This window comes from Macrobrachium rosenbergii, chromosome 34, assembly GCF_040412425.1.
Source record: "Macrobrachium rosenbergii isolate ZJJX-2024 chromosome 34, ASM4041242v1, whole genome shotgun sequence".
Lineage (NCBI taxonomy): Eukaryota > Metazoa > Arthropoda > Malacostraca > Decapoda > Palaemonidae > Macrobrachium > Macrobrachium rosenbergii.
In genome coordinates this window covers 1,634,851-1,743,752 of record NC_089774.1, presented here as the reverse complement: position 1 = coordinate 1,743,752, position 108,902 = coordinate 1,634,851, and the positions used below count along the sequence as shown (strand labels likewise).

The 108,902-nt window shown below is 39.7% G+C and overlaps 1 protein-coding gene across 1 annotated transcript; it reads right to left on the bottom strand.

The window, feature by feature from the left end:
• Positions 1–16,428: 16,428 nt before the first annotated feature.
• LOC136856045 (MBT domain-containing protein 1-like) lies at positions 16,429–90,849 on the bottom strand. The gene is given in 17 exon segments (XM_067133608.1): positions 16,429–17,001; positions 25,313–25,998; positions 33,218–33,409; positions 36,035–36,271; positions 47,629–47,863; positions 54,053–54,283; positions 58,406–58,671; positions 59,009–59,133; positions 59,927–60,098; positions 60,101–60,178; positions 62,122–62,239; positions 67,553–67,798; positions 67,938–68,119; positions 68,433–68,526; positions 68,634–68,822; positions 69,290–69,462; positions 90,710–90,849. Coding segments are annotated over 17 exon segments (3,420 nt in total). The 5' UTR covers positions 90,726–90,849; the 3' UTR covers positions 16,429–16,821.
• Between the last annotated feature and the right edge of the window lie 18,053 nt (positions 90,850–108,902).

Below are 108,902 nucleotides of genomic sequence, written 5' to 3'. Positions count from 1 at the left end.
CAATTTTAAATTATTCAGCCTTGTTATAATTTTCTTCTGCTATTTTTTCTGTACTGCCATACCAAAAAGTCTTCCATATATGTACATTTTATTCGTTTTTTTCCTCAAATATATCATCATGCAGTTGTTTTTCATACAAGTTCCTTCATGTGCATTTTCTGTTCCTTCATTCAAGAAACCTAAACAAGATTTTGTACACTCCTGACACTTGGCCACGAACCGTGGAAAATTGCAAATATTTAATTGCCATGTACTTTTCGGTTCTCCCAAATTCTGAGATTTCTTAGAATCGTTACTTCAGCACAACTTCTCCCAAATTCTGTGATTTCTTAGAATCGTTACTTCCAGTAAAACCAAGAATTTTTACAAAACGTGTTTTTGGTGGTATCCTTGAAAGCGGCTATTGAAGTTACTTAAGGTTACCATTTATAATTTTCTAAGCTTTCTGTGGCATTTAAATAATTGTATCTTCTTTACCAAATTAACTGTAAGGAATGGAATGAAATATAAAACTGACGAGGCCAAGCACTGGGATTATGGGGTCATTCAGTGGTAAAAGGGAAACTGAGAATAAACGTTAGTTTAAAAGGTGCAACAGACGAAAACCAGCTGTTGCAATATGAAAGTAAGATGGAAGAAAGAGAATATGAATGGAGGTACAGTAAAATGAATGAATAAGGTTGCAGCTAGGGCCAAAGGGTTGCTGCAAAGAACCTCAAGTTATGTCGTATACAGCGTGCACTGACAGCACTACAGTACTCCCCTAGGGGTAAATTCACTGTATGTGAGGTTTTAAATATCTTTACCAGTTCTTTCTGAGGCAGAAAATTGTGAGAGAACTTTAACATTGATCGCTCTCAGCGAACAAATATGATTATTGTTAGTCCAACATCTTTTACTTCCATTTTAGGCATCATGATGACTGCTCCCCCTCACACGAGACCCTTCCTTTATAACTTTTATCATTTTCACACATAAAATGTTGCCAACCAAAATATTGCTTCTTCATCGTGTTTGTGTGGATGTTTCTTGTATCCATTCTTCTGTTTGTGGTGAATCTCCCCACTGTTCAGAAGTCTTCACCTGTAAGCTTAATGTGTACCTGTGTTCTACTTTCAGTCGAGGCTCACTGCCCAGTACCAAAGGCCTTCGAATCCTTCCTACTGTAATGTGGAATGGTCGTCTAGGCAGTATTATGGGTGTTGATGCCATTTAAATCCTTTCGGATCCTCACTTTCCCAACGATGAGATTTTAATGAAGTAAAAGATTGTAAGGTAAAAACTTTTGGGTAGCTTTAAATTGTCGTATTAACTTTTGTTGTTTTCCAGTTCAACAAAGTAAAATCATTAAATTTAAAAATGACAGATACAGCACAATATGATAAAAAGTTACTTTACAGAAAACAATTAAAAATTCACTAACCCCATAAGTGCAATTTTTCACAGACGGCCCAGAAATCCAAAATGAATGATTGAAGAAAATTGGTCATAAAGACAAGCATATTCAGCCATTCAGCTTTTAAGACTGCAAAAGAGGGATTTGAGAAGTTGGACAGCAAGATATAAGAGATCCAGGAAATGAATGAGACAGAATTGGAACTTAAAATTTAGGCCAAAAGCCAAGAACTGGGACCTATGAGGTCATTCATCACTGAAAATAATGTTGAAACAATCGTTAGGAGAGGGGTAGAAAGTTAGATGAAAGGGAGAATATGAACAGAGGTACAGTAAAAGGAATGGAAGTAGCTAGGGGGTGAAGGGACGATGCAAAGAACCTCAAGTAATGCCTACAGTGCACCACGTAAGTTGCACTGATGGCAATATCCCCCTACAGGGTGAATGAGATGACATACAAGGTACTGAAGATGAAACTGGAATAAAACCCTACAGTTGCAATACACAGAAATAATCAGAATCCAAAATGGCTGACTATTAATACGTTAAAATTCCATGCCTCTTTACATTGGTTTTCCAGTTATTTGTTCCTGAACTGGTTATGTTCATCTTTTTCCCTTAAATGCCAGTTTCAGAGACCATAATAGTACCTTTGTTATGTGCCAGTCTTCAGTTTTCTCACTGTTCTGTGTATTATGTTTAACTTTTTACTTCCACTTACAATCTACAAAATGAGAGTTTGTTTTGCTTGTCAATGGAATGGAATAGGATATAGAGTTTAGGCCAAAGGTCAAACACTGGGACCTATAAGATCATTCAGTGCTAGAAAGGAAAATGAAAGTAAGTCTGAAAGGTGTAACAGGAGGAAAACTTCAAAGTTGCACTATGAAATCATTGTTAGGAGAGGTTGGATAGCAAGATGGAAGAAAGATAATATAAATGGAGGTACAGTAAAAGGAATGAATGGGGTTGCAGCTAGGGGTTGAAGTAACCTGCAAAGAACCTCAAGTAATGCCTCATTGGGTGCACCTACGGCACTAACCCCCTACATTGGCTTGCCAACGGGCTTTTGGCCTCTGGCCTTTGTTTGTTATCTTCCCTAACAAACCTTGCACACACCTATGCAACCGGAGAAAATCTCATGTTGACGTATTGTATTATCTTCCCTATGTCACTGATGGAATTCTCGTATGTCACTTCTAGGAGCCACATCTCTTTTTTTTCCTTTAGTTAAACTCTAATCGTGTATTCCTGGCATACTTCAACCAAATGATGATGTTCAAGTTAGAAACTATTCCAAGAGTATATGGGTTTCCATTGACTCAGTCGCAGCAGGTTGCTGTGAGCTTTCAACTTCCAACCTATATATATTTACTCTGATATCAGAGAGGTTGTCAATTGTTACAAACAATAGGGACAGGTAACTGTCCCATTCTTAAAGAAATACCTGTAGGTTTCCCCTTATTTGTAGTGTATTCAAATTCTGTGAATTTAATCTTTCTTTCACCTTACTCACAAGCTTTAAAATTACCTCTTCCTTTATCATCACTATTAAGTAGTTTAATCAGTCAAAATCCTCAGCGCTCATGCTGCTGGCCAGAGGGTTTGTCTTTAATAATAAAATTTAGATTTTATTCAGTAATTTGCATTTCTTTAAAATTTGGATTATTGAGTAGATTAAATACAAAAACTTTTTTCAAGTAATTTGTATTTTCCTTACAAACCTGAGGTCTTTACATACGGGATTAACTTTCAGCGAGCTGGAAATCCGGCCATTAAACTTTGGCAGGGTTGGTTTTGGTAACAGTTACCGATGATGATGAAGATTCTGACAAAATTTTGATTTATTACAAAATTGATATTTGCTGCTGGTTGAAGTCTGGACATTCACGGTAAATATGTATAATGGTTAGTACGCACAGGTAAAATGAGTACGTATGTCCAATTTCGAGATAAAATGACTTCAGTGCAGCACTGATTTTGGTTCAAGGAATGCCATAATTAAACATGCACCACCATCTTGATGCTGTTGCATCTTTTTGTAATCATTATTGTTTTCTCTTCTCCCATCCCTGTAAATTCTTTTATATTTAGTTTTCTCCTGGCTAATCAGTCTGTGCTATATGTACTTCACATATGCCCTCTTACATATAAGTACAGGCTGACTAATCGAACTGCATAAACTGGCATCAAGGAACTAGAGTCATCAATATAGGAAATACATTTTTCCAATTATGATTCAATTAGAGCCTTATGAAAACCATCCCCCTGCCCACAAGAAAATCCAATCACGTTTACATCTGCGAAGAGTCTATTTCCACCTATAAATCCAGGAAATGAAACCCATCATGTATGTTTATTATACCAGTTTTACTGTATAAATGATTTTGTTGTACAATAATGTACGCATGCAACTGTAGTTTTGTAAACACGTCAAGTGCGACTGTTTACATTACATTTTAGTCTATGGCAGTTAGCAGTTCAATAAACACAATGAATTAACATCATTTCAAAAATTAGAAATAATAATAAATAAATAAAATTCCATTCATAAAAAACAATTAAAGACTACTTAATGTAAGCCCAGAGAGGAGATACTAATTTTTCTAGCTAAACACCTTTGTTAAAAAGGCACTTTTAATGACAACAAACTGCTCAGAACACATAAAGGTAGAGACACTAAATGAAAATGAAGATAATCTTTTATAGTTATTGCAGTGCTCACAAAAATTGATAACAAGCTTTCAATTTCAATACATAACAACTGAATGACCCCAACTAGAATGGCAACAAGAGTTTCCTCACAGTCATTGCAGTACAAAACATATGGGTAACAGGCTTCAATTTCATGACCGTAACAAAAGAATGCCCATTTGTCTTGAATATAAACACCTATAATATAAAGCAGTTCTACACAAAAACAAAATCACTATTATTATAAATCTATAAAACAAAGCAATATTGACTTAAAAGAAAGTTCCTGAAAAGGGGAGCAGAGAGAGAGAGAGAGAGAGAGAGAGAGAGAGAGAGAGAGAGAGAGAGAGAGAGAGAGAGAGAGAGAGAGAGAGAAAGAGAGAGAGAGAGATTCTATTTATGTATGATGACATGCAAAGAAAAATAATTCTCAACCCACTGTTTCGATTTCGGCTTTCTAAGTGTAAAGGTCAACTTCCACACACACAAATAATAGACAGACTAATTAAATCACGTTACTAAGTCCCCCAGCAAGACTATTCAAAAGGAACTACTTAATCCTTTTCACAGAATGGATTTTACATATAATGTAAAGACAATCAAGAACTGAAAAAGATATATGAGAATACTACACTGACGATCTATTATGAAAATGAGAAGACTCAATATACAGTTAATGAAGACATTCCTTCTAAAAATGGAAATACCAGCACAATTGTAAAAACACTTCATCTGCCAATGAAACTCAATACCCAAGCCTGTCTTGTTGCCCTAAAACACAGGTGATAAACAGTACATATGCTTAACAAAAACTGGAAGTATTCAAATATCTAATAAACCATCCCACATCCTAGTAAATTCTAGATTAACAGACAAACAATACCTACGGTGTGTTTCATACCAATTTATGCTAACTGGTTAAAAAAGTTAAGTATACCTTAGTTTTACCAGACCACTGAGCTGATTAACAGCTCTCCTAGGGCTGGCCCGAAGGACTAACTGGTGTACTGTACAGTAGGTACAAGCAATAGACTAATTCACAACACTTCCATGATCTGCATGAGCTTGAGATTCCTAGCTTTGTAATTTTGTGCCCTCCCTTCAACTCCCTTGTTTAAGGTTTTTGCAGCATCCCTTCAGGTCCCCTGCTGCACTGCTTTCGTCCTCTTTTCAGTTTCCTCCTTTCCATTTGGCCTCTTCCCCACTTGGCTGTTCAACTTCAGCTTTACTTTGCCATTTTCAATTATCACTGAAGAACAAATCTTTCAGGCAACTCCAGGGGCTTGCCCATGCTTCATTCCCCTCTTCATGCACCTTTATTTACATTGCACAGTTGTTTAAGGAACTTTCTGGTCCAAACAACTACTCTATGGTATAGTTTTGCTTTGGTGATTATGCTTACTTTCTCATCTCTTTTTACTTTTCAACTTGTACTGACATTGCATTCAAATGGGACGCCTCCCTTCATTACATCTACAGCTATCCCTCCTTCAGTGTCTCCTGGCCATACACATCACAATTCAATCATACTGGTTTTGCCATCACAGGAAAATACTGTCAGAAGCGAGTTTAGCATAACAAATTTTTGAAGGTACTTGGATCCAATCTGATTTTCCATCTGCCTCTCAATTTTCATTTGCTTCCTTATCTCCTGCATCCTGGCTGCTGTATTACTCATGAAACTATTTTTTTAGTCACAGTGCATTAGCCTAATTATTTCTTCAATGAACATCCATCACTACTCTCAAGTCTCCATTTGTTAGTTGTAATAACAATTTACGGAAAAAGTTTTCTAAAGATAAAATGGTGTCCTGAAATTCACTGCAATTTTTCCACAAAGTTAAATTCAGTGCTTGAGTCTATGCAACAGTGTTCAAGAGCTAATGTCTCTGGAAAATCCTACAAACAAACACAAACACAAACTCACCTCTCAATTTTCAAGCAAACATTAAGTTGTGAGCGCTCAATGCAGATTCCAGTCTTCATTAAATACATCATTAAGGACTCTAGGCTACTTTAAATGTTTCCAAACTTGGGTCAGATTTCCTGAAACAAAACCAGGAATACACATGCTGGACTAAGCCAAAATAATTTGCAACCTTAACTCAGTACCTTGTCTTAGAATTTATAAGAACACATAAATGAAACTTAACTCTGCCAAAATTTCATGATGTTTATTCCTAAACTTTATTCTTCATTGTTAGCAGGAGTTATTCAAATAGTGCCTTGTCAGTACTTCCAAAACTTACCATTTGCTGTGGGCTAAAGTTTGGCCCTTCCCACAATATGCTAAACTTTCAGCGTGGACCAACATTGTCTGTTCATGGATTGGGTCCAAACAGGGAGAAGTACGTCATGTATTTAATACTATTTCCCATTCTGAGAGATATCAAGGAGACGCAAATAGTGGGAAGAGCAAAATTACTTTCATAACTTTTCACCAGAATGATCTTAAGTACATGCTTCCAATTTTTGATTAGATATAATTCAACAATTGTGAAAGCTGGAGTTTAAGGAATCACAGATGGGCCAGAATTTCCAGACAAGGAACTGGCTCTAAAAGCCACTCTGGAGAGTAAAAGAAGGACAAGAGCCAGTGTTTCAATGTAAATGAATAAACAAACTTAAAAGTAAAGTATTCTGAGTACCTACATGGATTTAACATAAGATTTTTAATCTACTGCTGGAATAGGGCTAGTCTATTACTAGAAAGTGGTTTCATCAGATCCAAAGCCATGTTCTCCTTCTTACAAGGCCCAAAAGGATTTGTTTAGCTGAAGAGATGAAATCTAAAGCTGGAGAGTTTAAAAAGTTGGCAATGCAAAAAGTAAAAAGTCATGGAAACAACATGGCCAATAATTGAGGAGATATCACAACGAACCTCTTACCAAGTACAGTACTCCCAACAGGGCTGGTATAGGTCAAAGGTGAAGCAAGATTCTTAACAGGAGCAGAACTTCTTCAGTATCGAAACACTTCAGTGATGTGAAAAATGACATTTTTATGATAAAATGAAGTTTCATTATACTTACCAAAACACTGTTTGAAACTGGGGTGTTTACTGGGTATGTCGCCTTCCACGCCACCCCCATCGGCATCCGGTGGGGTTTGGTCTCCCGCCAATTATATCAGCGTTCCAAACAAAGTTTGAAAATTTATATCTCGGACGTGTCGAATTTAAGAGATAAAAGCTTTTACAGTGTTTTGGTAAGTCATTATAATGAAATGTCAAATAGTGAAACTCAAATAGTTTCTCAAGGAGTAACAAACATATTAATCTCATGTTTCACTAATGACCGAATAACGCATCATCTAAGCTGCTTATGACACTGTGCTGAGTCATTTTCAAATATTTATCTTAGCCCCTTTTTTCTCTATCATTCTAATCTGAATGTACCAAAAAAAAGAGAATTATTCTGCATTTCAAATGAGACCACACCGAGTAACTTCAAAGACAGTGTACAAAGTAAAAAAATCACTTATCACTCTGCCTCTGAGAATGACAAGAATTGCAAAGGGGTTTGAGATAGAAAGGATTAAATTTTAAGGACAAATTATAGTATTAAAACACTTGTGTTTAAATTTATTCTATTCTACTGACACTATGCATACGGCTAAGAATAAACCATCGGTGAATGAGATGCTATAAGTTTTTTCTATGTTATCAGGGACTCACGGATTTCCCAAGTCCAGCTAAACTTCAGACCAAATGTGCAGCCCTCTCAAGGTTTATGGGAAGTGTCTGTGATTTTGCCAATGTTTCAACTCTCCACATTTTTCCTTCACCAGCCAGTCAACATCTACTATCAAGTTTTAGTTGGAAATTCCAGTGATATTCTGACGCATGTGACAAGGAAGGTTGAGTACTCTCAAAAGCTTTCAACCCACTACCAGGTCCCAAGTCCAGGTCTGCAGGCTTCATGATTTTTTTTTGCTGTTTATTACTTACCGCAATAAACTGTACAATTTTTCTAGTTTCTTTTCTTATTTCTTTTAGGTTATATTACTTTACCCTCTACTGAATAACCTTTTCATTCACTTCTACTCAAGAATAACATTCTGCAAGAACAGTTTGCTCTAGGTTTGAGAGATGAGGTGCATTTATCCAAAGTGGCATAACATTTCAGAAACATTCTTTCTCTTTTGTGTGCCATCTTTCATATAACTCTCTTAGATTAAGTCCCACTTTACTTCATTTGTCATTATAATCACCCACATTTTGGGGCAATTACATCTAAGGCAACCAGGCTAACCTTTACTATGTCAATCATCTTCATTTAAGGAAAAAGTTCTGATTCTAAACCAAATATTCCAAGAGTACCAGCTATTCCATATCTAAAGATACATATAACAGTTCTTAAACTCCAGGTCTGCATTTTTTTTAATGACCAAAGGTATGCAGGCTCATTCTTCTTTATGATTTTCTGCTTATTGTTGGGCACAAAGTAGAGTTAACTGCCGTGCTTTGTAATGACAGCTTTGGTCCTTGCTACCTTTGTATGCTTCACTTGAGTTTGAAACAAATATTACTCCTTTTCTTGTGTCCTTATATCTTTTGTTCTATGTAACTCCTGCTTTTACGTAGTTTTCGCTTGAATGATTACTATTACTCTTTTTTTAAATAAAATTTTACAAGCAATGCTCAAACGCTTTACAATAACCAGCAGCCAGGTACACGAGGTAATGGGTCATAACTAAGTAACCCCGTACACAAGCACTGGGTCATAACTTAATGACTGAGTGCAGAGGCAATGGATCATAACTTAATGACTAAGTACAGAGGCAATGGAACATAATGGCCATGTGCATGAGACAATGCTATAACTTAACATCCAAGTGCGGAAGCATTGGGTTGTAACTTGATGGCCCTGTACAGGAGACAATGGATCACAACTTAACGATCATGTACGCAAAGCATTGGGTAATAACGACACCAAAAGCAAGGAATACAAACTCAAAAGTGATTAGATGTTCCAGTTCTCTACCCCTACCGAGACTACTGCTCATGATAACCGTGTACAACTTTAGTGCCAAATGGTCAACAGTGGGTTGCAACTGAAGGAAAATGGAATGGGAGATCTGGACTGAAGATAATAAAATAAAGGTGGAATATAAAAACATTGAAGCATTTTGGTAAATAAGGAAAGCTTAAGAAAACCAGCTGGACTATTAATAATATAATCATATCATTATGATCAAAGTAGTTCAACCAGAAAAGTTTGCTTATAGAGCTGAATAAAAAAAAATGAGATAAGGAGCAATATCTAAGCTTTCACTTACAACAAGTAATGGCCCTTCACATAACCATGAAAAATGAACTTGATACAGAGATATCTTGATTTTGAGAAAATAAGTCATCAAATTTTGATTCATAATGAGATATACAGCAGAGAATGAATAAGTATTAGTATAAAATGGCAGGAAGCTTACCAGAAATTCTATAAAACTTATCTTTTTGAATAAAGATGTATTCCTGAAGGTTTACATACACAAAAAACACCCAAGACTAGAAAACACGGTCATCTTATCATGGAAAAAGATCTAAATTCCAACAATCCAACCAGCAACACGTTACTAGAAGTAATGGCCAGATTCACGATAACCTATCCTCTATTTTAACCAGAACACTGTGCTTCAACTGCTAGGTCCAATACTGGTAGATAGTGACAAGGTGCACTTTGATTGAGAACATTTTAAGCCACTCTGCACACATTATGCAGTTTGACTCAAAACAAACCATGATCAGTATGATGATGGTGATGATGATTATATGAAAATTGTAGTTAATTACATTTCACTTCGAAGCCTCATACTGACTGTGAAAATGTAAAAAAGCAAAATTAAATCTTATTTTCTACATGAGCTAAAAGAAACATGCATTTAATTAAAGAATGAAATTGTAAGTTAAATGTACAAGTCACTCAAACATATTTACAGATCACTGACATATACACAAAATATACATACGCATGAAAAACAAAAATACTACACTCACCGGTATATGAAAACTTTACAAATATTGTAAAGCATTCTCCTCACACAATCTCACATTTCATTCATGACTAAAACGAATATTGAGATGATAATTGTGAATAAAGTTTGTTACACGAGAAAATAATGAAACGTGACCACCTGCGATAACGTCATGAACGCAGACCCTAATCTCAAATTAATACCAGGCTAATGTATTGGGACAAAAAAAGAACTAAAAAAATTTCACCTATAAACAAGCCCTGACTGAAGTACTCAGTGCAATGAAAAAGTAAAATCACCAAAGAACAGATGTCTCCAGAACTGTACAGACTAGTAGGCGAAACATAAGAGGCTGAACAAAATTACAGCCTCCCTTTATGGATGCATGCTAACATTAATCAAACTTTTCAAGTATACCAGACCTACTCCACATTAACTGTATTTTTTTGTGCTGTCCTTCTGATAATGCTGAAAAATGTGAACATTCACTACAGTATACCAAGCACAAAGAGGAATAAGGCGGTAACCAGGCAAGCAAAAGTGTCATCTTATATGCAATCAAGCTGATATTGTTCTAAATGCTTCATGTAAATCACACACAGTGATATGGAGCTAATGTGAGTCAAAAGTTCATCTGATTTCCATCAATGGATTAGCTCTCTCATACACTAACATCTAAAACTACAAACACTGAGATTCTCAAACATCACTTTGCATCCAAGTGGAATCATTCAATAAAAATATTATTACTAACTTGCCTGAGACCACCGACACAAGATCTTAATACCTGCTATCATCCAGGGTATTTTTCCAAATGAAAAAAGCTGCAAAACCAATAATGATCACAACATGGCTGTCCTCAAATTTCTAAGTTTTTTTAACATACTCTTAAAACTTATATCATGATCAAATAAATCAACGAGTTACCGTAACTGACGGCATATGACGCACTTTTCCGAAAAAAAAATTAGCTCAAAAAATCACCCCCGGGGTCTTATGTACAAAGGTGAGGCCTTCCATAGCCTAATGTTATCCCTGACGGTCACTTCTGTGGGCTAATTTTGCCGGATATCACTGAACTGTCACACAATAGTATTGGCTAATTTTGCAACATACATCCCAGAGATATCTAGATATGTCTCAACAGCCTAATGTTATCTCACCTGAACTATCAGTACTGTCTACCAATAGTATTGGTACTGTAAAAGGAATTATCGTAAACTAAGTAACTGCAACATACATCAGTACCAGACGATCCACCTAACCTAGATATGTCTCAACACATTGTTAGCTTGCTTTTTACAGTAATGTTTTCTGCTAAACATAAAGTACTTTTTTAATGTTTTCTGAGATAGTTATATTTTGCAAAGAGCTGCTAATGTTCACTGTATATGTATGTTATACACAAGTTAGCTTTTGACTAATTAACAGGCCTAGGATCAAAACAATCAGTAAGCAAAATACAAATCATCATTCATTCAACCAGGCATACCCAATTTGTGGCATGTCTAATAATTCCAGTAATATTTTTTATAATTAACAAACACTTACCATTCATGCAAAGCACTTGAGCAAAAACAGCACGAACTGACGTAAACAACTGAACCAAGAAACCACTGTTTACTGATGTCTGTTACCAAAATACTGCACACTTATTAAGAGTTGTGATACAACTGTCGACTTATTAAAACCTCACTTCCATTTGTAAAAATCAAATAAATTTTTACTGATCCTACAGGCACGGGAGAAGAAGGTCTTCTAAAATTACTCTGCTAAATTTAAGCTGCAGCTGAAGAAGCAAATAACATGCAGGTTGCAAAAAGTTTCTGAATAGGCGGAAGCAACATCCAAAACTGGCAAGATCACACCTATACTTCATTTAAAGATTACTGCATTTATAAACGAAAAGTCAAGCTGCAATTTTTAACGTAGCTTGCAAATCAACAAGAAAATGTACTTCTGAATTGCATTTCATTTAGCAACTAATGGCAGTGAGGATGGCAGTAGTACTCAGTCAGCTGTTATTTGGGAACAAAACAATGAAGGCATCAGTAAAATTAAATCAGCTGATGATTCTCAAAATGTACATATTATCGGAATGCAAATGCACACGATCACATCGTTCATATTTTATAACCCAATAATACGATAATACCTATAACTGGATAAAATTAGAAAAGTTTTATTAAAATCAATCTAAATGAAACTGTACTATTTGACTTTTGCATATGGATACTATTGGTGGAACAACCTAACAGTTTGCACACATATTTTGCTGGTTTAGTGACTCGGGGGTGATTAGTTCAGCTGCTGGAGCACGAGACAGATTTTATAATCAGACTGAGATAAGAACTTTTTGGTTCTTATAATTTCAGATAAGGGAATGTAAGCCTGTACACTAAAAACTTTTCCCTGAATATACCACACTGAAGTGGGGATGCAACCAAAAAGCATCTGCGTCTAGTATGCCAAAAAAATCCAGTAATTAAAGGCAAACGGCTACAAACATCAATGTTTGAAACAGCCTTTCCCCCCTGGGTTAACTTATAAATAAAAATCATGCCCATCTTCACAGATTTTGAACAGATGAAGAGCTAGACCTTTAAAAATCCTGTACATGTACCACTTCACCAAACAATGCAAAACTTTTTGTGCATGTAAACCTTTCCTTTGAGAGAGAAAAAAAAAAAAAGCTCTGAGACTTCATTAAACTAAAGAACAATCGTTCTACATGCCAGGGAAAAGAATAGGTGGATCTATACATACTGTACACTGAGTTTAAAAACTTGAAAATTTCAATGATAATAATAATGGCTACTTTTGATGCAGTGCTTTAAAATTAACTGGTAAAAAATGAATGCTCTCTGTAAAGATCATAGAACTAAAAAGTGTGTCTTAGAAAGTGAAGCTTGGAAGTGTCTACCTTTTGACCATCTTGTTAGATTCAATTTATAACAATCTAAAGGTCACCCATAATGTAAATGCATTCTGTGGTCAGTATGTTACAAAAAAAAAAAAAAAAATATATTAAAAACTAAATTTTCAAATACTGATTTTTAACATACAAACCTTTACCTCACATGTGCTTTTATCAAACCTGGAGGATAAAATACTTCTTGCCCAATTATACTACTTTATACTGACATTATTCTGTTAAAACAATTTCAAATTCAAATGTCTTGAGACGTGCTTCTGTATCTAATGCAGACTTGAATGCCGAAAAATACTGAATGAATGTGTTTTTTTAAGTTTTACACACACAAATTCAAGTACTGAATGAATGTGTTTTTTTAAGTTTTACACACACAAATTCAAGTTGCACCTCCACCCCTGGTGTTCAGTCGTACTAGCTAACATCTTTCTGGTGATATCTACCTATGGCCGAGGTTATGCAGCAGAGCTTATGGCAAGGGTCCCAGTTTGAGTCTAGAGGTATATTTAAGCTGTGATCAGAATCACAGCCTTAATTACTAATCAGCTGCATACCATGTTTAACCCTGAACAACTCTCCATTATTTGGAACGTGCTACCTGTAGCATGGATACCTGAAACAGCTCACGAGGGAGAGGCCACTCCTGAATGGAGACTGTACACTGGACCCTTTTGCCACTCAAAACAACACTGTTAAGGTCTTTGATTCCTCTAATGTTTGGTTATTTACAGGGCCAGCCCATTACCACAACACTATTCTCTCCACTTTTTAAACAGTCTCGGGCTGGATGAAGAGAAGGCTCCAATGATATCACCCTTCCACTCAAGGAACTGATTTGTTTCACAACAAACCCATTAGTTATCTGTGTTTGGTCACCTGTAAATGCAATGCCCCGACCAACTTGGAGATCAGCAGTGTAATGAACACAGTACTACAAAGCATCTCACAAAGGAAATGCCTCTAAGTGATAAAAGAACAAGATGCCCTCATGAAAAGATCAGGTTAAAAATCACAAAATTTGAAAGCAATTTATAACTTTCCTAGGTATACAAACCACAGCCTTTTACTAAGCAGAAGCATTCTTAGTGCAAAATGGAATCTGTTTGCAAGGAGTTTAAACTTGATAAGAAAAAATGACAAGTTTGAAAAGCCTTTGTTTTTCTTATTCATCCTGCTGTTCATGCGCCTATACAACTGCCCGTTTGGTTATCTATTCTTAAGAAGGATAATAGCATTTCAGGAACCAGCGATTTGAAAATTATGCTGTCGAGCATAAATTTTTGCTAAAGAACCATACGAACTAATTTATTCAGACCTCAAGTCAGTCTTTTCTTGAATCAGGGAGCTATAGTATAATGCTGACAATACGACTTGTGAAAAACCTTGGTTTATCTCTAACAGCAATGCTCTCTTCACTGAACAAATGAGTGGACTTGCATTCACAACACAGAAATGGTAGAGCCCTTAAATACTGTGACAGAAAGACAGGACTTAATTATCTTAACAAGATGTTCAATGAATGATTTCGGCACAACACTTGTCATTAAAAAGCAGTGTAAACAGAGCACTTGTTTGAAATTATAATCTCTCATAAGGCTACATTCACTACTCTCTAGAAATAAAAGCACATGTAAAGTAACGGCATAAATTTATGTAACACACAAAAACCTAAATGAAAACAAAAATCCACAAGAACTCCCAATTGCCATGGATACTCAAGAAACAACTACTAACATAAAAAATATAATAAAGGTTGCTGGTAAGAATAACTAGTAGTATATACAACAGTTGTATATGCAACGAATGCAACTTGACAAGGTTTTTCAACTTCATTTAACTCAGTAACATAAAATATTTTCAACTTCATTTAACTCAGTAACATAAAATATTTTCAATTTCCTTTAACTCACTAACACAAAATATTTTCAACTTCATTTAACTCAGTAACACAAAATAAAGATATGGATCGACACTCTGGGACTTATGTCTAAAATTCTATAAATGCAAAAAATGATTTGACCAATCATGAAAATAAACATTTCTTAAATTATCCCACAACAATATGCATAACTCTAACACCTCAGGTGACTTGCTGCAAAATTTGGACTTCCGCGTAATCATTTCCAACTGAATGTTTGTTTTGCAAAACAAACCAGCATGATGTGCACAGCCCTGTAAAATAATGCATTAACACTACATTCTCTTTAGGAGTTTTATCATACTGAAAATTCCAACAAAAATATTCCATGTCTGTATTTACAGGACCTAAAACCAACATCACTGAGCAAATTAGTTCATAAAAGAAGTCTGACGTTCAGATGTTCCTTCTTGAATATCCAAAGCTGTAATTATTAATATTGTCCCTGCGTACCTTATAGCCAGAAGTTATCAATTTAGTATACTGTTACCACATAAAATGCACCTTTATATTACAATAATAGAATCCTACTTCATATCAACAGCTGTATTACTTAATTCAACAACATACTGCAACGTTCACTGGGCCATCCCCATTCACACAGCATCTGAAGAGACAAAGCTTGCATATGCTACTGTCTTTAATTTTTGGTACGTTCGTAATACTGCTTTATACTTCTATTACTACTTAGACAGTATATGGCAAAGAAAAATATCAATATATATATTTCTATATATATATATATATAATTTAGTCCTATGCATAGTTGCTAAGAATTACTTGCATACAATTACTTTACATGGGAGTACAAAAGTCCGTCCAACAAACTACGTACGTCTTTCGACAGTTCCACGCTTGGCACACTCTGTACAGTTCCATAACTGTCCCCTTTACCCGAGTTGCACTCCCAAATGATAATGACCATGAACATAGCAAACTTTGCTATGGCACCCCAAGCAAATCTGAAGTTACATTAACATTTAGATGTTCCTCGTGTGGGGAGACGACTGCAATGTCAAAATTTCATACAGGTCTTGAAACAGCAGCAGTCTTAAATTATAATGATAGTAATAAAAGGAACCTCCTACACATACATATTAATACACACATTACCTGTAATGTGAAACCTGTCTGGTATTTGTTTTTTTTTCAACAGTTCCAGCCCCAAACGCTCTCTTTCAGTGGCACAGGCTCCCAAAATGATCTAAGTCACATTACAATCTATCACAAACTGTTTAACAAAATGAGCGACTGCAATCAGACACAGTCAACCTAATACCTATTATGACTTTTTATGAAACACTTCAATGACCCACCAGCATGATGCTTCTATACACATGGGCATTTCTTGTAGAAGAAACGGCCAAGGAACCTCTACAAATGATCATCAACCTTACCTCTTTCAACTACTCTAATAAGGTGGGAAGATGACTGCGTCACCTCTGGCTTGTGTATTTTCATACTATATACAAATTATACAACTGCACAAAGATGAGGTATAAAAAAAGGATCAATGTTAAGGCCGATCATATTTGTTGCAATAAATAAAAATTTTTATGTACAAAATTACTAGCTATGTGAATATGGTGACAGGAGCACAATGAATTCAGCAGCAGCTAGATACAATTACCATAACAAAACCTATACATCAGCGGTACCAAAATATGTCTCAAATCTCGAATCATTTAGAGAAATTTCAACTTAGAGCTGGCATTGTAGCACTGACAACTGTAAAGGTGCTAGAGGCTTGTACACCTTGACAAGGTATGCTACTATTAGTTACTTACAAGTCTACATAATCATAAGGACCACAACGTACTCTAGTAGACATCTCCTTCCCCAACGAGCACTTATGACATATACTAACCCTCAGATTAAAGAACATTCAATCAAGATACTTTTTTAAACTTCACGTGAATGAGAGTCCCCTCTTCATCAACGTTGCTTGGTAGCGCGCCTGTGCCGGATTAACGAGGGCCAACAGTTGTTGAACTAAGTCGTGGATCTTGAGGGATGGTCCAACCTTCATGCCAGTTAGACCCATAACTTCATTCTGGGTTAGCGTTAGTAACTTTGACCCCGCAATGTTCTGCAAATACACACAAAAATTAATACCAAACATATGTATGTATCTATCACTTTTCCCCTTCTGATAGTATGAATACATTTCATCATATTTCACAAAGTTTATAATGTAAAGAAGACAATCTGCTGTGAAGATGAACTCATCAGAGACCTTAGACCGCTACCAGGTTTCAAGTCTTGGCCTTTGTGTGTTCATAGTAGTGTGTCTACTTGGCCCTTCCTCATGTATTTGTTTGCTTTATCTATCTTTTATTAGCTGAACACAGTTTGCATTTCCCTGTTCTTACTCCACTGTCATCCCTTACGTTGCATATTACTGATTTAAAAATCTTGAATTATTACTTCGTATTTGAATTTTAACTCCAATTTCACTTGCACTCTCATCGAAGATGGATTTACAAAATAGCAAATTTTCAAAGTAATTTGTAGTTTTCCTAACATACAAACCTGAAGGTCTTTACACAGGATTTAGCTCGTGAATCGAGCCGTTTAACTTTCAGACAAGGTCATTAATTACTAACAATGAGGGATAAGACCCGCCCACTCATCAGTCTGCACTCCACTTTGCCTTTCAGCCAAGGTATCAGAATGAGGGGTGGCTGGAGTGGGACGTAAATGTAAAGACCTTCAGGTTTATATGTTAGGAAAAATACAAATTCTTTTAAAAATTTGCTGTTTGTTCCTACACAAATACAAACCTTCGACCTTTACACAAGACTTACCCATTGGAGGGTGGAGTCTGAGTGAATCTCTGAACTGAACGGTTTGGTTCTACCCACCCGGGAATACTTTCCTGGTCTCTAAGAGCTGAGGAAGGAATCCCACACCTCTGGCTTGTTGGACGTACGGGATGTTGCAACTGCTAGACTATTGGGCTTAAAGTAATGAGTTGCATCATTACTCTGAAAAGGCCTGGAAGAACCCGAGTTTGTTGGAGACCATAAAACTTGCTAATAAAAGTAAATGGGTTTGTTTCATTATCTACCAATCAATCTAAAACAAGATGAAAGGCAGGATGCCCCCATCATGTTGTCACCTGCAAAACTTGTCTGTCCAGCATGTGACAGCTCACTACCTACCTCTTTGTGTTAAGAGAGCAACAGGTAAAAGAGAAAAGGGGAGGAAACCAAACACCTTGGACGGGATGCTACACAACTTGCTGGGCATCCACCACAAGATCCAAGGCAAAAAACGTGTCCAAGGATTTGTGGGTAACATCCTGAAGATAACAGAGGTAAATGTGGACTGGTGCTACCACATACGTGCTAGTACTACCTGCTGAATCAACAGGTTCTTCCGGAATGCAAAGGATGGGGCAATGTCCCTAACTTCATGATCTCTCGCCTGGACCGAACTCCCACCTACCTCGTCAGACGAAAAGTCTATTGCTGCCTCACAAAGCCCTAAAGAGATCGTGCTCTTGGACACCTCTTCTTGGCCAAGTCGGAACTATGAAGAGACATCGACATTCAGGCCTGAGATGTCAAGTTCTCGAGGTAGTACCACAGCACTCTAATTGGACAAATTAGTGTCGTGTCTTGATCATACCTACAAAGTCCTTTTGGGAGGGGACCGAAAAAGACTCAAATCTAGCATCAGGGATCTGTGGATTCTGTGTCTTGATTATGAATTCTGGGGCAAACTCAAGCATAACAGATCCCCCTCCCCACAAGTGCTTAGCATCAAAGGCCATGAAGCTCACCTACTCTCTGCCAATGCCAGGGAAAGCAAGGAAAAGTCAGATCTTTGTCTGACAATTCACTCAACGACTTGTACGGCATACAAGTTAGGACCATTAAAACGAAAGTCATGGCCCAATCAGGGACCTGAGTTCCCTGTGTGGGGAAGACTATTCGAAACTTTTCAGAGGCATAAAGATCTCTCACAAGGACGAGAGATCCGTTCCCTTCAACTGAAGGACTTGACCAAGGGCCTCTAAAGCCATTAATGGCCGAAACGGAGTTAGAAGCTTCTCTCAGTGACAAAAGGTGAGAAGGCTCTGCGACCTGCTGAAGAGCTCTGGCTGGAGAGATACCCTGTTGACTACACCAACCACAGAAGACAGCCCATTCCCCTGGTATGCAGCTGCTGAGGACTCCGCAAGTGTCCAGACATCCGTTTCGCTAAGTTGAGAGAAACAACCCTCTTGCTCACAGGAAACGCTGGATAGTCTCCCGGCGTGAGGTGCCAGCACTTTCACCGCTTGGTGATACCTCTCGACGTGCGACTGGCACACAAGGTTGAGCCATTGGGGAATCTCTCTCAAGACCTTGGAATAGAGCCAGCAGGTCTGGGAACCACTCGGTGTGAGGCCACTGGGTACAGCCAGCAGGTCTGGGAACCACTCAGTGTGAGGCCACTGGGAACTACTGGTGTTAATCTGAAATTCAGGGTGATCAGAGCCCCACTGATCACCTGACAAATCAGACAAAATGGAGGGAAGGAGCAAGCCTCTCAAATGTCCGCAGGGTGCTGGAGAGCATCCTCCATCGCAACCCACGGTCCAGAACATTTGAGCAGAAGACTTGTAACTTCCTTTTGTACTGGGTTACAAAGTGATCCTGGTTAGGACTCCCCATAACTCGAAAAGTCTCTCCGCAATGTCTTGGTGTAGGGACTCTGGCCCTCTTACCAGGCTCTGGCAACTGTGCTTGTTTGCCACCTCATTCTGAGACTTAGGAACATACCTGACTGACAGCTCCACCAAGTGTGCTACTGCCCACTCGTGTACCTGCACCGCCAAACTGTGCAGCTGGAAGGACACCAGTCCCCCCGGCTTGTTGACGTACACCACTAATGTAGTGTTGTTGCTCATCAACACCATGGAGCGCCCCATCACTGTCCCAAAACTCTTGCTGGCCTAAAAAGGCTGCCCTGAGTTCCAAGAGGTTGATATGGAGGTTCCAGGACATTGATGTGGAGGTGTCTGTCATTCAGGTCCCACACGCACCTGAAACCAACAGCACCCCTAAAAAGAGGCTCCTGTTGTCTAACTACCAAGCTAAATCTCTCCTCACATCCTCTCACAGAGGAACAGGAGAGAAAAAGGAGGGTCCCTTGCAGGAGACCAATCCTCCTCCATCCTCCGCTAAAGGAAGAGGAGGTGAAGCTGCCCTGGGGGCCCATCTCATCCAATGTTGACAGGCGACTCAGAATGACATCCCACTGCCTAGCAAGTTGTCCTGTCAAGACAGGAATTTTTGTGCTTCCTCTCTGAATCTGCCGATATGAGAGTCCACAAGGAAAACCCTTGCTGCTACTGTGTCTATCATCATGCCCAGATACTTTACCCTCTGCTACAGCATGAGATTGACTTCTCTAAGTTGATCGCTACCCCAAGGTCGTGACACAAAATTGAAAAGCAACTGCGGCAACAAGCTTGCCAAGACCAGCCAATCGCTCAGGTACTTCCATAGATGTACCAGTGCAAATGAACTCGAGCCAAGATCATAGTGAACACCAGCATAAACATATGCGGAGCGGTTGAGAGTCCGATACAGTGCGCCTTGAATTAGAACACTGTTCTCCTCGAGGGAAAAGAGGAGATAAAGGCAGTCCCCAGGTGACTACGGGTCAGGCTTACGATGTCCCGAGGTTACGACGCTTTTCAAATATATTCATCAGAAATTATTTCCCAGTTTATGACGTATGTTCTCGGGTTATGACGCTTATGATGCCGATCCGACGGAAGAAATATGGCTACAAAAATGGCAGAATAATCAAAATTTGGAGGTTTTTTCATGAAAAACTCAATAAAAATGAGGTTTACATTGTTTTCAATACACGCAAAGCATTAAAAGTAAGGTTTTCTCAGGATTTTTTACGATTTTCGACGCGGCGTAGGAACAGAATCCCCGTCGTAAACCGGGGACTGCCTGCACTTGAGGGAGGACTGATGGGTAGGTATTGATAATACTCATCCCTCAAATCCACTGAAAGCATGAAGTTGCACTCTATGATGGAATCGAGAGCCGAACGGGCCGATTCCATCTAAGACTGTGTCAGGCAAACGAACCGGTTCAGTGGTGAGAGACAGCGCCTTTCCAGAGATTGCATTCACCTTTTCACACAGGGAGAAGTCCTTCTGTGAGCCAGGAACAAACATTTGGAGCCGGACCACACCAAGGGTAAGGGGTGACGAAGACTCAAGAGTAGACGCGGCGTAGGAATGGAATCCCCGTCGTAAACCGGGGACTGCCTACACTTGAGGGAGGACTGATGGGTATGTATTGATAATACTCATCCCTCAAATCCACTGAAAACATGAAGTTGCCCTCTATGATGGAATCGAGAACCGAACGGGCCGTTTCCATCTAAGACTGTGTCAGGCAAACGAACCGGTTCAGTGGCGAGAGACAGCGCCTTTCCGGAGATTGCATTCACCTTTTCACACAGGGAGAAGTCCTTCTGTGAGCCAGGAACAAACATTTGGAGCTGGACCACACCAAGGGTAAGGGGTGACGAAGACTCAAGGGTAGTCAGTACCCTACCTGATGGGCATCCGCTACCCATGCCTCCGCCCAATGTCAGTGCCAAGTTGACCAATGGCTTGACAAGACCCCACCCCCATCAGCAGCAAGTGGGGAGAAATGCCACCCTCTAGCATTCTCCATCCTTCTTCTTCCCCTGTTTTCTCCCTGAAGAGAGACAGTGAGGAGAGCTGAAAGGGGTAGAAGGAGCCTGGGTACCTCTATGAGGGGCTGAGGAAACCTGGGACTTTCTCTGACTGAAGAGGAAGGGCCAGCCTGACCCGAGGGTCAAGCTGCAGTACCATGCAAGGACCTGAAGGTCTTAGCCACTGCCTGGTGAACAAGTTTGTCCACTGCAGCCTTCCCCTCCCTCTAGCAAAGAGGGTGGGAGGATCCCAGAACCGGTCCATTCCTGAGTGTCTAAGCCAACTCAGAACCAACAAACCTAGAAGCTTGGGACAGCACAGCGTCTTGCCTCCAACAAGTTTGCTGTATGGTTGAGGGGGTATTTAATAGCCCCTACCTCCAACAGTAACAGTCTCTTGAAGGCTGAATTCTCCTTGGGTGTATGGAAGCCCGAAGAAAAAGCAATCTTGGCCAACGACAGGACCCATAGATTGCTCAATGAGACTGACTGGAATGATGCCATGGCAGTCGATTCCAGTGCCATTGCCTCAGCCTGTGAGAGGGAGACTCCCTCCACAAGGAAACACTAATTTTAGACAGACCGGGGCACGGAAGAGTCAAGTCCGAGTCAACCTGCTTAGATGGCAATGAGCTCTCTCAGAGAACATGATATTTCCTCTGGTGAGCTAGAGGGAGAGGAAGTGCCTTGTATGAATAGCTGGACCAGGGAGAATTCTCTTGCTCGGGACCAAGAGAATTCACCTGAACCAAAACCTCATCAGCAAACTTACACCATGACAGGTAGACTAAAACTCAGGAACCCCTTGGGCTCTCCAGAAAGACTCCATGGAGGAAGCACAGTGCACGAAAAGTCAATGTCTCTTCCTCAAGATCATTATAATCATGTATCATTCTAATGATCTCCACCACAAATATCTGTTACTTGGAATCATCCGTGTCCTGGGGCATTGGACCCACAGATCCCTCCAAGACCTGGTCCTCCAGAATCACTCCCTCCGTAGAAGAGGAGCACTCACCAGAGCCCCCCAAGCAATCTCTTGATCATTCAGGTGTACGTTCTGTCCCATCCGAGAACACAGGCCTCCGTGTGACAGGCTGGGATGGGAGCTAGAATGGTCCCGGTGCCAAGCACGGAACCTGTCCAGCTCCTGTCTCCCAGAAAAAACTCTGAGGAGGAGTGTATAAGTGAAGGATTGTAAGCAACCTTGCCTCGCCTGTCGAAGACCAAAGTCCCAACAGGTAAGCGAGGCCATGAGCAGTATCAACCAGAGGTGACGTCCACAAGCGTTAGGGAGAGCTGTCCCGCTCATGTTCACTTAAGCGAGGGTTGTCCCAAGAGTGTGCTCCAATCTTCTTAGAAGCCAAGGCTTCTTGCCCAAGTGAACAGGCCGGTCATGCTGGAACAGTCCCAGGACCCCTGGGCTGCCCTCACGAAGAGCAAAAAGTGGTGAGGGAGCACCTGAAAGCACAGAGATGACATACATGGCAGCATCCGCAAACACTTTCAGTGATGCATGAGAGGTCACAAAAGGAAGTACAGTATTCATGGTCAGAGCAGATACTGGCAGGCCCTTCATAACCCACGGGTGATCAATAAGTACAAAGATACTCGGCTCCCTTGAGGGGCCTATAGAGGCACATAACTTTCTAAGGCACTCGGCCTCCACAACACCTGAAATAGAAGTCGGGCTAGTTTTTTTTATTACACTCACGTCACGGTGTGATACACAATAATGAGTGAGGGTTAAAATCATTAGAGGATGGAAACTGAATACATGACCTGTCCTTCCCTGGACAACACCTAAACCCTGCGGTTTCCTCTCTAAAAAGTGCTAAAGTGATTGAGAGGTTTGTATATTTGTACATACCAACAAACAACAATCACGGAAAAATATTTCTACAAAAAAGAAAAAAACATCAACAGAAAGCAAACAGCAGTTGGGGAGAGAAGAGCTAAGACACCTTCACACAATGGCAGCCAAAAGCAAAGTGGGGTGCAGACCGACAAGTGGGCGGGGCTTCCCGCCCCCCTCGGTGGTTAAAAGGCTGTTCCAGCTCATATTCGCAAGCTACATCTTATGTAAAGACCAGAGGCTGTATTTGTGTAGGAACACATACATATTAAATGACTAAAGAGAATAATGTGGAGTTACCAAGTGAAATTCACAGTTATCTAATAATATAAAAATAGTCAAAGCCCAAATTTCCGGGTAATTCACAATATCAAAGCTTAATATTTGCCCTGTGATTCAAAACTGCCTAAAACCTTTGAACTTACGATCTGGGAGAAAGCCAAAGATTTAATACAACACACAGGGGAAGGGAAAAATAAACATGCCATGGTTTATAAAGTTAAATGAGCATCATGAGTTCAAAACAGTAACATAAAATAAGAAATTATAATCAGGCTATGTTTTGATGACATCTGGCTCAAATCCGCATATGACTGTCTAAATATTTACTTCATAGGTTTTCAGACGATAAATTTTTTTTAGATTTCCTATTTATCCAAGCTGTGTTGTTTACCATATTAAACAGAAGGCTGGAAAAACACTATTACGGTAGATCAATTTTCCATTTAATCAGTAAAGGCAGTCCCCAGTTGTCGGAAGGGTTCCGTTCCCGACAGCATGACGATAACTGAAAATCGCCGCTAACTGACAATTGGCAATAATAGCACTGATTCCTGGTTATCGGCGCCGATAACCGGTGATCAGTGCCGAAAACCGGTTATCAGCGATGATAACCAGGAATCGGTGTCGAAAAACCAGTTATCGTCGTTGCTAGACAAGCGTCATAAAACTGGATCGCCAATAACCGATGCTGCCAATAACCGGGAACTGACTGTAGCGTTAAAACCATAAATGACCAAACTCCACAAACTTGGGGATGACAGCCAAACTAACCTAGTGAATGACAATCTACAAATTTGTAGACTAAAAATTATATTAAAATTGAAATAACTTGGTTAACTTTGCCAAAGGTTAATGAGAAACTGCACAAATCTTGCTCACATTTGCAACATTTCTCAGCTTATATTGTTGATGTGCGCAACGTTCACGTCACACAGGATCACATACACTCATTCCTGGCTCCTACGGCATTCCCATGGGCTGTACCCCATAAGAACACTTAGTGTCGATAATCTACTGGCAAAGCCAAGGCCATTATTTTTTTTTACTCACCATTCTAACCTGTTACAATACCATATACTGTCAGTCACTATGTATACTGTATTTCTTATCCTCTCTTTGCTACATATAAAGTTACCTAAACTTTAGGATATGCTTAGCTTATACTAGGTAGCCTAGCCAAGTTCACGTCTAGTTGTATATCTTCAGGAAATGAATATAAATAAAAATAATACTTATGAATGCTACAGTTTCACTGTCAGCATTCGAATAAAACCACTATATTTCATTCCTTCCCATAGCTACTTGGCTTTTTCTAGTGTATCCAGATTTCCCAGTTACCCGCCATCCCTTGTACTAACTCATCTGAATAACAAGTACAAAGTACCAATAAAAATTAATAAATCACACATGAAAGAAAACCTTGTATAGCAAACACTATACAATCAACAGGAATTTCATACAGGTTCTATCCCTTAAGTGAACAATACTTTAATATAAAACATGAATGTACATTTGTATATCAAAAAAGGCTCATGCAAACTTCATAAGAAACGAGAACACTTACTTGCATGATAAAGTTGTCGCAATAAGCACCACAGTCATTGGTCCTCAAAAACTCTGCCACGTCATGTGGGGTCCACAGTTTTGGTTGCACCTTTGATCCATCTTTAACTGAACCATCAATTAATCTAGGAATATACAATTCACTCTGAGACTGTTCATGAAGGGTATTATTTGTACTGGAGACAGCTGTGGATGACACTACAGGAGACTGTGAGGTACTTAGTGCTTGCTGGAACATGCCATTCTTCACGCCTGGTGACTGTGCAACTGCTGCTGCTGCTGGAGGATTGGATGTTCCGGGCAAAGTCTTGCTTTTACTGGACTCTAAATTGACATCGCACTTTTCATCTGCTAACGGGAGGTCATTTTCAACACACGAACCACCCAGCAAATCGTCGTCCTCATTTTTGATGACGTCCTCTTCTAACTCTGTGAGCGACGGGGACTCTCCTATTCTGTCGTCATTCAACAGCGTTGACTGAATTTCTAAATCAGTAAATTCTTGGACCTTGATATCCCCTAAACATGAAGACTCTAACTCACTATGGTCAGGGACTTCTTGGTTAGGAAGCTGAGGAAGCGATGGCAGACTGGCAGTAGTGGGGTTGGAGGAGTCTGCATCAAGATCCCAAGGCTCTCGGGAGCTTTCATTGCCATCCAAGGATGCAACCCCAGAAGAGGTTTCATCTGAAATTTGAAAGAATCTGTTATTCACCTTCTCTTAACCACTTACATCTTGTCAATACTTTAGTGATGTCCTTTACTGAAACAACAGAAAACCAAATTATCAGCCACATCACTATACTTAAGTGCCTCCAGCAAAGTCACTTCTAGTTTTGACATTTTCAATGTTAAAGCAATTTTGGTGAAAAATTACATGGAAAGATAAATATCAACATATATCAGTTTATGCATCATTACATCAATCAGGAATAAATGTTACACTGCCATAAAAATACAGAAATGGATAAAAAATCCCAAAGCACATAAAAACAAATCTTAAATTATAATTTGCAGTAATAAAATGTAGAGTATAACAAATTTAAAAATTTTAAAAATATTGTCTTATTTACACGAAATTCAGCTGTACAGTACTTTGTAGTATACACAACTTTTATGTAGTGCCTAACATCAACCATAAAGATACAAAAATCAAAAGAAATGTGTCAAATCACTTTAATGCAAATTTCAAAAAATTTACAAACTAATACAGTGCTTGCCCACTTTTTTTGCGGGGATAGGTTCCAGAACCCACTGCAGAAATGCAAAATCCCCTCTAAAAAGTCTTATAACTACCAAATACCCTGTACCCCTTAAATTAAAATGCTTATAAATGTCTATTTTAAAGGTTCACTGCCTAATTTAGTAGTTCAAACAAAAATATATAACTTAAATTATCTTATAAAACAATCTAATATCAACTCAAACAAAAATACACCCCAAACCATCATCCCAAAACATCCTAAGTCACCTTAGAATGTTACTCTTATGTACACTCGGCAAGAAAAGTGAAGATACAGTTTTCTTTAGATTTCGTTCATCGAATTTTAATTTTTTTCATACAGAAAACACATAATCTCGGTAAATTTACTCTAGAATATGAAAATACAATGCAAATTATATCATATTTGTTAAATCTGCAAAACAAAAACGTTCAGATACTTAAAAACACCATGCATGTCCGAAGTAATCAGAATTTCTCAGGTGACTTCGTTCATAGAGATCTAAAAGATAGTGTGTGGATATCTCGGTGTAGTACTGTTTACCAGAACGGCAATATTTACTCGTTTTCCGTTATGAACAGGCTTATTATTGCATCATCATATGAGGTAATGATATGAGGTAATGATAATTTCTTTAATTTTTACAGATTAATATTTGTATTTCACGATGTTAAAGGTCAGCTGGAATTAATGGCAGTAAATGTTGTGAAAGCTAGGGCAGGTTGACCCAATCTATTTAAATCTGCAAGAGCGTTCTCTATGATGTGCGGAGTATCGCGATAACTTCGGCCTGAAAACACAAGTAACGATGTTTCTTAACGTTGCCATAGTCTCTCTCTCTCTCTCTCTGCATTGCTAAAACATACTGTACAAATATAGTATTGCTCAATCTCTAAAAGAACAAAAATAATGAAATGAGTAGCTCTACATGTAGGCCTAGGCTTACACAACAGCAACTCACTCTCTCTCTCTCTCCATTGCTAAAACATACTATACAAATATAGTATCGCTCAATCTCTAAAAGAAAAAAAATAATGAAATGAGTAGCTCTACATACAGGCCTAGGTTTACACAACAGCAACTCTCTCTCTCTCTCTCTCTCTCACCATAACATTGCATTCGTTCCTTTATTGTTCCCCAAGTTTTTCGTTGGACATAGCTCAAATTTAACTTTTGATTTCATTATGGAAGATCGCGTTTCCGATTATGCAAGCATTCCGTTCACTGTGGTGTCACAAATTCATATGTGCAAGGTTACTTCGTAGGTTATGTGGAAAAATGTTTCAGAACCATAGAATATGATCGAAAGTTATAGGAGGTCAAGCAAAAAACAAACACAATAAGACTGAAGCTCCTCCCCTTTCTAAAGTTGCCACAATGATTTACTAATTTTAAAATATTAATATTAATGTAAACATATCAAAATATCTATAAAATGTTAAATAGAAATTAAATAAATATTTAATTCAAATTAAATAAATCTGTCTTACAGAATGTTTGCCAATTAATCAAGTTACCCCTGTATATATTAGCATAGCCGCTTTCTCTCATAGTAGTAAAACCCTGTATTCGCGTTCTCATGATCGCAGGATTTTCTGTGGCACATAATTGATAAATTATTCGCAAATGAATGAATAAATGATTTTGAGTTATCTGGCATTGCGATATCAATTAAATAAACAACATAGCTGTTATAAAAACAATAAAAAGATAAACGAAAATGATTATTATATTTTTGGGAGAAGACCAGAGTCGATAATAAGTCTAAAAATGCCACTGGCATCATACCCCACATCCTCTCCAAGGATCTTTGGCAAGGATGAACCTGCCATCCCAACCAAGAGCCTCAGACAGGTAACGGCTTCTAATATTCCCAAGACTGGGGAACTCAACCAGCAAGTGCCTCATAGTCAAGGGGACCAGACAATCCTCACAAAAAGGTTGACTCTCCCAGCCATCAGCAAGCTGTGTGTTAGGCAAGTATGCCCAATCCTTAAACAGCAGAGAGCTGTTTCCCATCTCCTAGGCATACTGCCATACTTTCAAGCAAATATAACATCTGTAATTTCCTTCATTTTATTTTCTCCTATACTATTCCAATGCTCTTGACACAAATTAATTATAAATTTTCTAATGCTTGGGAAGAAATCATTATATAAAAGTGGACACCTCCTTGGAAGTAAATCTAGAGCTGCTGCTTTAGCCAATCTGTTAGCTTCTTCACTTCCATGCACACTAGCATGTGCTGGAACCCAACAAAAACTAATTTGCATTCCTTTGTATAATAATAGTTTGCACCCATTGCTGAACTTTTAAAACAAAGGGGTTAGTTGAGTTAAAAACAATAAGTGCCTGTAATGCACTCTTCGAGTTGCTAAAAACTGTAGAACTTGTTTCATCAACAATTGCTACTTTTTCAACAGCACTTAAAATCCCAAGCAACTCTGCCGTAAAAATAGATGTTAAAACAGGAAGTGCACCTTTGGTGTAAAACTTATTACTAAAAAATCTGGAGCCATCTGTGGATACGCAAGTTGAATCCTTATGAATCTCGATGTGTCCCATAAATATGGAATGGATCTCTATATCTGTTGTATTTTTCTTAAAACCATAAAAATATTTACAAAATGAGATTTCTGTTAATTTCCATGGCAGGATTACTGACATGTTATAAGGAAGCATCTCATTTCTATTTATATCAGTAGTGCCACGTAACTGTTTAAGTCTATACCCATAAGGTTGTGGACATTTATGATGCATCTCATAGTGCCTAAAATGTCTTCCGCTTGTTATAATTCGAAAGGCTAGAAAATTAGGAAGTCTCTGCATCCTATACCAGTAGCAAAGGATGGATTACTGGTGATGGAATTGTAGAGGCAACTCCCCAGCATCAACCAACAGGCTTGATATTGGCAAGGTCTTGAAAGCACCAGTGGCCAGTCTAATGCCTGCATTTTCAACCTGCTGGAGGTTACGGAAGAGTATACTTCACATCCATATAACAATTTCGACAAAGTCAGGCTTTATGCAACCTTAAAAGTATCTGATGGTCTGCACCCCAGGACGTGTGAGCTAAAACTTTAAAAATGTTTAAAATCTTTTGTTATCTTTAACATCTTTAGATGAGATACCCATGTTAGCCTATGATCAAAAATTAAACCAAGGAATTCAGTTTCCTCTACATGGGGAATTCTTTGGCCTTTGATATGTATATATATATCTGGGTCTGGATGAAGCCCATGAATATGGCAAAAGTGGACGACAACTGTTCTGCTAGTCAAAAATTTAAACCCATTGAAATCTGCCCATTTAGTGATGTTATTTACTGTAAGCTGGAGCTTTCTGTCAATAACAGACATCCCTGATCCTGCAAATGATATAGAAAGATCATCAATGAAAAGTGTGTGCAATACTTCATAAGGAATATGAGGAGATATACCACTGACAGCAAGTGCAAATAGGGTAACACTAAGAAAGCTACCTTGCAGTACCCCTTTTTCTTGGAATTTAATTTCTAATAGAGTATTACCAACCCTAACTTGAAACTGACGTGTTAGAAAGACCTTAATAAACAATGGCAGTTCTCCTCTAAGTCCTGATTGATGGATGGTTTTAAGGCTTCTGTATCTCCATGCTGTGTCATAAGCCTTTTCAAGGTCAAAGAATATAGTAACATGATGCTGCTTTGATGCAAACGATTCACATATAGATGACAAGACAAATCAAGACATCAGTAGCAGAATGCATTTTTCTAAATCCACACTGTGCAGGTGATAAAATATTGTTTTTTCTAATATCCAAACAAGCCTTGCATCAACCACCTTTTCCATAATCTTACACAGACAAGATGTCAAGGCAATTGGGTGGTAGCTTGCAGATAAAAATTTGTCCTTTCCAGGTTTTAAAAAGGCTAAAATTAAAGCTCGTTCCCAAACTAACGGTAAACTGTGATCACGCCGAATTCTGTTGATAATGCTAATTATGAAAAGCTTAGTGTTCTTACATACATGCTTTATCATTGCATATGGAACCTCATCAGGCCTGGGGCTGTATCTGTACATGTTGACAAGGCAGAATCAAATTCTCTCTCAGTAAATGGAAAATTGTAGGGTTCTTCTTTATTGGATGAAAAATCAAGTGGCTTTTGTTCTTCCCTGGAACGATATTGGTATCCAGGAGATGTTTCCGATTTCTGGGAAACTTTTTCAAAATGGTCTGCTAATTTGTTACTCACTACTTCCAATGCACTTGCGAAGTATTGCCCATTAGCAATAAGCAGTTTGGTATGCAGTGTATTCCCTTGGACAAGGAGTATTAATATCCAACATCGTTTCCTGTAAACAAATAAAATTTGGAGAGAATTCATGAATGAGCATCTTAAGCTCTTCATACTTAGCCCTCAGACCTTGACACTTCCACTGCAAGATGGAGAAAATGCTGGTTATTTTCTAGAGGACTTTTTGAAAGAAGTCCTCAATTCTGAATTTTTCATTTTACTGCTACTTTCTAATGATTTTTTAGAGGATGGTCAAATTGTTTTTTGTTTTACACTCTTTATAACATTGTGTAGCTTATCTGATTGGCGAGGATTGTGGTGTAGATTAACAATGATTTTTGAGTGAATTATCTCATTAGGCAATTTTGATCCATCAACTTTTAGAGAAAATGTTTCATACCCATTACTAGGTATTTCAGCATGTCTTGTAACTAGAGGGGAAAAGAAAGGTGGTCTTCCTCTTTTCCTACTGGAAAGTGGGGAGGTGTGTTTGTATTCTCCCTCTGCTATGAGAGCATTAACATGCTCTTGAGTATCGAGTTCCTCTCCTAAATCAGGCAGAGAGAGCACCCGAGATGACAACCTAGGGCTGCTCATCTTAGGAGAAGAAGGTGCAGAGGGATGGGGAGTAATATCCAAAACTGGAGGTACTGATATCTGAATTGGAGGCTGAGCATTTATATCTGAACTTATGTTTGCATTCACTGGCCTACCTGGTGTTATTTGTTTATCTTGCTTGCTGATATTTGATTTTAAGGCCTTAGCATAATTTTTTTCCTTACTTAGAAGTCTTCTGGCATAACCCACACTTATATGCTCTGCATCTGATTTTAGTAGAGTTGCTGTTTCCACTTGAAAATGTGGGTATTTTCCATCACTGGACTTATGACCCAGATTAGATTTAATGCACCGAGTGCCTAATGTGCATTTGCCATGTGCTGGTGCAGAACAGTTGTCACGCAACTTGTCACTTTTACAGACTCAAGAAGGATGACCGTATCTGAAACAACTGAAGCACTGTAATGGTTTTTTTTTGTGTGGGCGTACCGACACCCTTCCATTTTCTATGTACAAATGAGGGGGAACATTAAGATCCTCAAAATTAATAATTATCATTGTAGTTTTTGGAATTCTACGTACCTGCCAAACCTATTTTGGACACATATCTAATATCTCCTCTTCTCTGAAGTCATATAAATCCCTGTTGAAGATTACCCCTCTTCCATAACTAAAATTAATATGGGGTTTGATATCTACTGACATTTCATTGTCATCTACTTTTTAATTGCAAAGCATAAGTGTTTGCGTCTTCGATTTTGCATGAATAGGAACAGATTTCTTACCAGATCTAGAAATGTCACCATTTCCTAGTCACTACTTTCTTTACTGAATTTAAAATAATTATAATTCTCGCTGGTTAACGGCGGGGCTCCCATTCCGGGCCAAGCAGTACTAGCCAAAAAATTGGCGATAATAGCACAGATCAACCATTTTTACAGCAGCGTTAACTGGATATCAGCACTGCTAACCAGAGATCGGCGCCGATAAACTGCGTACCGACACCAATAAACCACTTAATAGTGCCGAAAATCATTTACCGGTGCCAAATCCAGTTAATGGCATCGCTAGACAAGCGGCATAAACCCGGATTGCCGTTAACTGACGCCGCCGGTAAGCTGGGACTGGCTGTATTTGAAATATCACAGTACAGGCAGTCGCCGGTTATCAGCGGGGGTTCCATTTCCGACAGCAGCGTGATGATAATTGAAAATCGCTGATGACCGAAAATCAGCGATAATAGCGCCAATCCCTGGTTATTGGCGCTGATATCTGGTTATCGCTGCTGATAAGTTGGGCTCAGCGCTGATAACTGGGGATCAGTGCCAATAACTGGGGATCAGTGCCAATAACTTGAGATCAGCGCTGATAACTGGAGATCAGTGTCAAAAATCTGGTTATCATCGTCACTAGACAAGCACCGTAAATCCGGATCACCGATAACTGAGGCTGCCAATAACCAGGAACTGCCTGTACTATAAAGTGTTTTTGGATAATGAAGCATATTATACAATATTTATAACATTCGCTAATTATTTTAATTTTATTTTCCAGTAAAAGCAGACTGGAAAATAAAATGGCAATAATTAGCAAATATTTTAAATATTGTACAACATGCTCTACCATCCAAAAACATTTTACAGTACTGTAATAAGTGTTTTAGTTTAAGGGGTACAGGGTATTTGGCAATTATAAGCGTTTTTAGAGGGGATTTTGCATTTCCATGGTGGGTTCTGGAACCTATCCCTGAAAAAAGTGGGGGAGCACTGTACTGTATTAGACTGAGTTTCTTTAATCAGTTAAAAAACAAGATATTGCTTTCTGCTACAATTACCAAAATCAAACTTACCTGATCCTTCTTCGTCGTCAGAAAGGCTGTCTTGGGCTGGTAGGGTCTTAGCTCTAGTTGTTCTGACAGGAAGTGTCTTTGCAATACTTGATGCAGTGGTTGAGCTACGGGGAGACCGTCTTGCATCTCTTTTGTTGAAACCGCGACGTCCTCTACCAACGTCTGAATTCTCATCAACAGACTCTGACATTTCTGCAATCGCATGGTACTTTTACATAACCCATTCCCAAAGTTACTATCCATAAATAGCAAATAATAATCAAGGCATAACATAACCTTCCAAAGAATAAAATCAAGCTTGATTGGTAACTTTCTGTTTTGCCATAAACTAACATAAATTAATAAGTAATAAACATATACCTGTAAAACTACATTTATCTGAGCCCCAAAACACAAATATATATAAATCTGTTAAAACATACCTAATGGAGAAAATTATTTGTCCTGTAATCATAGAAAAACTATCAAATCAACTCGTTATTCCTTAACAATTAACCAAAACATACTCATTTATATGTTCTACTTCTGTCAACTAAGGATGGGGGACAACACCCAACTGAGGAAATAAACTATGAACAGAGCCCACTGGTACTGTACGGGAAATTATGAGTATTTAGTCCAACAAAACCAGAAGTCAGTCAGTACGGAATTAAGGAATGTTGTGAACAACACCAATTATTTTTCCTTATGGGGTCCACTTTAGTATGCGTTGCTCAACACTGTTGCCATGGTACTAAACATTCTTTGTAGAGTCCATTCTCAGGACCCCAGATGAACTACTTGCTCCCTTTTACTCTCATCAACTCCCTTCATTTTTCTCGCTTACATCAAACACTAAATTACAACTGGATCGAGACAGAGGGTGAAGAGTAATACCAAGAGACAATGATAAAGAGAAAAACCTATCTTCACAAGATGAGCCTATGGGAAATATCCCAAGCACTGACTGAGAACACCACACACCTACCTTGAAGAGGACCAAGGTCAATAAGTCCACACTGGTAGGCACTCACCTTAAAAAAATATGACAGGCTTACATATAACTTTTCAAATCAAATGATAATTCTTCACAAATGGTTACTGACGTGTGTCAACTGGAGGTGTAAACAAGTTTGAAACTGGTTTTGTCATCTTCAAGCATCTCTAAATAGCTGGAACAAAACATAAAGGGGAATTTGTTCAAGTTCCTATCAAAATCAGACCACAGAGGTAAAGCCAAATGGTTGTAATCCTCTCATTCTTACCCTGGACTTCAGTTCCAGATACGGCATAAAATCTATTGAAAAGCTTACTGATGATGCCTAGAAGACAGTCCATGGATCACTACTCTTGTCCAAATGACCTAGGATACAATCTTATGAGTTAAAGGATGATTTCAAGGACATTTTAAAGGTTAGTTCAACTTCCTTTGCAGAACATATATGGTACCATGGATCTCCTATATAGATTCAAAATCAGACCCAAGGTCTGAAGAACATCTACTTTCTGATGACAAAGACCAAGCAATGTATTGCTTATGCCAAGCCTGAAATAACCTAACTCAAGAGTACTACAAAATTCAGAGGACAGCTGTAAGTTAACAGGCTCCTAGAATTATTACTATAAAAGGGTACTTGAGGCTTTTAGTCGTGCTTACACTGCACTACTACTGATCTTCCTGTCTTGCTATACAAAAATAGTTCACTTGATAAGAACATTCAGACTACTACTGCAGGCCCATATGAATGACAAATCGGGGACGAAACAAACTGCTTTTCACTTGGAAATTAAATATGCCTTAACAATAGTTACCATTTCACCATGACTTCTTGCAGTGCCCCAACAACTATCTCCCAAGAATTTCACTGACTAATTAAGGTGTGATATAAAAATACATCATCTTGAAAACACCCTCGTAACAATCCCCATAAAGGTGAACCTCCTACAGGAGAGTCTCACTAAAATCTATTTGCAATGTCCTTCTAGCAGTGGGGTAAATTCCTGTTGTCTTTTACTCTTTCTCAATTTCCTTTCCTTCTTATAACCTAGATGTTGTGACGCCAGTTTTAACAGACATAATGTTTCTTAACACTTACCTATCCAACTTCTTTAACTATGTCTGGCAACTGGTAAGGTGACTCAGTGGTCTGGTTAAATGCCTTTATTAATGCAGTAATCATGCATGATGCAGTATTTATATTTACTTCCCTCAACAAGTGCACAAAACTTAGCAGTACCATTCATTCATCAAATTTCCCTCTCTTTTCAAACTTGCTTTGGAAGAGGAAATCATTACAATACAAAATGAAAGGTTTCTGCTTGCAAACTCCCCAATCTGTCACTAAAAAACCCCACTTTACCATGTCTAGCACTCATCATCTTCCTTGCAAAAAAAAAAAGAAAAAGTCAGGAAATTGCTGTAAATTTGTAGGTCATGGACAGGGTTACAGAAGAGTTAAGTATGCATAAACAGGAACATACATACTGAGAGTATTCAATCACAGCTTTTATAATCAACTATTGAATTACAATGGTGCATCTTAAAATTATCTTGATGAAAGGAGCTACCAGATATTTACCACCAAGTCACAAAAGCATCTCTTTTTCTTAGAAGTTGCTTGTCTGCACACAGACCAGACAGGAGACCTACCATAATGCCATTGCAAAGCTTGATCTTTTGCATTCATGAAAGTGTTGTATAAACAGATCCAAGATACAACAGCTGACAGATAAATCTACTGACACTATTCTCATAGGTAACAAAGTACTTCATGGTAGTGAAGATTAGCAAAATGTCCTTCAGTTAGAAAAAAAAAAAAGGGGCATGCAGTTCATTACCAGTTCTAGTTTGGTGCTGCATGGAAGGCTCAGTAAAACCTTCATTTCCGTACAGATTTCTATCTTTGGGTGGCCTCCCCCTTCGCTTTTGGCTTACAGCCGGTGCTGACGTGGGCGTCGTGACAGGAACTCCGATCCCTTTCCCCACTTTCTTAAGAGCGGGCCGTCCTCTTTTCCCCGTTTTCCCAAATTTTCCAGCTCCTTTGACTTTTCTCTTTGGAGCAAGTGGTGTTAAGACTGAAGGAGGAAGAAAAAGCACAAGGGTAAATAAGAAGCAAAATAAATAAATGAAGCACAAGTCAGTCACTTGTTTAACATGATCATAGTTCTTGATGAAAGTCATGTATCAAACCCTAAGATCAAAACATGAAACAATACCAATATGTAAATGAGAGATTTGAAAGGACAATACATGCTATATAAATGTAAAATTTGGTACACCTTTACATTTTCCATGAACTATGAGCATTTGCATTTACAAAATATAACTGCAAGGTAAAATAAGAGACAAGATATTCTAAACTCTAAAAAAAGCCAGGGAAACAATGATAATGATAATGGATAATGAACAAAATAAATACCAACAAATGGATAAAACTATTGGACAAAAATAAAACAAGAGGATAAAAATAGTCATTTTACACTGGCAATCATGACAACAATGCTGTGTTGAACATTCACTTAGTAAACACTTACATTAAAAGCTATTCTGGCACTCCTGTAAGAATTTCCAAGAAGGATTCAATGACATATTCAATGTGATTACTACATTCAAGGCTTTTAAATTTGTGGGGGAAAAGCATTACCACAAATGTAGCTCAGAGTACCCTGAAATTCCACTCTGACAATCAAGAACTATTTACCTAAAATAATATGCCAACTCAATATATAAAGAAAATATAATTGAGTCCTTAAAATCAAAGAAACTTGATCTGATCCGAAAATTTCTTTTCCAACTAAGATTCATATTTCATCATAGCAAGAAGATATCACTCAGGGAGCCTTATGTGGTTCATCCCCCAGAGTAATGGAGGTTCTTTGCAGCTCCTCTTCTGCATTTCACTTCTCATCCATTCCCAATGGTCTCTTCTACGTTCTCTGTCCCTTTGCCTTTACCTTTGATCTCAAATTCACATCTTATTCAAGAACAAAGCCACCAAGCATTGCCAATTAGAGCACAGGAATGGAAATTAATGGTCTTACTAGTCTACACATGGTTTTCTAAAGGGCACCTGTAGTTTTCAGGCTTTAAAAGTAACATGATCATCAACGTCATAGTAGATCTTAAGTCACTTTACCATTTCTGGTGTAACAAATGAAACGAATTCTCTCTCTCTCTCTCTCTACTCACTTCTGTCCAAACTCCTATTAGGTCTAGGTCTTCACCTATCCCTTTCCTACATACATTCCTGACACTTCATACTGGCCTCGACCTTGCTACTTCCGTATCTACTGTTTTTTTCATCATCTGTTCTTGATCTCTTCTCATCACACGTCCAAACCACCCGTCTTTGAAATTTCTATTCTTCTCTACAGCCACTTATACCACTTCTCTCTCCATTTGTGATATGATCTTCCCACCATACAGTGGCCATGAATCTTAATATTCTACAGTCACACTTCTTCCAATTTCCACTTTTCTTGTCAGTGCCCGTGTTTCTGCTGCACAGAGTAACAGGCCTTGTGTGCCCATCATGACCTGACTTTGACCTTGAAAATGATGTAAAATATGTTGATTATACAACTGTGTTTGAGGCTCAGGGCTCCTACTGATGAAGTGCCTCCCAGCATAAGATTTACACGCATGATCAAGTAACACAGACAAGTTGTGCATGAACTCTAAGTTAAACAGATTTCACTGATGGTCAATTTTGAACCACATACCCACTCCTCTTAACATTACTTCTGTAAGTTAGATAAAAAACAGAACCATTGTGGATACACACACACACAGTTGTGAGTATGAGCTATTGAAGTCTCAAACAATATGCTAAACGAAAACTGCACTGACCTCCTAAGGCTTCTCTGTACTATCTTCAGTTTCCAAATGCTCTGTTTTCCACATTCTACTTTTCACCCGCCCTCTCCGACTTGTTCCCACCAAGCTGACTAACTTCTTTGACTCTCTACCCCTAAATTTTCATCTAAAATGTAACTCCATGAGCAGGTTTTAAGCAATTTTATAACAATACGCAAATTATCTGCAAAATTTAACACTGAGCACAATGAGAAAACAGGGTGAAACTGCTATTGGTAAGACGAGAGATAAGAAACTGAAATTTTATCATTATCAACTGTAATTTGTATTAATAATATAGTGGAGCACAATGAAAGCACACTGAATTGTGAAACATACTTCCATGGGTTAAATTACCCATGTGAAATAGACAAGAAAAATAGTACAAGTGACTGATAATACAGTAACCCATAAAACATGGGTGAAAATAATGAATCACACAAAATAAATATTCTACAATATGACCTCTTACAAAATTTGCACTTCACTCTAGGGATGTTACAAAAATTCTTGATAACCTTGATAGCTGGAGTCGAGAAGATCATGATGGTTTCTTCCCTTTGTTTTTTCAAAAAAGTTTCAAGTGTATTGTCTTCCAAGATTAGTGGATTCTATAGATTTTTATGTCAACACAGTACTTTGCAATGAACATAAGCTTAGCAATACAGTGCCTGTTCCAAAGAATGGCATATCTGCAGACTGCAGTAACTACAGGTCAATTTCTATTCTCCCTGTGCTCTCCAAAGTTGCGGAAAAACTTACTTTTAAGCCACTATACGAGTATGTGGAATCTAAAAAACTGTTTGCTGATAGTCAATACGCATATCGCAAGTAGTCAGGTACCTAGGATGCTCTTTTACATTTGACATACCATTTGCAAGACAACCTTGATAAGGGTTTTGAGTGTAGAGTAATTCAGTTAGATTTTAGTGCTACTTTCGATTTAGAAAAACACAAGAATCTTGGAGTGGGTGGATGTGTTTTAGGTTTACTTCAAGATTTCATTACAGGTAGGCAGCAACGACTTCTTGTTGATGGAATATTTAGCGAACCAAGACCTATTGTCTGGAGTTCCACGGGGCATTGTTCTTAGCCCACTGTTATTTTTAGTGTATACAAGTGATATGGTTGTTGGCCTGGAAAACAAGATCATTCAGTATGTCAATGATGCTACACTTGTGGGTGTTGTAAAGTCTCCACTTCATGAGAAATAAAGCTACCCTTAGTCTCAATCGGGAAATGGTGTAGTTAGTGGGATTTGAGGCTGAACTCCAGTGCAGTAATGCCTCGATCTTACACACTTCGAGTTGTGCAAATTCAGACAAACTTTTCATTGGAACCTAACTAACTGGTATACGCAATTTTTTTCACAAACACGCAACATTTGCAAAATCCTTAGAAACCCTGAAGAAGTGGTTATGTTTAATTTTTTAATTTATAAGTTCCATGCTTTTATGTGTAAAATTGGAATGAAAAATTTGTATTTTTATTTTTGTACATGAATACTGTACTGTATGATACAAAGGTAAACTAGCACACTTTATATTAAAATACAGTAAAATCAATCAGAATCACAAAACAGTTCTTGATGTAAACATCTCACTATTTCTCTCGGTACTTTAATATTTGCTTTGACGTACGAGTTGTATCTTTGTTTTCTCTCTCTCTCTCTATCTCACCGAGATAAGAGAGATTTTTTATGCATATGTAACTTGTATGTTTATTTGTTTTGTATACTGTAGTTTTGTAGATAAATGTGATGTTACTTTGTTATTAACCCTTAAGGGACGGGCTAAATATATATAAAGCACACCCCCAGACTGGGCAAACTTTAAGATTGGCCAATTTAAGAAAAAAACACATCAATGGAAAGAGGAAGATATGCAAATCCACATGGTCTACGAAAAAAATTCTAAAAATTTTTCCCTACCTTCCACGGGACGTTGAAAGTGACTATTTACAACCCTGTGTGGGGCTTCTTTTGCAAGACTCGTAAAAATATTTTAAATTTACCAAGTTGTGCATGTTTTTTCTATTAATTTATTTGATTTTATTTCGTAAAATTATAATTTCAGCTCGCACAATATCATAATAGATAAGAACTAAAGTCAGCAACTAATTCTGAGTATAGTTGTTATAAAATATTTACGAGATTTACTGAGATGGAGAGATGCTGTAACTTTTTGTGAGGTATACATGTTTTTTCTAATAATTCTTAGTAAAATTACAATTATAGCTGACACACTATCATAAAAGATAACAACTAAAACCAAAAGCAATCCCTGGGTATATTTATGAACAAATGAATAAAAGACTTCCTGAAGCTGCAGAGAGGCAGCACATTCCCCTCTGAAATCTCAAGGCACTCTGATCGATGTCTCTCCCTTGCTGAGCTATTACAGTTGCCATAAGTCATTTGTGGGCAATTGAAGTGCTAAGAACATCTTTCCCGCTAAATTCATCCAAACCGAATGGCATGTAATATTAATACTCATATGAGTTATCCCAGCCATCGCTCAAAACCTGTTACTGCACAGAGAAGTGCGTCCTTGACTTATGGCACCATCGACTTATTGCAATTCAATCTTACAGCACTTTAAGCACCGTTGATGGCGCCAACAGCAAGAATGGGCATCAAGTTAATGGCGCCTGTAACTTGACGCAACATCAAGTTACAGTGCCGTTAAAGCGCTGATAATGGTGAAAAATCGACTTACAGTGCAGTGCTGGAATGGATCCTCCGCTGTAAGTCAAGGACATACTGTACTAATATTTTCCATGCTATAATTACAACTTTTGCATTTCTATAGTAAATTATTTAAGATTTTAAAAGAATAATATGGATTCCCAGTCTTTAATCCGAGGATCGGAGCAAGAGGGGGTAACCTAAAAGTCAATTATTTTGACATATGGACCACGAAAGGGAGAAAATGTTGCACACTAATGGTCAAATAAAATACCACTATAGGAGGAGTATGAATAACTTCTCTCTCTCTCTCTTTCTTTCCAAAGTTATTCTCTCTTTCTCTGTCATAAATCATGAATATTTCCCTCTTGATATTTAATGTAAGAACAAACCTTTCTCTCTCTCGTTATTCTCTCTTTCTCCATAATATTTCATAAATAATTTAACTTTTTTGATATTTAACGTAAGGACACCCACCCATTCTCTCTCTCTCTGCTGTAACAAAATATGAATTACAATAAGAGTATTAAGCTAACTTTCAAACAAAATTAAAGTGCTTTGGGACAATGATTTTGTCATATTTAGGGTTTAACTCTAGATATAAGCATTCACTGTGTGTATTAGCATTTTTAGTGATCGTACCAAACTTACGCGAACCCTTGCTTTACATGAGGGGTCCTGGAGCCTAACTTCGCATAAGTTTGAGGTATTACTGTAAAATGAAAACACTGTTGTTTAACAGATCTCTTACAGACTTTCCACCCTATCCTCCCCTCCAAGTCAATGGGACTCTGCTCAATGAGTCTGAAGCTTTAATTATTTTACGTGCAACTTTTGATCTTACTTTTGAGAAACATCTAATGAAAGTGTCAGCAAATGCCACACAAAAGTTTGTTATTGTTTGTAAGGCCTCATATATTTAAATCAGTGCAACATGGTTCAAGTAATTTTTGTTTCCATTACTAGAATATTGTTCTCCGGTGTGGATGTCTGCTTCTACCAGAGACTTAGCTCTTTTAGATAGAATGATTCGTAGTGGTAGATTTCTGTTTCCCAATATTAGCAGTTGTGGCTTGGACCATCGGCGGATGGTCTCGACTGTCAGTTTTTCATAAGATGTATTTTAACAGAGAACTTTCACATTCTCAACTGATCCCTGATCCCCTTTTCCTGCTCAGAGCAACCGGATTTGCTAAACATCAGCACCAATATGCAGTAAATGTGCCTAGCTGTAGAACTTCCCAATTCCAGAGCCCCTTTATTCCTCAAACCACTGGACTGTGGAACAGTCTCCCTGAGGATTTCGTGCAATTGGAATTTCCAAAGTTCAAGCGAAGAATGCATTACTAATATAATAGTATTCGCCTTGCATTTCAATACATTTTCAACTATTTATTATTTCATTTCTTCTTTTTTAATAAGTGAGATCTCTTCTTTCTGTATTTCCCCTAACCTCATCTTACTTCTTCCTAATGAACCATATTCTTTGGAAACTTGAATTTCAAGTCAACGGCCCCTGTGGGCTTGTTCCATATGAATATGGTTGATCTTCTGAATAATAACAATAATTTAAACCGGTACCCTGGAGACCAGGCCACTGCCAGACCACAGAAGATGTGGGTGACAGAAATCACCCCTATGTAAACACAGTCTGCCACCTCATTCCACATATATAATGCTGTGTTACCAAAGGTAAAAATCAGCTTCCGTATAATCACTCTCATATGTAAGGTTTAGTTCCTTATGAAAAATTCTGGCCTGCTCTGTAAGCATCCCCCCATCCCTAGAAATGTTTACACCTTCACGACTTTGGAGCTTAAACCACTTTAAAAATGCACCTGTTGTATTCTGAACTCCTGACACCTTTCAATGTTTTCTGACACTTCGAACATTTCTGGCTTTTGTTTTCAACAGAAAACTTAAAAATCTGCTGCTCTGGTTTATTTTTAAGTTATACACAGTGGATGATCCAATGCCATAGTACTCTCACAAAGTCTTCTCAGATGTTCCTTTTTCTACTTTCTTCAGCAACCCCACCTTCTCAAGCATACATGAAGATATACGCTTATACTTCTAACTTCATCACCTGTACCTCCTGCTCTCTTGGGTGGCATCCTGAATGGGTAACTATGCAGCAACAGGTTTACAATCCTTTGTCCGAAATCCTAAAAAACAAAAAGCTCTAAACCAAAATTTTTCTTTGAAAGGTAGACCATCATCATAAGAGACACTACTGACCCAGGTTATGTTGTTCCACTGACAAATATCCATTTGCAAAAGTCAAATGATGAGTTGTATTGAGAATAATGACAACAAAACTGTCGTTTTACACCTGTACACAATTATATTTCTTCAAGTATTACTGTCATATTATCCTAATATAATTTACGAACTTAACGATCATGAGCCATTTGCATTTTGCTAATGTTTACATTAAAATAATCAGCTGACTGCATTTTACTGACATCATCACTGCCACAGTTGCTAAATGGAACATATTTCATAGATATATATGATTTCTTTTGTAAATTATCAAAGTTGGGTTTAAAAAAGTGATTTCACCAATTTCGGACGCTGCTTTTGCCTCTTCCAAAATGTTTTGTAGCCTCCACATTATTCGTTTCTTCAGCCACAGGTACAACCTAAGTGTATACTTTATCAACACTTTCCTCTCCACTGAGTGAAGGATGAGTAAAAATTCATTTTATTTTTATTCATGGAAGTCACCATTGAAAATTAACAAATTTTCAACAAATTGACAATTGTAACACATGTCTTAGTTACGGTGACTAACATCAGCAAACAGCTGTTCCTCGATGTTAGTATGCGCCTGAATTTTAGGTGCCCAAAACTCTGGCACGTAATGGCAGGTGCCAGAATATGTGAAAGAATTTTGGGTGCCTACAATTCTGGCACTTACATTAACTAAGATCAGCAAACAGCTGTTTCTCGATTTGGTTGTTTATATCAGTACTTGCTGTTGCTTATGCCAGTGTCTTGCACGCAATAGTATGTAATTGTTAACTATAAGAAACAGCAATGTTCTAGGCCTATCTATTATTCAAAAGATAACTTAGATATGAATTATCAACGGTACCTACCGAAAGCGAGACAGGCATAGAAAACCTAGCCTAGTATAATCTACTGAAAAAGAATCTGTCAGATTAAGCATAACCTCGAGTGATCTACCAAAAATGCACCTCACACCATACACGATATACGTAATGAAATCATGTTTTGGGACAAAATTTTAAGGATAACATGATACACATGATCAGATGATACATGAGTATATATGCAAATTATGTTTCTTTTTGATGCTGTACATTTTTTAGTTTCACAGAATGTTTTTGTTGGAAATAAATTGTGCTTGTTTATTTACGGAGCAACTTTCAGTTCTGAAAGGGAAAAAAAAAAAAAAAAAAAAGTGTGGCTCCCCCCTCGTAGCTGGTCAACGAACTAATGGCATCTTATAAAAAAAAAAAAAAAAAGCCAGACCGTGGAGTGCAGGATTAAAGAGATCAGACTGTTATAACTGTTTACTTGTAAATAAAAACAAATGCTAAACATAAAAAAAATTGTCCAACAAGGCAGAGTACAATATTTCAAACTCAAAATTATGCATATAAAACTGTGCACTGACAGACGATTTATTGCACACCCCCAAAAATACTCATAAGAATGTACTGTGCCACTTAGTAAGACAGTCACTTCCTCACAATACGGAAAACACACAGCCACAGTTATCCTCACAATTTCCTGGTCAAGCATCTTCAGATTCATTTATATATATGCCAAGAATACTGATGTCAATGCAATATTTATTCATCTAATTACTATAAATTAAAGTAACAACACCACTAGACAACATTTCATATTAAAACTTTAGAACCTGCAATCCGAATGGTTACCAACATAAAGATACTCTACTCCCTTCTCTCAATGATACTGTGCATACCCTACATTTCTATGCTCCTAATCTAAGGATATATTTTTCACATCACAAATTATTCTAAGAGAGCTTCTTGACACTTCCAGAATTCTGTTACTCTTCACAGATATTCACTAGCTGACCTTTGCCTCAATTGTGACATGAAGCAGATTTATGAATGGTGTAGTAGGCTTGGTATGAGGCTGAACCCAAGTAAAACAAAAACACTCTTGATTACTAGATCTCATACTGATTTTCCATCCCAACTCCCTTCAGGTGGATTGGACCATTGCTCAATAAGTCTGGAGCTAACTATACTTAGCAGAACTTTTGATTCACATCTTACTTTTGAGAAACATCTAATGAAAGCGTTGGCAAATGCCACACAGACGTTAGGTATTGTATGTAAGGCCTTATACTCGTATATTTGTAAGTGATAAAATCAGTGCAACCTGTTTTAATTCTTTTGTCCTTCCTTTGCTAGAATACTATTCTTCAGTGTGGATGTCTGCTTCTACAAGAGATTCACCTCTTTTAGATAGAATGGTTTGTGGTGGTAGGTTTGTTTTCTAACAATAGTAGTTATGACTTGGACCATCAATGGATGGTCTCTGTTTGTTAACTATTCATACATTTTATCTTAACAGATCTTTCACATTCACAATTGAACCCCAATCTTCCTTTCCTCCCGAGAGCAACCAGATTTCCTGAACAGCAACATCAATATGCAGTAAATGTACCTCACTGTCAAAATTCTCAGTTCCAGAGGTCCTTTATTCCTCACACCATTGGACTGTGGAACAGTCTCCCTGAGGAAGTTGTACGAACCAAGAAGAAGAAGAAGAAGAAGAAGAAGAAGAAGAACTCCTGATAGACAAAATGGTAATGAAGAATAATAAGAGAAGAACCAACCTAAGCATGGCATGGATTGACTACAAGGAAGCCTTCAACATGATATCGCACGTGGGTAATAGAATAACACCATCAGCTTCCTAAAAAATACAATGCACAACTGGAATACAGTACTTACAAACTCTGGGATAAGACTAGCAGAGGTTAACATCAAGAGAGGGATCTTTCAAGGGGACTCACTGTCCCCACTAATCTTTGTAGCAGCCATGATTCCCATGACAAAAGTACTGCAAAGGATGGATGCTGGGTACCAACTCAAGAAAGGAGGCAACAGAATTAGCCATCTGATGTTCATGGATGACATCAAGCTGTATGGTAAGAGCATCAAGGAAATACATACCCTAACCCAGACTGTAAGGATAATATCTGGGGACATCGGGATGGAGTTTGGTATAGAAAAATGCACCTAGGTCAACATACAAAAAGGTAAAGTAAAAAAGACTGAGGGGATAAAGCTACCAGATGGGACTAGCATCAAACACACAGATGAGGCAGGATACAAATACCTGAGAATAATAGAAGGAGGGGATATAAAACACCAAGAGATGAAGGATACAATCAGGAAAGAATATATGCAGAGACTTATGGTGAAAGTCAAAACTCAACGCTGGAAAAATGATGAAAGCCATAAACACATAGGCAGTACGGTACCAGTAATCAGATACAGTGCAGTAGTGGAGCGGATGAAGCTGAACTCTGCAACATAGACCAGAAAACTAGGAAACTCATGACAATACACAAAGCACTACATCCATGAGCAAATAGAGACTAAACATAACATGAAGGAAGGAGGAGAGGGCTACTAAGCATAGAGGACTGTGTCAACATCAACAGCAAAGCACTGGGACAATATTTGAAAACCAGTGAAGACGAGTGGCTAAAGAGTGCATGGGAAGAAGGACTGATAAAAGTAGACGAAGACCCAGATATATACAGAGACAGGAGAATGAAAAACAGAACAGAGGAATGGCACAATAAACCAATACACAGGCAGTACATGAGACAGACAAAAGAACAGGCCAGCGATGAAACATAGCAATGGCTACAGAGGGGAGAACTCAAGAAAATAACAGAAGGATTGCTAACAGTGGCACCAGATCAGGCCCTAAGAGCCAGATATGTTCAAAGAGCAATAGATGGAAATAACATCTCACCCATAAGCAGGAAGTGCAATATGAAAGACAAGACCATAAACCACATAGCAAGAGAATGTCTGGCGCTTGCACAGAACCAGTATAAAAAGAGGCATCATTCAGTAGCAAAAGCCCTCCACTGGAGCCTGTGCAAGAAACACCAGCTAGCTTGCAGTGATAAGTGGTACGAACACCAGCCTGAGGGAGTGAGATAAAATGATCAGGCAAAGATCCGCTGGGACTATGGTATGAGAACAGATAGGGTGAAACGTGCCAGTAGACCAGGCGTGACGTTGATTGATAAAATCAAGAAGAAAGTAACACTCATTGACGTCGCAATACCATGGGACAGGCAGAGTAGATGAGAAGGAGAGAGAAAAAACTGATAAGTATCAAGACCTGAAAATCAAAATAAGGATGATATGGGATATGCCAGTGAAAACTGTACCCATAATCATAGGAACACTAGGTACGATCCCAAGATCCTTGAAAAGGAATCTGGAAAAACTAGATGCTAAAGTAGCTCCAGGACTCATGCAGAAGTGTACTACTTGAAACAGCGCATATAGTGAGAAAAGTGATAGACTCCTAAGGAGGCAGGATGCAACCCTGAACCCCACACTATAAAAATCACCCAGTCGAATAGGATGACTATGATAGACCCCAAAAAATAAATAAAAAATAATAATAATAATAAGAGGTCAAAACGACAATTCCAGAAACAATTCTGTCGACACCCACCAAACCTGCTAAACATTTTTACATTACAGTCATAGATACCACTCTAGGACATCTTACCAGTGGGCCTTCTACCAGTTCAACCTGCTTTTTTCTTGAGTGTAAACATCAGCAATCTTCAAGAAACCCTGAAAACTGATTAACACTTAATCATCAAAGGATATCAAAGTTTCTCACCTTCAGATTTTGGTCCTTCCAGTCTGTATCCGGACATATCACACCATCCAACAGGGTAGATGTCAGGCGACTGGCAGTCAATCCACTGGTCAAAGTCACTCTCCCAGCCGTCAAAATGGACCTTCAATAACCTCCCTTTAACCTGCTTCACTGTTGCCACACAAACTAGCCTCGGATCCATCAAGTCAGCCGATTCCAGTGCCATGCCTTCCTCAAATCCGGGGTTTGTGACGTCCTGTAGTTTATGGACAAATAAATATAAAGCAGTCCAAATATTTACATAAAATCATTAGGTAAAGATTGTAAAAAGGAATAGAGATTATGCTGTTTTCTATAAAAGGCCATTACAGATAGGTGTCAACTTATGACCAGAGCAGCTTACAACAATCCTCCTTTATGGCAGCAGCGAAAAAATTTATGAAAATGAGAAAACTGTAAAAAAATTACACAAATTTATGAAATTTAGTGCAGTAGGCAGCACTTACAAATAGCAGTCCCAGTGTTGCGTGTAAAGCAGGCCTCGAACTATCAAACATTTATATATCCAGCATGGTATATGATCATACAGTAAGAATAATTGGCTAGATTGGAAGGATTTGACTAACAGTTTGATATTCATCCATCTAAATTATTTACACCAAGGTTCTCTGACACACATTAACATTTGGTTGTATACCAGCTGCAGTCTGTAGCAGTGTACGATGAAATGTCTGATAGTTTGTGGCCCACTAACAAGCATGAACACAAACACATCTGCTTTCATTTCTCTCTCTCTCTCTCTCTTAACATTGTCTTGTGCTATCGAAAACAATAGCTGTCATTTGCACTTCATTTACTGTTTAAAAGTTTTTAATAAGCTGCTGTATGGTGACTAAAAAGGACACTTGTATCGCCAACAATTTAGCCATTCAAAAGGCAAGAATGGATATCAACTTGAAATTAAAAGTGAATGTGATTAATCAGTATGGAAAAAAAGAACGACAATAGCACGTACCCTAGAACTTCCACATTCAACAGTGTCAACAATTCTTAAGGATCAAGAACACATACGTGAAGCCGTAAAAAGGTTTTGCTTCAACAAACCCTACTGTAATTACGAACGCAAAGGCAAGGGCCAATCCATGAATGGAACAGTTATTAATGGTGTGGATAGAAGACCAGATTAAAAAACGAACACTATTAAGCCTCATTACTATACAGGCAAAGGCTATAAGTCTGTCTCAGACCCTTAAGGAATGTGCGGGTGATGAATATCAATAAGAATTCATCGCAAGTACTGGTCAGAAGGTTCAAAAAAACATTATAACAGAAATTAGTTTCGATCAAGCTAAGTATCATTAATCGCAATGTACTTTCCAATACTGTACTGAATTACAAAGGTGCAATACTCCAAAGGGTCAACTGAAATACGGTTAAACTAATTTTATTTTGGGCGCATTTACGACTGGCTACCATTAAAGCATATGAAACGTGGGTGTAAGCGTAGGGAAAGTTACAAAACATTGAGATGAATTAGGAAAATATTCTCCTGTGTACTGTAAATATATTAAGTATGATCCTCAGTTAAAATAAAAAAAAAGCTAAATGATGGGCCTTTTCGTAGGATGATGTAATTGATGAAACGCCACATGTAGATATATACACAGGGTACGTTGCATACACAAGGTGTTTGTGGTATTACAAGACAAAATGGGAAATTGGTGATCACTGTAAAACAGAAGATTAATACTACCTGTTTAATAAATTTTTTTAATAACAACATACTAAGAGTCTTATCTATAGCACATTGTGAATGACAAAATGCTTGGTAAGTACATTCATGGTAAGAGAACACAACAATGTAAAAAGGCAAATTTACTGAATTCTAAGTAAAACAAATCAATATAATGCATTACTGTAAAGACTGATAAGAAAGGTACTGTATAAAATATATTCATGGTGATAAAACCATGGTAGGCTGTAGGTAAAAGGAGTCACGCAATGGGGTAGCCCGTATGTACCTGAATACTGAATTGCAAACAAGTTATGTGAAAATTTGGCTTGCAACATACATGCAAGAACCTAACCCTATCATAACTCGACGCCTACATGTATAAAGAGATTTAGGTGCTGACAGCTCTTTTTCTTTAAATACAGCCCAACCTCTTAAAACCAGCACCCTTGGGACCAGGTCACTTCTCGACCACAAAAAATTCCAGATGACAAAAATCACTACTAAAAAACCCCTATGTTCAGCTCATTCCACATATATGTTACTGTATTATCAAAAGTGGAACAAATTTTATGAATAATCACTGTCATTCGTTAGGTTTAGTTCTTTATGAAAATTCTAGAGCCTGCTCCATAAGCCTCTCCCCAGAAATGCTTCCAACTTCGCTATGTTGCAGCTTAAAACACTTTATAAGCACACTGTCGAGCTCTGATCTCACCTTTCAATGTTTTCTAGTACTTTAAACTTTTCTGACTTTCGTTTTCACCAAAAAACTAAAAATTTACTGCTTTACTTTCTTTGCTTAGGTTGATACACAGACAAATATCTATTTGCAAAAGTCAATTAATTCAGTTGTACAGTATTGAGAATGGTCATTTTAAGGAGCGTGCCCATTGCCAGATTTTGAGGAATTATCAAATTTTAGTTAACAATTTCCAACTGTTTTATGTCTAAATAAACACATCCTGAAATAACTATGCTAAAAAATTTTTTTTAGACTGGTTTACTGACAATTTTGTTCATCGCTTGTATGATACTTTGAACCACAGATTGTGGAAAAGACTTGTAAAAAAATGTCTTGTATGAATAATTCAGGATAAGATCAAGTACTTTATTTAATGTTTTGCACTTTTTATGTGTAAATACCGTAAACATATCTAGAAACATTACAGCTAAAATAAAATGTTTAGATTGGTTTATTGACAATTTTGTTTATCACTTGTGACACTGAACCACAAATCATAAAAAGACTTTTAGAAAACATTTGTATGAATAATTCAGGCCAGGATCAGGTAATTTATTCATTGTTTTGGACTGTTTTATGCATAAATAAACACAAATCTAGAAACATTATTGCTAAAAAAGAATGGACAATTTTACAGCACTGTGAATGACAAACTGTAAAAAATGCATGGAAACGGCTTATAGGGATAATTAACTAAATATTTTTTATTTTCTCTCGTTTTTGAGTCCTGAAATATTGCTCTTTTGCCGTTTCCTGAAACGCTTTTTTTTTTTAACTAAATCCTTCGATCTTCAAAAAGACTGAAACAAGGCGTGTTTATTCAGTATTATTTGTAAAATCAGTGGTAAAAGTTAGAAGGAAATAACCTTTAATAAATACGGAAAAAGTCATTTACTTTACAGAACGGGGCCTGATGGCGCCGGCGCTCCCCATAAATGCAAACTTTAGGTAATATATAAATAAAGGCAGAGCACAGTTCTATTCATCTGATTGTACTGTAAATTTCAGGGCATATTTCTTATATGACGAAATAGTTTTAGTGCAAAACTCAGCCTTCTAACTGTCATAGTTTCATAGTTGCATGTACAGGCAGTCCCCAGTTATTGGCGGGGGTTCCGTTCTGGCCATATGACGATAAGCGAAAATCGCTGATAACCGAAAATTGACGATTTTCGGTTATCAGCGCCTCTCTCAGGTGTTTATCAGCACCAATACACAATTATCGGCAACAATAAGCAGAAATCAGCACAAATACAAAATTATCGGCAACAATGAGCGGAAATCAGCACATATCGGCAGCAAAAATCGCCGATTTTCATCGCTAGGCAAGCACCAAAAGACTGGATCACAGACAACCAAGTCCACCGATAACCAGGGACTGCCTGTATGACAAAATAAGCATAAATTTTTTCTTTTGCTGCTTTCTCAAAACTTAGTTTTTTCAAAAATAAATGCTTATAGCTCCAAGAACACTGAACCACATTCGATGAAACTTTTACAGTGTAGTATAACTATATATCTCGATTTTGTATGTGGGAAATTCACTTTTGAGTGAAACTTTTTTTTTTGCATATTATTTTTGAAGTTTTAAAATCTTTTTTAAATGCAAAATATGTTAATTTAAAGTTGAATTTCTAAATATTTCTCTTTAAGAATTTTCATTATTAGTTGAAGAATAAGTGGTAAAAATTTGAAGCAAATCCCTTCATTATTCATTTCTTCTGCCACAGCTACAACCATAAATTTAGCGGCACAGTACTTACTTAACACTCGTCTCTATTGCACTAAGGATAAATACAGATTTACTTTATTTTTATTTATGGAAATCACCATTCAAAATCAGCAAATTTTTAACAAGTCGACAACAGTAACACAACCCTTAATAAACGTGTTAGTTATGATAACTGACATTAGCAAACGGCTGTTTCTCGACTCGACTTTATGTCAGGACTTGCTGTTGTTTATGACAGTGTTGTGCACACAGTAGTCAGTGGTTGTTGATTATAAAAAAATAACAATGAATTCTTAAAGAAGTCAGAAGGTTGGTAAGCCTGATTTAATGTATGAAGATTCGCATCTGTTTTAGTTAAAAGCTAACTCGGGTATAATATGCGTTATCAGTGGTATCTACAAAACTGAGTCAGGAATAGAAAGCCTAGCCTAGTGTAATCTACTGAATATACATCTCTTTCACTATACACAATATACATGTGATGAAATCATGTTTTCGGACAAAACATTAATGATCGCATGATACATGAGATCGGATGAGACATGATTATATAAGCAAATTATAGTTCTTTTGCATGCTGTACTTATACTTTTGAGTTTCATACAATGTTTTCGTTGGAAATAAAATGTGCTTGCGTATTTATGCAGCAAACTTCACTTCTAAAATCTGAAAAAATAAAAAAATTGAAACGTGTGGCGCTGCCCTCATAGCTGCTCAAGAACTAATGGCGGCTGATTCAAAAAATGCCCCTGGATCATGGGAGTTCCCGGACCACGAGTGCCCGATTTAAGAGGTCGGACTTTACCAGAATATGGAAACCTAATAGTATGAGTCTGAATGAGTCAGTCTCTTCTGTGAAATATTTTACAATTGTTGATAAATTTTCCATAATTTTCTTTTAGGATAATTACTAGAATAGTAAGAAAATTAAAACTTATCCCAAAACTTTTAAATGACCCAGCAAGCCTAAACAAGCAATTTGATTTATACTGAGTATCAAATATCCTGAAATAAAGGTAAAATACTGCATTAAATATAAAGCATCCACTTCTAATACAAATAACCATTAAAACTCGACATTTTTTTTTATCTCTCCCTCATCCCATAAAAAGTTATTTCCTAAACTGTCAGAGGAACGTCTACACCATTATCCCTTAAAGGACGGGCATCATCGTATGATGATCTATAACAGGTTTTGAGTGATGGACAGGATAACTCAGACGAGTATTAATGTTACGCGCCATACGATCTGGATGAATTTAGCAGGAAAGACGTTCACATCACTTCAATGGTCGATAAATGACTTATGGCAACTGTAGTAACTCAGCACAGGGCAGTGGGGGATCAGTGTGCCTTGAGACTTGATGGAGGAAATGTATAGTACTGGCCCTTTCTATCCCATTACTCTTTTTATTCATTTGCTCATAAATACACTCAGGGATTGCTGTTGGTTTTAGTTCTTATCTAGTATGTCAGCTATCATTGTAATTTTACAAAGAAAAGTGCAAAGAAATATTAGAAAAACCATATATACCTTAAAAAAAGGGAATGCATCTCAGCAAATCTCGTAAATATTTTACAATAAATATACACAGAATCTGTTACTGATTCTAGTTCTTATCTGTTATGATATTGTGTGAGCTGTAATTATAATTTTACAAAATAAAATAAAATAAATTATTAGAAGATACATGCACACTTTGTGAAATTAGCATATTTTTACGAGTTTTATGAGTGTCTTGTAAAAGAGGCCCTGCGCAGGGTTGTAAATATTCTCTTTCAACTTCCCGTGGAAGGTACAGAAAATTTTTTAGGATTTTTTTTTCTTACACGATGTGCATTTACATATCTTTCTCTTTCCATTGAAGTGTTTTTTTTTTTTAAATTGGCTAACCTTAAAAAAAAACCGTAAAGTCTGCTCAGTCTGGGGTATGTTTAATATATATTTAGCCCGGCCTTTAAGGGTTATAAAATATGAAAAATATTATGACCAATAATAGACAGAAGTACAATATCAACATAAATAATTGATCCACTCTCCTAAAACTGCTACTTTCAGGCACTACTACGCAACTTTAGAATGGAATCCCTTTACAGTAAACTTTCGCTGCATACAACTACAAAAAGGCTCATGAATAGTGTGTTGTACCACCCTCAAAATTAGTTCAAGAGGCACAAACTGCACATGCACATATGTTACAACAGTAAAGTCTCACTGCTAATCCATCATGCTTACTCTGTTGAAAAGGGCCGGGGGCGCAGCTCTTGCTTGTGTTTTGGTAAGGTAGTTGTACCAGGAGAACTGGCCTTCGTAGCCTCTTGGAGGTGTCAGAGTTATGTGGTTCATTTCGCAAAAGCCGGCAGGGAATACACACGGAGACGTTGCATGGTAACAGAACCAATCTGAACAGGTATTGTCTGACTCATAACTGTCTATTCTTATCATGAGGTAATTGTTGTATAAGACCTGAAACATAGAACATTGTAGGTTGTTAGTCATTACATTTCAACTGAAAGAAGCAACAGCAGAAAGCTAAAATATATTACTAAAATGCCAATTTAAAGAGAAATTTGTATTTTTCCTAACATACGATCCTACACTTTCATATGTGGAGTAATCAGCACTTAGATTGTTTTGGCTATTATTGAACTGTCACTGAAAAACAAAATCCTAGCGCTCTACCTGGGTTACGTGTGACATGGATTGACCTACCCTTTTCCACTGTGCGAGTCAGCCCTTATGCAGCTACGCTCATCCTCCTAGAAGGAGTGAGAGATTGAAACTATGTGGGGCAGTAAAAGAGGGGTAACTTTACTTATATGAAAGCGTAGGTTCATATGTTAGGAAGAATACAAATTTCCTTTTAATTTGGTATTTGCTCCAACACGTATACGAGCCTAAACTTTCACAAAAGGTCACATGAAGGCGGGAGGACGATCTATCAGGTAAATGTGGGAGTGTTCCTACTCGATACCCCAAAGGGTATGCAAGAGGTGTATGCTGTGTGTACTGTACTCAGCCAGGGCCTCACAATGTTGCTGATGAAGTCTTCCCCCTCCAGAGGGAGGTCCTGTAGGACTCTACATTGTTGTATGACCTGCTGTGCACCACTACCGAACCCACGATGAGGGTATCTAAGGACCTGTGTACTACATCCTTGAGGCAGAATGTTGTTTGCCTCTTCCAGACTCCAGCCAAGAGCACCTGACACCGAGTTGTTTTTCCTAAATGCCACCGACAGTCCTATCCCTCTGATGACATGAGCCCTGACTTTGGTTGGACCCATATCTCCACTTCTCTCAGCCAGAAGGAGATGGTGTTCCTTGAAATCTCTCACTTCTCCCAACCTGTACTGAAGAAAAGTCTCCAATGGGCTGGTCTATGGAGAGTTGTACATTTGAGGTAGGCTCTCAGGGCTTTGACTCGTCCTTTTCACCCTCTATGAAGTCCTTTAAGGAGGGGACAAAAAAAAACTATTCAGTTCTTTGACATTTATATGTCAATTTCTTTGTTCCGGGGACCAAGCCCCTGAAACTTCCTTGCTCCCCCTACAGAGCTCCCCAGCCTAGGTTCGACACGTCTGAGAAGAGTCTAGGTTGGGGTTCAACAGAAGAAGGGATTTCGGGATTTCCCTTGCGTCAACCATTCTTCTAAGCTCCACCAAAGCAGGTCTTCTTTTATTTCGGGGGTCACTCAGAGCATGAACGTGTCTGGGTATTTTTTCCTATTCCAGCCGATTCTTAAAAAGTACTGAAGAGGTCTCATATGAAGCCTGCCCAGAAGAAAGAACTATTCTAAGGAAGATGATGTCCCCAGGAGGCTCATCCATTGTTTGGTGGAGCATTGATCCAGAGGGATAAATCTGTTCACTGTCTTCAGGCATGACTCTATACTTTTCAGGGAGGGAATCCCGAAAACTTCGAGTCTATTATCATCCTTAAATAAAGAATCTGTTGTGATGGAATCAAATGAGACTTCTGAAAGCTGATCATCAATCCCAGATCCTGGGGCAGGAGAAGGGTCACTCGAAGGTCCTCCGAACATTTTTCTCTCGATTGGGCCCGCAGTCACCTCCTCCACCAACACATCACTAACACTAACACTAGGCGCTATCAGGAAATCCACCAACACTGCACTGGCACTAGGCACTACTGGGCGCTCCGCATCGCTCTTATTGTCCCTAAGGATGAAGTGATGAAGCCAACTGAGCAATAGACTCCACAATTAACTTGAACCTTTTATCAATCTTAAAACTGAGGCTGGCAATGGGGTTGGGTTTGGAAGTGAGAGAGCTGGGTAAAGGAGCAGGTTGCACAGAAGGAGAACTGGGAACGGGATCAACAGAAATTGCAAGAACGTCAATCAACGTTAGCATTATTGTTATCATGATCATTAGGAGATTCCTGACTAGCTAAAGACTTACTAATCCGTCCAGCTGTCGCCTTCCTCTTCTTATCTCTAGTTATTAGTTTATTTAAATGAGATCTTAAAGTCTTCAATTTCTTACTATCCCTGTCAATACATTCATCACACCTTAAATCTACTGAAAAAACTTGTCCCCTACATTCTGTGCAGATAGAATGAGAATCCTAAGATTCCTTGGTCAAATGTGTATTACAGCCTTTGCTTCAATACCTAAAGCTAGTCAAACTTGAGTCTGACATTTTGCAAACAAGTCAACTACAGTCACAATCGGAAAATAAGGTTTAAGTCTAATCAACCAAAAAGTCACAATAATGAAAAAACACTGTCAAAATCTAATAAAGCAAATCGGCTATCAAGGCAAGAATACTTCGCCAAAACCATGAAAAAACAATTGGAAAAGATGAAACCCAAAATCAGAGCTGCTGCTAAAAGCTGGTGTACTGCCATTAGCCGGCAGAAACAAACTGAATCCTTTTGCTAGTTGTTCTCCTCTTACCCCTAAAGTGGGTGGGGTTAGTCACCTAGCCAAACAAAATAGCGCGACCCATGAAAGGCAAAATTTTAGCTGCCAGCGCGTGAAACTAGCATTAATGTAATTACTTGGCAAGTTACTTAAATAAAATTCACCTATTCGCAGTATTTTTCACTGAGAAATATTTACTAATTACTGTATTTTCACATAATTTTCCTAATTACACTTTTTGTGATAAAACTATAAAAATACTCAGGTATAAGCATTTTTAGAGGGGGTTTTATATATTCGCAGATTTTAGCTATTCGTGGGGGGTTCTGGTACACATCCCCTGCGAATACTGGGGGTTCACTGTATATCCATCAGCGACATGAATTTACTGCAGAGCTTATCCTTGCCTGCACAGTGACACACTTTGGGCTTCCCATTTTCTTTCATCGCCGCAGGAAGAAAGATCACACAAGAACACCAGGTATTTTGGGAAACCACAAACATATATGATCACATAGGAATAGAAATAAAAAATCCCACTATGTTATTCAGGCTATATGGGCCGGGATGGCATCCCACCTAAAAAGAAAACACTTATTCTGCACACTATCTTCTTCACTCCGAGAGGAAGATGCACATGGGTCAGGTCTAGTATGCCACCCTTTGTCCTGAACCAAGGGACAAAAAACAACACACAAAGCACAGAAACGATGATATACCATAATTCTATTGACGTGAAGGTGAAAACCAGGTGAGGCAATTGCAGCCTGACAATCACTAGGCACATGGAGTTCGTACTCCCAATCACAAAGAACAGAGAACAGTATGAACGAATACGAGAGATGACTCAGTAAATCTGCAAACGCTAGGACTGCTGTGAACACAATGGAAGGGGGTATGTTGATCCAGGTCATACATGACCCAGGTATAGCGATAGGATTTCGTTTTCCTGAGACAATTCAATAAGAGCCGAAGTGAAGTGAGTGCAGATTACTCCACATATGAAAGTGTAGGTTTGTATATGTGTTGGAACAAATCTGATCATGTAATACACCTTAACCTCTTCAATCACAAGGCGTTTGCAATTCGGAAAGAGAGCCAGAGCTGTGACAAGCAATATTTTACTTTGTTCACTTTCTTTTGAGACTTTTCACAAGTATAATAATCAATTTAGTGTCATTGTAAAGCAGATTTTTTGTACTTTATTGTGATACACTTCTAAGTGTCAAAATAGCTACAAAAGATGATCTGCGCATCATAAACAACTGTACTCAAAGCATCATATGCTGACATTAATTAGGAATATAGACACTTCTAGGAGATATGATGGTCAGAAACAAGGAATTTGATCAAGCTTATAAAGACTGATATTGTTTACACGTGGCGAAAAGGGGAGAATAATCACACATGGAAATAATACATAAGAATTAACATTCCAGTGACCAATGGGATAGCTCAGGAAGTCATGGATAAAGGGTATACAGTAGATGAGGCCCAGTAAACGTCTAATGTTTACTTTTATATTCGCATTTTCAATGGGGAAGATGTTGTCAGAAAATGTGGAAATGTTGTCAAAGGTATTTATTTTCCTATTTTACCATGCATATTATAAAATTGGAACGACAGAATAACAACATTTACCATAAAATCTTACTATATCCTATCACTTTTATCATGAAAACGAAGAAAAAATGTCATACCTTCATTACAGTAGCAACGCATATCGCAGATAAATTTAAGGGGTCTATGGCTTCCAACTTCATTCCATTGGAGAAAGCAAGTTTGGAATTACGAACGAAACTAGGCGTAGGAGGCGACACAAACAACTCTGGAGGTGCGTCATTTGCATCATAGGTCCCACGGATACACTTCTCATGGTAGGATTGACTTGCAACTATTTCATGGCCAACTTCCCTGGACCAACCAACTGGATGGATTATGGGGGCATCTTCATGACACCAAAATCCTATACAAAAATCACAAGTGTTACTATATATACGGTGCTGACTTTAAAAAAAATGATGGTTAATCATCACTGGAAGTCTGATGTGAGTAGTGGTGGGTCATGGCAGAGGATATTCTTGAGCAAGAGAACATGGGAGAGACCCATTATTTAGAATACAGTGAAACAAGTGAGAGAATATTCTTGAGCAAGAGAACACAGAGAGACCCATTATATAGAATACAGCACTGTTCAGTCTTATCAATCTCAATCATTATAATAAGAACATGGCACTGTTCATGCTTTGACAAAACTATAAATACAGATCGTCTGTAATTATTACTGTGCCATAACTACTTACCATTATCATCGGGTGGAGCACCATGGTATTTCAAGTGCAATCTTTTTCCCACGACTTCTGTCACAGTAGCTACCCTCATTTGAGCAATTCTGTTCTTGTCCACAACTTCCACATTAAGGCCAGGTCTGTCAAAGAACAAGATGAGGGTAAATATTTATTTCACTTTTCCTTAACATTTATTTTTCAACATTCAAGAATTCTCACTACTTGAGGAAATCACCAAGTTCCAAGCTGATTTCCGAGCTGCGAGGATTTTACCACTTGCTAGCCAAAAGTATTAAAACTAATTCATAAGTCTCACTTTGTTAAAATTCTTGAGAATTCTCAACAGTCTTTGAACACTCAATATCAAACTGTCATGATTATAAAATATCATCATGTTTCAATATTAAAGCATTATATTCTTGAGACCTAATGTCTCTTCTCGTCCTTGGACTATGTCGATTAATTCACAAAAAACTACATAAAAAAAGATTTTACTTCTATATACATCAAACAAAATTACTAAGTATTTAAGGTGTCACATGAAAAAGGTCTGAATGTATGGATGAGAGGTAATGTTTCCTCCTCTCTTCAGCCAAACAAGCAACATAAAGAGAATTACATTTCTTCAACAAGGGATGTCTCCCTTTACTACTACTAATACTTCATGACAGCAGAATCCGACCTCGGAAATCTGGCACGTTTTAGAATCAGCCAGGCGATTTCTATCATACGGGATTTTCTGTGGTCCGGCTGAGGTCTGGTCCCAAGGGTGCCAGTTTTAAGAGGTCAGACTTTTCTCACTGTTCTTAGTATCAATCAAGATGCAACCTTCGTTGAAAAAGCATACTGCTACAAGGCTAATGGCACCATCAGGAGCAGAGCACTGCTAAATTATCACATCAAAAATGAACAAAAAAATTGAGAGAAGCTTACCTGAAGCGAGACTTTTGACTTTCAACGACACGTGACATAAAATTAGTTGGAAGCGTCCTCGCACCTGTCAGTCTCTTCATCAGGAATTCCTTCCAGTCTCTGTATTTATGCTGGATAGAACGAGGAGGTATCAACGGCCTGCCCTGTGTGGCACACCAACCGACAGGGTGGACTCCTCCGAACACAGGTCGACAAAGAAGTCCTTGGAGTGGTCTTCAACAAAGCCCTCAAATCTTAGCTTTGCTTTGTAACCTGCAAATGTTGAGATCAAAATCATCAAATTTGAAGTGCATGGAGTGCACATTAGAAAAAAAATTCGGTAAAGAGAAAATAAATAAAAATTGCCCAGGCCAAAATAACCAAAGGAAAAGTTGAACAACAGCACAATTAAAATTACATTGATATTAAACCCACGAGATGACTTCCTCTTATATGAAGCAATTTTCATTTAGTTTTTCAGCCTTGAACATCATGGCTCTTAAAAAATATATAACAAAATATATACTAGATGCTAAAAGGTATTTTCTGAACTTTCTTTCTGATAAATCATGCAATATTATGCCTCTAAGTGGTGGTAACTGGCTTGGAAAAGGGACAAAAATAATTTAACCATGCTCAGATAACCAAGTTGCAAGAACACTGTCAACAAATAGACCATTCACTAAACCACTCCATGTCCCGATTGAGACTAAGGCAGCTTCATTTCTCATGGGTGGAGACTTTGCTACACACACAAGTGTTGCATCATTGGCATACTGAACAATCTTGTTTTCCAGGCCAACAACCATATCACTTGTACACACTAAAAATAACACCAGACCAAGAACAGTACCCTGTGGAACTCCAGACACAATAGATCTTGGTTCACTAAAGATCCCATCAACAGCAACTCACTGCTGCCTACCTGTCAGGAATCTTTAAGTAAACCTAAAACATATCCACTCACTCCAAGATACTGAAGTTTATAAACGCATGCCTTGTGATTTATTAAATCGAAAGCAGCAATAATATCTATTTCAATTACTGTACACTCAAAACCCCTATCAAGATTCTACCGCAAAAGGTATGCCAAATCTAAAAGAGGATCGCAGGTACCTAAGTGCTTCATATATGCATACTGACTATCAGCAAACAATCCTGTAGAGTCCACATACTTATACAGTGGCTTAAAAAGTTTTTCTGCAACTTTGCAGAGCAGGGAGAAATTGGCCTGTAGTTTCTGCCGTCTGCAGATGTGCCATTCTTTGGAATAGGAATTGTACTGCTAAGCTTGCGCTCATCCAGAAAGATGCTACGTCAATATAAAAATCTAAAGAATTTACTAATCTTGGGAGACAACACACTAGAAACATTTTTGAAAAAACAAAGGGAAGACACCATCAGGATCTTCTCCACTCCATCTATCAAGATTATTATCGAGAATTTTCTTAACATCCCTACAGCGAAATGCAAATTTTGTAAGAATATGTTCAAGATGACAAGTATCGGGAGAGAGACATCCTCAGCTGACTGCTTAGCTTCAAAAGCTCAATGAAGCAGTTCAGCTTTTTCCTTAGGCTTTTCTACGCCTCAACCACATTCTTTGGATCAGTTAATTAAACTGGAAGATCAATTACAGTCAGGACTCCTAGTAATGTTGCCCTATTCCTTATTTGGACAAAACTCTTGAAAATGATTAAACGAGCATTTTATGTGGGAGTCGCTGTGTCTAAGGCCTTCAATTTTGTCAACAGAAACCCAAACTGTGGAAGTCAGCTTTGTGTGTGTCAAGAGCCATTAAGAGAAAAAACTGAATGGCAAACAATAGACGCTTGAATCACCCAAGAGGATGGGTTAATAAATGGTTAAAACTAAACAATCCCATTAATTTTTTAGTTTTTACAATCTATCATCCTCCAAGTTTGAAGTTCAGATTTTCCATTTTGCTGTAGAAACAGCTTTATTTTCAATAAAAAATAAATAAAACCTTATGAAACTCCTCTCACAGCTTATCAGTGCTCTTAGAGTGGAGAAAATGCGAAACTACACCATCCTCAGCATCGTCAACTCCAAGGCTATCTCTGAGATTTCAATATTCATGTCTTCCTTGTGCTTTTACAAACCTCCATTCATTTCCAGCCTGGGGTGGTACCATATTGTACTAAAGTAAGTCAATGCTCAAGCAATACCACCATCAATCCACTTATAATACATACCTGCAATCGATATAACCGTAGCTACCCAAAATGCGTCTTTCGTGACTGCTTCTTCCCCACAAGCAACCTCAACCTTCATCCCTGGACTCATCTGTTCCCAGCACTCGGACATGGGTGCCTGAAATACAAGATTAAGTGTAAAATAAAATACAGTATACTTCCAACAATGGTGAGCTTTTACGATACAGCAGGAAGAAAGAAAACAAGGTAATAACAATATAAAATGGCAACAATGTTAAGATATATTCAAATTACTTAAGAAAAAAGGTGGCTTGAATCAGACTAAGTAAACAGACTATCAAGTAAAAAACAGATCACTTCGTTTGTCCCAAAACAATAAGCGCAGATGGTAGAACATCTAGCAGCAATATATCTAAAACTAATATACTGTACGGTAACTAACAGAAATACAACAGGGACAACATATTAAAACGAGACAATACAGTGATCTGAAATGAAAATTAGGTACTGCATTCCAATTTTTGCAACAACAAGAAACATATTTTTTTATGTTGGACTTTATTTACTTTGCAATTTTGCTTGGAGCTGTCTCTGTCACCATGATGTCAGAACATGAATGTCATAAATCATTAAAGAAAGTAACAAGCCTCACTGCATGTACAACCAAAATTCCTTTTATTTTATGTTGCAAACTGAGTGGAAACCCGCTTCCCAGTTATCTACAAGGTTAAGCTGGAAATAACAGATCTTTAGCTTGGGCAAAAATCAGTATTACTCAAAATTTATTGTAGCCTCAGAATGCACTTGAGACTACAAAATTTCCTGTATCCTTCATGAAGTGGGCCTTTCTCTTATAAAATAAAAAAAAATTTTTTCAAGTGATTTGTATTCTTCATAGATACGCAAAACACAGCCTTTTACACAGAAGTCCTCAGAGCATGCTGGAAATGGCCCATGGAATGTGGTAACAAGGCCACTCACCAAGCACTTGTTTCCTCTAGCACGAGGGACTATGTGGGTTTTCAATAAGATAAAAGGCTCTGAATTGCATACCTAAGAAAATTTTTAGATTACTAGAAAAATTTGGTATTTGTTCCAAAAAACTACCTTTCAAGTAGGAGATTCACTCCTGAAGTGGAAAGATAGTATAATTTGGCATAAGGATGCATGATTGATAGGGACCTGAGTCAGTGAGATCTATCTGAACTTTTAGTCAAAGAAAAATTTGGAGAAACAAGTGCTGCCCTATGATGGAGTAGCACAGGCATAAGGACAGCTAATATCTGGGTCAATCATACTCTGATGGGTTCAGGATGCTTTTTGACCAAAGAGCAGCTTGAAGACTGTAATTTAGCTAGGCAGTAACTACAGATCCTCATGACAATGGTCCAAAGACTTGTACGTTACATCCCTGAGTACAACAAGGATAAAAGTAGTCTGGTACTGCCCAGCACATACCCTTGTTATTTGTAAACCAAAAAGTTGCAACCTCGATACTCCAGCCTACAAAGTAGGGGTCTCAAAAACAGTGCTGCAAGACTCACACTGAGAATGAAAGCATCTCATCTAGATCCTTGCAAACAAATTCTGAGAAAGGAGGGACCAAAGAATGATAAAGTCTCTTGCCATACACTAATGGTGTTTGAGTTTGCCAAAAAATCATAAAAAAAAGACATTTTTATAAAATAAAGTTTTATATATACTTACCAAGTAACTACATAATTATTAGTTTCACTTAACCATGGCAGTTCTAAATTTCAAATTTGCAGTAATGCGCTATTGTTTTAGTGTAGGTAACTAGACCCCGCCCACTACCAGGGAAGAGCCCAATTCGTTTGTGCCCATGTTCATGAGAGGGGAGGTGGGAGGGCTTTGATCATGTAAATACTTGGTAGGTAAATATAAAACTTTATTTTATCAGAAAAATGTAATTTTTATATACGTAACTTACCAAGTAACTACATAGCTGAATCCCACATAAACAGGAGGCGGGGAGCATAGACACTTTCCAACCAAAAACTCTCATTAAAGGAGATGAATTTTAAATAGAAAGGTAGCTAACACTGATGTTATGTTTGTCGTAACCTTACCTGGTGAGAGAGCTGCAGCAGGAAGATAATGCCTCTGGTTGGCGCTCAGCTCAACCTGTAGTGACGTGGCAGTAAAGCCAGGTCGTCTCTACTCCAGTGCGAGAACCTTGCAGTTGAGGAGTACTCCAAAGACTGACAAGGCCTTACAAAAATGCCCTTGCCCTGGGCGCAATACAATGAATACAACCAGAAATCCATAATCACACAATATTAAAACCATCACCCAACCATTAAAAACCGACGACCCGTGGGTAGTCCTGGTACACACCACCACCAAGCAGCCCAAAACTCAGCATCCTCTGACAAGGCGAGGAGATACAGGATTAGAAGGTAAACCCCTATCCTTATCCTTCTTCCCCCAATACCATGCCACCCACGACCGACACACTGATTCTGACTGCCAGTAAGTTGATTGGAGAATCACGGAGAGTGACAAGTTCTTAAAAGCCAACAAAGGGCAACTGTTCTAATCCCATGAGCTTTTACTTTAAAAAGAGAGAGATCGTCCTCTTGAATCTTCAAGTGTGACTCAGAAATAACAATCTTTAAAAAGAAAGCCAAGGTGTTCTTAGATAACGGTCATGATGGGTTTTTACAGAACACCATAGATTTTCCAAGGGACCTCTAATCCCTTTGGTCCTACCCAAGTACAGTAGTACTGAAGAGCTCTAACCAGGCAAAGAGTTCCCTCCTGGTCTGCTGGCCCAAGGATATCTAACAAACTTTTGATGGCAAACAAACATGGCCAAGGGTTGGACGGGGTTTCATTTTTTGCCAGGAATTCAAGTGTGAATGAGCAGACTGCATCTCCTTGCGCAAAACTCACTCACTCACTGAAGGTGTGTAATTCGGTGATCCTCTCTGCCGTAGCTAACGCAACTAAAAAGAGAGTCTTTCTGGTTTAATTTCTCAGGGATAAGGCATGAAGGGGCTCAAATACAGGGCCAGAGAGCCATTTGAAGATGACATCTAGATTCCGGGCGACTGACGTAGACTTGCTTGGAAGTGTCTAGGGACTTGATTAGATCGCTCATGTCTCAATTAGCATACAAATCGAGACCTCTATGTCTAAACACAGAGTTTGGCATAGATCTATAACCTCTGATTGTAGAGGTGGCCAAGCCTCGAGAGGACCTCAGAAATATTAAAAAATCAGCGATCTGTGCCACATAGTTTTTAGAAGATGATCATCTTGGTAGTCTGGAGGCCTCTACTGGCTGCCTCATTATGAAGGCCGAATCAGGTGATGACGGGGCTCCTGGAGAGAAGAAAGTCGGAGAGAAGAAGAGGATGTACCTCAAGAGCACCGAATATGCTGATGTAGGATGTTCTTGATCAATGGCTTCTTCATCAGCTTCCTCACTGGAAGTAATGGGAGAAGGAGCTAAGTCTGCCTGATCCTACGTAGCAGCCGTCACTGGCACCAAACGTTTGGCTTCTGGCACCAAGCATACTGAAGGCGAGAATTCTGGCATATGGCGCTCGGAAACTGGGCATACAGACACTGGGCACTGGTCAGCAGTTGGGCGCTTGGGCACTGAGAGCTCGTAACCCAATCACTTGGACACTGGCGATCCGACACCATACGCTCTGACATTGGGCGTTTGAACAGTGCGCTCGGACACAGAACAGTCATACACTACACATTCGGAAATCAGGCGCTCGCCGCTGGATGCTTGGACAACTTGGATGAGGAATACTGCAACAAAGACCAGCTCACCATCATCGAAGTGTCATGCACAAGCCAATCAGGACTGGAAGTTACGATTCAGACACAGAACACTTTGACACTGTGTGTTCGGACACCGGGCACTCAGACAACTTGGATGAGGAATGCCACGTCAAAGCCTGGCTCTCCATCATCAAAGTGTTATGCACAACTTGCTTGGGACTAACCCAAAAACTGCAGGAGGGAAGAGGACTGTGTTCTTGTTCCCTGGGAATCTTACGTAGGAGTGAGGAAGCTCGCTCAGCGGAAGGAGCATGCCTTTTCAATGAAACTGACACTTTTGAAAAACATTTACACCCCCTGACTGCACTGGTGTCTGAATCACTGGACAACAGAGCATGAACATCCGTATGAACGCCTTTCCAATGGCAATCCACCGAGTCCTGGGTTCGATCAACAGGCTTGGTTGAGGGGGCAACTACCCGTGGACAAGCACCACAGACCTCCCTTGGACTTATGATCTGCTTCCTCCCAGGTTTGAGGAAGTCTAACACTGACCTTTGTCTAGGAGCCTCGGTGGGATGAGTAGTCACCTCCTCCACTTGCACCAACACTAATTACGCTTACCTGATCCATAAGGGCCTTAACCGAAGACCCGATTTGGGCTAACAAGCGTACCAAACTTCTAGTTTGGTCAAGTCTAGCTTCTAGGCTGGCGATGACATTGGGTTCAAAAGAACAGGAGCCAGGTAACAGAGTTTGAGGAAAAGTTGGAGGGCTGGTGATCGAGGAGAACACAGGTAAAGGTGTAGAAGGCACAGGCTGAGAAGCAATAAATGATTTCGGAGAAGAAACCTGACTAGCTAAACCTTTAGCCTCAGCTGCCTTTCTCTGTTTGTCTATTTGGAGTCTATCTAGATGTGCTTCCAAAACTTCCCATTTTCCCTGATCCCAGTCTTTGCATTCATCACGTTTAAGTTCAAACGAGCAAATTTGCCCTCTACAATGGCAACGCAAAGTGAGCAAGTCATACTAAGCAGAAATAAGCCTAGTATTACAGCCTATTACAGCCTTTGCTGCAATACCTAATACTACAAGCTCGAGAAACTGACATAACAAGTCACAAGTCTGAATAATAAACTAGCTAAGCTAATAAATAGCATGCTGCCAACACGAATGAATACTGTACTTCACCAAAGGCGAAAGATACAACCATCCAGCGAGATTCAAATCACAGCTGCTTAACCAACCGTGTACAGTTGGTGACCGGCAGAAACAAACTGGGCTCTTCAGCACTGTTGTGCCTATTCTTCTCAAGTAGTGGGAGGGGTTAGTTACCTACACTAAAACAATAGTGTTATTGCAAATTTCAAGTTTAGAAATGGCCCAGTTAAGTGACACTAAAAGCTATGTAGTTACTTGCTAAGTTACTTATATAAAAATTAAGAATCCCAAGCCCTGTGAAAGCCAGATAAAATATACTTGGCTACACATATGGATTCCTGTCTTGTGCTCACATCACTTCCAGTACGTATTCTAAACCTTAATAGTGCGAAGAGCAGGTAAACATAGAATTATAACACAAACCAGTCAAAAATGAATATGGTCCAAAAGATCCTGGCTAAACACACACACATATATATATTCAGTTTTTTTTTTATGAACACTGTAGCATTTGCATACCTCAACTCACCAAAGTTTAAATACTTACATGTTTAAAGCAGCTGACAGGTACAGCCAGAAAGTTGGGATCCTTCAAGTAAGAATCAGACCACTGAAAGCTCCCCTCCAAGTCGACAGTGGATTCTGCTGGGGGCAGATATGTAGGAGACACCATCTCCTCTTGTGGAACAGCAGGCTGTGGTTGTGGCATGGCCTGATTGGGCTTGGAAGGAGATGGAATTAAAGGTGAGGCAGGCTTTTCAATTACAGGTGTGGCAGCAGGTTTACTGACGACCTGTAACAACAAACAGAACATTACATCATGCACCCAGCAATTACATGTAAACATTTACCAACAGCAAAAAATCCCATTCTAATTTCTAAGCCGACTTCAAGAATTGCTCTGTAACTCGGAAGCAACGACAGAAATTCACCTTTTGCACTGGAATAACTTTCTGTTCAGGTTCTTCACTCGTTTCGTCTTTCACTCCGTGACTTTCCACCACATGCTGAGAGGGTGGGAGGGGTCCACGGGCACAAGCAAGGCTGCAGAACTTGCGCTCCTTGCCATAAAAAGCGTGTTTAACTCCTATGGCACCACATTTTTCACAAACAGCTGCAAAATCAAATAAATACTGGTTGACGAAAACTTCAAAAAATTTTTAAAATGGGACACTGACAACTCTATCCAATGACTGAATCATGAATAAGTTTTCTTCATAAAAACAAACTTAGAAGATTCATACTATCAGAGAATTTCCAAAGCAATACCTTGCAAAGCTAACAATTCATATGTCAAACAATATAAAAAGGAAAGTGCTTAATAGTGTATGAATGCAATACATAATTACTCAAAAATAAAAACATATGCACCTACTTATTAAAATGTTAAAAACACTTTCAAAAGTCAATGTTTGTATACAACTTACCCATTCCTTCACGCATGATTGGAATTGCATCAAGGTCAGTGTCCTTCTGATAGGCAATGGGCGTCTTCAACTTCAGCGCTGGGTGGTGATGTACCTGGTACAAAATCATAGATTTATTTGCAAGACAACAAGCTATGCACTACCAATTGAATGTGTGACCTCACTGTCCAAATTCAAAAAAGAAATATGTAATCGTGTTACCTTAGGTTTCTTGGATTTTGGCAGGGCCGGTGGTGATTCATCAGCCGCCTGCATGACTGTGGTATCAGTCGTAGGAGTACCCTGTTGCTGGATGACCTGACTACCCGACGAATCTTCATCGTACCCATCATAAGATTCGTACATATACTCCGGCTGAGAAACGTAATCACCCGTATTTGGGTCATACAGCTGGAAGTTAATACACATTAGAGATAAATGAAAAGATAACATCTTAACCTAAACAATAAGAACATGCAAACTGATTACTGTAACTGTAAAACTGAGACGTGAAAGCATACTGAGGCCATGAATTTATAAAACCTGCATTGTCTTCTGGCAAAATTTTTCATTTTTTTACCAAATGGCTAATTTACTCGATTTTGTGGAGATTTGCTGCTCCATAAGAATTATGTATAAAATAAATAATAGAATAAGCGATAACGCTTCAAAACTGTGTAATTCAAAATTTTCAACACATCCAATTTATTAACATTTTCTTTGAAACTGCCTTCCAAGGCATCCACACAATACAGTAATGAGGAATTCAGGAAGACCTCCAACAAAAACTGAAAGTGAAAATTCACAAGAAAATCTAACTATTATAAACTCATATTCAATACTGATAAGGTCATTATGCTTGAACTAAACAGCCTTACCATTGGTGTGTGTTGAGTAGCCGTTGACTCACTATACGACACTGGCGTAGGTACGAGAGGACGTGGATGATCTGAAAGAAGAGGGGCTGCTGTGCCAGTATTCAGCATAACTTCTGCTGGATCAGCCGGATTGAAGGATACCCCCGTCACCCCATACCAGAGCATCCCCAGGTCTGTTGGAAAGAATGGGAAGTTTTACTTCCTTTACTGATAAAGACACAAAACAAATACTGAATATAAAAGTGAAACTACTGTCATGTTAGTCTGAGGACAGAAGCAGCGAGTTAGAGAAGTCAATTAGTGGCTTTGGTAAAGTAGGATAATAGTCAGTAGGAGGACTCTTACAACCAGAGATGGGTGACTTGCACCAGATACATAATCAGGCAAAAAGAGCAGAAGATTGAAGAGAGTGGAAACAGACTACTTACATAAAAATTTTATGCAATAATTTTACTTAACATAACAATAACTGAAAGTCACCAGCTGGCTACAAGTACAGACACCACAATAATAATATGCTGCAGCTGTGGATAAGACAATGAGAAACTTCTCTTCTCTCTAAAAATTTTGCAAATTCTTGGAAGCCTGAGAAAGTAGCCTTTAGCTCCAGGAAGTTTGTGTAATGTTTCTCCTCTGGGGACCAAGTTCCTCTGCCTGGAAGTCAAGGAGATGAGCATCCAACCCATGCACCAAAGCATTCCTAAGCATTAAGACATCCAGAGCAGGAGGAATGGGAGGGAGGCACCTATGCACTCTGTTCATGTCATATCTTGCTAAAGGTCTCTTAAATCTTCCTTCTAAAAAACTGGCAATCTTCAAGCACAGTTAGAGCTTACCACCATTTGGAAAGCCAAGGCTAAAGGGATCAGATCCTGAACCAGCTTTCCTAATGACATTAAGCTACCAATTACTGTATTTGATGGCTTATAAGACGCATGTCTGCATAGGACGCACCCCAATTTCAGCAGGACATTGAGGGAAAAAAAATAAGGTTTCCTAGCCTATGCTCATATGATTTAGAATCAACAAAAACATTAATAAAGAAGTTATTTACCATATTTATATTTATCAAAATATGTATTATACAATCAGCCATTTACTACGATCGAATGTTTCGTCTGCTGCTGAAAGCTACCTCATAGGTTTACCAATAGATTGCAACACATTCATTTGTAAACGTTTCTTACCGGCAGAACCAACAAAAACATTAATAAAGATGTTACCTACGGTAATATATATCCATTATATATTATAAAAGTAGCATGAATTGTCAACCACCAATTGATCGAAGCCATGTTGTTATGCGTGAAGAGAATGTTAGCAGGAATTGCCAACTACCAACTGAACGAAGCCTTGTTATTCGTAAAGCTCTCGAGATAATCACCAATAGGTAGCAGCACACGTACTGGAAGTCTGTAAATGTGGAATGCGGCGATGCGCTGTAGACGCGGCGATAATGATATTAACACATTTTAATGAAAATATCGATAATAACAACGTAGATATTGATTATAATACTAGCAGTAGTAATTGCGGTGATGGTAAGTGTGATAATGATAAATAATTATAATAAACTTTGGTTTTTAATAGGTTATTAGGATAACACCGAATGTTAGGCTAGGCTACAACATCTACATGACGTTTCATGTATAATTTCGGCCAAAATTCTTAAATTTTGAGCCTACATTATGTACATAGGACGCATGGGGATTTTTTAGGCCATTTTTTTATTAAAAAAGTGCGTCTTATATGCCGTCAAATACGGTAAGATCTCCTAGGTCTTGCTTGGTGGCCAAGGGACTTATAAAGAATTGTTCAATAACCACCATTAGTGCTCCACTCCTTTTGTTGCAAGCAGGCACGAACTCCTTCCTTGTGTCAACGAACCTGAAAAATAAGTGGCCAGTGTGATGGACATCATATCTGACTTCTTCCAATTGATTTGAAGAATCAAGGAGTGGCACAGCTGGAAGAGCAAGGATATATGCTGCCATAACTCCTCTCCAAAAAGGAGACACGATAAACCAGTCAAGGAACAGATGCAGACAGATCCAAGCTTGAGCCCAAACTACTACTTGGACCATAGTTTGATTAAGACTTCAAGGACAGCACAGACAGAAACACATGAAACACAACAGGTGTGTCTTCCCTTCACAAACAAATCCAAGATACTCCTGCTAGGCAAAGTGGGTCAAGACAAGGAGGTGCACATCCCAAAGGTCCAGGGAGTCCTGAAAATTCCCCTTTCCACTTCCACCTTAATTGTGTCAACAAAAGGAACATGTTTAAGGGGCTGAGATCCATGACAGGTCTCTGACAAACCCTAATGCCTTTAGGACAATGAGGAGGCAACTGTAAAAGTTGTTGCTGGATGAGAAGAGGCTATTTCCAGAATGGGAAAACTGTACCAGTGCCACAGGATGTCAGTGACCCACATCTCCATTCCTATAGTCGCACAATTCTTTCAGTCCCGCTGGAAACGAATCTTATGAGAGGCAGTGCTATCCACAAGAGAGGCAAATTCCCCCTTCCTTTACCTTCTCCAGCAAGTACTATGCAGACAAATATCACACCTTTATCCAAGTGAAAAGGGAAGCATGACAATCTCCCTTAGAACTGTCTGCTAATATCACAGGGAATGAATGCCTTGGAGAGTCAGTATGAGAGGCCTTGGGGAAAGAGGAACCTTAAAAAGTCTTAAGGTGGGATATTACAGAAGACAAATTCCCCATATCAAATATGGAAGACCATGTGGCCATCAATATCACTTTGCCTCTAAAGTCTTTCACTAAAGCCTCCAAGCAATGGAAGGGGACCCAGGATTAGTGACCTGTAGCTCCCAAAGATCTGCCCAGACAGGAAGGGTTACAGGTCCTTGAAGGCCATATTTCTCCTCTGAAAAAAAAAAAAAAAAAAAAATTACCGGGATAAAGGCTTGCTCCATAGGGCAAACTGACCAACAAACCCTGGATATTCCTCCTAAGGCCTTCTCTGACAATCAAGTCGTCATGGCCCAAGAACCCCCTCTTGCCAGTTCAGAATGGGAAGGATCTCTCTACAAGTACACCTGCACTGGAGCAAGACTTCCAGTCTTTCAGAGAAAGAAGCTTTACAAGCGCCATAAAACCGGATCGCTGTTAACCAGGGGCTGCCTGTACCTGTCACAGTGAAGTCCTACCCTCTAATAATAGGTCAAGCCACAAGACAGTCTGGAGAGGAGCCATGGAGATGGATTCCTAGGTGTTCTCTGAAGCAGAGAATGAAAGACCCTCCTACTGGAGTCTCTTTAGAGGAAGGTTGTTCCTCATCCAACAGGCCGATGAGTCCAAATGCATAGGAGTAGCCTCTGCATCCTCTAGCACATAGTACCTCCTTTGCATGAGAGAGGTGAGGGGAGTATGCTTAATCTGCCACAGGACAGGGAACTTCCCAACCTACAGATCAGGATGTCCACCTCCTCTAATACAATTTGCCCAAGGGTTGAACCTCCAGAGCATTCTTAAAGGTCAGCTCCACTGACAAGAAAAATGTCAGCAGGTTGAAAAGCTGAAGTCACTCCACTCATGGATGAGCAAAATTACTACCTGAAAGTGCTGTGCCACCTCTACCTGCAAGGGTTCCAGAGGAGAGGGAACCTCAGGCCGCATCAGAACCTGGGATATGAGCTGCACATACAAGCAAAGAAGGTGTTGCACCAACTCTCTGTTTCACTGCCGATTCTCTGTCTTGCACTGAACTAGACAATCCTCTTCCCAGAAAAGATGTGTGGGACCTAGTAGTCAATATCAGAACAGAGTTCTGACTGACTCGGACTCTGCTCCTAGACTTAGAAGCCACCAACACCATTGACAGAGAACAAGCCTGCACACAACCACCTTCACCTACAAGTCCACGCAACAAACCACACATTAGAGGTGGGGAGATTACAAAGTATGCAAACTCCAGAGATCATGCATGAGCCAAGTGGGATGGAAGCACAGGTTTCCACCTATGGCCTTCCAAAGTAGGGTAAAAACATACACCATCGCTCGAATGAGCTTAACCCTTAGGCCAAGTGCATACAGCAAATGGGTTGCAAATGTCTCTCTCTAAGGAACTCCTTGGAGACATGGAGAGATGGGTTGTCTTAAGCAACTGACCTCCCCAGATCATCCAAACGTGGGCAAGCAAAGGAAGTGAAGTACACAGACATGTCAAAGTGTGAACCTGAGAGCTCATAAGTGGACAAGGTGGGGGCCTTGTTCAGTCAAAATGGGGCTACAAGGGTCATGGAGGTGTTCTGATGCATTGACAGCTTGTTGATTACTTCCCTGATCATTCCGAAAGGAGGGAAGGCGTACACATGTAAGTTTGTCCAATCCAAAAGCATGGCGTCCGTGCTCCATGCTTGAGGATCTGGGACCAGAGAGCGAAAGAGGGGCAGATGGCGGTTTCTCGACGTCGCGAAAAGATCCACCGTGGGTTTACCCCACAGTTTCCAAAGGTTGTTGCAGACTACTGGATTTAAGGTCCATTCAGTTGGAAGGACCTGTTTGAGGCGGCTTAATTAGTCCGCGATCAGGCTCGTCCTCCCTTGAATGAACTGGGTGACAAGAGAGACTTGGTTCTCTTCCGCCCACTGAAGGAGATCCTTCGCCGTCTCGTACAGGGAGAAGGAATGAGTGCCCCCCTGTTTGCGAATATATGCAAGAGCTGTGGTGTTGTCCGCGTGTACTACAATGTTCTTGCCGCGGACCAGATCCAAGAAGTATTGAAGGCCCAGGTGAATTGCTCTCAGTTCCTTTATGTTGATGTGAGCATTCTGTTGTTCTGTAGTCCATGTTCTGGAGACTTCCTGACCTTCCAAAAGGGCGCCCCAGCCTAGGTCGGAGGCATCTGAATAAAATTGAAGGTCAGGGTGCACTGGGAGAAGAGACTACCCTTCCCAAAGTCTTTTTCCGCACGACCACCACTGGAGATCCTCTTTGATTTCCAACGTAATCGGGAAGATGAAAGAGTCTGGTTGGGTTTTTCTGCACCAATAATTTGCTTTGAGAAAAAACTTAAGTGGTCTCATGTGCAGTTTGCATAGATTTACAAATTGCTCTACTGAAGCAAGGGTCCCCAGAAAACTCATCCACTGCACTGCCGTGCAGGAAGGAAGAGCAAGGAACTGACTGACAGTCTTGAAGGCAGTTCTCGACTCTTTTGGGCGACAGAAAAGCCCAAAAAGTCTGAGAGTTCAGTATCATCCCTAAATAGGGAATCTCCTGAGATGGAATCAGAAGGGATTTCTTTTTGTTTACGAGGATGCCTAACTCCTGTGTCAGGCGAAGAGTTCTTCTCAAGTCCTCCGTGCACTTTTCCTTTGATGACGAGTGGAGAAGCCAATCGTCTAGATATAAGTTGATGTTGATTCCCAGAAGGTGAAGCCAATTCCCCAGAGGAGCAAGGATTCGGGTGAAAACTTGAGGAGTCGTCGATAAACCGAAGCATAGGGCCCGGAACTGTGGTATCCTGTCCTGAAAAACGAAGCGTAGAAATTTCTGTGAGTCTGGATGAACAGGGACGTGAAAATACGCATCCTGCATATCCAGGGTGACCATCCAGTCCCCCTGTTGTACTGAGGACATGACAGAGCGAACAGTCTCTGAGTGAAACTTCATCTTCAGCACGAACACATTCAAAGTGTTTACATCCATAACGGGCCTCCAGCGCCCACGAGACCTTTGGGACCACAAAAAGGCGATTGTAGAAACCTTCTGAGTGGGGCTCTAGGACTTCTTCCACTACTCCTTTGGAAAGGAGTTCGACTTCTTGAAAGAGGGCCAAAAACTTCGTGGAACCTTTTGAGTACGCTGTCAAGGTGATAGGAGAGTAGTTAAGGGAGGAGTCTTTACGAAAGGAATGGAGTAGCCCTCCTTGAGAACCTTGATCACCCAAGGGTCTGCTCCTCTGTTCTCTCATTCCTTCCAGAAAAGTAGAAGTCTGGCTCCTACCTGGGTGCAGAGGACTAACTTCTCACTTCTTGGGGTTGGATTTGAAAGAAGACCTCTTAATGGACTTTGTAGGATGTCGGAAGTTTGATCTAGGTCGAGGCTGGGTCATAGCTCTCCCTCCATGAAAGGGTTGCGACTGAAGAGGGGAGAATGATCTAGATGAGGAAGGCACAGGCTCCTTAAGACGTCTAGTGGACTGAGTCAACAAGTCAGAGGCGGACTTGCTCTGTAACTCTAAAAGAATATCCTTCACTATATTTTGAGGAAAGAGGTGAGACTTGTCTAAGGCAGCGAAGAGTAGAGCTGACTTCTGCGTCAGCGAGACTCCTTTCGAGGCGAATGAACACCAGAGCTCCCTCTTCTTAAGGACTCCCATAGAAAAAAGGGAGGTGAGTTCTAAAGAGCCATCTCTAATTGCTCTGTCTGAGCATGAAATAACTCCTAGCCAATCTAGGAAACTGAATATCTCAAATACCTTAAAAATATTCTTGATAAGGTGGTCTAGTTCGGCTGAGGAAAACATTACCTTGGCCGACAATAAAGCCTTTCTATGGGATGAATCCACCAGACCAGAGAAGTCCCCTTGGGAGGAGGCAGGAACTCCCAAGGAAAGAGCTTCTCTGGTGGCATAGTAAGAGTATCTCATCTTCAACAATTTGCTGGGCGGAGAGGCGAAAGTTGCTTTGCCCTGTTCTCTCTTAGCGGCCAGCCAGGCATGAACTTCTTTGAGAGCTTTCTTCGAGGAGGAGGAAAGAACAAGCTTGGGTAGTCTGGTACCTTCCGACGGATGCTTTTTCATGAGATAGGTAGAAGCTGGAGAAGTAGGTGAAGCAGGCATGAAGAAGTCCGGGTAATTCTCCAAGAGGAAACGCAGGGGAGACGAGTAGAAAGAAGAGGGAACCGTATCCTGAACAATCTCTTCTTCCTCCGAAGAGATAGGAGACAATGATTTATCCATCAACTCTGGAACAGACGCAGATTTCTTCAAAAGACCCGCAAGCTCGGTCAATTGGCGCTTAAGTGGGGCTAAAGAATCTTCCTGGACCGATGAAGGCGGAATAGCCGACAAGGGTGCATTGGTTCCAGAAGAAGAAGCTGGGAATTCGGCTGTGGGCATTGGAAGTTCAGGAGTTGGCGCTGGGCACTTTAGAGCTGAAGTCTGGCATGAGACGGCAGGTGCCAGGCTCTCATTGGCAGAATTCTGGCGAATATTGGCGGGCACCAGGCGCTCATTGGCAGAATTCTGGTGTGAGTTGGCGGGCGCCGGGCACTCACCAGTGGAAGTCTGGCGCGAGTCGGTGGGCGCTTGGTGCTCAGAAGAAGATGGGCTCTTAGAACGCTTATAGTGCTCAGGACTGTCTTCAAAGAAATAACAAAGATGAGCAGGAGAATCAGGCTGGACTTGAAAGCTGCAGGAAGGTTGAGGGCTAGTCTCTCTCTACCTCTTGACAGCCAGGGGAGAAGAATCGCTAATATTCGCATGTCTCTTGAGTGGGCACGAAGAAGAAGAGTAGCGTTATGTCTTAAAAGTCGATGCACAGGAATGCCTTTCCAATGGCGTTCAGTCGAAGCCTGGGAGCATACGACAGGCTCGACAGAGGGGGCAACTGCCCGTGGGCAAACCCCGCCAGCCTCCCTTGGACCTCCGGTATGTCTTCTCCCTGGTGCGCGGGAGCGGGACAGTGACCTTCGTCCAGGAGCACTGGTGGGATGGACAGTCACCTCCTCAAAATTCACAGAACTATCACTTCTCACTGCACTGTCAACACTTACATTTTTTTCCATTAGAGATTTAATAGCTGACCCCATTTCCATAATGGTACTAGATAATACAGTAAATTTCTGATCAAACCTAGATTCGAGGCTGGCAATGGCACTAAGAGCGGAATCTTGGAAACCTGAAACAGGAGCAGATGGTAAAGTAGGAGTAGTTAGGACAGGGGAAGGAGGAGGAACTGGAGGAGTGATAGTTCTGTCATCCCCTACATCTACCAAAGTCATGGATTCTGCATTAGCCTTCCCTTATGGCTGCTTTCCTCTTCTTATCCCTTTCTAATTTCTCTACATGAGATTTCAATGTTTTCCATTTCCTATCCTCCCAATCCTGAGACTCTACGCAAGTGTTATCCTTACTACATTCTTGCCCCCTACATTTAGTGCATTTTGTATGAGAATCGTATGAAAGCTTAGTTAGCCTAGTTCTACAACCCTCAGAACAAAAGCGAATACTAGATGAACTGGAATCCAACATCGTTAACTAAATGAACTAAAGTTAACTCGAACAACAATTCAAACAATGGCAGCAAGCCACAAAGCAACAAATTCTGAGTACTTCGCCAAATTCATGCAAAACAAAGCCGAAAGGTGAAGCAGCAGCTATGTGAAAACTTCCGATGTTAACTGGAAGCCGGCAGAAAATGAACTGAGTTATCCACTGGTTTGTTTCCTCGAGTCCCGGATGGTGGCAGGACATTGTCACCTACACACTAACGATAAAAGCGCTACCGCGCGAATTTTGAATTTCTAAGTGCCATAGGTTAGGGAACCAATAGCTATGTAATTACTTGGTAAGTTACTTATATAAAAAGGTGAGCTTTGTCCAGAGGAGAGAACATGAGTGCCAACTTCTTGGTAGTGGTAACCCCTTTAGCAGTGAAAGAGCACACAATTCTCTCTTCTCAAGAATGCACAACAAAAAGAGGGAAGGAAGTTCAGTGGGGCTATCTCTCACACACTTATCAGGGCACGACAAAACGCCCAACCAATCCGCTGCAATATCTTCTGCCACAATCCTCAATCTTCCTGGCTAACGCACCAATGGTCCAGTCGAGAAAGCTGTAAATTTCTAAAACTTAAAAAATATTCCTGGTCAAGTGGTTGAGCTTAGGCGAAGGGAACACGGTCTTGGCCGAGGAAAAAGCAGATCTACAAGTTGTGTCGACTATGCCGGAAGAAGTCGCCCTGGGAAGAGGCAGAAACTCCTAGAGACGGAACTTCCCCAGTGGCGTAAAAGCGGTTCCTCTTAGAGGCTAGCCAGACTTCCACTTCTCGGAGCGCCTTCTTTGAAGAAGAGGAAAGAACCAAATTCGGGAGGGTGTGGTCCACCTGGAGTTTCATGAGGGAAGCTGAAGCAGGAGAAACTGGGGCAGCAGGAGCGAAAAAGTGCAGAAAATTATCAAAGAAGTATATAAGCATGGTGGCATAGGCAGGAGGAGGAGTAATCTTGTCCTGCTTCCTCCTCATCTGAGGAAACAAGAGATAATGTCATGTCTTTAGGCTTAAAGACTGTCACAGTTTTCTTCAAAAAACTCATTACTTCATTCAACTGACGCTGAATAGGAGAAAGCGAAGAGTCTTCCTGGGCCGGTGAGCACAACTTACGAGGCGGGGAGGTTGGTGATGAGCCAGAGTGCAATGGTGCCTGGTGACCAGGAGCTGGTGCTGAGTGGTCAGAAGTGTGAGGGTGGCGCATGGAAGCAAGCGTCGAACGTCCAGAAGACGGGAGCTTGGGAGCGAGACGAAGCATAGTTGAAGAAGATGGGTTCTTGTGCGAATCTTTCTGGCGCTTGGGAGCCATATAGGGGCAATCAAAATACGACATCGACTCTGGACTGTCCCAACCAGACAGCAGGGGACGTGCTGAAGAAGTAGAAGGTGGAACAGCAAAACTGCAAGAAGGCTCAGGGCTAAGACTGGCCTCCTTGGGTCTCTCGGTAGGCAGAGGGGAGCTGTCGGCACCGGCGGTATGCTTCTTGAGAGGGCGGGAAGCAACAAGGTAGCGCCCTTGATGCTCCTTTCCAGGACTGGGATCTTCTGAGTCCAATGTGCACTGATAGAGACACCTTTCCAGCGACACTCTGTTGCAGCCTGGGAATGTGCAACAGGCACGACGGAGGGGGCAACTACCTGTGGGCAAACCCCCACTGGCCTCCCTCATACCTCCGGTATGTCTTCTCCCCAGTGCTGGGGAGCGGGACAGGAACCTTCGTCTAGGAGCACCGGTGGGACAGGCAGCCACCTCCTCAACATACTCACTCTGCACGGCACTAACACTTTTCGCACTGCACTTTCCAACAAAGGTCTTACAGGAGGACCCCAACTCCAACAATGTGTTGGCCAAACACTCAAAACTTGGTCAAACCCAGATTCGAGACTGGCAGCACAGGAACCTGGAGCAGGATTACATGAAACACAGGTAAGAAGGCTAAGGATAGGGGAAGCAATAGGAATTAAAAGGAGAGGAAATAGCACTATCCTCTACAGTTTGTCACAAAAACAGGTTCCACGCTAGCCCTATTCTTGGCTCTAGCAGCCACCTTCCTTTTCCTGTCCTTGATCTAATTTGTCCAGATGGGACAGCAAAACTTTCCATTTTTTATCGTCCCAATCCTGATATTCAATGCAAGTGTTGTCCTTACAGTATTACAATCTTGCCCCCTACACTTAATGCACTTGGTAAGGGAATCATAACAAGATTTAGTAAGTCTAGTCCTATACCCACCAGAGCAAAATGAGGTTTTCCTAATACTGTAAAACCAATATTGTAATAATTACCTGAACACCTGCATTCACCCTTAATCCCACTAGCCTGAACAACTCTCAATTACCAGTCCACAACTGGGAATTTTAACAGCCAGCATTACCAACGCTGCAGGTAAAATCTTGCCACTTCAGCTACCATAACAAACGGTTGGCAACGCTGACACAGGTGTGAGCCAACACTCCCACTTTTGTAAATTGCTTTATTCAAGGTCAAAACTGATGTGGGGAAAGGAGGGTGGGAAACATTCAGGTGTTCAGGTAAGTATTACCATATTAGTTTTATTATGAAAACTTCATATTGCAATACACTCCCTGAACACCTGAGTTTGCCCGATTAACATTTAGAGGGGGAGGGATCAATTCTATTGTGCGCCTTTTGACAACCCCAGAGATGGTAGCTCACCAATCTGCTCTGCATAAAATATCCATTTAGTCATACACTCACCATATATCAATCAATATTTTCAGTGAAGAGTCATGTTGGAGAGTACTTTGATCGACAGTCAGGTCAGTACTCTTGGTCCGTCGACCTCCCATGTGGCTCTTCAGAACCTCATGTATGGAAAAGAATGAGGCAGAGTGCAGAGCCACTGGCCCTCCAGGAGAACCATCTAAGTTTGCAGCACATCCCCTTTTTACAACTGCAGAGATGGCAGCTCACCGATCTGGTCTGCATAAGATACCTATTTAGTTATACACTCACCTTATCAATCGATACCTTTTGGTGACGAGACATACTGGAGAGTACTTTGATCACCCGTCAGGTCCGTACTGTCTCGGTCCGTCAACCTCCCATGTGGTTCTTCAGAACCTCTCATGTATGGAGGAGTACAATGAACCTCCCATGTGGCTATTCAGAGCCTCTCATGTATGGAGGGGAATGAAGCAGTGTGCCGAGCCACTGATCCTCCGGATAAGGCCCGACGATCGACGAGCAAAGAAGTATCTCTGTGCCGACGAATTAGCCTAGCCTACTAGAGCACCCCCTCGGACTCTTGTAGGGAAACTAGCCTACTAGAGCACCCCCTCGGACTCTTGTAGGGTAACTATCAAAGGCTAAGATACTTAGAATGCACTAACCCTAAGTTCATGTGATTATACTATCACTGTTACCTAAGAATTCTAAAGACTAAAAGGAATTCCTCTATCTGGTTAACTTAAGAGAATAACCCTCACTCTCCACAATACCACCTCAGCTAAATGAACACATCCTAGATAGTAGACTTCACCGCTACACGCTACAAGGTGAATCGAACATCTCTTAAGTAAAGGAAGTAAACACTGAGATGGACTTTCAAGTAGCTGCCTCCAGAATAGAAGGCACTGAATAATTCCTTAGAAAGGAAGATGAAGTGGACATACTCCGAATACTGTGTGGTCCGGGAAATACAGAACTGACAACGATGAAGAACAACCCTGAGAAGCCTGTGAAATCACCTTCCTCCGAAAGTAACTAATCGCATTCTTTGACAGTGGACGGGAAGGATTCCGTGGAGAGACAAGAAGTGTATGCGGAAGCGGACGGAGTTTTTCAACCTTTGATAAATGGACTTTAATGCTTGCACCGGACATAAAGACAGGTCCGCTGGGTCGCCAGTAACGAACACTTGCAGATAAAGCACTTTAAACGAATGAGGCAGAGTTTTAACTTCCGACTCTTTCTTTGCCACAAATTCCGGAAGACAGACAAATACGTATCATTTCTCGCATAGGAACCCAACCTAGAAACTGCCTGAAGCTCGCCCAACCCTCTAGCTGAAGCTAAAGCCGTAAGAAAAAGCAACTTCTTAGTCAGTGTCTTAACGTTATAGCTTCAATGGGTTCAAAGGCAGGGGAATGCAAGAAAAATATTGAAGTACTTCTGACAAGTCCCACGGAGGGGCCCAAGTCGGCAAGACAGAATGTTCAATGTTAAAAGAACCTAATAAATCATCGATTATCTTACTACTAGAGATTTCAGGAAGGTTGGAAACTAATTGTACCGCTAATCGTTGAGCGGTAGTCAGCAATAGCCGAATATGAAAGACCCTTGACTTTCCGAAGGAATAAAAGAAAATCAGCTATTTTGGCTATGGAAGGTCTAGAGATGGAATGACCTTCCTTACGACACTAACTTCTATACCTTGTCCAGCTGAACCTGGTAAGGTTTATGAGTTGACTTTCTCAAGCTAAAAGAAAGCTGTCTAGACACAGCTTTAGGGAGTTCAGACTGTCTAGCGGCTCTCTCTACAGTTGGCCTGTAACTAGGTAGAGCAGGCAAGGGTTTGGATAATAATGGTGAGAATGCGGTCGTCTGAGAATTAGTTTCGTATGGGTAGGGACATCGGAACTTCCGAAAGCTCTAGGAGTTCCGGAAACCAAGCGTGTTATGGAGAGCAGGGAGCTATTAAGAGTCATAGAAGTCTTGACACTCTCCGCGCTTTCTTATTACCTGATGAATGAGACCGGATGGAGGAAAGGCATACATCTGCATGTGATTCCAATTTGTAATGTCACATCGGTGCCTATAGACATGGGGACCACCATTGGTGAGAAATAAACCGGAAGACGATGGTTTAATCACGCTGTGAATAAGTCCACACTTGCTGGCCACTTCCGGAGAACCTGACATATTACTTCCAGAGCCAAAGTCCCCTCTCCCCCCCAATACCTAACGGGAGCAACTTAGCGAAACAGCCAGTACATTGAGACTCCCCGATATAAATTGGGGAAGAAGAGACACTTTTCAAGCTTTACACCCTCTCAGGAGACTCTGTGCTATAGTATTGAGTTCTGTTGAGCTTGTTCCTCCCCCCCCCCCGGAGTTCTTCAGATACAACACGGCAATTACGCTGTCACTAAACATAGCCACTACTCTGTTGTGCACTAGGACTGAAAAACAGCTGAGGGCTTCCTTTACAGCCTTGATTTCCCAAAGATTTATTGACTCCTCTCATTCCTGAACCCACCCCAGAGGCCTGAGTTTCCTCCAAGATTGTTCCCCAACCTTGATCTGAGGCATCTGTATACAGACGAACGTCGGGAAGAAGTGAGTCAATAGACCTTCCCGGTGTCAGATGCACTTCTTCTGACCACCACAGACGATCCAACAGGCAAGAATTGCTCCCGAATATAACTGCGTTCTTGTTGCCAAAGTCCCAGCAATTCCTGAGACATACCTGAGGAGAGCACATCCGGAGATGAGACCCTGGAATTAAAAGAGAGAGAGAGACATTCTCCCTAAGAGGCTTCTCCAAGCTGGTACTGGCCATTCCCTGCTGGACAGGAACCCTTCTACCTGCTGAAGGACCGACTGGATCCTCTCCAGGGTTGGCAAAACCCTCAAAAGGAGAGAGAGAATCCTCCTACCTGAATAGGTTAAAAATTCCACACGAGTTCCCTCGCTCTTACTAGCCCCTCTAGAGAGGAGGCAAGGATCAACCAATCGTCTAGATACCTCAACACACTGTACCCTCGACGATGCATAATTGCCGACACCAGAGACACGAGTTAGAAGCAACCACGTTCGTCATACTGGCTACATCATCATCCTTGAACAAGAATTAGCTAAGGCTAAGGTGTTCTAAGCAATCCCTCTTACGAACATCCGGATACTGAGGGGGAAGATGACCAAGATAGAAATTTCAACTTTTCTGCTCCAAACGTCGATGGAAGAGACGAATAGCCAAAGCAGGAGGCCTGGTGAGCCAGACCACTCAAGATAAATTTATTAGGCTGCAAACAACCATGGATCCAAAGGGACATAGCTGTCACTCTTTTAGAACCCCATTACAGCAAACCTGACAGCATCCAGAGAGTTCGCGCGAGAGCCTCAGTCTGATTGCGCAACACAGCCTCCATGCACCTGCTTCCCTAAGAGAAGTCCCTACGAGCTGAGACAATGCCGGAGACTTAGACAGGATTGCCTCAATCGATTCATTGAATGGCAACCTGACACCTGCCAAGGGTTACTCGAACTGTGTAAATAGTCTTACACGGAGAGAAGAGTCCTGTCCATTAGAAGCCACTACCGACGCTAATCCACCATCCGCCTCCTCCAAAGCCTATCTAACCCAATCGAACCAAACCAGCCAACAAAAAAAAGGGGCAGGAGCTGGCTTAGTGGCATAAAATAAAAAAAAAAAAAAAAAAAAAAAAAAAAAAAACTGAATTGACTAAATCAGGAGGTCCGGAGCTCTTGCTTGAGGGTACGAAGAAGTAACATACTCAAGCATGTGTCCGTAATCGTTACTGCTGGCAAGAGGACCTTCTAAGTCTGTCAGAATCTCCTGCACCTCCGGATAAGAATCCTGCTCCGCAATGTCCGAACGGTCTAAGACTGACGGAGGAGGAGGCACTGAACGAAGCCCAGACAACAATGAAGAGTCCGCAAGCGGACCACCCTAACCAGAATGCTGAGCACCCACACCTAATCGGGTACCCAGAGCTGAATCCGCATAGTTGAACCCGCCGGGAAGAAGAGAAGGCTGAACCGAGAAAAACCCGGAGACAATTCCCCATTATTACCAAGGGGAAGACAAGTGAGAGTAGCCAAACCCACATTGCTAAACCCTGGGGGAGGATGCACAAACAAAACCGCTTGCGGAGGGACGGAAGAAGATGAAGGAGGAGGGAAAATGAAAGAGGTAGAAGCTACCCTCGCAGTTACCTAAGTGGAAAATGCAGGCGATGAAAGCAGCGGACCGCTCAAGAAGGTACCGCAAGCCCTGCCAAAACAGCGGAGCGCAAACCCGAACTGGAAGCGACAGGCAAACCCTGTGAAATACCTGATACTACCAGAACAGCCGCTTGAAGTGGAAGCAAGGGGTTGCGCATACCTGAAGGGATGGGACATGAGACGCCTGAGGCCAAATTCTGCCGAAACTGCGTTTTCACCTGTCCAGAAGCTCCTCCTACCGGAGAAGACTGTACTGAGGAAGGAAAGGCGGGAGGCAGAGGAGTAGCAGATACATAAAAAAAGTTACCTGAGAGGAGGAAAGCCAAAGTTGAAGGAGGGGGGAAAATGGAAGATGTGGAAGAGGCAGGAAAGACCGGAGCAGAAGAAGAAGAGGCCGAAGAGTAGACTGAAAAAGGAGCAACAAAGAATGTGGGAGCAGGAGATGAAGCGACAGATAGCTCAGAAGAAAACTTAGAACGAAAGGACAGAAGGTACACCAAATCCTGTCCCCCCGTACTAAATCCTGAAACACATCCGACATGAATTCTGGACACTGTGTCACATACTCTCTAATGTTAGAGAAACCATTCGAAAAATAACCTCTTACCATAGGTCCATACCCGTCGAAAGACCCAGCAAATCCGGCTTATATTCCGCCACATCCAATTGCAGGTCCCCCAAACTACTTTTAGAAGCCGAAAGGATACACCAGAATCTGCCTTACTAGATGGAGGAGAAAACACAGAGAAGGGGGAAACTACAGTAGGAGATTCAGAAACCGTCAGAAGTGAGTTAGGAGCAAAAGCAGAAGGATTCTGCATCACCAGAACTGAAACACTGACTTGAAACTGAGCCAGACCGAAAAGGAGCAATGAAGGCGAAACTCTTGAACCCAAAACCAGAACCTGTCCAAGAGAATGACTCTGCACCTTTAATACCTTCTCCTCACTACCTAACCCAGACCTATCCTCCTTTATCACACCTAGATCTTGATCCTGACTAACATTATCAACATTAAATTTATCAATACTACAAGGTGGTGGGGGGACCTTCACTGCCTGCTCCGTGCCGAGGGGGCCGGCAGACCCTACCCACTCGGAGGCTTGCAGTTCTGCCATTATCCTCAGCACCAGTTAGGGCTGGTTCTGGAACAGGCAGGGAAACTGAAAAGGAAGAAGGATTAGACATCCTAACATTAGCTATTAAATTTTCCATACCACTTGCAATCCTATCCTCTATCTGCTTGACTACTTCTGAACTCGCTAAATCCATCAACTGATCTGTAGCAGAAACCTGAGACACTTGAGGCAACGAGAATTTGACCGACGTTTGCTGCCCTTACTAGCCAAAGACTTGTGATGACGAATGTACTCCTCCATCTCTTGTGCCATCCAATCAGAACATTCATCGCAATGCGTCTGCACATCACACTTAACCTTCCTACATACCTGACAGAATGTCTATCCTGTCTCAAGGTACTCATCCGTCTCTGGCAGGAAGAAGCAATGAGCTCCAGCATCCACAGTTGTAGGGGAAGTCGAGGTCAACGTCGAAGCCGAAGGCGCAATAGCATAAGGTGAAAGCGTCCATGATGACCAATCGAGACCGGGAACCAGCGAGTCCAATTCTAAAAACGTTCCACATCCAAAATATCCATAAAATCCAGGAGAAAAAACTGGTAAATACAATCTAGGTCTTCACCAGAAGTCCAAAATACAAAGAGAAGTCGGACAATAGGATTAAAACCTCGCACTGCAGAAGGAAACAACCTTCCAGCACGCGCGAACAAAAAGCAATTGACAAAAGTGGGAGCGTCGGCGCACACCTGTGTCAGCGTTGCCAACTGTTTGTTATGGTAGCTCAAGTGACAAGATTTTACCTGCAGTGTTGGTAACACTGGCTGTTAAATTCCCAATTGTGGGATTGGTAATTGAGAATTGTTCGGGCAAGTGGGATTAAGGGCAAATTCAGGTGTTCAGGGAGTGTATTACAATACTCAATTTTAAACATTCCTTGAATTTCGAAAATTGGTGTGCCCCTTAAGCTGGAGCTGGAGGAGGGGAAGCTCCTGGCCATGTCACCATCTGATCTGCAAACCTGACTACTGACCGGATCCAAAATACTAGGGGATAAAGATTAGAATGAAGCTCCAACCCCTCTCTACATACCTTGGCTGACATATGGACAAGAGATGAGGCAGTCCCTGTGTCCCAGAAGGAATAAGAAGACTTCTGGGTCATGAGCATGCTCAGAGACCCAGTGTCAAACTTACCTAAAGCAAATGTCCTAACATTAGGTGACCAAACGCCACTACTGACCCTCGGAGACAAAAGGCACTCATTCAAAATCCAGGAAGAGGAAATTCTCAAAGTGAGAGGGAAGAAGACTATACATGCTTCTCGTCATTTTACTCTGTTCACAATTACAGCAGACAACATGGCTTAGCCTGGGGGCACTCAAACTTATCACCCTTGTCTCATGCTGCAAGGGTATAAAAACCATCACAGGTGACTCAACTCTATTGAGCTCCTAAGTGAAAGTATTAGCAGCAAAAATAGGGGACCTCTTAGTCATAGTTAAGCAGTCCAGGAACTCATGAATAAGAGAGGCTGCCTCAGATACTGAGGGATGGCCATGTCTGAAAGGACACACTTAAATGGAGCAGCCACTAAAATGGGGTTAGTGGTTACAGTCCAAAATAATGTGCTATGGTTTCACCAGGGGAGAGTTATTCTCCCTCACAGCCCCCTACACTGGCAGTTTTACAGCCTTCTTCACTTCTTCCTGAACCTCATCCACTGCAAAGCAGCCCAGCCGGCACACTCCTTACTGGAAGTCTGGGCTGCAGGACCTATCTTTGCAGAATGAACAAAACTAGTGGGGATCCACCGATACAGAAGACAAAGTGCCCACGCATATACTCATGTCCTTCACTATTCAAATAATCACATTCTTTTTTTATTTCTGAGATAAAAACCAATGCTAGCAGTGGGCAGCACATACATCTACCCTTCAAGAATGACCCCCAAAAAAAGTGCTGACTCACAGAAGTTGAGTGAGGGGCTCCCCAACGTCACTTGCTTACCACCAATTAACCACATTGTTATCAGGCCACAACAGCCCTTTTCAGCTCTCACTGTGGAATACTCATACATAAAAAAGGTTCAGGTCTGCATTTTTGTAGGAACAACTTTATATCCTTAGATTCACTTTCAATCATTCAGTACCTTCCTTTTCACAGAGCCCAACACACAAATTATTTTTAATGTATTTAGCATGAAGAGACTGTTTTCTAAGGTAATCAATTCAGTACAACTGACAACTACTGCTGTGCTCCCTCCTCTGGTTTGGAAACTACCATTTCATGAACAAAATGGGAGATGTTCCGTGCCAGTCCCTTGGTGAGGAACACAAAAACATAAACAAAAAATGGCAAATAGCAGAAACATAAACAAAAGGCAGTAAATATTCCAGTTGGTAACTGGCAGGAACCAGGCCACAGTGGTAGTCTTCAGTTTTACAAGATTTCTATTTCCTGGGCATATAGGCTATTATAAAATTATGAAAGTGATGACCTAACTATCTCTCTTCAGTCCCTAGACATGATTCCATAGGTCAGGTTCAGAAAGAAAGTTAATGTCAGTCACAAAATTTTTAGGAAAAGTTACAGGTGTCCAGTGGGACAAAGCCCCCAAGTCTGGTGAGATGCACTGATTGATTTGTGGATATTAAAACTGGCATCACAATGGTGAGATGCAATATCCTAAACTGGGCCACGTTAGGATGCATCCCTGTATATTTGTCCTTTTAGTTTTCTGAAAGGAAAACTATTGTCCCAGCAGTTCATTCATCATTACAAAAGACCACTGAGAGATAGATCTATTTTCATTGGCCTTGATTATATGATGTACATAAAACTTGATTGTGCTGAAGACACTTTGGTGCATTTTTCACTTGTTTAAAGTAAAGGCAGCTCTTGAAATCAGGCAAATCTCTTCAAAAACCAGCAACTGAAGGCAATTTGTCATATTCTTATAATTTATATAAGAGAATCACTTATATTTCATAAAAATTATCAACATTGCAAGAAGAAATAATAAGATTATAATGAACACGAGTCCTGGTAAATTAGGGCTATGCTAGTCATAGCAACACATTGGAATGAGCCTAAATCTGACTCAATGTCCCTTGCATAATACCGAGTGAAATGTAAACAAACAATAGCTAACCTACCAATAAGGAATTTCTGACAAGACACAAAAAAACTACTAGCTTAAGCCAGAAAAGAAGTAATTATGGTAAAACTGTAGTAGTCTATCACAGCCTGGTCCCCACCAGAATTTGATTACTACCTTTGCTTATGTTCATATTAATATTTACATTTTTTTTTACATCTTTACACTGACCCCCAAAGGCCTGGTAATAAACACGGCACCCATTTTGCAGCAAACTGATAGTTACCAAACCAGAGGGGCACGGTAATAGCCTTCAGGGTAAAACTGACAACTGGTAAAACTATAGGGTAACTCCACACAGACTATCACCTTGGAAATTGATTTTTCTTATACTTTTAGTGTTGTTGATGAAGGAGGTGGTGTTGTCATTGTCGGTCAATTATTATTAACCCTATCTCTATCCAACATGGTTGGGGGGGCAGGGTTTTGGGTGGGGGAAATTGTTGGGAGAAAAACAGGACTTCCATGTTGTTGTTAAGGAATGGTTCTGTGCATGCACAAGTCATTAGGGAGTCATATGTTCACGAAGGGATTGGCTAAAGGAACCTATTATAAAAGGAACTATACTAACCTAACCTAACCTAGCAGGCTGTGTTACTTATTAGGGAGACAGAGTCCCTAGGTGAAGGAAACTCCAATTTCTACCAAAAGCTCTTCTACAACACTGCACATGCACAATAGCATTCCAGGATGGCCAGCATACAAAAACATATCAGCTCTAATGTTAATTACAGTTGACCGACAATAAATAACGATAAATTACTGATAAGCAACCAAAATACTAGCCTATGGGAAAAGTTAATGGTATTTCTAGTCAATTTCCAAGGCAATACCTGATGCAGAGCAACCCCACAGTTCTACAAAGACTACTATCAGGCCCCTCTGGTTCAGTAATTGGGCCTATCAGTTCACCTGCAAAATGGGAGCCATGTTTAATATCAGCCACTTGGGAAATAACATAAATGCATAAAAAAATTGTAAATATCATAAATACAAATAAAAGAGACCTAAACAAATAAGACTAAGCAAAGGATGCTAAGTATTTAAGTCCACCAACTGGTGGGAACCAATCTGCAATAATCAGTTTTTTAGGCAAAACTGGAGACTTATGCAGCAGCCTGTTTCCCACCAGTTGCTGATCAGAATATTTCCTGCCTTTAGGCTGGTTTATGCTTATGTCTATGTTACTAACCAATTTTTGCTTGTTTTTTACATTCATCCTCAAAGGTCTGGTACTAACACAGCGCCCATCTTGCAAGTAAACAGGTAGTTAACAAAGAAATGTGCAGAGGTAGTTTTCAGTTTTACCATTTTTTTAATGAACGAGGTCAGCCATGGGGTCAACCCTTTACCTGGCATCCTTATCCTGCTACGTTTGCTCGATTCCAGGCTATGGACGACAGGTTACGATCTTAAACTATTTTGCCCCAGGATAATCCTATCCCCTACGTAAGGTAGGCTAGCTTATGCCCCCCCCCCCTTATCTAAAAATTAGTCTGGGGTATAATGCCCCACCACACTCTACCCTATGGCATGACTGGATCACACTGGACACCAGCACCAAGGCCCTCCTCAACCCTCTTCGCTGCGACCGATCAAACGACCGCTGTGGAAGAGGTCAGCCACCGAAGGAGGAGGAGGAGGAGGAGGAACCTCCCGCTTATTAACCTCGACTGAAGTGAGGTGGTCCTTTGTGAGGGGTCGAGAGATTCGGCAACTGCCTCGGAACAACGCTCCTACTACGCCTGCCACTAAGCCTCCTGGCATTGCCGTAACCCTTTCAAAAACACGAGACACACTCTCACTCTTTTCTCCCTTTCCCCCGACACGACCATGCCACGCGACGGACGCCCGACAGGAGGACAAAAATGATCAATCCGACGGAGGCAACCTGACATAGATGGAGGGAGCGACGATGATAAACATGCCCGTCGAGGGAGGTATTTCCCGCCGAGTCCTCCGTAATCTGTGGCGATTGGGGCACCCCTCCTTTCCCGGGTCTACCTACCATCTTGGGATGCCATCACTGGGATGAGAGAGACAACCTAAGAGCATCAATTGAGGGGTTTTTGAACGACTTTCTCGTACTCTCAATCAGAACCGCATCGATCAAGCCAAACAATACAAATACAACTGCGCACGCGCGAGCATTCTGGGCTCGAATTTTCACGGCGACTTTTAAATGGTTTAAAATTTTTCGATCTTTCTGTCAGCAGGTTCAAATGTATTCTGACCACGTTTGATAGGATATTTATTATCTAACTCAAAACTAAACATGACTGACAGTTTATTATTCACTTTTAATTTAAATATAAATCATGCGCCCACGAATTATTGGAATCAAATCAAATCGGCATGAAGTCGTTATGTGCTTGAAATTCAGCTATAGAAAGTATAGAATCTGTCATTCCTCGTGGCAAGAATAACATAAATAAATGCTAATGAAGTCACATTATAAAATGAAACGTCATAACACCTGTGTGGGATAAATCAGGGAAAATCCTAGTTCATTTTGTAAACAACGCACTCACAAGGAATGTTGTTATTCCGTCTCTACAGTACGGCATGTTTTTTTCCTATAAAATCGCTACACGCAGGTAATTGCAACAGCATTTTAATTGTCTTAAACTAGACGCTTACTTTTTAAAGCCTAAATTAATGGTAAGTCGTATTTCTGAACCATGTTATGTCATCGATCCAACAGTGATAAAGGAAAGATCCATATAATTGATGAAATTAGGTATGGCAACATTCGACAAAAACTATCACATTCCATTCTACAGGACATTTCCTATGGGAAATATTATAAGGTTATAGGGGCCTCATACCAGCTTAAACTCTTACTCGACAGGTGGTACTTATGATGAAGGCAGTACTAAAGAGGAAATTAATTAAACTCATACAGTTCATCTACAGAAAATTCTCAAACAACAGAGTCAGCACAATAAGTGAATGAAGTTGATTGTATAAACTTTTTTTATATTGACTCAGCTATGTCTGACTGGATATGTTTACTCCTTGATCATAATATTTCCATGTTGATGATCTTCGATGCCGTTTACATGCGCCTTCAATAACGGGATATTATCAATCCAGCCATCGTTGAACTCCGGTGAGCTTTTCAATTCCACCTTCGATTAACCTTCAATAAGCTATAATTATATCACACAGGGCAAAGGAACGTTAATCTTATCATACATTGACATATTTGACACACACACACACACACACACACACATATATATATATATATATATATATATATATATATATATATATATGTAAAATATATATATATATATATATATATATATATATATATATATATATATATATATATACACACACACAATGTTTCCGTGAGCATCGTTGCTCGTGGTGTGCATGCAACCTGGTGGCCTCACCGTCAGAATGGTTGTTATTGTGCTTATCCCAAACTGCTGGCCATCACAAATTTCTGTTGAACTTGCGCGTATGACAATGGTTAGTCCATTGAGTTACGCAGGCTTCCGTACATTGTACTGTATGTAATGCTGCACCTGTGGTGGGATGAGACCTGTCCAATAAGATAACCTTTCTCTAGGTACAATTCACTTCGTAGTAGGGCCTTTCAAGTACATGCTTGGGCAAGCTCTATGGAGGCGGGTCGTCGTTCAGTTGGAACATCCTCCTTCACCAGTCAAATATATCAGGAAAGCTAAGGACTGGGGCCACTTTAGCTTTGAATTTGGATTCGTCTTCTGTCTGTGCAACACTTTCACCACTGCCTTTTTGTTTTTCAGGGGAGGTGACCGCTTATCCTTTAACTAAGTAGCATTCCATGAAGGTGGTAGTGTACAGTAGTTCCACACTTGCACAGGAGGCTTACAAGCAGTTAAGTGGAAGTTGTTCAATAAGCTTGTTCTTTTCAGTTTGGAATCACGCAAAATACTCCCTTCGAAATGCACCACTGACTACGAGGGTGAAAATTGAACTTGTTTTTGACATCAAGGGATTCAACATAGACCGTCAATATCATGGAGTGTAATCTCGGGCGGCCATATTGAAAGTCTCGGTCCAGCATTTAGTACTATATTGTAAAGATGAGGCACTAAGGCAGTTTTCCTTTTTTCTTCTCTGTTTAATTTTCGAAAGAATACGTTATCTTTTACAGGTAAACTAACCATCACTGTAAAATATATTTAGAAATATTTCTATTTTGGGGTCTATTGTAGTCGAAGTTAATAATTCTACATTCTGTATAATCTCAAATATTTGAAAGCCAAATTCAACCTGGTTAGAAAAACTCATTCCCTTTTTAAGCAGTCAGTATTATTTATACACCAAAATAACTATACATAAAAATAACAAAACGAAAATTTTGACTTATATGAAGTACAGAATTTTACATAAAAGAATCATATACTTTATTCTGCACATATCTGAATTAATTTTTAGCTGTGAACGATTTTGAAAATATAGAGTGCAGCGAATTTATATATATATATATATATATATATATATATATATATATATATATATATATATATATATATATATATATATATCAGTCATTTCTTTGGAACGATACCGAGAAAGAATTGTTAAATATGAAATGCCCTAAAGTAATTTTGACTTATTAGGTATAATGAACAATAAAAAATACATTCAGAATCCGTAGCCACGGGTCCTAGCGATTTCACGGTCAAGATTCTGTTCCTTGCTGTTACCATTCTTAATTAAAGGCTACTTTTTCGTTGCCGTGACGTTTCAATAACTTTTATCATAGAGAAATTATTTGTATATATTCGAAAAAAGTTGTGCTTAGAGAAAGGTTTAAATGACAGGTAGCACCTTACCAAATGGCTAATTTGAGGCCATAGGCCTAGCCTATTGGCCACCAAATTTCATTTTCTTGCTATCACCAGTAGAGGAGCTTTTTCAATAACGGACAAGCTCGCTTTTAATTAATATGACGTGGCATGCATAAGATGAATGAAGTTGCGATTTTGAAACTGAAGTTGCCATTGCACTTATGCACCACAATATACTATGCTAAAAGTTTAACATGTTGTCACAGAAAGAATATGCAACAAATAAAAAAAGACAGTTATTTTAACTTAGATCATTCCAAGTGAACAATGGGTGTTGTTTTCTATGTTATGTTTACGTAGTCCCGAGACGCTCTCCCCAAGTAGGAAGTTTTGGAATTTCGTTGAGAAAATGTGATACGCATTTCGTTAAAGAACTCTTAAAACTGCCTTTGACGTCTAAAAATGGAAACAAAATGATGGCATAGACAGTATCTAAATACTGCTGACAATTCTTAATAGCTGACAAAATACAGCGGGTATCCATGCTTTAAAAACGACATCGGTTGACACATCTACTGTTATACCTCTAGGCCTATGTACTACTAAGCATTTTTAACAATCATCGAGATCGTTCTTACTTCATACCATGTGGCACGTACAATGTGAATGATAGTCTGATATCAAAATTAAATTGAAACCACATCTATGAGCCACGATAATACGCTAAATATATGAAACATGTCAAAGACAGAAAGTGGATCTACTGAAGACCTTCGAGAAACAACATAGGCTAAACCTGAATAGCAAAAAATTAAGGATAAATAAATTCTATTTGGGTTCGTTTACCCGTGAAATGCTACATTGTTCTCTCTTGAAGAATGTTTTATCACATGTTGCCAATTACAAGCCTTGGATCGTACCATTATTGCGATCAGGATAGATGAAAGAAATCACAAAATGGCTGCAAGGCTCAGTAGTGCCGCACTGGTGGAAAACCACTGAATTACGTAGTACTGGTATAAAGATAACACCCCCAGATACCATTTACCCTCTGTGCCTAGTATACAGATAACACCTCCAGGTATCATTTACCCTCTATGGCTGGTATACAGATAACACCTCCAGATATCATTTACCCTCTATGGCTGGTATACAGATAACACCTCCATATATCATTTACCCTCTATGGCTGGTATACAGATAACACCTCCAGATATCATTTACCCTCTATGGCTGGTATACAGATAACACCTCCAGATATCATTTACCCCTCTATGGCTGGTATATGGCAGATAACACCTCCAGATATCATTTACCCTCTATGGCTGGTATACAGATAACACCTCCAGATATCATTTACCCTCATTTACCCTCTGGCTGGTACACAGATAACACCTCCAGATATCATTTACCCTCTATGGCTGGTACACAGATAACACCTTCAGATATCATATACCCTCTATGGCTGGTATACAGATAACACCTCCAGATATCATTTACCCTCTATGGCTGGTATACAGATAACACCTCCAGATATCATTTACCCTCTATGGCTGGTATACAGATAACACCTCCAGATATCATTTACCCTCTATGGCTGGTATACAGATAACACCTCCAGATATCATTTACCCTCTATGGCTGGTACACAGATAACACCTCCAGATATCATTTACCCTCTATGGCTGGTATACAGATAACACCTCCAGATATCATTTACCCTCTGTGTCTAGTATACAGATAACACCTCCAGGTATCATTTACCCTCTATGGCTGGTATACAGATAACACCTCCAGATATCATTTACCCTCTATGGCTGGTATACAGATAACACCTCCAGGTATCATTTACCCTCTATGGCTGGTATACAGATAACACCTCCATATATCATTTACCCTCTGTGCCTAGTATACAGATAACACCTCCAGGTATCATTTACCCTCTATGGCTGGTATACAGATAACACCTCCATATATCATTTACCCTCTGTGTCTAGTATACAGATAACACCTCCAGGTATCATTTACCCTCTATGGCTGGTATACAGATAACACCTCCAGATATCATATACCCTCTATGGCTGGTATACAGATAACACCTCCAGATATCATTTACCCTCTATGGCTGGTATACAGATAACACCTCCAGATATCATTTACCCTCTATGGCTGGTACACAGATAACACCTCTAGATATCATTTACCCTCTATGGCTGGTATACAGATAACACCTCCATATATCATTTACCCTCTGTGCCTAGTATACAGATAACACCTCCAGGTATCATTTACCCTCTATGGCTGGTATACAGATAACACCTCCAGATATCATTTACCCTCTATGGCTGGTATACAGATAACACCTCCAGGTATCATTTACCCTCTATGGCTGGTATACAGATAACACCTCCAGATATCATTTACCCTCTATGGCTGGTATACAGATAACACCTCCAGATATCATTTACCCTCTATGGCTGATATACAGATAACACCTACAGATATCATTTACTCTCTTTGGCTGGTATACAGATAACACCTCCAGATATCATTTACCCTCTATGGCTGGTATACAGATAACACCTCCAGATATCATTTACCCTCTATGGCTGGTATACAGATAACACCTCCATATATCATTTACCCTCTATGGCTGGTATACAGATAACACCTCCATATATCATTTACCCTCTATGGCTGGTATACAGATAACACCTCCAGATATCATTTACCCTCTATGGCTGGTATACAGATAACACCTACAGATATCATTTACCCTCTATGGCTGGTATACAGATAACACCTCCATATATCATCAGATAACACCTCCAGCCTCTGCCTAGTATACAGATAACACCTCCAGGTATCATTTACCCTCTATGGCTGGTATACAGATAACACCTCCAGATATCATTTACCCTCTATGGCTGGTATACAGATAACACCTCCATATATCATTTACCCTCTATGGCTGGTATACAGATAACACCTCCATATATCATTTACCCTCTGTGCCTAGTATACAGATAACACCTCCAGGTATCATTTACCCTCTATGGCTGGTATACAGATAACACCTCCAGATATCATTTACCCTCTATGGCTGGTATACAGATAACACCTCCAGATATCATTTACCCTCTATGGCTGGTATACAGATAACACCTCCATATATCATTTACCCTCTATGGCTGGTACACAGATAACACCTCCAGGTATCATTTACCCTCTATGGCTGGTACACAGATAACACCTCCAGATATCATATACCCTCTATGGCTGGTATACAGATAACACCTCCAGATATCATTTACCCTTTATGGCTGGTATACAGATAACACCTCCAGATATCATTTACCCTCTATGGCTGGTATACAGATAACACCTACAGATATCATTTACCCTCTATGGCTGGTATACAGATAACACCTACAGATATCATTTACCCTCTATGGCTGGTATACAGATAACACCTCCATATATCATCTAGCCTCTGCCTAGTATACAGATAACACCTCCAGGTATCATTTACCCTCTATGGCTGGTATACAGATAACACCTCCAGATATCATTTACCCTCTATGGCTGGTATACAGATAACACCTCCATATATCATTTACCCTCTATGGCTGGTATACAGATAACACCTCCATATATCATTTACCCTCTGTGCCTAGTATACAGATAACACCTCCAGGTATCATTTACCCTCTATGGCTGGTATACAGATAACACCTCCAGATATCATTTACCCTCTATGGCTGGTATACAGATAACACCTCCAGGTATCATTTACCCTCTATGGCTGGTATACAGATAACACCTCCAGGTATCATTTACCCTCTATGGCTGGTATACAGATAACACCTACAGATATCATTTACCCTCTATGGCTGGTATACAGATAACACCTCCAGGTATCATTTACCCTCTATGGCTGGTATACAGATAACACCTCCAGATATCATTTACCCTCTATGGCTGGTATACAGATAACACCTCCAGGTATCAGATATCATTTACCCTCTATGGCTGGTATACAGATAACACCTACAGATATCATTTACCCTCTATGGCTGGTATACAGATAACACCTCCAGATATCATTTACCCTCTGGCTGGTATACAGATAACACCTCCATATCATTTATCATGGCTGGTATGATAACACCTCCATATATCATTTACCCTCTGTGCCTAGTATACAGATAACACCTCCAGGTATCATTTACCCTCTATGGCTGGTATACAGATAACACCTCCAGATATCATTTACCCTCTATGGCTGGTATACAGATAACACCTCCAGATATCATTTACCCTCTATGGCTGGTATACAGATAACACCTCCATATATCATTTACCCTCTGTGGCTAGTATACAGATAACACCTCCAGGTATCATTTACCCTCTTTGGCTGGTATACAGATAACACCTCCAGATATCATTTACCCTCTATGGCTGGTATACAGATAACACCTCCAGATATCATTTACCCTCTATGGCTGGTATACAGATAACACCTCCATATATCATTTACCCTCCAGATATCATCATTTACCCTCTATGGCTGGTACACAGATAACACCTCCAGATATCATTTACCCTCTATGGCTGGTACACAGATAACACCTCCAGATATCATTTACCCTCTATGGCTGGTATACAGATAACACCTCCAGATATCATTTACCCTCTATGGCTGGTATACAGATAACACCTCCAGATATCATTTACCCTCTATGGCTGGTATACAGATAACACCTCCAGATATCATTTTACCCTCTGGCTGGTGGCTGGTATACAGATAACACCTCCATATATCATTTACAGATAACACCTCCAGATATCATTTACCCTCTATGGCTGGTACACAGATAACACCTTCAGATATCATATACCCTCTATGGCTGGTATACAGATAACACCTCCAGATATCATTTACCCTCTATGGCTGGTATACAGATAACACCTCCAGGTATCATTTACCCTCTATGGCTGGTATACAGATAACACCTCCAGATATCATTTACCCTCTATGGCTGGTATACAGATAACACCTCCAGATATCATTTACCCTCTATGGCTGGTACACAGATAACACCTCCAGATATCATTTACCCTCTATGGCTGGTATACAGATAACACCTCCAGATATCATTTACCCTCTATGGCTGGTACAGATAACACCTCCAGATATCATTTACCCTCATGGCTGGTACACAGATAACACTCTCCAGATATCATTTACCCTCTATGGCTGGTATACAGATAACACCTCCAGATATCATTTACCCTCTATGGCTGGTATACAGATAACACCTCCAGATATCATTTACCCTCTATGGCTGGTATACAGATAACACCTCCAGATATCATTTACCCTCTATGGCTGGTATACAGATAACACCTCCAGATATCATTTACCCTCTATGGCTGGTATACAGATAACACCTCCAGATATCATTTACCCTCCATGGCTCCAGGTATACAGATAACACCTCCAGATATCATTTACCCTCTATGGCTGGTATACAGATAACACCTCCATATATCATTTACCCCTCTGTGCCTAGTATACAGATAACACCTCCAGATATCATTTACCCTCTATGGCTGGTATACAGATAACACCTCCATATATCATTTACCCTCTGTGCCTAGTATACAGATAACACCTCCAGATATCATTTACCCTCTATGGCTGGTATACAGATAACACCTCCAGATATCATTTACCCTCTATGGCTGGTATACAGATAACACCTCCAGATATCATTTACCCTCTATGGCTGGTATACAGATAACACCTCCATATATCATTTACCCTCTGTGCCTAGTATACAGATAACACCTCCAGGTATCATTTACCCTCTATGGCTGGTATACAGATAACACCTCCAGATATCATTTACCCTCCATGGCTGGTATACAGATAATACCTCCAGATATCATTTACCCTCTGTGCCTAGTATACAGATAACACCTCCAGGTATCATATTTTACCCTCTATGGCTGGTATATAAGAATCATTGCTTTGGAAGGCGACAGCTACAATAAGTAGCAAGCAATTTTCCCCCTTGTGTTACATGGAAGTAAGGTCTGAAATTGAAGAAAAAAAAAAAAAAAAAAATAATATATATATATATATATATATATATATATATATATATATATATATATATATATATATATATATATATATATATATATATATATATATATATATATATATATTCTCTCACATCAATAGACAAAAGGTGGCTGCTGGCAACAGCACATAACGGTTACGAACCGTGACGAACGAAACAAATATTTAAACATGTATGTATCCTGTTTATTCTCGTACGTAAGGCAGTCTCGTGAAGACGTACTTTCAGAGAAGAGCAATGATTGTGATCTATCTTTGTGTCTGTGATGACGAATCTCGCTTTGTTTGCACATTTATATTAATACAATACGCGTGAATACATGTATGAAGTGTGGAATAATTTGGCAATATAAGTGTTGCTACTGTAGATATAGGTGGCAGTCAAAATTTTCTCTTAATTATAATGTTTAAACTCATTATCATGAATACCTTTCTGCTTATAATTTTCAGCCATCCATCCTGTTAGGAAATACTACCAAAATTCAAAATTAAAATGGTTAACCTGTAAAATATTTGTTTCGTCTTTAGATTTCTTAAATCCACAGAAATTGCGTCTGAATGCAGAATAGAAATCATGCACTACAAACGCTACAGAATTTTATAGAGATTATATTTTGGTAAGTACAGATTTCTACAGATTTTTTCATGCACATCTACAGATTTTTGAGACTTTTATCTTATATCTTTTCTCTTTCTTACTGTTTCTTACATTTTTTAACTGAATTCCCCCCCTTTTTTTTTATCCACAATTTTAAACCTCTTTAGCTTTACTTTATTTCGGACCGACACACACCGTCATCTCACCTGGTCCGCTATCTTCTCTCGACGAGAGGGGGAGATTCAGTAAAAAAAATGTATGACACAGTAAGAAAGAGAAAAGATATAAGGTAAAATTATATCGTTAAAAAAAGCACTGCGCCTAACGCGAATAGTGTTGGTGTGGCCGCAACTGTGTTTGTGGAGTGATCGCTTAGGAACCGGAACGGAGCCTTTGCTGTGAATCATTCTCGCTTTTAAATTTAATTTCTTATACGATTTCTGTGTAGTTATCAAAATTAAATAGATAATAACTGAAGCTTCTTGAACAAAATATTAAGAATTAACGAATACGTCAATTTTAGATGAATTTAACATAGAAAAATCTTTTACGTAGAACCCAATTAAATTAACGTGGCTAGTGATCACCGTACTCAGCATGGATTCAACTCTTGCACCGATCCTAATTCTTCATATTTTTTTACACGCAACGTTTCTCAGAAGGAGAACGAACGCGTGATAATCCGTCTAAGGTTCTTGACGAAGTATACTTAATGGATTATTAAAGAGTAAACGTTCAACTATTTACTAATTGTTTCATGTACATTAATTATTGTTTTCATTTAAACCAGTGTCTTTTTGAGTGTATTATTCAATACGATTTGCCTACTGCATATCAGCCTACCACAGATCGAATAAACGATAACTCTCAATCATTGCTTTGTCTCGTAAGTAAATGAAAAGATTGGTTGTGGGACTGAAAGATATTTTAATGATTTCATGCGTGCAAATTACACGAGTAGGATCACATTCAGAAATAATATGGAACATTGTTGTCTATGAGTCATGAGGCTGTCTGGGGAAGGTGAAAAGAATGGCCACGCCACCATTGGAAGGTGGGCAATGCATGGTATCAATATTGCAGCTTTCTTTTCAAAATACATTGCATATTTACCTTCTTTTTTTTAACACATGAGTCTTCATAATAGCTTGGCGACTGGGCAATTTCAAGAGTATTTTGCCAAATAACCTATCGGGTGGAAGTTTGAAATTTCATTGGGATCCCACCATCCTGTGTATTGATGACATATATACGGCATAAAAGGCTGCTAGCCTCGACTCTTTTAAAATGTGAGGCATTGAAACATCTCTTAGAATGAATAATGGTTACAATAAACAAGGAATTTTGGCTGCTTGAAATGAAAATATGCCTAAAAGCAGGACAGTAAAATCAATTACCTGGTAATAGGCCTAGCTGTCATCTGCTTGCCAGTGCTTGAGTTCTAGTGGTTAACTTCTTAAAAGGTTATTTTTCCAGTTTACAGACGTACGTCTACATGGAATAAAGTTTAAATGATAAGGGAATCATGTATTCTGAGCGGTTTGTGGGCAGAGGTCTACGTGTACCCAAGACTATGCCAGTGACAAAAAAAGTAATTATCGAAAGCATAAAAATACGTACAATATTTGTTACATGGCATAGAAAAGGTAAATATACTGTACATATCGGCGGAAAGGCCGTTAAAGTTAAGAATATACCTTAGTTTTACCAGACCACTGAGCTGATTAACAGCTCTCCTAGAGAGGGTTGGCCCGAAGGATTATACTTATTTTACGTGGCTAAGAACCAGTTGGTTACTTAGCAACGGGACCTACAGCTTATTGTGGAATCCGAACCACATTATAGCGAGAAATGAATTTCTATCACCAGAAATAAATTCTTCTAACTCTCCATCAGCCGGCAAGGGAATCGAATTCCGGCCTAGCGAGTGCCAGTCCACAGCTCTACCGACTTACCCAAAGAAGAGCTAAAGCAATGATGCATAAGATGAGGTACATAAAGAACCTGAAATAAAGACAGGTAATATACATGACATGATTAATGTACATCTGAATGGATAAACAGAAGAAGGGAGAGGTGCGATTGGTCACCCTTACACTAGGGGTATCAAAGTTTATTTACGTTTCCCGAGTTGTTGTTTGGATATATCAGTAAGCTTGTGGATGCAGCCTCTTATTCACGCCTTCGCTACAATTTAATAGTACATCAAACGGTTTATTTTAGTCCTTTCTGCAACAAGAACCCCAGGAAATTAGAGATATTTCGAAATTAGTTTGGTTACTGCCAAATAATGTCAGTGAATTTAAATTTCTACTTTTAAAACTTCCTTTTTCATTTTTTTTCTAACTGATTCAGTGCCATGCTATGAGTCCTGACAACCATTGCTTCCCAAGTTACAACATTCTTAATTGTCAGGGCTAGTCTTATATATTCCCCAGCGATTTCGGGGTCTCTAAAGTAATGTATTTACCCTGGAAGTTGGCCTTCAGATCCAACATGTTCAGGCTGGCTTTCATTATCATACACGCATCCTTTTTCGTTTCCAGTTCCCTGATGTAATCATTTTCCCAGAAGTTTTCTAAGAACCTCAACTTCTTCATATCTTTCCTCTTCTCTGCAAAGGTCTCTTCAAAGTATTGCTTAACTTTTATCTTGATTTCCTTTTTCAATACTTTTTTGATGTATTTCCTCATTTCATTAATCTCTATGTTATATTTGGTACATATGGTTACTATGCTTCTTGTCCACCGCAGTCCCCACGGGGTTCATAGTTGATATTCTATTGTCTTTTTAATTACTCTTTTCTCCTCCGAGTTTCTTATGCTGTGGAAGTGCATAATTTTTATTATACACTAATCTGCAGGCTACTGTTTATGTGCCGGACTCGGCAATAATTACGGTGTGCCCTCTGGTTGTTCATAGATGCCTCGAAAGATCCTGTATTGCATTTTCTCTAATGCATTTAACTCTATGTTGGCAAATAATGTTGGGACCACTACTGTTTCATAGCTCTTTCCCTTACTTCTATTGCCATATTTCCTACCTTCTTAACGTCCCCATATTTTCTGATTTCTCTTAGTAGGTGATCTACAGTCTGAGTTCTCGTTTTGATACTTGCTTCCTTCGAGTCATTTAGTGTACACCATTCTCCCAAATATTTGTATTCCTTTACACTACTAATTGGGCCATTTTTAACCTCTGTTCTTATGTGGACATCTGTGCTCTTTGCTCTTTATCTATTACAAGCACTGCTGACTTACTAGGCTAGTATGAAATGTAAATTTCTTTAACCGCACCAGGCTGCGGCAGTTGCCAATTGCCGTTTCTACTCTTTCTTTCCTGATGGTGGGGAACATTATGTCAGCGACAAATATCAAGGACTCTATTTCAATATTTCTTATGAGTATTACGTTTTTTCTGCTTATCTCAAACCCTCTGCACAGGGTTCTTCTCTAATTTTCATGCTTTCTCTTACCTACTGGGCATTAGAGCTTGTCTGTTCCAATACAATTTCCACTCCCTCTGACCTGCATTTTCTATCTCTTAAGCTCATTGCTTACCAACCTAGTATCTTTCATTCTCTCCACATGTCAACTCCACCAATATCCACTGATACCCAACTTTTCTTGTCTGTAATCTTTGATCACTGTTATGCTCTTCATTTCTCTTAGTTCTTCTTACTCGACATATCCTAAGTAAAACAATTCATCCTAATAGCATTAGCCTTTTATCTTGAATTTGTTTTCATTAAACACACTTTACTTCCATTGAGGCTCTTCTTCTCTTCCAGATCTCTTGGGTACACTTTCCTACTTCTGACTCACCACTTACACCATCTTACCACAGTGTGCCATAGTGATTCCTAAACTGGATGAAAACCAAATAATCCGATTCTTTCAGCATCCATATTACCAATGGTCGCTCCAGATTACTTATTTTAATAAGTATTATTATTAGAATTGAAATACAATTAATAGTACCGAATTTTAGCATTTAATGCATATCTTCATGCTAAAATACTGAACTTTTTTCATTTATGCGAGTGCCAGTAAACATTTGTGTTCACGGTATATTTTTCAGAGTATTGAAATTCCGGAGTGATTTTTCCCTGCAGGGCCCGAAAGAAGAAATGACCAGAGTTCACAAGGAATTCACCTGAAAAATCTGGTTTTTCATGTTCGTTGACAATACAGAAACTGTTATTGTTGCACTTGAAGGAGTTTTCTCAATAACCAACAGAGATCCAAACATATATTCTGAAATGATGAGCTGTTGAAAATAAGTAACTACATGAGACTATAAGGGACCGCATGGCGGTCCTACAGGCACACGTGTGTGTGAGTCAGCCATCGGACAAAACAAGACAACAAGCATCCCGCTCTCTCTCTCTCTCTCCCTCCCGTGCGTTCCTTTGAGCGATCGCCGCTGACGCACGGGAGGGAGAGAGAGAGACCGGGATGCTTGTTGTTCCGTTTTGTCCGATAGCTGACTCTCACACACGTGTGCCTGTAGGACCGCCATGCGGTCCCTTACAAGACCTTTTTATGTTCATGGAGTAAGCATACTAATTATAAACTGTTTTCCTATTCTGGTTTGACATCCCTTCTCTCCTCATGGTGATTCTACTCAGTACTAACGAAATGGAGTCGACCAAAGATCACGATCCGTTTCCTTGCTCACTGGAAGAAGAAGAGGAGTCAAGAGAATGGTTTTCTCTTAAATAAAACAAATCCTGCAATTTTGTCTTCCTTATCTCAGATTCTTTCTAGGTTCACGTTTAGCGAAGTTATGCATCTTCACAGGAATTTATTTTACAGGATATTGGAAAATTATACCGAAGGTTCGTTAATTAGTTTCGTCTTAAATATTTATTTTTACATATAAGATGGAAATATGATCAGTCCAATAGAAATTCATGGCTAAGTCAATCGGTTTTAATGTTCATGAAAATATTTTCTACGTGTGAATTCTTTATTGTAATAAATCAGACGTTAGGAATCCTAAATTCCACTGAGGAAACTTCTGTACAATCGTATTTCAATTTCTAATGAATGAAAAGGTACTTGACCAGTTACCCAATGTAAAACGTACTGACTTTGTGCCTGAGTCATACAATAGCAAATCTGTTAAGAACACTGAAAAACACAGAATAGGGTCTGGACAGTGTTATTTGCTAACTGGAGGATTAACTAAGGTACCTCACAACTTGAAAGAGCGCCTCTCTAACAGTGAAAATAATAATAATAAAAAAATGATTGAACTTTCTTTTAAATGAATTCAAAAGAGAGAAATTTGCCAAGAAGTTTCAAAACATGGTCATTCATTTTGTTTATGAAGAACGGTGTACTTCCATTAGTAGTAATATAATATCTATGAATTAAGGCAGAGGAAAATTCTAGGTTACATTCCTCACAAGAAGAGGCTGACACGAAAATAATTTTGCACCTGATTAATTGAAATTAGTAAATCGGCCTCAGAAGACCATAGTATTATAATCAGGTCTCCAGATACTGATGCCTTCGCTCTTCTTGTGAAGTTTTCAGAGAATATAACAAACCTTACTTGACACTGGCACAGGTAACCAGAGGCATCTTGTTGATGTGGAAAAAAGTTCCTCAAAAAATTGGAATTTAAAAGTGATGGATTGCCATCCTTACATATGCCTTTCGCGACTGTGATCCAGTTAGAGCTTTTGTGAGGAAAGGGAAATTGTTGCCATTAAGACTGTTGAAAAAGTATCCACAATCTGTAGATACATTTAGAAACCTCGGAAAAATGCCACACATAGAGGAAAAGACAATCCTTGAACTTGAGCATTTCCGTTGCCTAATGTATAGTGCTGATTTGAATGAAAAATCAGTAAACGAGCAAAGGTATAAAATATTCCCACAGCGCTTCATCCCAGCATCAGGGATTCTTTCCTCTAGCCATGGCATTGCTATGATTTTGTTAATATACCTCCATGCCAGATGTCATTGATAACAGAACGCATGGAAAGAGTTAATCTTCAAGCTTTGATCAGGATTAAGGCAGATGAGCAATATCCTGATGTACCCCCTCCTAATGGATATGGCTGGTGCAAAGTCAACGATGACTTGCAGTTTAGCTGGTGTAGCAGTTCTTTAATGCCACAAGAATTAATAGACATATGAGATGAGGGTTAAGTTAAGTATATCTTAGTTTAACCAGACCACTGAGCTGATTAACAGCTCTCTTAGGGCTGGCCCGAAGGATTAGATTTATTTTTACGTGGCTAAGAACCAATTGATTACCTAGCAACGGGGACCTACAGCTTTTTGTGGATTCCGAACATTATGAGAAATGAATTTCTATCACCAGAAACAAATTCCTCTTGTTCTTCACTGGCCGGTCGGAGATTCGAACTCGCGACCAACAGAGTGGTAGCTGAGAACGGAACCCGCTCATCCAGCGAGGAACTATGAGATGAGGGGGAGGGCCATTCTGGAGTAGAGGCTGAAAACTTTTGAGACCTTTTTGAAGAGGAAAACTTGTAATACACCAAGTATGGTTCCTTTTTAGTTTTCTGTAAAAGAAAACTATTGAGATAGCTCTGCCTGTCCATCCGCACTTTTTCTTTCTGCCCTCAGATCTTAAAAGCTACTGAGGTTAGAGGGCTGCAAATTGGTATGTTGATCATCCACCCTCCAATCATCAAATATAACAAACTGCAGCCTTCTAGCCTCAGTAGTTTTTTCATTTTATTTTTATTTTAGGTTAAAGTTAGCCAAAATCATACATTTGGCACCACTAAAGTATCAACAACATGAGCCACCACTGGACCGTGGCTGAGTTTCATGGGCCCCGGCTAAGAGTTCCATGGGCCGTGGCTGAGGTCACCACTGAACCATGGCTGAGTTTCATGGACCGTGGCTGAGGCCTCCACCGGACCATGGCTGAGTTTCATCGGCCATGGCTGAGGCCTCCACTGGACCATAGCTGAGTTTCATGGGCGGTGGCTGAAGGTTTTATGCAACATTATACTCTGTACAGAAAACTCGATGTTTTACTTATTTTCTGTTAGTATTTGTTTTATTTCAAAATGTCAAAATACTGCTTTCATACTTCTTCACACAATGGACTTTGTTTGCACCATTTTGATGAACTTTGGCTCTTGCATTTCAAAACCACCAAGATCATAATGGTAAACAAAGTAATTTTGACTATATAGATATGAAGATAAACAGAAAAAAATGACAGAAACCCCAAGGGGGAGGAGGGTAATGCTGACATTTTTTTACCGCACCCGTTTGCTCCTTTGCAAAGTGCTGAATATAGCTTATTATATATGAAATAATATCTACAGACGTTAAAATTTCAAAATATATGGTGTTTATTATTAGTCTCTTCACTGGGAAATACAGTACAAATGCAATTATCTAGTTTTCACTTAAAATGAAAAAATCACCATTTAAAGTCAGTACAATATTGCAGTATAGTTTCACAGCAAATAAATAACACTTGAATTCAGCATACCTCTGAACACACACACACACACACACACACACACACACACACACACACACACACACATATATATATATATATATATATATATATATATATATATATATATATATATATATATATATTATAATCTGCAAGAAGTCGTGCACAGCGCGCCTCCCCACCTAATTTACCCTTTGTTTATTTAGAACCGCATGGCCGATCGTATTTGACTTAGAAATCAGAGCACGGTTATCAACATTCCGATCTGTCCTTCTTTTACCTGGAACAGATATTGAGATGACACGGATAAAAAGGGGCAAGGAGGGGACGCTACATGCCACTCCCTTAAGAAGCTTAACCCAACTAAGCTTCTTAAAACGGCCTTTCTAAAGGCAGATTAAGCTGCTGAATTGTCTTACCTCCGCAGGAATCTTGGGAAGAGGCCACCGAATTGCTGACCACCTGGCAAGTGACAAATCGTTTGCACACGGCTCCTACCCCTGGCCGCGTGCCTCAAAAGGAAGAGAAGCAGTTAAGCAGTTAGTTAGTTGTGTGAGCAGGAGGAGTCGTGCAGTTAGCCTTACACGCGGGCGGGTGATGCAGTTTGCTGAGAGACCATTCATCCTCCCTGTCCGACTCCAGACTCCAGTCATCCTCGAGGGCACTGCCATACGTGTGCTCGTCCCTCGTCATTCTTCGCCAGAGACCCACATCCCATAAGGTAAAGTGCGAGTGAAGACTTTTCAGTCACGACAGTTTGCCCTTTAGAAAGTTTGGAGTGCCAGCATTTCACTTCTGTCCTTGTGTCAGTTTATCCAATGTGTGTGTGGGCCCGTGTGGGACCCTACAGTATTATCACATAGACAGATTCGTATCGATATACAGTAATATACCTGCACAAGCACAAGCAAGACAAGCTTGAATCAGTCTACTCATATCAAAACAATGAACGGCAGAGCTTTCGATAATTACTTTTTTGTCACTGGCATAGCCCAGGCTACATGTAGACCTTTGCCAAAAAACTGCTCTGAACACATGATTTCCTTATTATTTAAACTTTATTCCATGTAGATTTACGTCTGTAAACTGAAAAAATAACCTTTAATGAAGTTAACCACTAGAACTCGAAACACTGGCAAGAGGACAATAGCCAGGCCTATTACCAGGTATTTGATTTTACTGGCCTGCTTTT